Source organism: Ptychodera flava, chromosome 22 (assembly GCF_041260155.1).
Source record: "Ptychodera flava strain L36383 chromosome 22, AS_Pfla_20210202, whole genome shotgun sequence".
Lineage (NCBI taxonomy): Eukaryota > Metazoa > Hemichordata > Enteropneusta > Ptychoderidae > Ptychodera > Ptychodera flava.
The window spans coordinates 12,157,149-12,301,327 of NC_091949.1; the positions used below are offsets into that span (position 1 = coordinate 12,157,149).

The 144,179-nt window shown below is 37.0% G+C and overlaps 7 protein-coding genes across 9 annotated transcripts; 4 read left to right on the top strand and 3 right to left on the bottom strand.

Moving 5' to 3' along the window:
* Positions 1-12,958: 12,958 nt before the first annotated feature.
* LOC139122696 (renalase-like) lies at positions 12,959-18,291 on the bottom strand. Its single transcript, XM_070688313.1, has 8 exons — positions 17,926-18,291; positions 17,389-17,494; positions 16,730-16,875; positions 15,832-16,026; positions 15,030-15,203; positions 13,861-14,036; positions 13,188-13,580; positions 12,959-13,096 (listed from the first exon to the last, which is right to left on the bottom strand). Exons 1-7 carry the CDS (start codon positions 18,104-18,106, stop codon positions 13,404-13,406), a joined length of 1,155 nt encoding a protein of 384 aa, XP_070544414.1. The 5' UTR covers positions 18,107-18,291; the 3' UTR covers positions 12,959-13,096; positions 13,188-13,403.
* Positions 18,292-20,789: 2,498 nt separating this feature from the next.
* LOC139123347 (AP-1 complex-associated regulatory protein-like) lies at positions 20,790-46,926 on the top strand. Its single transcript, XM_070689499.1, is given in 8 exon segments — positions 20,790-20,833; positions 21,995-22,050; positions 22,053-22,078; positions 25,275-25,394; positions 39,820-39,983; positions 41,265-41,338; positions 42,621-42,761; positions 43,958-46,926. Coding segments are annotated over 8 exon segments (990 nt in total). The 3' UTR covers positions 44,323-46,926.
* A 2,211-nt stretch (positions 46,927-49,137) lies between these two features.
* Positions 49,138-57,097, bottom strand: LOC139122698 (cilia-and flagella-associated protein 96-like). Of its 2 annotated transcripts, none has more exons than XM_070688316.1 (7): positions 56,900-57,097; positions 56,289-56,501; positions 54,621-54,840; positions 53,243-53,456; positions 52,101-52,280; positions 51,665-51,840; positions 49,138-51,005 (listed from the first exon to the last, which is right to left on the bottom strand). In XM_070688316.1, the coding sequence occupies exons 2-7, from the start codon at positions 56,389-56,391 to the stop codon at positions 50,954-50,956; spliced, it is 945 nt and encodes a 314-aa protein (XP_070544417.1). In that variant the 5' UTR covers positions 56,392-56,501; positions 56,900-57,097; the 3' UTR covers positions 49,138-50,953. The 2 variants fall into 2 exon arrangements, with proteins under 2 accessions (XP_070544417.1, XP_070544418.1); XM_070688317.1 differs by having other exon boundaries at positions 56,289-56,497; positions 56,900-57,090.
* Positions 57,098-61,540: 4,443 nt separating this feature from the next.
* On the top strand, positions 61,541-104,716 carry LOC139122697 (cell division cycle and apoptosis regulator protein 1-like). Of its 2 annotated transcripts, none has more exons than XM_070688314.1 (20): positions 61,541-61,677; positions 72,426-72,591; positions 82,551-82,726; positions 83,136-83,207; positions 84,402-84,577; positions 85,394-85,674; positions 86,323-86,656; positions 87,140-87,365; positions 87,999-88,279; positions 89,731-89,944; positions 90,882-90,974; positions 91,524-91,730; positions 92,226-92,417; positions 92,814-92,921; positions 93,655-93,783; positions 94,389-94,479; positions 95,222-95,478; positions 96,281-96,428; positions 97,148-97,336; positions 98,556-104,716. In XM_070688314.1, exons 2-20 carry the CDS (start codon positions 72,453-72,455, stop codon positions 98,834-98,836), a joined length of 3,594 nt encoding a protein of 1,197 aa, XP_070544415.1. In that variant the 5' UTR covers positions 61,541-61,677; positions 72,426-72,452; the 3' UTR covers positions 98,837-104,716. The 2 variants fall into 2 exon arrangements, with proteins under 2 accessions (XP_070544415.1, XP_070544416.1); XM_070688315.1 differs by having other exon boundaries at positions 84,405-84,577.
* A 3,533-nt stretch (positions 104,717-108,249) lies between these two features.
* Positions 108,250-120,194, bottom strand: LOC139122699 (small COPII coat GTPase SAR1B-like). Its single transcript, XM_070688318.1, has 6 exons — positions 120,051-120,194; positions 117,437-117,519; positions 115,425-115,544; positions 113,560-113,729; positions 112,734-112,865; positions 108,250-111,979 (listed from the first exon to the last, which is right to left on the bottom strand). The coding sequence occupies exons 2-6, from the start codon at positions 117,477-117,479 to the stop codon at positions 111,863-111,865; spliced, it is 582 nt and encodes a 193-aa protein (XP_070544419.1). The 5' UTR covers positions 117,480-117,519; positions 120,051-120,194; the 3' UTR covers positions 108,250-111,862.
* Positions 120,195-126,482: 6,288 nt separating this feature from the next.
* Positions 126,483-131,847, top strand: LOC139122700 (ADP/ATP translocase 2-like). Its single transcript, XM_070688319.1, has 2 exons — positions 126,483-126,857; positions 130,241-131,847. Exons 1-2 carry the CDS (start codon positions 126,735-126,737, stop codon positions 131,042-131,044), a joined length of 927 nt encoding a protein of 308 aa, XP_070544420.1. The 5' UTR covers positions 126,483-126,734; the 3' UTR covers positions 131,045-131,847.
* Positions 131,848-135,531: 3,684 nt separating this feature from the next.
* Positions 135,532-142,411, top strand: LOC139122701 (ADP/ATP translocase 1-like). The gene is made up of 2 exons (XM_070688321.1): positions 135,532-135,749; positions 139,896-142,411. Exons 1-2 carry the CDS (start codon positions 135,627-135,629, stop codon positions 140,694-140,696), a joined length of 924 nt encoding a protein of 307 aa, XP_070544422.1. The 5' UTR covers positions 135,532-135,626; the 3' UTR covers positions 140,697-142,411.
* The last annotated feature ends 1,768 nt before the right edge of the window (positions 142,412-144,179 follow it).

Below are 144,179 nucleotides of genomic sequence, written 5' to 3' on the forward strand. Positions count from 1 at the left end.
GCATTTTCTTTGATAAAGGTTTTATTTTCTGTACAATAAACAGTGGATGGGGAAATTCTAACACTCATGACATGTAAGGGCATAGATTGCAGTTTCGGAATTTCAGGCACTTTGCTGCTTGACAATCCTGTTATCGATCGGGTTTTTATGAATAACGCCCTCATTTGTTCAGTTTCTACAAGTGCCTTCGTTTTTGTTCAACGTTATCTGGCGAAATGCCCTATCAATATAACAGCCTATACTGTATTGTCATGAAGCGAACTTCACATTTTAGGAATATGGTACAGTGGGAAGGTAAGTGTAGAAGAAAACTGTATTATTATGACTAGATTTGGTGAAGACATTGGGAAATAGTAGGACTTGGTCATCGAGTGACGGTTGGTTTTAACAGTTGTCTAGGTTTTCCAGTCTGCATGAATTTATACGTTTGTCATTTTATTTCTATTGAAGTTAAGACATGAAAGTTCTTACAACTCTCAATATTAGTCTTGACATGGAACCGTTTGCTCAATGTTAGTTGTATATGCCTTACTTTCTTGTCCTTTGTTGAATTTTTCTATCAATGTGTTTTATAACTTACATTAACACAATTCCGTGATGTCAAAATTGTCATCGTACTCTTGCCTATACATGTGGAGATTCAAGTCAGTACAGGCGATGAAAGTTTTTATCATGACAAATAAGATTTTGTACATTCTAGCCGTTACCTGGTTATTGGGGACTTTTGCTTTTTATCACAAACTTTATATTAATTGTTTCTGTGTAAAATTTATATGTATAAACTGTATAGTTGCAAATAAAACCTTGGTATTTGATTTTCAGTTTGCTTTATATTCACACAAAACATACACAGCAAGGAATTAACTTCTGATGTTACTGGAATACAGCATCTTGGATCTTGTTGGATCTTGGTCCAGGCATGTCTGAGAAATGGCTCTTGACGTAAAAAATCAGCAGGTCAGATATGAGCCAAAAATCCCATGTTCAGTACAGAAGAGACTTACCATAATTAGCTATTGATACTGCTAAGTGCCTTTCTTGACTGTTAAATCTTTGTATGATAAACATCTGCAGCAAGTGTCATCAGATATAGTGCAGTCATTTAGGATATCGTACCGTAGATCTCTATACATTACAAACATTCTTTCTTTGTTTAAAGGCCCGACTTTACTACAGAAAACAATGGGGTTGGTCCATACCATGGTGGTGAAAATCTAAAGCCAATCTTGGCTGCCATCCTAATTACAAAAGTCATCAAATAAGTCAATTAGTAATTAATTGACAGCATGTTGCTAAACGTTTTTGCATCCTATTATAACACTGACAGATTATCACCTCAGTGTACACCGTTTTTTTAAAATTTGAAGCAATTTTCTGGACATTCACTCTAAAAACAAAAAATTCCTTATGCATGCAAATTAGCAATTAATTTACGCAATGAGCTTACCGCTGAATGTCATTGCATTCTAGTACAGTACTGTGAGACCAACATCTGTACCACGTTTCACCAAATATCTGGACATATCACTCTTATTGAAATATGCAAATCAAAAAACTGATAAACAACATATTCACTGTTAAAGCAAGGTGAGTTCAATCTGTATCAAGTTTCATGAAACTTGATGAAGTGTTTCTTGACATCAGCCTAATACAACAAGTCATTGACAATGACATAGTCCCCACTTGTAATAGGAGTATTAGTCTTGATGGGGCAGGGAAATGTAGTCATTAATAAGTATCACTGGAGTGTATATGTTCAGATCTATGGGCACATAGGTTTATGTCATTTTTCCCAATTTATAAGAAGAGGCATGTCTAAGTTATAGTTCTAAATCGGGATAAAAGATCAGACCTCTAGCTGTATTGGCCAGCCAAGAAATACATATGTGCATAATAAATGAGGTACAAGATGTGACATCTTAAGGTCTAATATCCTATCAAAATTGGAGGGTATAGAACTTGTGGTTACTGAGTTATGCATATATATGTATAATCAAGGTCAAAGGTCATCAAGGTCACGTGGCATTTTGGAAAAAAAATTGTATTGCTAATTAATCCCTATATGCCAAAATTCAGACCTCTAGCTCTATTGGCTTGCCCAGAATTAGATATGTGCATAATTAATGAGGTAAAGCATGTGTTGTCATAAGGTCTCCCATCCTACTAAATATAAAGGAAATAGCACTTGTGGTTACTTATTTATTTACATAAACGTATATTTTAGGTAAAAGGTTATCGAGGTCACATGACATTTTGTCAAAAAATTTCTATCCTATAGTTATCCCTATATACCAAAAATCAGACATCCAGCTCTATTGGCTTGCTCAGAATTAGATATGTGCATAATTAATGAGGTACAATATGTGGCGTCATAAGGTGTCCCATCATACCAAATATGAAGGGTGTAGCACTTGTGGTTACTGAGTTATGGACAAATATGTATATTCGAGGTCAAAGGTCATTGAGGTCACGTGACATTTTGTCAAAAAAATTGTATTGCTAAATTATCCTTATATACCAAAAATCAGACCTCTAGCTCTATTGGCTCACTCAAAATTAGATATGCACATAATTAATGAGGTACAATATGTGGCGTCATAAGGTGTCCCATCATACCATATATGAAAGGTTTAGCACTTGTGGTTACTGAGTTATGGACAAATATGTATATTTGAGGTCAAAGGTCACCAAGGTCACGTGACATTTTGTCAAAAAAATTGTATTGCTAAGTTATCTCTATATACCAAAAATCAGATCTCTAGCTCTATTGGCTCGCTCAAAATTAGATATGTGCATAATTAATGAGGTACAATATGTGGCGTCATAAGGTGTCCCATCATACCAAATATGAAGGGTGTAGCACTTGTGGTTACCGAGTTATGGACAAATATGTATATTTGAGGTCAAAGGTCATGAGGTCACGTGACATTTTGTAAAAAAAATGTATTGCTAAGTTATCCCTCTATGCCAAAAATCAGATCTCTAGCTCTATTGGCTCGCTCAAAATTAGATATGTGCATAATTAATGAGGTACAATATGTGGCATCATAAGGCGTCCCATCATACCATATGTGAAAGGTATGGCACTTGTGGTTACTGAGTTGAGGACAAATATGTATATTTGAGGTCAAAGGTCATCAAGGTCACATGACATTTTGTCAAAGTGTCTGAATATCTGCGTGAACGGATGGACTCACGGATGGACTCAACGGACATGTCCCAATCTATAAGCGCCCTGGACTTTATTTGTGGGGACTAAAAACTGTGCCACTGCATCCTTTTTGCAATATGAATACGATGAGAAACTAAATTTTTATTTTTCTTGGCCTTATACATGGGAGTCTATGGAGGTGTAAACTAAAAATTATGTGCATATCTAATTCTGAGCAAGCCAATAGAGCTGGATGCCTGATTTTTGGAATATAGGGATAACTATAGGATAGAAATTTTTAGACCAAATGTCGTGTGACCTCTATGACCTTTTACCTAAATATATGTTTATTTCAATCAAGACTAATACTCCTATTACAAGTGGGGACTATGTCATTGTCAATGACTTGTTTTTTCAAAAATCTCTAATATGCAAAATGGCACTAATTATGCATGCCAAACCTAAAACAATGGATATGCACATGTATGCCATAGCCTATTATCCTTGTACAAAGTTTGAAAGGAAGTGGCTCAGACTCGTCCGAGATATCTGCGTGGACGGGAGAACAGAACCCACAACAAATAGTCGGGTCGTAAGGTAGGGTTCCCATGCACCCCATGGATGTATTCTTTTAATCTACATTTTATAATCCTTAGGGTCTATATTTAGTGAATTTTGATGTTCCCAAAATCAAATAGTGTCCCATGGGGTTCATTTTGGCGCCATCTTTGCCGCCATCTTTGCCGCCATCTTGGATTTCAACAATGGGGTAGGGGTCACGTATTTACCGCTCGACGGAAACAGAAACAATAAAATACTATAAACGTTACATTTTTAGAAAGCTATAACTTGATAGGGATAAATTAATATTCGAACGTCGATTAGACTTTATATCGGCCATTGACCGTAAATCGTAAAATTTGCTAAATTTCACACCCAATAATTAAGTTCCCGTTCCTCCAAACACTTTTTCATAAGGTATTTATATATTTTTTGGAAGAACTCAGTGCAATAAACAAGAAAAACAACATTAAAAGTATGTGTCTTGAGATTTAGTGGGTGCATGAGCTTGTTTTCCTATTACGCCGTATGCCATATATCCGTGTGTAACATAGGGGGTAGGGTAATGTTTCCCTTTCTGTTTCGAATCATGAATGATGAAACCATAAAAATGTTACATTTCTTGAAAGTGCTGCATCAGACCTTTCTAAAAATATATAGATTTATGGGGAAAAGTTGCATATATAAAAGTTACAAAGCTTAAACCTTTCAGTTTGTGTCGATTTTAAGTGATTTTTTAAGAACGAAATTACAACATATGGGATAGGGGTAATGTTTCCCTTTCTGCCTCGAACCATGAATTATGAAACCATATAATTGTTATACTGTTTGAAAGCTCTGAAAAGGGCCTTTCCAAACATGTATAGTTTTATTGGGAAAATCGCATAATTTAAAGTTACAAAGCTTATGCTTTTCAGTTTGTGTCAATTTTAAGTGATTTTTTTAAACAAAATTATAATACAGGGGGTAGGGGTAATGTTTCCCGTTCTGCCTTGAACCATGAATTATGAAACCATATAAATGTTATACTGTTTGAAAGCTCTGAAATAGGCCTTTCTAAACATGTATAGTTTTATTGGGAAAAGTCGCATATTTTAAAGTTACAAAGCTTAAGCCTTTCAGTTTGTGTCAATTTTAAGTGATTTTTTTTGAACAATATGCACAAAACAGTTAGTTCGTTGGCCAGGTATCGAAATCATCCCCTCTGAGGCATTTTGCCCACTATGATTTTCTGTTAGCTAGTATTCTCGGCTGTCATAATCTGCTTATTTTCAATTTAACTGATGGTGTGTAAGAGTGTAACGACTTGTTTGTGAAGGGCTGTCACGCCCTTAGTAGTAAAATAGGAATGGGTTAGGGGTAACATATTTACCGCTAGTCGGAAACAAAAACAAAAAGTACCATATACAATGCAACCTTAAAAAGCCCAGATAATCCCTTACCTTTGGTATACAACTAAATGGGGATAAATCGATATTCAAACATCGATTAGATTTTATATCGGACATAAATGTAAATTGTAAAATTTGCTTAATTTCAAACCCAATAATTAAGTTCATGTTCCTCCAAACAATTTTACAAGGTATTTATATATTGTTTGAAAGAACTTAATGCAATAGAGAAGTAAAAAAAAACATTAAAAGTGTGTATCTTGAGATTTATGGGGTGCGTCGATTGTTTTCCTAATATATGGTATGCCGTACATCCCTCTATAATATACATTTAAGGGATAGGGGTATGGGTAATGTTTCCTCTCCTACCAAACGCAGCGAATAAGGAAGCCACATAAATATCATATCTCTGAAACACTAACGCAGTTGTTTTCCAACAAGATATGGCTTGATGGGGTAAACTCAAAAAATATGCAGTGACAATGCCTAAACTCAAAAGTTTGTGTTACTTTACTGACATTTACTTGTTAAAAGGAACATAGAAAAATACTCTATAGGGCATTAAATAGCACTAAAAAGTTAAAATGGTGGTAAATAAAAGACGTTTTACTCATTTCAATAACTCAAATTAGGGAAAGAAAGTTAACAGCTATAATATGTCAAAAATTATATATTTCAAACCCACAAACACTAAATTGGATGTCATAGTCGTCATGCTAAGTTGATATGACAGCAGCAACAATCAATCCCTTTTCTTTAATTGTATCGCGAGAGATATATAAGCAATAAAGCACCACTTGGAAAGGATACCACACGGTTTCGACCGGTAAACAACATATACGCACGAACTTCACTCGTGTGTATAAGGAGTGAAATGGTCAAAACCGAGCTCGAATGGTGTACCCAACTTATAGGGGTGTTTATCGCTATATTATATCAGTATATCGAAACTTGTGATGAAAAAAAGCAATGTGAAAGAAACCCACTTTTGAGATAGGAATGGCCAACTTTACGGTATATCGTAAATATATGCACAGTCACGTGACCGTCTGGGCAAATCAGAGCTCATTATTAATAGTGTTACTTTTAATATCACATGGGAACACAAGAGAATCTTTTATCGCTCAAAACCAATCACCATTAATCCACAATATAGCTTCTCCATACTAAGATAATATGGATCGACAACACTTTACCTTCCTTACCAGAAAACAAAGATCATAACCAATTTTCGAAATTATTTTACAACGCAAAACACAATATACTCCCAATGAGGATTACATTTTCGACTGGGTACTAAAATTTAATAGCAAAATAATTCTGGAACTAAAACCGAAAAGCCAAATGTCACAGAACGCATTCAAATTACGCAACTAAATAGTAAACAGAAGGCGAACAAACACTCTACACCAAGCAATAAGAAGGCGAGACAACCCTCAGGAAATGACTAAAAAGGCTTATATTCCCATTGACACCTCAATGTTTAAAATGCCTTGTGAGTGAATCTATCATTAGTTTCTTATCATGAATGACATTTAACCAATGTTAGACCCTGACGTCTTTGAAGCAAAGATCCTAGAAACGGACGTTTAGGGTCAATGCTTGAAGATACCATTCCCACCAGCATGATCGAATCGGAGAGACTAGATTGATCTAGCTTTCGAGTTAGATCAGCCACCAGCAGCTGAGAAAAAAGAAGTCAACATAATCATCAGAGTCAAGCGAGCTAGACAACGGCTTCACACATTATACTCCACAGAGAGGACATTCTTACACAATTCACAAAAGCGTTCAAAAGCTTCGTTAAGGCATTGTTCGCGATCCCAGGGACGGGCATGGCTGGTTGCGTGGCAAATGCAAAATATTAGTCATGCTGAATCAAGGTGTAATCAAGTAATAGCTTATTTATAGATTGGGAAAATCCTAATCCTGATAGTAATGATGGAATATAAACTTTGTGAAAAGTTGAGAAAATTTGCCACTTCTTTGATTTGTATGTTTTACATTCCATGTTGTACAGTACTGCCTGTACTATACATGAACAGTTCATACATTGGGCAAGTATTCTGTGCTGTTCTTTCATAGTTAGGTCCCCGCAGTCCGAGATAAGTCTTTCTATAGTGTCAACCATTCTCTTCGATTACTGTAATCTACTCCAATAAATTCCCACTTAACTCATTTGTATGATTACAGGGAAGCCTAAGCCTATCTCTTACAATCTAAGATTTGAGATATTTGACAACAACATGTATGCAATTTTCATATTTTTCATAGGCCTAATACACACAGAAGAAAGTCATACTCAATGTTTTGTCCAATTGAAAGTCAAATTTCACCGAAACAAGTAGAGGTGGCCATCTGTAAGCCAAACGAGAATTAATATTAGCAAAGATGGATATTATTAAGCCTTTCCCATTTCCGATCCCAGTTACTCATACAACGGGTATAAGCAAAGCCAAGAGTATCGAATGTGTTGAAACCTAAGTGGCACCTATTCAGTACCACGTAGCCTACAGATACATCTTAAAGAATACTTACCAGGCCAAAGTACCGAGTGTTGAATTCCTTCAAAAGTGGCAACACCTGGAAAGACACTGCGGCAACCAATTTATCACCCTGATCTCTAACTATTTACCTCTACACCCAATAAAGCACCGGGACTCAAGACAGTTGTACATCACAAACTTAAGAGAGCGATCGAAGACACTCGCTACACAGAACGCAGGATGGAAGGCTGCAAAGACGATTCTTCAAATAGGCAAAAAAGAGGTTTCCTATACTACGGTACAAAACCAAACCAAAGGGTCTTTCAAAGGCCATCGCACTGGGATCATGATTAGTGCTTAGTTTGGTTGGGCGTTTTGGGAATGGCTCTGCATAATGAGTCTGTTGGTAACGGTTGCGATCGTTCGCATTATCTGCGGATCTGTTTGCTCTCAGATCACGCTCAGGCTCGGACTAATATAGATACGTACAGCCTTCGTTTCGTGGTTCGTTTCAGTTATGCCATGGCAAATACTCGAAATAAAAAAGAAAGGAAAACTATCAACTTAATCAAACAAGAGTTTGCTTGAATGAATTTACGGAAGTTTCAGGCCATATCAACGTTCATTATGTGAATGATTCGGCTACTGACCGCCATGTACATACGGAATATTGGCGCCGTCTAAAGTCGAATAATTATCAAAAAAGTAAAAACTTATAGAAAAATTACAAATAACCCGAAATTGGCAATTTCGTATGGTGAATTACCGATGAATATTGACTAAACTGTATCCACCTGAGCATGGAAGGAGGAACATGTCAGGAAAATGGTAGGAAATAAGTAAACGGCGACGTCATGACCGATCGCTATTAAAATCAGAAAATAAAGGAAGTTCACAACATTACGTACGGGTCGATACTTCCTTGAATCTCGTGTACCACGATACCTGTAATAGCGATAACGGTCGGCTGCTCGGTTGCTTGGCGGGTGACATCGACAACTCATCAAGAGTTATGTTTATTTTCGTAGCAATTTGTATGTCAAACCTTACCAGCTTTTGCGAACACAGACATGTCACTTCACGTGTAAAAACGGCCGTTTTCGTGGCCAGCATATACATCCAAACCAACTGTTCGGTTCCGTCAAGTTAGACTGTAGATTTGGAAGTTGTTAATATACGTGGATCTCTTCGACAGACTATAATTAAATTGATCATGGAGGCTATCATCATGATTTGAAGGTTGTTTTTTATGTCATTCTCGGTGCAAACTACAGACTCTGCCTACAGTTTTGTTTTAAAAGTTTACGCGCTTTTCGCAAGAATACATCGTACTCCCCGTATAGTCCTCTTGCTAAGTCACGTCTGAAAATGGTTCATTTTCGTGATGTCATTGCACCATAAATGCTAGCAAAAGAGTTTATGACAATTTACACAAAGTTTTCATCCTTTGCCCGCTGATATAACTCTAAGCATACTTATGGTTTGTTTACATCGTAATTGTTCTCGTATGCCGTGCACAGCAAATGTTTGACCAGTTTACACCTCTGCGCGTCACCGAATGATTGACAATTGTTTGAATCATGGAACAACTGCCTTTTGAGGGCCATTCCCTTTGTTCAGAAGCGATTTCTCCCCAAGTCGTCGTAGTTTAAAAAACTTTGTGAAACTTTGCGGATACCTGTATGGCCTAGGTGTTTGCTAATAATTTTTGTTTGAGAATCGTTTAGGCTGATTTTAAGGGAGCGGTCTACCTAGCTATTGCCAGTTGTCACTCAAGCGTCATTATGAATTTTCAATGAGTTGGGGGCCTTTTATACCCCACACACCGGTTTAAATAGCACTACCGAAACACAATGGCAAAACATGATCACGCACGAAATTGTGTTAAAAACTCAGAAACAGAAAGCGTAATAAACTAAAAAAGCAAAAATAAATGCACAAAATGACAAACAAAATATCTCAAACACAATATTACAACATACCAAACATAAACGAAACACAGTGACAAAAAAAAATGGATTTACTAAGAATCTTTCTTCACACAAATCAAACAATTATAGAAATGAACGCTCTTTGCAAAGGCTTGAAATTAATTCCAACATCAAAAGGTCCAAAAGAATCAATCTCCTAGAAGACACAAATGAATTCACACTGAGAATGAGACTCCGATACATAATACGACGAAAAAACTCAGAAAAATAAATTCAAACACAAGTCCACAGGGACTCCACAAACAACACACGAAGCACAAGACACAAAAATTAGCTAGAAGCTACGGTTTACTCTTGTTAGGATTCTCTTCCTCAACGCAAAGCAAACCATAAGTCTATTACAGAGAGGTATGTGACATACTACATATTCTGCATGCTCCTAAATCCCAAGATACACACTTTCAACATTGTTTTTCTTCTTTATTGCATTAAGTTTTTTAAAACAATATATAAATACCTTGTAAAATTGTTTGGAGGAACAAGAACTTAATTATTGGGTTTGAAATTAAGCAAATTTTACAATTTAAATTTCATGTCCGATATAAAATTAAACCTAATCGATGTTTGAATATCGATTTATCCCCATTAAGTTTTATACCAATGGTAAGGGGATTATCTGGGCTTTATAAGAATGTATTGTTTATAGTACTTTGTTGTTTTTGTTTCCGACTAGGGGTAAATATGTTACCCCTAACCCATTCCTATTTTACTACTGAGGGCGTGACAGCCCCCTACAAAATAAGTCGTTACACTCTTAAACACCATCAGTTAAATGGAAAATAAGCAGATTATGACAGCTGAGAATACTAGCTAACAGAAAATCATAGTGGGTAAAATGCCTTAGAGGGGATGATTTCGATACCTGGCCAACGGACTAACTGTTTTGTGCATATTGTTCAAAAAAAATCACTTAAAATTGACACAAACTGAAAGGCTTAAGCTTTGTAACTTTCAAATATGCAATTTTTCCCAATAAAACTATACATGTTTGGAAAGGCCTATTTTAGAGCTTTCAAACAATATAACATTTATATGGTTTCATAATTCATGGTTCAAGGCAGAACGGGAAACATTTCCCCCTACCCCTTATATTATAATTTTGTTTAAAAAAAATCACTTAAAATTGACACAAACTGAAAGGCATAAGCTTTGTAACTTTAAAATATGCGACTTTTCCCAATAAAACTATACATTTTGGAAAGAACCTTTTCAGAGCTTTCAAACAGTATAACATTTATATGGTTTCATAATTCATGGTTCGAGGCAGAAAGGAAACATTACCCCTACCCCATATGTTGTAATTTCGTTCTTAAAAATCACTTAAAATCGACACAAACTGGAAGGTTTAAGCTTTGTAACTTTTAAATATGCAACTTTTCCCCATAAATCTATATATTTTTAGAAAGGTCTGATGCAGCACTTTCAAAAAATGTAACATTTTTATGGTTTCATCATTCATGATTCGAAACAGAAAGGGAAACATTACCCCTACCCTCTATGTTACACACGGATATATGGCATACGGCGTAATAGGAAAACAAGCTCATGCACCCACTAAATCTCAAGACACATACTTTTAATGTTGTTTTTCTTGTTTATTGCACTGAGTTCTTCCAAAAAATATATAAATACCTTATGAAAAAGTGTTTGGAGGAACGGGAACTTAATTATTGGGTGTGAAATTTAGCAAATTTTACGATTTACGGTCAATGGCCGATATAAAGTCTAATCGACGTTCGAATATTAATTTATCCCTATAAAGTTATATATCAATGAAAAGGCCATGATCTTGGCTTTCTAAAAATGTAACGTTTATAGTATTTTATTGTTTCTGTTTCCGTCGAGGGTAAATACGTGACCCCTACCCCATTGTTGAAATCCAAGATGGCGGCAAAGATGGCGCCAAATGAACCCCATGGGACACTATTTGATTTTGGGAACATCAAAATTCATTAAATATAGACCCTGAGGATTACAAAATTGTAGGTTAAAAAAATACATCCATGGGGTGCATGAGAACCCTACCTTCCGACTGGACTAAAAAGTTCCCGAGACTTTGTCTGTGGGGACAAAAAAAGGGAAGACCCCTCAAATCCAGCACAACCTATCGGCTTTTTGGGGGTCCATCCTATTTTTCCGACCCCACAGACAAAGTCTGGGAAACTTATGGTGTGGGGTTGACCCCCACGAATCCGACATGACCTATCTGCTTTCCGACCCTATTTGCCCATTGAGTAAACAGTGTAAAAAATCCCAAATTTACATGAAATAGTTCTGATGGTCTACAAATAATAGGTCTGATGGTTCTAATGTTTTCACGTGTCCTCATGGCCTTGCATTTGTTCCCAGCAGTCTTTGTAAACTATATGAATATGAGGGAACATACAGTTATTACAGTGGGGGTGGACTGGTCAATTCTTCCTGTATGTCTGTCAAAATAATACAGAGGTTTAGCTACAGGCAATTACCCTTTGAACCCGGCTCGGACAGAAATGTCCGATGACGTCATAGAGTACCAGGGGGTCAGGGTACAAAGGGTAAGCTTACATCTGACGGCACGAAGTGGCATTCGTGTCGCCATGCTTACGTGTGAAGTTTTTGGTTTAGTTGCGCGTTCCCGATAATTTTGCAGCATTTTTTTCAGAAACATGCAAAATTCATGTAAGTTTTAAAAAACATTAATTTCTCTACATGAGGAGTATTCTTTCTTGTTGTATCCTCGAACTAAATCGGCCAATTTTCTTTGATACAGTTATTTATGTGGTTTAAAGAAATCTTTGTTGAGTCGTCATATATAAAGTGGAATGAGACTGCAACATTTTGTTCATGTCAGGAAATCATACAAAGTGTTTCTTGTACTGGTACAAACTCTACAAAATATTCTGATATCAAAGATGTTAGCAATGATACTTTTGAGTTTGCTTGTCTAAATTCACAGAAATCATCAGAAAATCTAAAAAATACTACACGTAATTATGACGTGTAGAAGTGTTGTTTGACGTTTAGAACGTCTTTTCCAAACGTAAGCCACGTCTTTTATTACGTGACTGAGACACTGCACGTACTGATTGAACGTACTTACATGTAACTTAACCTCTCTAACAGAAACCCTTATACCCACTCAAAACATTTAGACGACCATTTAGAAGATTGTTTAACCGCTACCTGCACAGTAACAGTAACTTTTGACAGTTTGCTTTTGTTCCATGTTTCAACATTGGTTTCTTTAGTCCACATACTAGGATTTTGAAATGCAAACTTGTAAGTTCAACACCTGCATAAAGGTTTTGTTGAAAGTCAAAAGTTACAGTTACCAGGCGCTTACTTACAAATGTGCTGCAGTGAACATTATTTGGTGTGGAATCACAGTCTGTGTATATTTCTTTAAATCTACTTTATTCCAGAATTCAACTGCAAACAATCAATTCAATCGTCCACTTCCTGTACAAATAAACTTTGTATTGACATCATATTTAAACCTGTGTGACACACACACACACACACACACACACACAGCTTCACAGCAAATCAAGAGTCCACTCTGACAGGACGATGACCTTTGTACAAGACAAAAAGGTCATCAATATACAGTGCTTGTCAATGATACAAACAATTTTAGGTCATCAGCTTGTCTTGGAGACTTTTGCCATGCCATCACCTGACTTGTAAAGACAATACCCTGTGATTTGAATGCACACATTAAATTCAATGTTAGATACATAAATATCTTTACCCTGTGTTCGTTTATAAATTGCATCAAACTGTAAAATGTGCTCGTAAGTTTTATGAACCACTGTGAGAGTTTCTACAATTGACTGTAGCATCAAAGTTTACTGGTTGATTTGAGAAAGGCCACAAGTTTCTCAGTCAGTGTTGTAGCTGATGATATACAGCCATCAAAATTAGAATGTGTGAATGAATCTCCACCCAGCAGGACCATGTAAGATGGAGTCTCCTTGACAACCACAGCTCCTGGTTGACCTTTGACACTCTTGAATACCTGGAACAGAAAACAGATTTTTGGGTATCACATGTCAGTAGGTTGCAAATAATGGATGATTTGTGATTAGTTACAAGGTTAAGAATGAAAAATCTAATAATTTTTTATAGAGGGGAGCCTATTGTGTACTTAGAACAAATAATATGTTCCCAATCCTGTGAAATTCAGTTTCCAAAAGATTCCATTGAGAACATGCAGCAACTCTTGTGCAATAATTCCCCCTTTCTTGACACAATGTTAGATTTCTGTCACCCTTTGGGAAGACACTGCAATATCTTACCTGTGAATATCTCCATCTTTGACACTTAATGCTGGCAGGTTCTGGCAAATCTGGGAAAACTTCCTTCAAATGCCTCATCACAAGTGGTTGGACTTCATCTTTGTCGGTTTCTAAATATTTCAATCCAAACGGCACACTGGTGTGGACAACCATTGATGGTCCAACTGAATCAGATTCTGTATTTAATAAAATAAATTCCATATGGTATATCTTACATCTACTCTGATTGTAACGTTTTCATTATATTTACAACTAAAAAGCATGTCAAAACTTGTGTTGCAAGAACCACTAGACATCATTTCGACAACAAAATCAGAACTTGTAAGGTCCTAGTCCTTTATGCTCATTTTCTCTAGTGGACAATGTAAATTCTACTCGGGTTTCCATACCACTTACTTATCTTCCAAAACCCTTGCAAAACACCGTTGTCAGAATAAAACTATTGCTTTCCTTGTACAACAGAATTTTGAAGGACATCACTTGTGAGCAACTATCGGTTGGTGAAAAAAAAACTGAAATCACTCGATCAATGGAAAGACAACACAAATTTATATGTATATCAAGCTCAAATATCCCAGTGAAGAAGAGAAAAGATTGTCTTATGCTAAAGGTGTTATGCACCTCAAAAATGAGAGTTTTAAAATTTTTCCCTTTTTCCTTATTCTCTTTCATAACCAAGAATGGAATAGAAATCGGGGGTTACGGTGCAAACTTTAGGATTAGAAAAACAAATTTACCAACACTTGGAATTCAATATTGCAGTCTTTACTAATGTTAAAGCAAGTCTTTGTGGAAAAGACAAATTTTGTGTTTTCAGTAAAAAAAATAAGACCATTTTTAATTATTGTTCCACAGGCATCAAAATATGTCAATACCAGTAACACACAAGATAACTACTGTTCAAATCTGAGCATCTGAAAAAATGTTTAACATTCAAATATATCTACAACTTTGACAGAATAAGAACTAGGCTGACATATTTAGATGATGTAACTTTGAGTATTTCGTCATTTGCAGTCTAAAAAATCTTCAACACATATTTTTCTCACTGAGAAAGCACTGAAGTCAGTATACACTTCGACAACCTTCTGACAACAGAACAATTGCATGAACAGAAAGCATACAAGAAATCTTAAAGTTTCCACAATCTGTACAAAACAGCAACTCACCCACACCCCTCTTGCTTGCATCTAATGATATCCATCGGATACATGGATCACTGTATTCGTATTTTCCTACCCAAGGTACATTAAATTTTGTGCCGGGTTTGAAATACAGCCCCAGTGCATATCGTGATGAGTAATTCACTTCCTCCAGCGTAGTCTTCAACTCATCTGATTCATCTGGGATGTGGATCGAGTTAAAAAGATAAGAGAAGTGATGTATAAGTTATAAGTACATGCAGAGAATCTGTTTTTCCTTACACTGGGGCTCCTTTGTCTTAATAAGCAGAGGGCAAACAGCACATTGTCCACAGTGATGGCAACTGAACCAAACAACAAAGTTCCAGTCAAGCAACTCCTCTACGCTTTTGCAAATGAAGTCTAACAGTGCATTTTACTATTTCTTACTTCTGGTCATTTACTCTGGAGTTGATTTAACATTCAACAAAAGTGGCTAATCTACCTCGTGATCATTGTCTGTACTGCTATCAGAGAGAGAATCTGAAACGTACCATGGAAAAGCCATTAAAACTGCAGCTATTCATACTTTATGTATGTCGATGTGCACATGCTTGAAACCTTCTTAATTGTTTTTTTGTTGAAAGAATCACCCACGACCAACTAAAAAACAACAGAGTTTGACCACCATGTTGGTATAACAGAAATGTAATGAATGATTTGAAAATGCATGTCTAACTTTCAAACATAACATCTGCACTCTATGCAAATACCTTTGCATAACTGAAGTATACAGAATTTAACAGTTGAAATAAAACTAAATGATGTGGGATGTTGATTCCTGACTTACCAAGATTTTGCTTGACAATTCCGTCCAACTGCATTACTTGTGGTACTGGAATCGTAATAACAACAGCATCGAATAACGAACTCTTGGAGCTGTCCCCTTCATCATCGCTGTCTGTCTCGGCTGTGAGGTAAGTCCTTCCGTTTTCTTCTTTCACATCAACTCTTTTCACTATCTGATTGTATCTTACATCAGCATCTGATGAAATAGAGAGCGAAGTTGTGAGCTGATTCACTTGTCTGTCAGAAAATGTTAATGAGCATGGGAACGTGAGAAATGAACACCATCCTTTCCATCCAATGTCAAAGTATCCAGCCACATCACTGATGGGGCAGTACCATATTCAAGATTTGTGGAGGGGAGCACATGGGAGATGTTGAAGAATAAACATGTAACTACATGTTGTATGACTATTGCTTGGTGTTCATGCTGGAATAGCTTATGCCACTGGAAAAACCATTGGTTATAATAATCTTACTTCTATGCTTTGCTACTACCAATGGGTATACTGTGTAATTTGCTTTCCTTACTGTTGTGGACAGATCTATGGGGAAGTTAGCATGTGGGATTTAAATTTCTCACCAAATGACAAGGCATAGGCAAGTTCAGTATTAGGTTCATTTACTGACGTATTTTTCAATTGTACATACATGTATATCTGAAAAATTATGAATAGTGGGATAAATTTTCTGAACAAAAGTCATAGCTTGACTGTTTACACATGCATTGTTTTAAAATAATGTGACCATGTTACATGTCATGATTAAATGTAATTTTGAGTGACTAAATGTCTCTGATATCTAGAACAAAACAGCCATAGGAAACGAGACAAACAATCCTCTAAAATACCTAGGATTCATCCAGTTCCTTTTCACACATTTTGGTCAGCTACATCTCTTACCTGCTTGATCTAGAAAATACTTGACAACAGAACTTATTCCCAGAGGAGTTACATAATTGACAGATTTCTCCTTCGATGGCCTCTCATTTTCAATCGTCCCTGTCAGAGGCCGGATGATATTCTTTGAAAGTAATTCTTCATAAAAGCTGTGACACAAGAAACAAGATGATATTCGGCCATTATTGTAAAGCATGTAAATTTCAATATTCATAAAATTTGTATGGGAGTATAGAAAAAAATTTGTTTATTGATTTTGTCAAACCAAAATTGTTCAATAAGTTTACAGTTTTTTGTTTAGGACAGTTCACATTAGATTTTATCACAGTTCTCTTTCATAATGTACTGACAATTTCAGCTGCAACCCCATTGAAATTGGGAGTCAATTTGGGACTTGATATTAAATACACCATTTCTGTATTGGCATGAGAGTTTACAAAATCTTGCATGCTTGTAAAGCTTAAAATAATATTGATGCAGGACACAGTAAAAAATCATCAGTCCAGCAATTTTAATATTACTATGTAAACAGAGACCATTGACACAGTTATGCAAAACTCCACCTTGGTGATGAAGTGTCCACAAGACGGACTGGTTTTACTGTACTACTTGTGTGTACATGATTATTTGTCATTTTTCTAAGTATCATTACATATCTTCACCTGGCATGCTTCACTTTGTAAGTTTCTGTCTGTGTGATATATTGCGCACCAAGATCCACGGAGCACTTTGGGTCTCCTGGCGAACGACTTGTACTCATACGACCACCTGGAAAATATGTAAAGAAGGTAGAATTATCCTTTCGATGTGGTAGTAGTGATGATGATGATGACATTGACGATAATCATCATTTTGTCGGCCGGACAGCTATTGCTATGGCTGAGTCTAATTCATAAGCATGTGTGATGCTCCTACATACACCATCAATATTTATCATCATCATTATCATCATCATCATCATCAAAACCACAACGAAGGCACAGAAAATGAGTCACACCTTAACATATAATCCATGATAACCTCATTTCTACAGCTACTTTATCATGGGCAGTTCTATGGTGTATACTTTCAGTTTCTGTTTTGTGCATATAGGTGAGGTGGATCATGGGCCATGGTGAAGGCCTCAATAGATCATGACATTAGATGGATAGACTGAGCGCAGGGTCATTGACATGATTGAGGTAGAAGCGGCCACATACCTGCGCCACGACCTTTATCTAGGATCACAATCTGTATCTTTTCTCGCAGCTCACGACGTAGAAGGGACGCAGTTGCCGCCCCTGTCAATCCCGCACCGATGATAAGCACTCGACTCATCTCTTGTTGTGTTGAAACTGAATTCTGTTTATGATCAGAGTATGAATCTGGATGTTCAGACATTGAAAAGGATTTTCATTGAGAAAATCTTGAAAAAATTAATTGATGACTGCTGTTCAGCACGACGTATCGGCTTTTTAACACTGCTCTCCGATTGAATGAGCAAAGTTCCAATGTCCAAAAATTACGTAAAACAGTCTCGGTGGTTAGTTCTCATGGACGTGGCCATGTTGTTATTTCCCAGCAGCCCATGTAAGCCATACAAATAAAATGTTCTGTTTTGAATTGATTATCTTTTAAATTTGAACACGAACGTTTGAAATGAGAGTGAACATAACGACGAAGAAAATCTGCTAAATAAAATACGATATGTTCTGCACAAATTGGAACTGTTGATTGGCTTACACTGATTAGCGGAACGGAATGAGCGGAACGGAACGGAACGGAACGGAATAGCCACACCAAGTAAAAAATTAGTTTCTCTTAATTAGAGTCCATTTTTCGCCCACAGAATTTTTGAGCGGAAAAGAATGGAATTAAGAGAGACATTTTGATTTAAATAAAATATATCATTTATTCAACTCTACAAGTAAGGCACCTTAATTTTTGAAGTTTCCAAAATGAAAATTGTGTCAAATACCACAGGAAACGAGGCTGTAATTTCAATTTGAAGCTACATCTAAATTTAACTCTAACCCGTAGCCCGTGAATCACGCCTTATAGAGGGCAGTACCATAGTGTGGAGGGGTGGTCAACCCAAAAGAGGGCGTGTCTATGGCCAACATGTAGTTGTGCACTCTGTTTTGTACGATCGCAATAGCTCAACATACTTTTCAAACAATAATTGCATGTGTACGGCATACAACGACAATTAGGGGTGTAAACACTACCTGCCTTCAAAAACTGATCACAAAAGAATGACTTAAATTGCAAAACGGCCGTAGTTTCATGTTAACGCGTTGATCGACTGTGTATGTAAGTATAAGCGATGCCTTTTTTATGTATTACTGATGTCCTTCGACCTAGTTGTTTGGTCATTCGATAGATTGATTTCAGCCCCTCGTTTTTTACCGAGCATGCTAAGGGGTGAATCATTTGATTTCTGAAGGAGGGGCTGGAGGATTCGGGAGGGGGAATATTGTCACCCCCAACGGAGAATGATGAAATAATTTTCAGCAAAACCCCAAAGTGAGAAAAGAGGAAGGCAAAAAATGTGATGCGAGGTGCTGGAATTACCAAAAATGAATGTTTAGAACCGACCTTAGTATTTTGATCTTTGAGATCTGGATATTTAAAAGTTTTCTAACGTGGGAAGTGGTTAGATAGGCAAAATTCTGCAATAAAGATTACAGGTTGCATGAATGAACTTTGCCATGCAAAACATATGCACGTGCACTTCATTTTGACAACAATGAAATATATTGCATTGCCTTCAGTTGTGCAGAAAATAATTTGTTTCGCGAGCATGCTTTTGAAAAAAAATGCTGTCATAATGGGTGAAATAAATTGTCTACACCTCCATTTTCACAATCCCCCAAATCAACTGGTGCTAGCTCCCGTAAATCTGCAGACCCTTGGCAACAGAAAACGAAAAAGAAGTAGCATCCGCGCCAATGAACAAACAATCAGCAATGCAGTTCAATGTATCCATTTTAGAAGTTACGATCCGTCACCGCCTCCCTCTTTTTTTCACCTCCGCGCCAAATGTAATAAGGCGCCATGCCATCGAGGTGAATTATTACACAGACCGCCACCTCACAGGCGTTCTGTTGTGTGGGTAGTTTGTAAAAGTGTAGTTTATGCTACGTTCGGACGTTCTCTTCCGTAGCCTTAACGTCGTAGCAAAACTACATTTTTAAAAACTACCCACTCGACAGAACGCCTGTGCGCCATCTCACATGCCTCATGGTAGCCATAGCATCCTCCAGCAGATGCGATATCCAGGGTGAGGTTTGGATTCAGGTGTAGTTTCAGATTTGATTTATAGCTTCAGTCCAGTAGTCTTATTCATTCCCAGCAGCAGTCTCGGGAGCAGTCTTGCCTAATTATATGTGTAATGTTTGATTTATTGTACTTGTTCTACCACAGTTCCCGAAGTGTGTTTCTATGGAATAAAATTCTTATTAGTAGTCTTATTCACGATTTTCATCACGGCAAGAGAAACTTCGAAAAACAGATGCATTACTTTAAGGGTTGAAAAGTGATATTTTATTTAAATCCAAATTTCTGTTTTAGATCCGAAATTCCATGCTGTTCCGCTCCAAAATTCAGTGAACGAAAAAAAATGGACTCTAATTAAGAGAAACTATTTTTCTTTTTTGTGTGGCTATTCCGTTCCGTTCCGTTCCGTTCCGCTCATTCCGTTCCGCTAATCAGTGTAAGCCTTGTTTCGGATTACATACACTGAGTGAAAGCTCGAACAGTCCCTCTATGAATGTGATAATTTGATTGAAAGTGGGAGAAAGTTGGTTGTTCCCCTATAAGTTTTGGGTAGACAAGTGCTATGGTACGTAAGCAAATTCTACGTTCGACATAAATTTCACCAACTAAAAACTCACCGAAACTTGGAGTGCGTAACATAAATTATATTTTTGTGGGCCGACCTTCTCAACCTTTAGCCTCTGACTTACGATGACGCCCTCTTGCGCACAAGTGATTGCGCACCTGATACGATAAAATGGTGATGATGTTGTACAAAACGCTGCTTTACGGCCGGTTTTAATGAATATATCACAATTTTGCAGCAATGGGGAATCTATGCGGTTCATGTTTCAACACATGGAAAGAAGGGTATGTAATTTTTATTTTAATTTGGGGAAAGCAATCGCCCTGAGCGTAATCTGCAGTGAGGCTGAGGTTCAGACGAGACCACCGATCACTGCGTTTGTTTCCCACTGCTGATATGGCCCTGTGTAGTATTGGCTCTAGGCTAAAGCGAACTACTGAGCTTATTTGCCAGGAAGTATTTACAGTTAGGCTTCACACTGAATCTGTTTTGGGCTCCCTCATAGGTTCCGTACCAGGTCATGAAATGAATTTCAAATATTTATTTTATGATCCTATCGCCGCCTTGCAAATACTGTAATCATGTATTACGCTATGTATGTCATTACCTACAATGAATTCGTGCAAACTTTTCAGTTTACTTCCGACCATCCGACTCGTCTCCCAAATCGATTTGGTTGACAATAAAATTTACATGAAAGAATCTCCACCGCCCATGATACAACGACCTTAGCAAGATCTGTTCAAGCTGTTTTGGTGGTATGACAACACGTCACTTGACTTTCACACTCACTCACTGATGATTGCCCAACAACACACTCGGAGTGCGGTAAAGGGTAAAGCAAAATTTACAAAACTAAACAAACACAGGATGAAGCTGATGGTGGGGAGGAACTAAAGTTGAAGAAATTAATTTCACAATAGGTAGTGATATACAGCTTGTGAAGTGCATTTTATTTGTACCATCTTCAGGGAAATCACAAGTGAAATGATCGAAACTCGAGTGATTGAATGACCCACTACAATCTATGTACTTCAGTGAAACTAACTTAATGACAATATTGTTAATTCAGGGAGCTGTGAGCCTCTTTGAACCGTCGTTCCAACTTCATTTCCACTGTGCTTATAACTGTCAGTCATGACATTAGTAATATAAAACAAAAAACTTCTTTGTTCACCAAGGTGTTGTGTCTGGGAAATTAATATGCTAATAAACAGGTTCAAAGAGTGACAAAGGCAAAGTTTTTAGTCTCACTTTCAAAAATGGTGTCATACCGCCACGGTCATGATAATTCTGGTCAGGCAGTTCAAGTTATAATATTTTCATAACCATATTACAATATCAGTGTAGTAATATGCTATGTGCTGGTAACATTGATAGCAAGGTTGGTATGATATCTTCATGTGCCTTAAAAAAAGATATCTTTGACCTTTGTTGGCTTACAGGGGTACTGCACCAAACACTTATTTCAGAGAAGAGCATGAAAATGATTCTCTGACCATAGATTTGAAAACTTGGTAGACGATGGAGTAAGTATATAGATTATTTACTTTTTAAATTTCAAATGTAAATCTGAAATGTCGCCTTATTCCTACCTGATGTATTCCTTGAATATTAATCAGTAATATTACTAAAGTTGTGCAAGAAAATTTATATATCCATGGTCTGTCCAGCTGACTTCAATGCCACCCTTACAAGCCTTTACAAGCTCTTCTGCTTGAAGCGGTAATGAAAATTTGTTGTGTAAATGAAGTAAATTTATGTTATTTACTGTTTTGCAACTTACATACACCAAGGTAGTTTGTTTTGATTTACATATTAAGTATATATTCAGCCTTGTTCTGTTCATTCATTATGGAAAGTTGGGGGTGGGGGGGAAGGAGGGGTTATCTAAAATAAACATAACAAAATCAAGATGAAAAACAGTCTGAGTTACCATTAGGATGCATAATATCAAATTTTTGCCTATGTATACACTTTAGAATTTTCCACTTGATACAAAGTATACCTGAAAAAGCAACTTATGCAGCTAAGGTTGGAGGAAATTTATCCAGTTACAGTTTTTACTGTTTCCAGTGAGCATTTGCAGGGTGTACCGTATCCTAGGATTGCAAATACACAAATACTTGTAAACTGTGAACACATAATTTTGTACAAACATCAATTTTTCTGCCAATGAGAAAAGTCCTTCAAACATTTTTGTTAATATTTTTAAAAATACGTTAGGACATATAAGTTTTCTGTTTCAAATCTATGGGCTTATCATTTAGTGAAATGGTGTAATATTTACAGCTATTTGTTGGAAATAAATACTAAAAAACATGCAAACCATTAAAAAAAAAATGTGTCAGTGGTTTGGGGAAATCTGGTAGCAACCAGAACAACTGATGTATTTGCATGTGATAGCCCACTGTTTTGTCAAGGATGTTACCCTGGTAATCTTGGTGTAGTTTCCAAAACAGGGATGCCCTTGGTATTATCAAGTCCATCATATTAGCAAACAAAAAGAAATGTTACTGGGGTTCTGAAATCAAGAACGTATGTTCCTAAACTGAGGCTTGCACAACCACTTACAAATGTACAAGGTTTGATAAACTGTTACACCGTTTCTAAAACACACTTTCCATACATATTCGAAAAATAAATTGTACCAGATTTTACAGTGAGACAGCTGGGATAAAATAGCAGTGTTGCCTAATGTTGATCTAACATGGTGTGTCATGCTACATTTTAATCTTTACACAAGGGGAGGTCTCAGTAAAGATAGAGTAAAATTCATTGTGTAGGATTAGGTTGTGACAACTTGCAATTGGTAACATTGCAATGGTGTTCAATATATCATGCAATGATATTTCTCCATAGAAACTCAAAATTTTGAACAAAAAAACCCAGACAAAGCCTAGAATTTCCTGTTTCCACATTTTGATCCTGAATTAAATGGTGGTATGAAAATTGTTTAAATAATAACATGGCGACAGGGGAAGTTGAGTATCCATTTCAAAGCATGGAAAATGGCAATCATTTCATTGATAGTGGATGCTTGAAATATTTCATTAACGGTGAAAAGTGGATGAGAAAAACGGTTCATACACAAATAAAATGTTAAGTTAGTAAGTGCCTTTAAAATGAAAGACTCAAACTTTTGCTCAAACTTTCTTTAAGCAACCTTTCCACCATTCTCTTTCAAAATCAAAAATAAAAATCGGAGATCACCATGCAAATTTTGGTACAAGGAGAAACAAATCACCCAACATTTACCAATATTTGAAATCCAAAATGGCCGCCATCTCTATATTATCTCTATTACTATTAGGAAAATAAAATTCATGGTTTTCACAAAATTAAGCCAGTAAAATTAAAAACCTTATTTACTCCGTAAACTTCAAATGAGCCTCCACAAGTGATAGGCCAAAAGAATATTGTAAAAGTTTGAGAGTGAATATCTGCCCGGAGACGCGTTTTACCGTAAGGCAGCAGTCTTCACTCCCTGGTTCTCACATCATAGGAGTCCTTGTTGACATTGACCCTTAACAGGATTTTATTCCCTCATCCTCCTTCACAAGGTGTGTCCAGTTTGTCAATTGTTGAGATATAAATCTGATAAAGCTGCCCTTTTCATGATGATAAGAAAGAATAAACTTTTATTGGAAGATTTGCATCATCATCAGTAGATGTTTAAGAAAGTGAAGAAGATTGGAAAGAAATCTGTTAAGATTTATATGCATGTTAGCTAGGTTCGCTATCAGTGTCACCGTAAGCTTCAGCGAAGCTGTTTTCAGAAAAACATGGCAAGGTTTTTGTAAGAATTTGAAAAGTAGAATTTATGGGTGAATGCATTAAAAGACATGATATGAGGGAGTAATTGACTAAAAATACAAGGAATGGTGATGTTTAAAAATTAATATATGGAGCTAGGACTTGAGTAGGAGATTTAATGCTTAATATAGTGGAACAGGGAGTGAAAGTTAAAATACACAGGCCTTGGAAGTAGATTAGTCAAACAGATTATCCAAAATCTGTGAATATATATATCTTATTGTTAAGGTCAGTTTGGAACAGATTGTACAGGTAGGTTTTATCCATAGAATCAATCAAATGAATTAATCATATCATTTTTGCATTGCAGGGCATACCATGATCATACCTCATATTAATAAAAAATCACCGCTTTGCAATTTCATATCACCTGAAATGGGGAAATAGTCACTTCACCATATTCATCTTCATTGCCTATGGGTGCTTTGATTCAGGACAAATCTGCCAACAACAGGGCATTGCTGGTGCAAGGTCACTGCTCAGAAGCTCAAGCTGAAAATATGAAACACTGACTTAGAGAGATAATTTAAAACAAGCAAAAATCTTAGACCTGTTTCAAAAGCAGTGTTCAATACCACAGAATGAATATTAGTCCTGAGTATGAGAGATGCTACACCTTCAGTGAAATCAGTCACCTTCTTTATCATTTTACCAACATCAAGAGGCAAATCTAGAAAAAAATATGCAAATTAATAAACATGATAAATTCCCATCATGCAATTTTCAGATGTTTAAAAAATCACATACCGGTAGTATTAAATACCATGGCCTTCAAGATGATTAGGAATTGAATATCTATATAACTTTTTATACATGTATTTTTTAAATTTGGTTAGAAAGGTAGCGGAGAATACATCTTCTTTTGATGGAAAATACTAAAAGTGGTTCATTTTGGATGAATCATTTCAGGAGAGTAGAACTACAAACCCACCATTTATCACAGACACTGAGAGGCAATACTTAATTAGCAGAAACTATGAGAGTCTAGTAGAAGATCAAAGAAAACTAGATGATGAAATAGATGCTGAGGTAAGCGCCATTTCAATCCATATCTTCATACTAACCCTTTCATGTCTTTTTCCAGCTTTTCTGCACATTCATTTTTCCACAATGCTCTTTTTAAGCACACAAAAAAAAGACACTCACACAAAAATAAACATTACCTGTCAGTTATCCAAGTGCTTTCAGTTCATTGCTTCTCATAGTTAAGAATTTGTATTTTGAATGTTTCTTCTCATCATGAACAGTTATATTAAAAAATGTTTTCAAAATGCAGTATAGTGGCGTAGCTAAACAATACTGTGGTGTGGGATTTTCTTGTGAAAACAGTTGTAGTGTTTACATATGCTGTGTCACGAATTTAGATTTTAACATGGATGACTGAAAATTCATCATGTTAAGAACAGTGTGATTACGCATAAATAGAGTGCGACTGAATTTAGCAAATTCATTTCCTGTTGATGGTTCTTTGGATTTGAACTAAAGATAAAAATCCTATGGGTCTTCTTTTCTGGTTTACTAGATGTGCATAAATTCTTTGTGACTTTAAGTATTCAGTTTGCCAGTATAGGACCAAGGAAATGGCAAAACATTGAGGAAAAAAGGTGGTTATCTCAGACCATTAGTTTTACTCACTCTGAGAAGTAAACGGCCTTCTCTTCGGATAGAACGATTGTTTAATACTCTAAAACTTCAAAATGAAACTATTTTGCACAGATATTTCTGTCCGATGAAATTTTATGTCCGATGAAATTTAAAAAAGTAAAGGATGAAGGCTTGAGTTGAGAACTGAAGTGGTAGAATCACTGTATTATCTTTACCATCATACCGTATATCAGAAGTGTGATATTCTTGCATTTTACCTTTTCTCAGTGGGTGTTACATTTGCTTAATATTGCTCACCACCAATGCAACTCGAATTATTTCCACATGTGTTGTTTGACTTTTGTACAATAATCATTGAGATTGTGGGGTAAACACTTAATAAAATTACTTTCAGTTGAAATGATGACAAATGTGAAACAGGCTTTGCTTCATTATTACACAGGTTTCACATTTTCTGTCACCCACCATGCTTACTAATGTTTCTCCAGACATCTGCAGTTAAGGGAATGACTAAACTGGTTCCCCTGCAGATTTGACCAGGACTAAATACACAGCTGTACATTGTTTGTACACAGATTACGCCATTGAAGGAAATGCAGATATGAAAAAATCACCAACTTTTTTAATGGTGTAAATTCAGATTTTTTCACTTTCAACATTTCATTGACCAATCAAATTTTCACCCTTAGCGATTCACTTTTTAGCCAATCAAATTTCTTTACCTTTCCTACCATAATATATGGGTAATTTTGGGTGTAACCCATCCAACTACCATATCTCATGAAGTCTTTGCAGTAAAAAAAAATTAAATTATCATCAGTCAATTTAACCCCTTGAGTGCTGTAATTTCTTGTTCCAAAATTTTAGTGCAACATTTTTACCAATTTTACGAATTTTAATCATTATGAAAATTTGGAGCAAACGGGCATAGCTTTTCATTGGCTACAATTTTGATCAAAATGTTGTGAAATATCTGAAAAAAAATTGTCTTGATGTGAAAAAAATTGTCTGCATAATATATTTAAAGGTGACAAAAACTGACGTTGGCACTCAAAGAGTTAATATTATATCATACCTGTATTATTTGAATCAATTCATTTCCATTGACACCTTTTATATCAGTTCAATCTGAAACACATTCCTGAATTTAAGAATAGATTCACCACTGTTATACTGTACCTGCATTTCAAGCGGTATTACTATTAGTACCTATTTGTGCATTATGCTTTCATAATTTTTGTCTAAAAATGTCAGCTTTCTGTCCTTTAATGTTGTATGGCCAATGTTGCCATTTGTCATTTCTACTTTTTGTAAAAAAAAAGGCAAAAATGTGGGTGAACTAATGTTCATGCAATAGTGTGAATGGTTTTTGATAGTATGTTGGCCAAAACTGACCTTGTTCTACTTAAGTTAATGACATGAATGATAACAGAAATGCATTGATCCTGTGTGTAAATACGACACGTAGACAAGATAATGATTTGTTCCAACTCTTAAACTCCAACTAGTTTGTATAATGGTAGATGAGTAACCATGCTGCCATAGGCCGTAGGCTAATATTGCTGTAACATTGCCAATATTAAAACAAGAAACTCTTGTTGGTGCCAAATAAATCTGAACCATTTTTTGAACCAAAGTTTTTGTCAATTTCTGATATAAATATGCAAATTTTGTCACCTGGTATTGACGAAAGAACACAGCTGTCAATATCAAAATACACTCTGCAGATTCCTCACAAATTGTTTTAACCTATCACCAGTTAACACCAAAATATTAGAATGCATTTTGAATAGTGAAATCTTAGTTTATGACAATATATTTGTTATAAAAAACTCACAAATATAAATTACTTAGTGTTTTGTAAGTGATACTTTAACTGCATAGTATCAATGAAGTGTTTTGATTTTTTAAAATATACCGGAAGTACTTATGGCTGCAAGTGATGATTTTCTTGCCAGAAAAAACCATCAAAATTTCATTCAGGAAACAGGATGTCTCACTCAACGAGGTCATGTCTAGGGTCAGCTTATACTTAGGTTAACAAAGATTGTGACCTAATTTTTAGTGACATGTTACAAGTATTGTAGTTTGCTAATCATCATGCCCTAAGATTATTCAGTGCCAGTATGAAATGGGACTTCCGGTTTTGCCACTGTGTGATTCATGCCTCCTTTGAAGTTATTTGTGAATACCCAGATGTTTTTGAATCAGAGCATTTCTCATTCTTTTATGCTTCACCTCAAGTCTTAGTGGAGAAAAACCCTTTTGCAATGATGTCAAGATTTCTCAGTCTCGCTGTTTTATTTCAAAAAATATTTTAATAGATTGCTTACACATGAAAGATACGAAGATGTGCTTTATAGCTATATCCAATACTTGGGAAAATGAATGAAGTAGGATTTGTGTGTCAGTTGGTACAAATTATCATAACAGCCGTGTGTTCAGTACATCAAATATGTTTGGATGTCCAGACTGGTGTCTGGCACATGGAACTCTTATACTGTAACACATATACAATCATTAATGATTAACACCAATAGAGCCATGAAGATTTGCCCATAATCTCACCCTAATGCTGAAAACTTGATATTTAATAATATTCAATCATGCAAAGTATATGGAAATGAATATTATTTTTTACCTTCTCATGTCTATTTATAGACAGAGAAGGTATTAGAGTTGAAAACCAGTATGCTGCTGTCAACTACTTCCGTCTGTCAAGACTTCCGTCTGTCAAGATCCATTGACGTCATGCCATTGTGATGGGTCATATCATAAACTGGTGGGGGTGTTCATGGCTCAGGTTGAGGTGTGGGAGAACGATTTTGAGCTGTGACAAAAATCAAAAGGGACTTAGCGGCATAGCCACAGTGTTAAGCCTTTCTCCAAGGTTTCTTAGTTGACTACAATCTATTACAGACTACTGAGCTGAAGTTAGGGGTAGGGTACTCACTTTGTGTTTGCTCACTCTGTGAGCACTAGTGTTTGGTACTGAGTTGCGTGGATATCCCCTCATGGCCTCACGTGATATGGGCCTGTTGCATAATCTGCAGAGCTAGAGATGATCATATGCCTCTGAGTCTGAAAACGTCATTGTGTAAGCCTGTTGGCATTTTCCTTGCATTTTTTCTCATTAAATTTTGCAAAATATCGGCGAGTACCTCAATATTTCAAGATAACCCTTTCTTCCCAATCGTTTCCTGGAGTTTCAGAGTGATATGAACGAAAATGAGTGAAAATTTTAGACAGGAAAATCGAACGTCGGCCATGTTCAATGTTTACAGTACAATCAGAAGTTTATGTGGAGGAGGAATTAACCAACAAACACTGTTCATGATGCCCGCCCTCTAGAGGCAGACCTTCCTATATGAAGTACCACATTTGATGCTTGGAAAGCTTGACCACACAATGGAGCATTTAAACTTTTAGAAAATGACAAACTGAATAAGAAGGTATTCTGAAAATGTCAAATACTGAGAAAAAATGCGCAAATATTCAAAATAAACAGGTTAACTGACTGGTCAGCTATAAAAAACAATGAAAATGTTTATTATCAAAAGTTTTGAGATGCGCACATTTTAACAAATACAGAAATTATTAACATCATAAATATAAGACAAAACTATTTTTTCAGGGATGGGACAGGTTGGAAATGAGGGGTGAGAGACAAAGGCACTCCTATTGCTGCATGTGGATGCAGCCACACCATTTCATTTACAGCATACTTATTCACTGTGTTGTGTTCAAGTTCCATATTGTACTGAATGTCATACAAGGATAACATAAGCAAATCAAATGAAATCAAATTAGAAAAGGATCAATGCTGTTGTGTGGATTTTGCTGAACATGGCTGATTTTAATATTTCGCCCTATATATTTGGTATCCAGCAAAGGCATATTTTGATGTAAAGTCAAAATTAACACTACATTGCTGACAATATATGTTACCGTTAACTTTTTAGTCCCCACGGACACCGTCCGGGGGGACTTATAGGTTTGGTCATGTCCGTGCGTGCGTCCGTGCGTCCGTGTGTGCGTGCGTGCGTGCGTGCGTCCGTCCGTTCACGCAGATATCTCAGAGACGCCTGGAGCGATTTCATTCAAACTTAGTACGAGGATTATCACCCATGCCATCAGTGTGCGAAATTAAGAGAAAATAGCTTCAGGTCATAAGGGCCTGCACCAAGCCAAAGCTTCAGGTCCTTACAGAAAACTGCCGGTCCTCAATACATGAAGTTGTTAACGACAATTAAAGTCAACTTCTCCACCAATATTATGCTTTTGAATGTTGTAATATTAATTTTTCATATCCTTTTATCAAAAGAGTCAGTAAGTATTCTCTGAAAATGACTATTGTTCACATAGATTGCAGAATAGTATAAGTGAATGAATCATTCAGCTACATGATTTGGAATCTGAAAAAGATCACAGCCCTCATCTACCTCACTGTCATTTCTCAATGTTTTCCACCACGTAGGGGGGGTACTATGGGACTAACAGGCCTAGGAGAATTTGAAATTTTTTTCTAGCCATGTCAAATCTCCCCACTCTCGGACTATAAAATTATGTCAAACACCCAGAGGCCGGCGAATACAGGCTCATGCACTGGCTACATGTGGCTGATGAAAGCGAGAAAGTTTGTCTCTCATGACTTTCTATTGGGATGGTGTTCTCTAAATTGCTGTGTATAATTGTACACTACACCTGGGCATGTGATATTTTGAATTGAAAATGGTTGGAGAGCTGAAAATCACTTCTGAAATTAGCCAACGCGAGTGGTAGAGGCGTGAGTAAATAGCTTAGTACCCTGAAAACAGTCATGAGTAAGGGGAGTGTATGAATAATTTTTTATGCAAACATTGTTCTTTTCTATTGTTATGTAAAACATAAGGGAGAAAGTACCTCGTATGTATTTTGATATGACGTATGGATTACTTTCAAAATTTTTCAAAAAATAAATATGCTTAAATATGGCCTCTGTTGCATTCACGAAGAAACGGATGACGTTATACTTTTAATTAAAAGGACAAGTATCGTAACTTTTTTCTCGATTATAGAAATTGCAGACAACAATGAACGGCACACGTCGCCACTCGCGGAAATGAATGCATATTTTCTGATCGAAAAGTTTTGTCTGAGCAATTGCTGGGTCTCATCGCCCTTTGAAAGCGTAAAGTTATTAAAATGACTCTGAAACGTTTGACAGACACTCGATTCTGCTGAAAACCACGATCAGTTAATGCTAACATTACTATACCAGGGTTACACTCATTGGACAAGTATTATTATAATATTGTATCGCATTCTTGCACCAAAATCAATTTATTCCATTGCTAGAATCTGCATGCATGGCCATAATTGACACTGATCTGAATGTAATCAGCTGCACTGTGCTATGAGGGATTAGACTATTCGTAAATGTAAAAAGTCGCGAGACAAAAATTACAATGTCGCGACATTGTCAACCCCCCCCCCCCCCCCCGGTCTGGCGTACCATAGAAATTGAATTCTCCACTACCAGGACACGAAGTGTGATCAATATCCCCTGTTGCCCCGCACTCCCACAGTGGAAAACATTGATAGCTGCATGGCATTCAAGTCTGAATCACATGATTCAGAGTCAGTCATCATCTGCATCTGTTACAGGTCTTGACGGAGAAATTTTCATTATTTATTCCAAATTTCAGTCGGTCATAAGGACCGACATGTTGCTAAAAACTTTCGACCCGACGAGAAATCTGTCGGTCTCGGACCGTCGGACCGACGTTAATTTCGCACACTGCATGCCATAACATATGCACATCGATTTGTTCTACGATCTGATTCAATATGGCCGTCTGGCAGCCATTTTGTTTCCTGTATTTGATGTCAGTGCGTATGTTCACGCAAATTTCTCAGTGATGTTAGGAGCGATTCCATTCAAACTTGGTACATAGATTACTCTATATGTTACACATATGCACATTGATTTTTGTTTTGATCTGGTCTAAAATGGCTACGTGGCGGCCATTTTGTTTCCTATATTTTACGACTGTGCGGGCGTTCACGTAAATTTCTCAGCGATGCCGGGTGGGATTGCATTGAAAGTTGATACCTATATTAATCTCTATCACATATATATGCACGCCGATTTTTGTAATGATTCGATTATAAATGGCTGTGTGACGGCCATTTTCTTTCCTGTCTTTGATATCCATCCACAGGGTCCCCAGGTATGATCCACAGGGTCCCCAGGATGAAATTAATATTAATGCTGTGTCCATGCACAGGGGCTGATGAATGCAGATATCTGAGATATTCCTGTGCCAATTCTTTTTAGTCCCCACTGACACCGTCCGGGGGGAACTTACAGGTTTGGTCATGTCCGTGCGTGTGTCCGTCCGTCCATCCGTCCGTTCACGCAGATATCTCAGAGACGCCTGGAGCGATTTCGTTCAAACTTGGTACAAGGATAGTACCCTACCTCATACTGATGCACTTCGATTTGTTTCAAATTTGGCCGCGTTAGAGGACTTTTTAGTTTATGCCTCCATAGACTCCCATGTATAAGGCTGTTCTCCATAGACTCCCATGTACCGGTATACGATAAGGCCAAGAAAAATAAGTTTCTCATCGTATTCATATTGCAAAAAGGATGCAGTGACACAGTTTTTAGTCCCCACAGATAAAGTTCAGGGGGCTTATAGATTGGGTCATGTCTGTCCGTGAGTCCATCCGTTCACGCAGATATCTCAGACACTTTGACAAAATGTCACGTGACCTTGGTGACCTTTGACCTCAAATATATATATTTGTCCATAACTCAGTAACCACAAGTGCTAAACCTTTCATATATAGTATGATGGGACACCTTATGACGCCACATATTGTACCTCATTAATTATGTGCATATCTAATTTTGAGCGAGCCAATAGAGCTAGAGGTCTGATTTTTGGTATATAGGGATAACTGTGCAATACAATTTTTTTGACAAAATGTCACATGACCTCAATGACCTTTGACCTCAAATATACATATTTGTCCATAACTCAGTAACCACAAGTGCTACACTCTTCATATTTGGTATGATGGAACACCTTATGATGCCACATATTGTACCTCATTAATTATGTGCATATCTAATTTTGAGCGAGCCAATAGAGCTAGAGGTCTGATTTTTGGTATATAGGGATAACTTAGCGATACAATTTTTTGAGAAAATGTCACGTGACCTCAATGACCTTTGACCTCAAATATACATATTTGTCCATAACTCAGTAACTACAAGTGCTACAGCCTTCATATGTGGTATGATGGGACACCTTATGACGCCACATATTGTACCTCATTAATTATGCACATATCTAACTTTGAGCGAGCCAATAGAGCTAGATGTCTGATTTTTGGTATATAGGGATAACTATAGGATAGAAATTGTTTGACAAAATTTCATGTGACCTCGATAACCTTTTACCTAAAATACATGTTTATGTCAATAAATAAGTAACCACAAGTGCTATGTCCTTTATATTTAGTAGGATGGGAGACTTATGACAACACATGGTTTACCTCATTAATTATGCGCATATATAATTCTGGGCAAGGCAATAGAGCTAGAGGTCTGGATTTTTGTATATAGGGATTAACTAGCAATACAATTTTTTTTTCGAAATGTCACATGACCTTGATGACCTTTGACCTTGATTACACTTATATATGTATAACTCAGTAACCACAAGTTCTTTATGCTTCAATTTTGATAGGATAATACACCTTAAGATGTCACATCTTGTACCTCATTTATTATGCGCATATGTATTTCTTGGCTTGCCAATACAGCTGGAGGTCTGATCTTTTTTCCTGATTTAGAACCATAACTTAGACATGCCTCTTGTTTCAAATTGGGAACAATGATGTAGACCTCTGTGTCCATAGATCTGAACGCCACACTCCAGTGATACTTCTTAATGACCACATTTCCCTGCCCCATCAAGACTAATACTCCTATTACAAGTGGGGACTATGTCATTGTCAATGACTTGTTTTATAAATTATAGTATAGTAGTACTTCAAACAGACTAACAATTATCGTAATGTCAACCCATAATTTTACATCACAAAGACTGTAATTCTGCCAATTTTTTTTGTTTTTCAGTCATTTTATAAATTTTGCACTGCACAAGATGATTGAACAAATTGCAATGTTTGAATTTGTAAACTCAAAGAATAAAAATCCTTTGGTCACAGATCAAATTATTTTTTGAAAAGAAATTTACTCTTAAACACTTTTAGCATATATTCTTTACGTGGTCATGTATTTCAAGGAAAATATGCCTATTAAAAACAGTAATTTCTTCACTTTCAATTATTTTCAATACTATGACAATTATCAGCCATGAGGTTATACAAACACAAGACCAGATAAGCGTTTTTCATCATTTCCACATGACTCTTTGGAAAATCCATTAAAAACAGTTAAAAGTGACTTAAAATGATCACTTGGTTACAGATGCCAGGTTGTGTATTTCACGTGCACTCAGGTCAGTAGTGCGTCATTACTATTTTGGACTGTTAATTCTTATTTCTGAATTATTTAACTTTTTTTCCACATTGAACTATCTTTAGGCAGTTTATACTGTAGCTTAGAATGTTTTTGATTGATGTATTTAATCATCTTTTGGGTTCTTTGGGTCCATATCCCACCTCATGCCCCTACATTGTCAACTATTTACCAACAACTCCATGCCAACAACCAATTACCTGACCTGGCCACACATTAGAGAAGGTACAGCGTCATTGACGGTATTTATATGTAATCTAATGATGATTTTTCATGGTAGTTTTCAAATGTTCATATATTTTACTCAGACATTCTATATGTAAACTTGAGATGTCTAATAAGGTTCTGTATTACTTTTGTTGTTTATTGGAGTAGAGAAAAGAACAAAATATTTCCTTTTATTATGAAATAAAATTAAAAAAGGGATTGTTCATTCGTAATATGTAGTCAGTCATCATGACGATAAAGAGAGCAATCCAGAGCTCGTGTATGAATTATAATCCCAGAGTTATTTCTATGAAAAAAATCACTTTACATTGCGCTTTGTAGCATATATATTTTATTAGTACCACATGTAGCTCTGAAACAAGGTGATAGACTATAAAAAATTCATACTAGTCTGGTTCCCTGACCCATTTCCCCGGTAGAGGGCGTGGGGAAATATAGGGTCAGGTACCGGCTAATGTAAACATGGACGCTATTGGGTTAAAATAAAACAAGCTGTGATTGGATGAAAGTAACACTTGTAACTTTTTCTCATCTTTCTTGGGTTTCGCACTTTCAGGCTCACTTGACACCAACTTCTTGTTTGTACCACAAAGCCGTGGAGGTAGAAAGAAAGTCTTTCTACCTCCATGATTTAGCCACTGTTAGCACACCTCTTAATACTTTTAGAACGTCGACATCATGATGCCTGACATTTTTCACAAAAATCGGACACCATTCTATCCATCGAAATCAATCGTCGTTCACAGTTCCAACAAAGTTTACTTTCAATTAGCTGTGATATCGCAGCAGTACTTGTGTCGTGTATCGAACGTGCTCGGGTCATTTGGTCACGCCACAGTCGGCGATGACCTCAATGACCCTAGCGCGTTCGATATACCAGATATACGCAACAAGTACTGCTGCGATATAACAGCCAGCCTTCAATCACCTCTATTTCCCCGTACTTCTGGATTAATCCTTTCAGTTTATGTTTCCCGTCTCGTGTGCCAATGTTTTTGGTTCGGATACCAGTGTTCGAACATAATTCTGATCCAGTCGAATTTTGACCGGCGTTTTCATGGTAGCAGCCATATTGTTGTAGCAGGTGACTGTCAGGTAACTAACCTCCGCCATCTTGAACAAAATTCTGTTCAAGATGGCTACCCGGTACCTGACCCTATATTTCCCCACGCCCTCTATCGGGGAAAAGGGTCAGGGAACCAGACTAAAATTCATACAAGAAACAATAAAAGAAGAAATGTTTCCTTTATGAATTAAAAATATTTTCATTTAGCTACATTGGTATATCATAATATCTAATATCAGATTGTATTGAATCACTTGAGTTAATTATATGTAGTAGTAATTGTGATACTGTTTTAGATGACTGATATTCTGTGACTTAACCCTTTTCCTGCCAAGTCGGTGAAAATCGCTTGAAATTCGGTGTAGCCAGAATCTAAGCACTGGTGACCGTTATTCTCCCAACCCGGTGGAAATCGGGTCCTTTTTGGGTACCCCCTTTCCTGCCAAGTCGACGGCACTACGTTTTGCTATCCCCTGTGCGTTTAGGGGTCTTCCGAGGAGAGGTTTTTAGTCCCCACGGACACCGTCCGGGGGGACTTATAGGTTTGGTCATGTCCGTGCGTGCGTCCGTCCGTGCATGCGTCCGTCCGTCCTTCCGTTCACGCAGATATCTCTTAGATGCCTGGAGCGATTTCATTCAAACTTGATACAAGGATTACTTCATATGGCATACAGATGCACGTCAATTTGTTTTGTGATACGATCCAATATGGCCGCCAGGCGGCCATTTTATTACGATTTTTTCATGTACAGAGCCATTACTCAGGCATGTTTCGACCGATTTTATTCAGAGTTGGTACAAGGACATTGACCAATGTCATACAGATGCACTTCAATTTGTTTTGTGATACGATCCAATATGGCCGCCAGGCGGCCATTTTATTACGATTTTTTCATGTACAGAGCCATTACTCAGGCATGTTTCGACCGATTTTATTCAGAGTTGGTACAAGGACATTGACCAATGTCATAGATATGCACATCAATTTGTTTTGTGATACGATCCAATATTGCCGCCAGGCGGCCATTTTATTACGATTTTTTCATGTACAGAGCCATTACTCAGGCATGTTTTGACCGATTTTATTCAGAGTTGGTACAAGGACATTGACCAATGTCATAGATATGCATGTCAATTTGTTTTGTGATACGATCCAATATGGCCGCCAGGCGGCCATTTTATTACGATTTTTTCATGTACAGAGCCATTACTCGGGCATGTTTTGACCGATTTTATTCAGAGTTGGTACAAGGACATTGACCAATGTCATAGATATGCATGTCAATTTGTTTTGTGATACGATCCAATATGGCCGCCAGGCGGCCATTTTATTACGATTTTTTCATGTACAGAGCCATAACTCAGGCACGTTTCAACAGATTTTATTCAAAGTTGGTACAAGCTTATTGACAAATGTCATAGCTGTGCACGGCAATTTGTTTTGTGATACGATCCAAAATGGCCGCTGTGCAGCCATTTTATTACGATTTTTTCATGTACAGAGCCATAACTCAGGCATATCTCAACCGATTTTATTCAAAGTTGGTACAAGGACATTGACCAATGTCATAGATATGCACGTCAATCTGTTTTGTGATACGATCCAATATGGCCGCCAGGCGGCCATTTTATTACGATTTTTTCATGTACAGAGCCATTTCTCAGGCATATCCGCATGTTTTGACCAATTTTATTCAAAGTTGGTACAAGGACATCGACCAATGTCATAGCTATGCACATCAATTTGTTTTGTGATGCGATCCAATATGGCCACTGTGCGACCATTTTGTTACGATTTTTTCATGTCCTGAACCATAACTCAGACATGTATCAAACGAATTCATTCAAAAGTATTTTTATCACAGACCTAATGAAGAGGACTCTATCCTCTTTGAGGACCTGTAATCAAAATACTGATTAACAAGTGGGGACTGTGTCATCAACGATGACTTGTCTGACAAGGAACGCCTTTTCCCCTCGAAATGGGTTCGCAGGGAGTCGATAGACAGGGAAAGGTGCAGAAACCTGTCCGCCAGTCCCCCACACCCGGAGGGGGGCTGGTTTTTTTTTACCGCTTTTTAGCGGACTTGGCAGGATAGCATGGTGACGTTTTCTGGCGGAGTTGGACGTACTTGGCTGCCTGGCACTATAGAGATTGCTGCCGAACTTGACCAACTCGGCAATGCTAATCTAGAAGGCTACCTCTTGCAAACGACTTGGCAGATATGCCGATGGTGCGAGACGAAAGTCACTTATTCAGTTGTGCGTGACTGAAAATGAGAACGTATTTTTGACGGGACGGCTCGACTTGTTCCTCCGATGAAACGGATATGAACGACTGGGAAATACCATTACAAACTGGTCTCCGACGTACTAAGCTGGGCTTCAGCTCTGCAAGTTCAAGCCAGGCAACGTCCTTCACCGCCTTGGCCGTGCCATTCAATGGACGTAGCTTTGGATTTTTTATTTATTCCATCGTCCGAAGTATTGGCTCTGGTTTGCAGGCAAACGTATCCTCTTGCCGACGCATTGGTAACTACGTACGCTGTTTGCGTACAGAGAATTCAAAAGGTTACATAAGGTCAATATGCTACGGGGATACCGCCTGCAGTTAGCAGGGACTGCTTTTGTTATGCAAACCAGCTAGCAGTACAATATGGCTGCCAGGCATGTGGACACGTCGATGGCTAGAACAATGGAATTGCGTTGCACCCGTGCATCGCAAAAGTGAACTGAAGACTTGGGTGTAGTGACTGGTTATCACTGGTTAGCTGCAGCCCAAGCCATGTCGGTACAAACCCGAACCTGACTGAGGACCACTCGATTAAGTCAGTAATGAACGGTAACACTCGTAAGCCAACTCCCAACTGAGCTGGCTAAACTACGTTGAGCTGTGCTTCAATGGCTCAGCCATGTCGTTAATACAACGGCAAAAACGTAGTTTTTGTGCTACACTGCCAAGTCGTTTAAGGTACGTATTCAATTGACCCTACCCTGGGGAAACAGGACAGGTTTGACGGTGCTTCTGCAACCCTAGCACGACCCTCAGGGTCTCTGACTAACAGACGAGTGAGGTGATGTTTGTGCCTAGCGGACGTGCGTAATACTGAAGGAGTTTATTTCCGAAAAAATAAACATGAAACGGCAATAAAATGACGCACTCCCAGGGGCAAACAAAGCCGGTGACCTCAATTTTTTTCTGCAGCAACCCTTGAGCTCCTTCCCCTGTCTACGGGCATGTAGAAATTATCGAAGTCTAACACGTATAAGTACGGCTAAAACTACCCTGAAAATGGGCGATTTCTGCCAAAATGCCTGGCAGGATAACATGCAGGAGAGCCAATCTGTTGCAGGCACATATTATGGGGCGGTTTTCTACTGACTTGGGAGGATAACGGACAAGGGCGCTCGGCAGGAAAGGTAGAACGCACCTCGAGGACAGACATTTTAAACTTTTAAACTTTAAACATTTCAAACTTTTACAGTTCTCTTCTGATATACCACGTGTGGGGGTTCCTTTTAAAGCTCTTGGTGAAAGAAAACTTTTCACCGGCTTAGTTTTTTGAAATTCGAAAATATGTAATTTTCGCCATACAGTTAACACAGGGATGGCGGCCACTTTGAATTTCTAATATCGGTAAATCTTGGGTTATTTGTTTCTCTAGTACCAAAATTTGCACGGTGACCCCGTATTTTTATTCTTGATTTGAAAGAGAATAATTGAAAGATTCCTTGAGGAAAGTTAGAGCAAAAGTTTGTCTTTCACTTTCGAGGTGCATATTACCTTAATTATAATGTAGGCAACTATATTTAACATTTAGAAGCTTCCATCAACTATGGATATTTCAAGTTGACACTACACACAATTGAGTCTTAAAATGTTGTTCCTTATAATTAATTTCCCTCTCTTCAAATTCCAATGTGCACTGTGTCTATTCTGAAGAGCAATTTAATTATTCTTCCTGGCCTTATAAAGGGAATATTAATTAACAAAATACTATACAATATATTTTCAGCTGATCCAACAAGAAGAAGACCTGAAAATAGAGGAAGAGGCGTACATCGCAGCCAAAAAAGAATCTGCCAGGGTTGCTCGTCAGAAAAGACTGGAAGAAGAGAGGAAAAGAGCCAATGGACATGCTAATTCATGGATAGGTGGAAATGAAAGTGAATGGGATGTGTAAGTTGTGAGACTGAGCCATCTAATTCTTCAAGTGTGACATAATATATGCAATATATATATGGTATTCATATATATTCATATATTCAACATATATTCAATTATGCAATGTGTTTTAATAAGTTTCACTTAAGTATGCAAATCTGATGAAATGAATCATTATAGACGGTGAATATTCATTTATTAATGAATTTTTCACTGTGTGAAAATAACATGTTTTTCCATCTACCAGTACACATCTTCATAATGGAACTGTCATCTTCTTTTCCTGTTTGATGCTTTTCTTTGAGGTTGTGAAAAACTAGCAGATTACAATTATTTTAGTCCAAAAATTAAATTTTGGATGTCTACCAATCCTCTTGAATGAAAAGCAGTCAGATGATTCAAATATATATTTATATCAGCAGCAATAAATACATCCATTTCCATCTGTATTTCCTACCAGTCTATGGGAAAGAGTTTCAACAAGAATCTCACTTGCCAGCACAATGTCTACAATCTATTTATGTGAAATCTTTATTTTTGAGAATTTCAATAAATGGCCATCTGTCCACAATAATTTTAGAGGCTCAGAAATGACAGGAATGTTGTGTTGTATCTTCATAAAATGAGATAGCTCTGTGATAGCTCTTTGATAGGTGTGTGAGACATAAATATGGAAATGTAAAAATTGCAAAGAGAATGTTTCCTTGACTGCATTTGCAGGCATTTCTAGAGTGTAAACATACTTGACATTGCCAGCTTTGAATGTCTTCACATGAGTCTTTAAAAGTTAGGACTTTAAATTCATGAAGTAATGTAACGCTCTGTCTGCAAATATTTCATTCATAATTCTTTGCAGTTCTTATGTTTATCATCCAAAATACAATTAAGGTAGCACGTGCCTCAAAAGTGAAATCCATGAACTTTTTCTCAAAGTTTCCTCAATTAAACTTTCTACCACGCTCTTACCAAATCAAGAATAAAACTCAGGGGTCATCGTGCAAAGTCTCGTACTAGGAAAACAATTACCTGACATACACCAATATTTTAAATTCAAAATGGCCACCATCCCCGTGTTAACTTTATAGGGAAAAATAAAATTTTCATTTTTCCAAAAACTAAGAGAGCAAAAATTTTGCATACACCCAGAATTTGAAAATGAACCCCCACAAGTGGTAGATCAGAAAAGAATTATAGAAATTTGAGTCAAAATATCTGTCCCTGAGGTGCATCCTACCTTGAGAGGTATTTGACTGAATAGCTCACGGCAAAATATAATTCTGACATTTTTCCTTTCAGGGCTGGTGGTGAAGATGACTTTGAAACGTTTCTAGAATCTGTCAAGGCCCGGTCTCTTAATTCACAAGCAAACAGTAAGTATGGTCAGCCAGGGGCAAGCAATTTGGTCTTGGCGGCTGAGAGTGTCTAGTAAAGTGATAGTGTACACATCAGATAAGATAGTTCATTCAGAGTAGGTTTGCAAGTTTCTACGATAGTGCATTTTCTTGAATTTTGCTGTGAACAATAAAATATCATTGAGTCTGCTATTCTGCTAATCAATAAGTTCCGGAGTTTCCTTGTCTGTAGTTGATTTGATGTGATTTGTGTCCTTTAAAAAAACAGAAAAAATTTAATTGAAATGATAAATTTGCCTAAAAACCATCATGTTAGATTATAGTGGCTGCCAAAAGTTTTGTGTATTACTAGGTCTTATTTGTATGTAATTGTACAACATATCACAACACTGTACTAGCGCTCACATGAACACCAAAATACTTCACATATTCTCATGCATGTGATTTACAACTTTTCTTTATTTGAACTGTATATGTAACTTATTTCCTGATTTCCATTACTTTTGTGGCTGTCTGTGATGTGCACCATAGCAAGCACGATAATGGAATGCATGATATTTGATGTATACACGCAGCACATACTGTCTATCTGCATGTAATGTGAAAACACAGTTTAACAGTAGTAGTTTATTTATTAACATATCCTATGTAGACTTACAGTTTACAAATAGAAACAGATCAAATACAGTTATCTGCCTTAAACATGCCACATCCTGCCCATTTTGTATAAGACACAAATACATCTTATTGTGGAAAAAACTGAACAAAAAATAACAATATAAATGTGAGTAGGTTGAGTACATATTTTGAAAAGTATTTATTATGGTACATAGTTTCCTTTCTCCCATTATAAGCATTTGGAATGTAGCTAGGCAACATGGCAAGAGTTACAGACCTGAAAAGTTCAGTCTTGTTGGTGGGATTTAGATTATCCGTGATATACCGTTTAAGAAAGATTCTCAATAAGTTATCTCTGGAAGACTTCTTAACAAGCAAAATATCAAACATGTTGATTTCTACTGTAAGCCCATCATCAATGTTTATCTCTCAAAGGATTGACAGTTAATTCAAAATATTTGGTAAAATTGAATGACAACTTTAAAATGCTACAATGTATAACAAAAAAGTTGAAAAGTAACAACTTGTCGGAACCATGTTGCAATTTTCTTTCTCTGTTACAGCCTGTATTTTCTGTATATTATAACACCTGTCTAGCATCCAATTTCCTGGAAGTTGTGTATCTCTTCTTTCCTTTCTCTGTGTCTGTATTATTTTAACACCTTATTTTTTGCATGCACAGCTAACTCATACAGCAACGGTGGTAGCCACACCAATAATTACTATAAATCTGTTAGTGTTGGGACAACCAGTGCTTTTAGTGAAATAAGCGGACGTACAAGTCCATTGTCAACCGTTGATTTGGAATGGGAACATGAGCAAGGTAAAATGACCGGGTGTGTCTGTGACCCGATGTGTTGATCATGCCATAGCGACCTTTGACCTCGTCAATCAATCATTTCGTGGCAACGTGAACATGTCCATAATGTCACCCGTAATGTCCACTGTTAGACAGCCTCATGTGGTGGCTTGGGATTCACATAGCTTCCATCCTAGGCATGTGTCAAGAAACACATTCTGCTATCGCTGATGACATACATGTATGTCATCTCATTCTTTACCAGTGCAACAGGTGTGAGCACTACTATGTCATCAATGGGGTCATACTAAAATATTGCAATGCTAGGTTTGTACTGCTATCATGGTGCTAGAGTCATTTTAACAGAAATCGCATGCAAATGCACACATTACAATGATTGACACACTGTAACTTATTTTTGTCAATCAGCGTGCCCTCTGAACTCTATTACTTGTGGCCAATTTAGGAATTTCTTGACCTTTCTTTGAGTTGGCCAATGCATGTAAATTGTATAATTGTCAAGTGCTGGTGCTTCTTAGTCATTGGCACCTCCACTGGCTCAGAGGGCACACTGAGATCCATTCATCCATGCATAAGAATAATGAGCATACATTAACAGGGACCACAGCCATGCAATGGTCCGTGAAAGGGAAAGTCATGCAATGTTCCAATCTATCATTGTTTCTTGTATATACCTTATTTACCTGATGTAAGGTTCATTTTCAGAATGCATACATGTCATCTTCTTCAATTCATATAGCTTTGGAGTTGTTTTAACATCATTCCATTGCGATGTGACACTCATCAATGCTAATGTGAAATGCATTGTCATCTGTTTTTGTCTTCTAAGAGAAACAACATATCTATGCAACAATAAGGCACCTATGTCATTGGTTCAGGTACTCCTGAATTGGAAGAAAAAGTGTCTGAAAAGTGAAAAAAGGTCTCAGCTTGAAGAATTTGTAACTCACAACTATGTTATCAGATTTTAAATATTGACTTTGCAAGCTGACAACAACAAGCGTGAAATTTATTCAAAAGAATGAATCTGCTGAAAGAGGGAAATATCACAACTATATGAAAACCGTTTAAAAAAATTCTGCAATGTCAAACTTTTCATGTAATAACAAAGCAACATTGTACCCTGTCAGTTTTATTAACTCAAATATGTATTTTTACGCTATCTTGACCATAACAGCTTGTTTCTAATCTGTATGTAGGCATGGATGTCAACAATCCACTGGAGTATTATGACAGAGAGCTCACTGAAGCTGAAATCATGGTTACATCCGGGAAACGTGGAGAGACAAACGCGGGACTTGATTCCGATATTGATTGGGAATGGGATCAGGACTATACAGGTGCAGGTGATCCAGCAGATGCCGTTGCCAATGGCACTGGCACTCCGGTGAGAGCACCAGTGACTGCTGGGAAGAATACAGTGCATTCTGGGAATCCCAACAAGATCGTTACGGAGGTTCAGATTGAGACCGTGGACAAAGATTTGACTTTTGATGATGATTTTGATGCAGCTCCCAAAGTGGGATCAACGGAACTCCTCGCCGAATCTGAGGCAGACAGATAATGAGAACAATTCTCATTTTACTTAGAAAGATCATGACAGTCAACCTTTAACATGTAAATTTGACCTGCTTGTGGGTCAAAGGTCAACAGTCATGATAACAGAAAGTCTCTGTGCTTGCAGAATCTACTGTTCAGGTAAAACCCCATAGACCAATGCACTTTGGTCAAATCTTGTTCTTTTCACAGGGAATTGGTTCTATTTACATCAGGAAAAAAGTGGTGGTGGATTTCATCACATGAATTCATTCAGATATTCAGTTTAAAATATAAAAGAGAATATTGAACAATGCTCACACAATTTTTTATCAGATATAAATTATTTTGATCTCCAAGAATTTACATGTTGTTTGTTAGAACATTATACATACACGATATATTGTATCTGTTATATCAGAACTGCAGGCCCCTTGCTCTGGAACTTCGAGTATATTTTCCTTTTTAAAGGTCATTCTGTTTTACAAGAAAAGGGGGTGCTTGGGCTAACCAAAACGTATATGTATGGTATGGGCATATATGCAACAAATGGTACATGAGATGTGAATGTAGCAAAAATCAGTCCTTTTATGTTGCCAATGTGTAGTACCAAATTTTTCATAGGATATGAATATGGCATAAGGTACAACAAGAGATATTAATGTAGCAAGATCAGTTCTTAGTTGTTGCCAATAGGAAGCAGCATTATTTCTATGACAGCCAGCAGTTTTTCCTTGGTTTTATAATTTAATCTTGTTTCTCCCAAGTGGTATTTATTTCTATGGTTTGTCTATGGAGCCTGGTAGAAAGAGGATTGAAGAAAAAAGTCCATTGTGTGCATGATGAAAATTGAAAACCTGGTTATTTGTATCAGGGGTTACCTATTACTTTTAAATTTTTTCCCAAAATTTGAATTTAATTGAAATTTTTTTTAACTGCATGTATTGGACCAAACTCTTTATGAATTTTTATTAGTGAAATGGGGACAAGCATAAAGCGTTTCAAAAGCTTAAATTTGGGAAATTGATTTTTGTAATGAACTTACACAAATATAAGCATATTTATATAATTGTGCATAAATGTCCCTGGTCAAAAACTAGATACTTCTGTCAAAGGGTTTAATAGTTGTAATCTGCCAAATGTTGACAGGTACAAGTTAAGTTTGTTCTTTCAAATTCTGGATGTCACCAACAACAGACGGACACTTGTTTTATTTTTCCTTCATATTTTATGATTTCCTTTTTTTAAGGGTCAGTAATGTTAACTTTTGATGATTTTTGCATTATTTCTATTTTGTATGTCTATTGCAAGTTCTTATTCTACTCCCAAAAGAATGTTGAAACACCCACTATTTAGCATGTTAAAATAACGTCTTTATGTGTGAAATGCACTGTTGTTGACATTTGAATTCTATTCTAATCCAGACCTAAATTCACTTGTAAACAATGACAACACAACTTACACATATACAGGCTGAGTTTACAAGCTGAATACTAGGTATCTCTTCATGCTTTGGGGAGTAAAAAGAGAAATTATGGTTTACATTAAAACCAAAAGAAGTGAAAAAATCTTCAAAAGTTAGAGAGTTACTAGCCCTTTAAGCATGTTAGAAGCAACATTTATTGAGACCCTGTGTGGCTTTAGTGTGATTTCAAGATTTTGACTGAAAGTTTGCCTGTGTATTATTTATCATTTCACTGTCAGTGTTAAAAGTAGTGAGCTTGAATGTTTTTGAGATGAATATACATTACATATACAGGGCTTACAGAAAAATTGATAGAAATTGTCAGGAAATATGTGCAATTCTGAAAATAATACAAAAACCAGGTATTGGTACATATGACCAATCAATGCACAGATGGTGTCCTTTGAAATTCAGTTTTGTGAATAATTTAGTTCTAGTTAGCATTTTTGCATTTTTGTTTTCTTGCCTTCTTTGTAATTAAAATGGGGGCATTTTGTGATTTTTATCGAGAACTAACCCTAGAAACATACAGGGGAAAGACAGTACCACATCTGGTAAATTTGCATGAGTTATATGAAAACCTTCATATTTAGGGAGTTAGAGCATCTTACCTTTTTGCCAATGAAATCTGATTCACCTAGATGTTTTCAAAATCTTTGTTTGGCAAGTTTAGGAATGAAACATCCTGGTATTCTCAAAAGTTATGATGGTGAAGGTGAAGGTTTCCACCATCTGTGTGAATGGAGTTGCTGCTTTTGTTCTCTGTCATCGCAGTAACTTTGAGGTTTTTTTTCATGAGGTGCAGCAGCATTTCTGTTTTATGAAGATATCAGGTTTGGAAAGATCCTGCTAACGTTTTTACTTTTTCATCCATCATTGATTGATTTGCTTGTTTTTGGAGGGGGAGGAAAAAAAACTGCCTTTAAAATTTTTACAAGGAGTGAGCATTTACCCCCTGCACAACCATCTTGAAATTCTTGCCCCTCTACAATACTATCTCATGCCCTAGAAGTCAAAATTTGATGTGTTTCTATGTAAATAGTGGAATTCTAATCTTATCTACACATTTCAAAATTATTTTCAGATAAGGAACATTGTATACTTCTACATGTATCTCTAAGGAATACAGGAATTTAGCATTTAGTAATAAATACTGAACTATGATTCCATGATTGTTCTTTGCATGGTTTTATCATTAAAATAGTGGATTATTCCTAAAGAAATCCGTGATCAAAGACCCCAATGTTGTATAATAAAGCAGGCAGTCATCTGTAGTTGCTGGTGGTATTACGCCCTCTAGAGTCCACTCTGAGATTTTGGATGATGCATGACTGCTGATAGCGGAAACAGTGGCATATGTTCAGAAGATGGTATAACCTATTCTGGACAGCTGGTGCAAGACCTGGGTATCCGAGGTCCAGAATGCACCTCTCGTACATTTCAGTTTTCTGTGTAAATGGTCTGGGTATAACCACAGTCCCTCCACACACGTGTGGAGGGACTATGGTATAACATTGTCTTGATCAGGGACCGGAATTGAGCAATCAGAGAATCACAAGAACTGTGAAAAACACCAGTCTGGTACAGTGCAGTTTTCATCAGTGATCAGTGAAGGGATGCTTGGAAGTGCAGTCAAGGAAAACGACCCCTGACCTTTTCACCCACATTCCATTATGCAAATATATAGCTACCAAATTGAAAAACAAATGGAGACCTTACACATCCCCCAAATGTGGAAGTGAAAGTTGATGACTGCTGAAGTTTCCCTGGAAAATCTTTGTCTCATATTGAACTTCCTTGTGAGAAAGTGCATGCATTAAAGACAGAGATGGCAGCCATTTTGAATTTGAACTATCTGTTAATGTGAGTTGGTTTCTCTAGTATCAAACTTTGCATCATGACTCCTGGTTTTCATTCTTGATTTTGTAAGAGAATGGTTGAAAGTTTCATTGAGGAATATTGGAGCAAACGTTTGTCATTTACCTTCAAGGCACACACAAAGGATACCTCTATTAAAGAACTTGCTATCTCAAAGGGTGTTTGTGAGGATAGTACACACCTTGGAATAATATTATATAGGGCTCAGCCCTTGGTGTCGCGCCAGGGGTTAAGATTGGCAATGTTATTTGTATTGATTCATGATAAAATGTAATTAATTGTTACTTCATAAACGTTTGTATGACAACTATGCCCAGTTTCCCTCTGATGAAAGCAGTTCACGTACGGTACACGACGTCAAACCACCTTTTGTGGAGGGACTGTGGTCAAACCCTGCAGCAGGGCAGGTATAGATTTTCTGTAGCGTGTAAAAATTTTGGACAAAAATTGGGCAATTTTTACAATGATAACAGCCTATGGCGTTAAACAAGGGACGTATTATGCAATAACTATCATTGCAATGGTAACCGCACTGCCCACCTTCCACTTGCAAGCTGAAAACTACAGCGTTCCGTCTAAAAACTTGCAATTTTTGAATCTAATTATTGACACAGGGGGCGCTCTTCTATAATTCAATCCCAGCATTCTTTGCGTATGCCCCCGTTCATATGCACGACAGTTTTCTCCGTTTATCTGTATCAACGATACTTTGTATCAGCGACAAGGTGTATAATAACATTTACTGGCTAATAAAAGAGGTATATTTTATAAAGGGCATGTTATATCATAATAATTTGTTTCGTATTTGTTTATTTACGAGTACTCAAAAAAAAAAAACATGGCGGCGCCCAATGAGAAAGAAGGGTACACTTCCGGTTACTCGCATAGTATATTATGAATAAGCGCATGCGTAGTCAGTAAGCCGCTGGCGCGACTATTAAGTATTACACTTTTGCCCAGAATTTCCATAGAACTTTTAATCCATTCTGGAGAATAAAAACCGGGGTCAACAAACTTTGGTAAAAGAAAAACAAATTACCTTAAATTTAAGGACATTTGTGAGTAAAAAATGTATTCTATAACCAATGTTTACAGGGAAAAAATTAAAATTTGATTTTCCAAAAACATAATGATAACTTCTCTACAGGCATCAAATGAATCTGGTCCACAAACACAACAGATCAGCAAAGTATTGTGAAAATATTGTAACAAAAATCTGCACCATAGGTGCACTCAAGTGTCCCTCCACAAGCCATGGTGCTTTCTATCTCCTGTAGACATTTTAGTCTCATGGAAGTCTTTCATAGACACGTTTCAATGCATCAGCATGGATCACTAGTAGTTATTGGGATTGTTCTCGGGTTCATACTGAGTATGGAAAGACATTGATTTCTGTAAAAAATTCCAAAAGTATCAAATCCAATCTACCAACCATCTTCACTTACTCATAATTAATCACAGATGGTATAGGAAGAACAGATGACACATCACGCACAAATATATAAGAACATAATTTATTTACAAAACTTCCGGCCACTCTTTGTTACATACGTCATACTTGATAGCAAACTCTTCAAGTATGAAAGCATTGCTACCAATAAACCACTGAAATACACAGTGAAAAACTACAATCTATACCTCACTCCATAAAACTGAAAGAAAACAGTATAAATTTCTAATCCTGTACATTTATCATTTTCCATGAGCTGAGCATTGCCAACGCCAGTGTGCAAAAATGTTTCAAGAACTCAGTTTTGAGACAGGAAAATCTTTGGACGCTGTGCAGAAAAATATATTAGTATGTTTTAACTCTGAGTCTTTTATTGCTCTTAGATAACTTCAGAAAATTCATGATCATGTTTATCTACTTTTTGGAAGTTGTTCAGAACACATAAGATATTCTAAGCTGCATTAGAAGCCATTGTCTTAAATATCAAAAGTGCTAATTCATATTTTGTAAATGGTACAATTCAGGGATTGATAAAATAAACATTGAAAACAATCTTATTTGGGACAAACACAAACTGCACTACCAGTATTAGTCGACACACAATAGTTCAAAACAGAGAACCATCAAGGTAAATCGCCCTTTGTGACAAAATTTATCTCATAAAACTACAGTATGAGCACAATTCCCCATTAATTTTTGCAAACTTTATTGTACACACATGTATATAGATGATCTATTTGAATAAACATCTGGACAGATTGCCCCTGGTAATATAAACTCCATTTGGATGCATACAATCACGGTCTGTCACTATACATTTTGTGGGAAGAAAATTTCCTACGAACTAATACCCATTGAAGTCCCTTCTTATAACAAATGCATTTGCAGTAAACACAGGTACACTGAGCTTTACATTGGAATTGTCGATCTTCCCATTAGTAGCTACCCAGATACATGTACGGCAACTTTTACATCACTGCATATACCAATATTGTCTAATTTATGTAAAAATGCTACGCCCTGGTGCAGTTTCAGACAAATCATAAGTGACATTATTATATTTCAGCACATTTTTACAAATCTCCTGTGTGTTAGAAATGGCGAAAGGACGGAGTAACGGAGTAATAAACATTATTGAGAATTCTTGAACATAACAAACAACGTACCTGTGTACTGCCAACAATGAGCAACGCCAGGAAGGTTTTCTTTGCATTAAAAAGTTTTTAAATACTTTTGACTGCAAATGTCTGAGCAAAATTTTTCAGTGTCCCAGTGTCAACCCAAAGGACAATCTCACATTTGAAGACAAGGTGTAGTCAGAAAATTGTCTCCCTACATTTTGCTATCTCTATCGAGGGCCCAAATGAGCTGTATGTAATCTGGCGGTCATAACCGACTCAAATCAATACATTCTGTCCACAAGTACAAGAAGATATTTCAAAACCATACAGATAAAGAAATCAGGTATGATCAATTACAAACAGGGTGCAATATTTCTCCATGCTGACCGTCAAACTTTGGGGTCTTGACTCGTTCAACATGGCTAATTCCCCATTTGATAATATCTTATGTAAATTGTATTGTCAAATTGTGATCAATCCAATGAAATGTGTACGCCTCAACTGATAAAATGCTCAATATAAAATACCAACAAATTTTTCAATTTGTCTTCATATCCATATTTATTTACAATGTCAAAAATATTCATGAAATTTTTAAAATGTGAAAATGTTTCCAGTGGTTTGCCTCTTTGGTGATTTTAAGCATGTACAAAACATCATTTGCTGAGGGCCACAGGCTCTTGGAAACTTGCTTTGATGAACACTTGGGGTAACATTGAAAACAGTGTCACTGCTGCGAAGTTATTTAAAATGCCATAACTGAGTTCACCATTTTGAAGTTGAGGCCATTGATAGATCTGTGAGAAAAAAAGAAACACATTTTTTAAAAAGAAATTATATGTTATGAGATTTACCAAAAACAATTACTTGAGTTTTTGGAATGAAAACTAAAGTTATAGCAGCAAAAACTCATCACCAAAATGACGATTTTGTTTGAGGAGCAAACCTGTATAAAAGTTGCATAATTGATCCATGCTTGCTAATATTTGTTTGATGTTCAGGACAAGTTTGCCCTGGATAAACATATTTTGGGTCAAATCTGTGAATAATTACCATCTTCTTACAGGGCACATTCATAATACCATCGTAAAGATTGTAGAATCATTGAGAAACTGTTCAATGCTAGTGACATACTTCAATATTGTTGGGCAGCCATTTCAAATTTCACTCATATTACTCCTTCATACACAACCAAAGAATTCCAAGTTGTTTTAACAATGACCCTCAGTTGCCTGCTATAAACACAGTATAATTCATCAAAACATTCTTGTGAAGGCAAATGAATACTCTTTCAGACTGTGTTTAGTTGCGGTTCAACTTCTTTAATGTAAACAAAAGACACCATTTTTTGAGTTATCCCATAACACAAAACCAAATATTCTTTCGGTAAGTGACCAGTGGCTAATCTTGGTACATTTTTTAGTTTGCTATATATATAAAATGACCCATGACATACCTTGATACGTTTTGATTGACGATGGAGTTCATTGGTGCACTCTTCGGACCTGGCGAAGGCATGAAAATCTTGCCGGTCTTGTTGACTGGCGGTTCCGGTTTCTTTCCCTTTGGTTTGTATGGATCATTGGAATGTGACGGGTAGGGATCAAATGTTCCAGCTTTCGAACCACCAATCTGTGGACAAAAAGAGAAGAAAATATATTAGCATATATGACTCCTGATATAACTGAAAATATTTACCCTTAGGACATGCTAGTGGACCCAATAACATTCCAGTGTTCTCCCCTATAAACAGTCTTGGCCTATCAAGGACGTCCCACTGTGGTCATGTCAAATGTACATAAAAGCTGAACCACAATATTGTAAAAAAATGAAATTGCACATTTTAGCTTGGAGGTATAAAACTCAAGTAACAAGTGAAGATGTACACTTACATGCTTGGCTGGTGAGCTGGGTTTGAATGGCTTGACGTCTTTTTTGGCAGATCCAGTTTTCTTGAGAGGAGGTAGCGGTTTGTCAGTACGGTAAGGGTTCCCATCAAAGTAGTCCTTAGGATGCATGTTAAGTTTAAATGAACCTCCCTTCAGCATACTTTTATGTCCTAATTGTTCTTTCTGAAGGGAAAAAAATCATAAAAACAAGAAACACAAGCAGTAAGACTGTGCACTTTGCAAGTATTGGAAATAGTCAACTTGTGTGTCTAGTCCCTAATATTTGGCTGAAGTCACTCGGTGATGCAATTTTTTTGAAATTTTCTTTTTTTCCAGCAGCAGTATGGGAAGACCGCAAAAGCTACTGGGTTGGTTTTTGGCTGATTGTAAAAGACTTTCTCGTTCTTTTCAATAATTGATGGGCATAAAGTGAAAACAGCTCTACATATTGAGTCTGTCAATTCAACTGATGACATATGGTGAATTATATCAAACCAATACATTGATGGTGCAAATACAGCAATCTGATGGGTCAAGACATGAAAATAAGAGAGTTACATTGTCTGTATACTGTTTTTGGATGATGAGGGAGTTCTTAGTCAGGGAAAAAATCCCTTTTTAATGCTGATTTCAAGCCAGCATTACAATATACCTGTAGCTTAAACTATAATAGCTACAAACCAACTTAGCAATGTATATACCACTAGGCTTTGACCAGTTCACTCCATATATATGAATATGTCGTGAACTGGTCAAAATCTCCTGGTATACCCACCACTGGGTGTGATTTACTACTAAATCGTATAGGTTGTGGCATTGATCACTTTTGATTGAGAATACTGTGTGGCAAGAATTTAGTTTAACACACCAGTGACGCACAAGTCTCCATGTGATGCTGGCAATGACTGAAAACGAACATCTTTTTGGCCTGACCGTTTCTCAGAATTGTACAGAAATGACTACAAGTAGAACACAAAAAGTGCAATTTCCTTGTCATTCTAAAAACTGAATTTGATGAGAATTTCTGTCCATTTAGTACTGATATACCTATCACAATTGTGCTCAGCTTGTCCAACACCTCACAAACAGCCGCTCAAGGCATTGCTATTGCATGACTTTTTATCATGTATCACAAATATACTTACTCTCCTGAGTTCCTTTGGTCTGTCATATGAATCAGGCGAATGTTTGTACCCTCCTCCTATCGTAATTCCAGTGTATCCATATCCAGTACCTCTTTTCCCTGGGTTCGTTAACACATTCTTTCCTGGTGCCGAGTACGCCTTTCCTCCCCTTTTGACTGGACTGAATGCTCCAACTGCTCCAGCAAATGTTCCGTAGTGGTTACCTAATCCAGACCTAGTACAGCACAATAAAACATTAATGAATAAATTTTCAGTCAATCTACAGTTTTCTATTTACAGTCAAACCTGTGTATAGTGGTCACTGATGGGACCAAGAAAAAGTGACCACTACTTGGAGATGGTCTTTGCATAGAGAGTGGACGTGGCATTACTTTGAGTGTGGGTGGTGTGCTGAGTGATGAATTTAGGAACAGATGACAACAGTAATAAATGTCAATATTATAAATCTCTTGAAAATCATAATACATACATTTAATTTCGGAAACAATCATTTTGCAGTGATAAAATCAGTTTCATAGACCCATTTCTTGCTTTGCATTAAAGCATTTTTTGGCAGAGGTCCTTCAAAGACACATATGCTGACCATTATATACAGGTTTTGTTTTAAAATGCCTGTGTGACATGAAATCTATACTCCCAGTCATCAGTAACAATGTAACTGGTGAGAAATTTTGCTAATTCATAATTTTTTTTTAAATTCACTTATCACCTCTAGCTTTGCCAAAAATATCTGAGGAACAATGATTTTATCTTCTCTGACCTATGTAAATATTTTGGAAAGTGGCAAGTAAAGTGCAACTTTGAACAATTTTGCTGTAACTTTAGGAGGGGGGGGTGTGTGTGGGGGGGGGGGGGGGGAGTTGGACAACGATAAAAAGAAATAGTAATGATTGAGATGGGAGGCAAATTATGACAATAAACTGCTAAAGAGAAAAAAAATACTAGCCATCATTGAGAGTGTGATTTTATAATCTTCATGCTGCTTTATTTTGAAAGATGAGGGATTTATTGCGATGTAAACTGAAATTTCAAATATTATGTATGGGCGCATTTAACACTGATTAAACACAATGTAGACTAAATTTTATTGTATATTCACAAACTTGAAAAAACAATGTTTTGGGAAGGGAGTGGTCTGAAATCATGAATAATTTTGTCACTAAAAATGTATTACATAAAGGATCTGGGACTGTTACCCCCAGACCTCCACCCACCATACACACTGCTATAAACATCCTGATGTACTGAAAGTCAACAGTGTGAAGATTATGCAAGTTGATACTGAGTGAAAAGTCTAAGAGTCGTAGAAAGAGTTGGTTGATCATTATTCATAACAGGTGAATATTTGCTTGGAATCAGATGGGGCATTTCCACTTACGGTTTTTTGTCTCCATTGCTTGGTAAAAATGCTTTTCCAATATTCTTCTGCGCTTCCTTCAATCTGAGCTGCCTCCTCATCTTGACTGGATCACTGTAACCTTCTCCATGGAACACCCTTGTAAAATTGCCGTCAAAGTATCCAGCTTGGAGGGCAGACTTGGCCTTACTGCCACCAGGCAGCATCTGTTTGCCCTTTGACGCTGCCTCATTGAAAGCCTCTGAAATACCAAATCAAAGCCACAATCATATTTGAAATTTAATCTCTTAAAAAACTGAAGACAAATTTTAACACTTCGTCTTGCATATCAATTTTTTAAAATTTTGTTGTTATTTCCTGGGTGAAGATATTTATTTTTTACGTATAATAAAACAAGCATTAGGGTTTTGCAATATATCAATTGAAATCATTTTAATAAGATAAACACTGGTGTACGAGTGGTATGTGAGATACATGAAAATTTGCAATGCAACTTCACAGTTAGCCTTTGTTAGAACAAAAAAATACTATCGGACAAATGGTTTGTCTTTTTACTCTAACTAGGTTAGAGTCAAAGTTTATGATTCTAATGTTTAGTTTCTCTGCTGCGAAACTTGTTCTAATACAAACTTATAATGCACAACTTTTTCAACATTTCAACACATCATACCTTGATTAAGTATGATTCTATGTGAAATACGGCGGTATATGTGCAGGTGTTTATAACATTTGTCATCCTGTTTTCAAATATTGTTATCTTAATAAAAATTTTGCAGTGACTTGGTCACCTAATTGTACACGCAGTTTTGACTGCATCTGGCTTCCCTGAAACAAAACCATCATATTATTGACTGCTGTCACGGTATTTTGCTGTTAACCCATAGACCCTCATTTCTCGAGGGTCTATGGTTAATCTAAACCTTTGAATGGATCTTTTGTAATCTTGACCACATAAAGTTAAGTCCTAGAGTCAGCTACTTTTAATTTAACTTTTACAGACAAATGAAAATGCAAGAAGTGAAACAAATGCATAAGTTACAAAGTGATGAGGTAATTCTGAAAATTCCTTTCAGGCAGATTGTACCGGAGGGAAAATTTTTCAAAATTCATTCTTTGTCTGAATACACATTACTATAGTTTGACTGTTAATTTTAACAGCAAAAGAGAAGACAAGAATTTAACCATCCTAATTGAACTCAACAAAACACCACAATTTTCATGAGATCGTATGACTGAAAATATCAAATGCTGTCACTTTTCTTTGCAGTTTCATCCTGGCTCCGATTTTTCTCTCATGATTATAAAAGGGTTTTGCATGTAACAGGCATTTGCTGTATTACTTTATACCATAACCAATTTTAAACAACAAAACAAAGATAACCAAATACTTATGAGAGAAATAGGATGTATTTTACTTTTTCCAAAAAATATTATTTATAACGAAGTACTGATTTTCGATATTTGTCTGATTGACTAGCTTTGTAACTATCCCTTTCAATATGAAACATGAAGTGTAACAAGGTAGCAGGATAAACCGCAGAAAACAATTTCATCAAGTTTGCTTGCGCGCGATGACAGTGACTACAGGTACATAGCAATTCGTTGCTCAAATAATTCAGAACTTCAAGGTCGTCATTGATTGCGATATCAACAAGTACAGAAGAAAAGTAATTTAAAAAGTGAACTTACTGCCTGTTCGAGGTATATATCTGTCGTTGATCGTGGTATATTCCATCTCCTTGAACAGGCCCACCCGTTCCATATCGGTTTTTCCACCCTGATCCTTCGACATCTTGGAATTATTTATCTCACAGCCTCAAATTTCGAAGATTTTTTGCTATTTTGTCTGTACCAGTTCCGCGAAGTTGTTGAAGAAGCCGTCGATTATGAGAAATAATCTACCTAGAACATAGAAAAAGTCGAATTTTGCGACATAAATTACCAGTAATGTAAACTAAATATAGTTCGTTCACAGGCGAGGTCGTGTCGCCCTCGGCCTCCGATCTTTGTATCTACGTACGTACGTACGTGCTACAGCCGTCGGCCCGCATACACAGTGCTATCGAGATTTCACACGTAAGAAACCATTCCGGCAAGATTTGTGACGTCTAATATCGTTAATCACTATCGAAAAAAAAGTTTTGCAAAATCGTAGGTGGTCTGCAAAATCCAAAAAGGTCCCGATACATTGAGAAGGACTCAACTGGCAACTGAAATTGACCACAACAAGTTAGTGCTTCCGGATTCGATAAATTAATTTTTGCATACACTAATTTTTGATGAATATGATGCTTTCCTACCTGAATATGTACTTCGGTACAAACTATGACATGTTAATAGGCAGTAACCGGTACATGAACTTCAAAATATTCCGTCGACACGGCTCCCAAAGCGTAATTTTGACAACGCAAAATTCGCAAGCTCGCTGACGCGTCGATTGGTCTGTTGGTTATCACAACAGTGCTGAATGTTCTGTGTATGCAACAATGGCCGCCGTTGTCTAGGTGACCGCCGCTAGGTCACATGTTCTATTCGCGGTACGCCCACAGGCTCGGCTGGGCGCGCTCATGAACGGTCGATTGTGTTCGCGAGTAAGCTTATATTATAAAACACGGAGGGTCTAACACATATGACTTTATCAGCTTGAGGAGTTGGTCGAATTAACTAAAACGAAAAGATAATTGACATGAATACTTTTTCAGACTGTAATCAAATGGTCCTCCCTAATGTTATTGCTAACTTTTGATGATTTTTTCACGATTTTTGTTTTTAATGTCAACCATAATTTCTTGTTCTATTCCCAAAAGCATGCTGATATACACAGTATTCAGCTTGTCAACTGACTCTGTATAAACAGCATTGTTATTGTTGAAAATGAATTCTTATCCGGTCTAGAAGTCAAATGTAAACAATAACAGTGCATTTTACACATATAGACACTATGTTGAGAACCTAAATAGTGTGTGTTCAACATTCTTTTGGGAGTACAGTATGAACTTAAAATTAATGTATAAAATAAAAATAGTGAAATAATTCATTACAGTTGCATGAAAGGGAGAAGAGCAAATTTTCTGAGTGTCGATTTAATGTAAATGTTTTTCTCTTTTTTATTGCTTTTGTTTGGTGTTTGCTTGTTCACTTTTGTTTTCTTTACGGTTTTCTTTTTGGGTTTTTTTAGAAACCTGTAAATGGGACTTGATCACATTGGATTTCTGAATAAAAAAGAAATAAATACACTGTAGATAGATATATTCTCAGGAACAATCCATTTTTATCAGGGGGAGCAGAGAGGAAGACAGGGACATGTACTCAAATCAAACAAACTTACAATATTAAAATAATAATTAATAGGGAGAGGGTCATGGAACTGTTTACAGACCCAAACAACCTTCATAATTTTGTGCTGTATATAAATAATTGCTAGATATCAGCCTATTCCTAACACTTATCATCAAACCCCAGCTTAATAATGTTTAGCAGTGACAGACATCATGTACTTAGATAATTTAATAGACTAAATAGTTCATATTTGTTATCATTGAATAGTTTATTTTGAGCTTCATTTTAAGCCAATTAGGAAAGGATGAAGAATAAAGCTCATGACTGATGATTTGGTAAATATAAAGATTTGACAAAAGGATCAGAAAAAATATTGTGATGACTTTTGATTTCCTATTAGCAAGGAGGTGACCGGATAGTAGACTTTGTTCAAGTCGGTGAATTTAAAAAAAATAAAATCATTTGTAAAAGTTTCTCTTGTGTAAAGTTTATACAGTGCCGAAATCCAAAAACGGTGTTTTGTTGTGTGATGCTCAATGGCTAAACCCTGAGTAATAAATACACTAGCGTATTCTTAACAAAGATGCCAGACCACTTTATCATCATTAAGTACTTGTATTACGTCTGATTATGTACCATGAGGGATATGTACATGAAAAGTAGCAATATGATTTCTTAAGAACGTCTCACTGAGAGAGACACAAACATGATACTTACGATATCAAGAAATATTCTCAAAGCTCTGTTAGTGTCCCATACAATGTTGTATAGGTCTACATATATCATGTATTACGTAAATACACATCAGAAATTTGTACAGCCTATTAAGAATCACTGTATGACAATTGTGTTTTTTCCTGGGTCAATCATTAATATTAAGCATCAAGTAGTTATAGAATATGAATGAAAATTATTATTTTGCATTTAATAACACCAGTATATATATATTAAATATATTTAACATAGCTGTGTCAACACCTGTGAATTTTGACATCACCCCCAAAGATTACTGATAATATATATCTGATTATCCAGCATTGTGGCCCCAGATGTTTTCTACATGTAAATCACTGACATTATCATTTGCCCCATAAATTATGTCATGCAAAGTTCGATCTCGTTCTTGGAGGGGGTACATTATTGTTTAAGTATAGATATATATGAATGTTTTCTTGAAACTGCCCAAGGTTGCACACAAGTAACATTGGAAATTGTTTAGTTACGATAAAAAAAGAACACAGTGTACAAATATTCAAAAAATCATTATTTAGAAAAAGTATATTGACTGTAAATATGTAAAAATCTGTTCACATCCTTTATTACAGGACAAATTATGGTGACTTTGACAGAACAAAACAAATCATGGATTACAATATTTATCTGAAATCGAGGTTATCAAAATGCCCTTTGTTGCTTTTGTTTTTGCAAGGGCCAAAGTATTTTAAGTATGTCCAGGGGTTTCATTAAGAGCCGGCAGCCGGCGAAATTGACCGGTTACTCTCACGATTTCGCCGGCTACTTTTTTCGGAAATTTGAACTCTTTCATTGCTCAAATATTGTTTACCTTCTGTAATGATACGGACAAGTTTCACAAGCTGTGTAATCAAACTTTTCAATGGCTTTTATGTGAAACAACATTTAGAAGACGAGCGACTACAACGATCGCCTTGTACTACGATGCAGCACGGTCTTGCGTATACTACCTCAATAAAAATCGTAATTGCAATTGACGATTCTATTGGCTACCTGAATTGCTGATTCCTATTTGGTGACCTTTATATACGCTAATGAAAACGTGCATACTACACCTGTCGGCTGTCGTTAGCTCAACTCAAAATGGTCGATGAACAAATGAAGACGGAAGCGATCGCAAGGTCAAGCTTCGCTGTACGATCCTCAGTTTTGAAGTGGACTAAGAAACAAGAGAAGGATAATTAGGTTACATGGATTTAAACTGTTTTCGAAGGCAATGATCTGATTTTTTCTCACGAAAAACTTTCTGATTACAGTTGGAATTTTAGTAAGCCGATGTGCGTTGCACTGCGGTAGGCGAAATTGTAAAATGTGAAGGAGTATAATCAGCTGGACGTATGATATGTACTGCTCTTCGGTCTATCGACGCCAATAAGAACATCGCCCAGAGTGGTTACAATACGATCAGACCTCTAAATTCACTTCAAAAGCGATCGTCAGGTTAAATCCAAATGTGCGCTTCTGAACGTACAATTTTCACATCCTGTACCAAGGTTCTTACTTTGCATACCCATATAGTCAAATAACCATGAGGATCTTTGATTCTATTTGCGGAATATGGTAATGATTGTCATTTTTTATCATTATTCGTTATATAAATTATCCTTTTTACCTCCCCAGTGGTATCAAAGTTCTTCATCTACAGATTTCCATACCAAACATCAGGGTTCTTAATTTTAAGCATAACATTATGAATGTTTCATCCAGGATGGCATCAACAAGGGGGATTTCCCCCCTTTACCAGAAAATTTCGGGGGCATTTCACCAGTTCATGTGTTCTACTTGTACCTCTAAAGTGTGACTGGCACCATTTCATGGAAGGGGGAGTGGTCCCCTTGACAAATTAATTGGGGTGCCAACATTTCAACAGACGGGAAATCCCCTATCCCCCTGTCTACATGTAACACAGTATAATATCATCTACATATCAAATTTATATCATTAATAATAGTGAATTATTATAGTTTACCTCCTAAAAGCATGGAGGCTCTAAAGACTTGTTTTCTTTGTTCAAATTATCGTCAACATTGCCACATTATATCATTTTTAATTGTGAATTATCATATTTAGGCCTAATCTCCCAGGAAAATGGCTTTTATGATATGAACACAAATTGCCCTGGAACACTGCTGATAATTCTCCTGAAAATACTAGAAATTCAAGTGACTGTAAGCTGCAAAAAGTAAATTTTAGCTTATTTTCAGGGTTTCCGGCCTTCGGCCGGGAGGGGGAACACCCCCTCCCAGACCCTCCCCCGACGACGACCGCTTTGTGGTCATGGCAGCTGCAAGCCGCCTACTTTTCCATTCTAGCCCCCTACTTCAAAACTTAATGAAACCCCTGATGTCTGGAGAGACCTATTGTGAAACTGACACAATGAAATGCTAGTATTTCATTCCATATTCACCCCTTCGTATACATTTTGTCTCAAAATTGGTTCATAATATAACAACAATATTTATGTGTGAAGATCTTCTTACAGTAATTTTTACAAGTGTATAACAGTAGCTTCATTATCTACGTTCTACAGGTTAGTGGCGAGATGTTATGGAGTTCACGATTAAAAGAATCACCCAAAAGAGGCATGAAAATCATTTACCCCCATTTACAAAATTTACACCCAGGTATCATACTATATTCACAGTAATACTGCCCCCACCGGCACAGTACAGTCGAGTCCAATATCAACTAGCTAGCTGCAGAGCCCGGTCGCGAACGTGTGGCCGTGTTTTTTTACATTAAGTTATTGTTAATTTACTGTATCCTTTGTGAGAAAAATAAGCGCCAGTTTGATCGTTTCACACGTCAATTTTTCTTCTTATCGTAGTTTCAGACTGGCAACAGCAGATCGCCCGAGCGATCGAGATGAGCGTAACTTATTTGCATAGAGCTTGTTGTATTTGCATATAATTCATATCCGGCCACTGTCGGCAACCATCGGCTTTTGTTCACAGGAGCCATTTTGGAAACCGTCGGTTGTCAAAAGAGGAGCATGTGTCTGAGCTGAAGACGAAAAAATTAACGACCCGTATGGAATTTTCGTGAGGTAAGTACCATTTCGATATCTGCTTATCTGTATTTGAAATCTTCAGATGCTGAAATACCATTCCCCAATGAAAAATTGTATTTTACAAAAAGAGAGAGTCTCCGAAGAGCCACCTCAGCTCCGCTCCGTGCAACTTGCAGGGTACACATATACACAACTGAGTTCTGCTTGAGGATCACTACAACTTGGCACATATCCTAAATTAAAACCTTCGCGGGCATCATTGCTAGATTACTGTCCTATTATAAAAAACACGCGAAAGTAGTAATCGACGCACTTTCATTAGTCGTCATAAATACACATTTTTATCATAAATGTCACGATACTGTCACTGCATTGTATGGATTCGAATCGGTTGCACTGAATCAGTGAATCATACCTGTCTAGTTTTGTGTAGTGCACATCAGTCTTCGCTACTGGCATCATTGGTGCTGTAGGCTACCTGCAGTTGCATCTTTCTACCTTTAGATCAAGGAACTCTGAAAAGTCCATGAAGCAACTTAAAGGGTAGTGAAACACTCCATTGTGTTGTTAGTGTGATTCCGGGAAAGGAAAATCGGTCGGCCGTTTTATTGCCGAACACGTGTATTTTATATCGCTGTTCTGAATGCTTTGAAAAATTACTTCTTGCAGACCGGCGCATTCCCAAAGTTGCACCCTGTCTCTCAAATACCTTGGATTGCCCTACAAGAAAAGAGTATTGTTATGTAGTCTGTCTCGAAGGATTGTGTACCAGTTACTGGTTGTATCCAAAATTTCACAGCAAAAATAAAGCATGGGAAGGAAAATGCCTAACTTGTACATATAGACATGAACTTTTGCAGGTTTTTTTGTTTTTCTGTGGTTGTGGTTTCACATGTTATGAAGTTAATTTTAACTTGTAACCGAGAAATATTGTTTACAAATAAAAGTATGTGATGAAGGAATGTTGTATAAATTTGTGTTTTGTTCTTTTATATGGTAATTTTGGTAGCTCTATGGCCACATGTAATGTGAAGTATTTCTTCAAAATTCCAAATACAGGACAAACAAAACTAAATAATTATTTATGACAGAAATGTTTGCTCATATGTATACCATGGAGGTCTTGCTTGTTAAAGTTGTACATAAAAAAGTGCATTTGTTAAATAATTGTTAGTTTTCCTTCAAGAATATGCATCATAATTTTAAAGGTAGCTTTATGCACGAGTGAAAAATGTAATAATGTGATGGGCATACCAATATATTTATAGTCACTGGACAACTAGGGCTTATTTTGCTCTTTGTCAACAAACAAAAGCATATCCGATACACCTGTTCACAGTGTTCCCAGACTTGAGTCATTGCCAGTTTCTGCTTTTTGATTTAATGTCTACAAATAAGATGAATGAAACAAAGAATAGGTAAACATTTTGTGTTTGATTTTAACTTTTCAAAGACTGTCATATGAATTTTACTAGGTTTAACGGTTTTTGAAGAGTGTACATAGCTTTAGTTGCTTTATATGACATTTGAACCCCCACTTTTAACAAATCTTTCAAGTAGTCATTGAAGTATCAGATATTCAGAGCAAGAGCATTCACGTGCAAATCTACTTATTTATAACCCAAGGATATATGCTATCAATGTTTTATTTGTCCTGCATACACATGACAGATACAACATGTTGCCAGGGGTGAGAAAACCTATTTGGGGATAGGGTCAGTGTTAAATGCAGTGGTCATGCAAAGTTATCTTGCGTTCCGGCGTTCATTTATTCCTTATCACATAATGTAACCAGAAATAGCTAGGCTATCGGAGCTGAAGTATCTCAATATCACTGGGTACAAAGCCTTTAAAAATTACAATCCAAACCTCACTTCTAACTTTGCTCATTTCTGATATTGCCCATCAATAGCCCAGTATCAGCTGTTTTATGACAGTGTACAATCACTAATATTTTGTGAAATATGTCATTTTCAAAAGGATACATGTGTGCAGCATTTGTCTAAGCTGCAGTGAGATTGATTTACAATACATGCCTTTTGGGCAACAACTTCGCAATTGGTACTGACATGATGAGAGTGTTAAACAACACTGCCAACATAAAAGGTGAACCCCTTGATGGGAGGACCTCTGGTAAAAATTAATGACGTCAATTTGTTGCGAAAGTGTTGATCTACACATCTTTGTGAGTGTCATTAGTGTCCCCATCTATAATGGGGAAACTTTATAATATGTTAAAGCATACACATGCAAAACCCACAAAACATTGAATACCAAACACGCAGATGGTCATGATCTATGTATAAGCCAGAATGGTCATATGATATATGCATAGTGCTTCTGCTCATGGATGTAAAAATCTATTTTTTACATCCATGTTCTGCTCTAGAACAACAGTAGTGGCACTGATTTTGGAACACTATTGTGTTAACCCTTTACCTGCCAGACAGTACCACTTCCCCATCTGCCAAGTCAGTAAAAAGCAGTATTAATCCAAAACCATTTGTATTTTCACCAACTTGGCTTGGTATGTTATAGCAGTTTTAGTCTGTAGAAATCATGTTTACAGTATCCTCTGTCTTCAGGGACCTTCAAGTCTTTAAGTTCTTTGTTAAAGTGCACCATATGGGACATGTTTTGCTTTTACTAGTTTTACATGTAACCAGCTTGACCTGATGGTGAAATTCTAACTTGGCAGGTAATGGGCTAAAGTTGTGAATTATGCACCATTGTTGTACATGCAATTTTTTTCTGGCACAGCACTGGTGTCACCAATTCTGGGACATGTAAAATCTGGCTTTAAAATCAGCAAAGGTGAAGGGTCATACAATATTTCTATTATTTTGTAAATCAGACTATTCAAACAGTATGATTGACAAATAATGGGTGTTATTGAATGAGCAGAATTCTTAGAAAATGTCTCCTTGCAAAAATCCTTCAGAGCTGATCCTTTTAGTACTGTGTTCTTGAACTAATACCAATGACAGAGTGGCAACCTAGTTTGCTAGTGTTAACCAGCCTGTCAGACTAAGAAAAAGGAAAAGTCTGTGGTCCTTGCAAAAAGTGTGGTCCCTTGCTACCGACTTGCAGATATGACAAGCTCATGTCCATTTTGATGATTGGTCAAATTAAGAAAATGCTTATCTCATTGTGGAATTAGGTTTGCATGGCACTATTATTAATGACAATTGTGTTACAGTCGCATCTACAGTGTCACCAATTTTCATTGCTGTTAGAAATCAAGTATTTGCATTCCTAGTTCAGAGGGGTTACAAGCCACAACTGTTACATGTACAGCTGTAGTCCCAGAATAAGGTTGCCCTGATTTTACCTGCATACACTCATGTTATGAGGCTTACAGTGTACATGTAAAAACCTCATTTACCATGTATGTTTGTAAAATTGTGTTGTATGAGTGAATGAGTGGTAATGCAGTTACAAATGCCATAAAATATCAAACAGAAAAGAAATTAATGTCACTCAAGTTTCAGTGTTCGCGGTGACTTTTTTCTCCTCGCGTACGGCATACGCATTAGTCTGCTAAAATTGCGTAATGGCTGGATTTGAGTGCGTAATTTCACTTCCGCACTCGATTGATGAAAAAAACTTACTGCAAAATACAATGTGTGTTGAATAAACCTACACTACATATTCGGATTGTACGATGTAACATTATTTTAATGAAAACAGTTTAACGAACAACTTGAACAATGTTGAAACGTAACAGCGAGAGGTTTACATGCAACCGTCACAACACATCGGGCAACCCAAAAGTTAAGAGTTATGGCAGCTTATCCAGACGGTTTCTGGACGTTTCGGCACCAAGTCGTTTCGGCCCAAGACGTTTCGGCCTTCCAATTTCAGGCCCCAAGTCAGAGTCGTTTCGGCACCGCAACCCAAGACTTTTCGGCACCGCTGAAGGCTACCTGTGGGAACTAGTGCTGGAGCGTAATGTTACAAATCAAAGCACTAGAAAAGTAAGTGTCAAATAACATTCACGTACATGCTTAATCTTTGTGAGAACATGGGAAGAGACCGTAAGAAAAAACTTCATATCATTTTCAAATCTGTGACACAAGTTTATCGATATCAATAGCCGCCGACACGGCAAAAGTTTGAAAGCGGTGAGGAAACAGCACGGCAAAATTCACACAAAATGCACATAAAGTACTGGTCAGAACGCAAAGGTCACGCTTACGAATATGACGGATCAGTCAATTACTAAATAGTTTGAAAAAAAAATCGAAACACAGATGCCGAAACGTCTTGGGTTGCGGTGCCGAGGTGACTTGGGGCCGGAAATTGAGAGGCCGAAACGACTTGGGCCGAAACGACTTGGTGCCTGAACGACCAGTTACCATCCAGACACTTCTGCAGTGTTCAAAATTTATCGGGATTCCGACGAGCTCTACCAATGAATCATTTTTTTCACGGACTCGTAGAGCAAAGTTGAAAGAAATTAAAACAGATTTGTCTGCTTCGACGCCATGCTTCATGTGTGCTTGATCAAAATTCGGGAACAGCGAGACGCGATGATCGTGCACGGTTGGCATTTATATAATTTGTCGCAACATTTCTGTCAATCACTCACTTTCAGAAACTATCGCTCGCCTGAAAATTAGCAACGTAATTCATAGGCACAGCTAACATGATAACGTGCCTAACGTGATAACGTGTGGACTACGATGCCGATTTTTCAGACAACGCCCAGAGAATCCGAAACTTTCCACACAAAATGAGTGATTGACAGAAATGTGTTGCAACAAATTTCGTCTGGTTGTCGCCTAAGCTCAGTCGTGGGGGTGCTTTCGGTGTTATCCTTTGCGTATAGAAAACGCATAACGATGAAAAAAATGCGTAGAGAGTCAATTTCAATGCGTAAATACGCACGATTTTTGCGTAAACGCGAACTCTGAGTTTTCTTCCTTTTAAAGATATACTTATAATATTCTTGTTCTGTCTAGACAACGGATAGTCACAAGGTCTTTTACAATACTTCTCATTTTCCATTGTGGTTTCTTCTAACTTTTTATTGTCCTTAGTTATGTTGTTTGTTTTGAAATTTTATAAGCCATGTTGTTTGTTTTGTTATTTCTTTATTGAGGTGCTGAAACAGTTTATTTTCGGACTGTGTGATACAGTATCGTGTACCTGCATGTTTTATACATCCTTTGACCACACAGTGCCAGAGTTACTAGCAGTGATACCTGTATGTTGGTAATTGAGCTGCAATCAGTTCTGTCCACATAGTTTTAATCGTTACATGTATATTTCTACTGTGCTATGAAGTCACACTAAGATGGCTCGTTCATATGCTAAAATTTGTGATCATATCGTGAAAGTCTGGTCTTCAAATTATTGAAGTTATTTCTTGAATGCTGCCAAGGGGTAAATAACATCCCAACATGTAGCCACTTTTGAGAGAGGAAATTAATCAAACAGTACAGTGACCTGGTTACAATGCAAGCCAGCTTGAAGAGAATCTGAATCCTTCAGTTGAAGCACTACCAAGTCTAGTTACTTATCAATGGATTTTGCTGCCAAAACTAGACTAGCACAACAGGAAAGAATGGCTAGATACTAGGCTACGGGCTACCAAACACACATTTATGCCTGCTGAGAATGGACTAACCTCTCTGCTAAATATAAAGTGATACGGATTTGATATCTGAATGACGCATTTGCTTACATTCATCTTTGGAGAAGATCAAATTCAACCTTTGCTATTACAAATGTTTTGCAGCAAGTGGAATTTTTTAATGTAATCTGAGTGTTATTACTCATGTCTGTTGACAATCTAGTCTGATTTGCTGTCGTTATAAATAATGCAGTGCCTGACATGAAAAAATCATGTCAGCGATGTTTGTTTTGTATTAGCATCACAAACATGTGTAGGAGTCCAGGACATCGGTTAATTAATTAATAACCTAATTGATGAGACTTATGTTTTGCTGTTGTTCCTTTAAGTTTTAGTCATTTTTCTCCCTTCTTAACTTTGCTTTTGACCAATTTGACCTTATAACTGTTTTCCGATGAAAACTGTCAAGGAGGACTGATGGTAGTGTTTGTATTTGATAGATCAGATTCCAAAATGGATTTCTTTGCCATTTAGTCTGTCCATCCTACATACATGTACTTGTCAAGTATGTATGGTCAGCACTGCTTTGTGACGAATAACATTTGATGGTTTATTAAAACCAGGTTACTCAAGAAACTTGACTGTCCTACATTCCCACCCCTTTAGATGAGCATTCAGGAATTGTTGTTGCAGCTGTGTCAAGTCTTTATATTGTTCAAATGAATGTAGACATTTTTCACTGAATGATCCATCATTCTTACAGTGTACAAGTTTGTATTGAACATATTCATGAATGACAATTGTTTTTCACAGCTTGACATATACCATCTCTGCAAGCTATCATCTATCTTTCAGCTCCGTAGAGTAATGTTATGTTGAGGAAGTCAACCAGCCATTATATTTTACCATATTGCTAGGAAGTAAACTGTAAAACTTTGAATTCGCTGCATGCTCTTAGTGAAATGGGAATTTTAATTGAAGTACATGTAGTGGGTCCCTAATTAAGCTAACAAGACAATTTGACCATCAAAATATAGGGAAATGTTAAAATTAGCTGCATTTTAAATTTAGCAAACGCCTGACTTTAGTTAGCTATTAAAACTAGCTAAAAAAGCGTACTAGCTAATGTTTTACAGTTGTCTTATTTGCTAACGGATGACCAGATCACCACTTTATAGATCAAATGCATATGCTGCTGATTTTACAACTTGTGTTTTCAGTTCATGATTAGAGAATGCTGTGCTAGAGTACATCTATTCTACACATATTGTAGCAACACAAGCGTACATGTACATGTATAAAAATAAACCCTCTTTTTTATAGAATTAGAGTGAATGTGATATTTCAATACTGTCCAACTAAATTACACAAGATGGAACAGGAAAATTGAATTTATGGAGAAATTAATGTTTGGACATGAAATTTTATCATCATGAACAACTCAAAAGTAAATGTAACCAAGATATCTTTTGAATATCCCATGGATCATTAAAAGCCCACATCAATTCTATGTAGTTCTTCAACTTTCGATGAGAATTTACAGGTATTCTGATTATAATGCGAGATGAAAACAGAACTAGCACACACATTCTAACTGTAAATTACCTAAAACTACATCATTCAGTAATACGTGCTTGTACATGTATGCAATACACTTGGCACATATTGGTACAGGGAATTTGTCTAATAATTAAATTTACTTATTCAAATATTTCTACATTTTGAAAAAATACCAGTGTTTCACTGAATTTTTCCAGGGTTAGGGGTTGGTTGTAAGTCCCAAATAGGGTTCCGTTGTGATTGCGTTCCTCTATACATGTACTTTATACCCAAGTTCCCCATCTTCATACGAAATGGTTATACTGACAGAATAATTGAAATATTACCATGGTTTACAAAACACAGTCAGACACCTTTGCCTGTAGGTCTAAGGAATAGTAATACTGTATACTCTACAGTATTTTCCATATTTAATGTCATTAAAATTAAAATCACTTTATGTAACATGTACCACCCACAAAGCAGTGGTTCAAGATTATCCCATTGTTATTGTCATTTTCTATTTGTTGGTAAACTATTTATTTACCTTGAACAATACTGATTATTGGACTGTTGTGATGTCTGATTACTGCAGTAATGACCTGTTTTCTCTAGAGGTCACAATAAAGTGTGAAAACCTTGTTGGAACTATACCGGTATATATAGATGGAGCTTGACCTACTTTTGATGTTCTATCTTGACCTTGATGAGCATATATATATGGATGCACTTCAGATTTGTAAGCTTGAGATACATTTACTATCATTCTAGTATTTCACATAGTAATGTGTAGTTATTGGGCAGAAAAATTGTTAATTCAACGCCTTTCTGAAAGGTTTTTCCATTTGCAAAGAAAGTAATCTAACAGCCATATGTCTTATTGCCTCAATAACAATTCATTTTCTGCATTCATTGTAATTTTATAATGTGTTGATAGTGTCTGGTCTCTTCTCCAGTGATACATGATCAATTAGCCCATTCTTTTTTCATTCATCCAGTGCCAGAATTTCAAACTGCCATTCCAAATCAGACTGGTTTATATGATTAATGGATACTTCATCCCTATGGAAAAAAGATACTCGTTATTAAAACATTAGGAGAGACCAGCTTGTACTCAGCTTGCATTGGCACCAGATTGCCTCATCAGAAAATTCACTTACTAGATTGCAATTTCAATGGAAAACAAAAGGCTATCACACCTCCATAACCCTTCTTAAATACTTGAACAAAGGCGATCCCAGGGATCACCAAAATTGCCTTTAACTATCTCTAGGCTCGGATAGAGTGGAAAGAAGGGAGACATATATCCACGTTGCAAACTAGACATGATGTGATCTTCTCTTTGTGGCTTAGATTATGCCAAGATGACCTATGGCCAGACATGGGTAATAATGCTAGTCTCTGTGTCTGTCAGTTGGCGAGGGTAACCAACAAATCAAAGATGACACCCCCAACCATTACATGTATCTCTCTGTAAAAATACACTGAGTGATAAGGGCTGCAGGAGGCAAATTTTCCTTAAAAGTAATGGGAAGCTAAATGTAGGAGACTTGGCGCTATAGCTGCTATTGATACTACATCATGTTCAGAACTCTGAAGGATTCAAACTTGAATCGTAAATTTCTAGAAATTGCTTTACAAAATGATTGAATGCAGTATTTAGGTCTTCTAGTTTGAGCTTAACTGGCAACTACCAGTAGATTAAAAAGGTCTCTGCATGCAATCTGGAAAGATGTTTGCAAATCAAGAGGTACAACCACATTAATCTGATTTTAGTGATTTGTAATATTTTTACCTGGCATATCATGACCTAAGCAGTCAAAACGTATTCCCTTGTACATGGAAAAAATTTTAATATGTACATAGCATTTTCTTTTCTGATACATAACCAGTATTTATTATCAAATTTCTGATTATATTGATTGGTGGTGTGTTGTAACCTGAGATGTGTTAAAATGATGATGGAGTTCTCGCTGTGATTGTATTGAATTACTCCAGCAAATACGTCTACACAGTAGTTACCAGAAGCTATCATACTGTACACAATGCAATGGAACTGCCACCTATAAAGTGAGTGATTACCAAAGTTTCCATTGTGGGCATCCACAAGCATATGTCATCTGTTTATCCACCCAAAACAAGGGTTGAAGGTGATATACCCATACATGTACCGGTATACCTACCACCACACAAGTTTCTTTCAAAGTCTAAGAAGGTGAAACTTAAATCCTCTTTCTCCCAAGTGGTATTTATTTCTATGGTGTGTCTATGGAGCCTGGTAGAGAGAGCATTGTAATGATGCTTTTAAGTCATACATTTTATGTTTGTTATATTCCATATAAATGTATAATGTGATACTTTTCATGTGTACAGATGTAATAATTCAATGAATATTACCCTAAAGTGCCCATTTCTATTCCTGATTGAAAATTGCTATATTTTGATTCATGTACTTTCTGTGCATTAAAATAAAGGTTAATGGAGTACACAGTATTATAATTAGATAGAGTGTATATTATTGTAACCACATCAGTTTTCTGATAGAAAATATCAGAATATCCCAAGGACAATTATTAGACTTAACCCTGTGTGTTTGTTGGGTATACATTACTGAAATTAGAGCACTGAATTTATGATGTACTGTCAAGGAAAATGTGACCTTGAAAATGTTACTCTGGAATACTGTGATAATCAGCAGTTAGATCTCTGCATGTTTACCACTGTAACCTAGTCAGGCTAATAATCCTTATCGGTCTACGACTGGGATAGAAAAGACACATTTACAACCAGTCACAGTGACAACTGCTTTATTATGAATGCCTGTCAAGAACTTGTAATTGTAAGCTCACCGGAATAAAACTGAAATTTTACATAAATAATGAGCATGAGTCAGGTGTGTCATAGCGTGGCAGCATTTGGATATCGCAAAGGAAATCCTGATACTCTGGTGTTTGCTTTTTTTACAGAAATAAGCAACAAAAAAGCTGAGTGTACTGGTATTTACTCAAAATATCATCCTGCTTACACATGTAGTATCAATTTACTCTCTGATCATTTTAGATCATTAGGTGAAATTATATGCCATTATATAATGTTCAGTATGCAGCAATTTCCCATGGCCTTAATCTTATCACTGCATTGAAAACTGGCACAAGACAGGATCTACTGAGGTCAACACAAACCTCAACATGATTGTTCTGTACTCTGAAATACTTCAGGATTCAAAATCAGCAGTTTTTGCAGTTACTCTAGTTTACATACATTCCATATGAAATAATTTTGACATAGAAATTTTATTGCAACCCTGTTTTTAGCAGCCATAAATCAGATGTTTAATTTTGTATTTTTATGTGTTCATGTATATCTACATATTGTGCTTGGGGATGTACAAGGATTGGATGGCATCTCTGCCTACATGTACATATTTTATTGGGATTCATGAACATGTGAACATTTTTGGTAAAAATGATTTCAGAGGTCCCAATATTAAAATGTGGTAAAAACACACTGCAGATTAAGAACAGAAAAAATCTGAACATAATAATTTTTTCAGTTTTTATTGACATTCTTTTTATATTAACGCCATAGATATGCATCCATGTATACTTTCCACTTGTTTGTAGACTCTGTCCCTAAACAGAAGCGTTATACTTGTCTCTTTAAACAGGTAATTGTGTAGCGTAAAGACAAAGCCATGTCTCAATTCGGTGTGACTGGAGCTGCTGCAGGTCCACCTAGAAAGGATCCACCATGGGCAGCACTGCAAGCTGGTGTGCAGGCTGGCGTACCTACCACTGCTACTCCTGCTGCCGGAACAGCAACTGTTCTAGCAAGTGAGTGTGATCTCTTTCATGACACATCGGTTTTGTCCGGATGTTCTGTCGAGTTAAAAATTCCCCATTGTTCATAGGCTTTTTCTGGCTTAATTTCAGCATGTGCATCACACCTGCTGTGTTTGCCAACGAAAGAAAAATTGATAGATGCTGGTATTGATGGAAATATACAATAAAAACAGCAGTGTTGATTAGTGTGTGTTTATTATCTGCATCCCTGAACAAATTAATTATTGTTGATTTGATGAATGAAGGTAGGGCAATGTTATATCATCATGGTGGAAAAAAGTCGCAGTGGGTGTCAATAGTTGCAAATTCAATGTTGACAAGAACTGTTATTTGAAAAATTTTTTTACAACATTATAGTTAAGTTGATGAAAGTGCTTTTTCCCTTGAACGTAGAAACTGTCCAATTGCAACATCTGTACCTGAGCATTCATGACATTTAAATGCAGGTGCAAATTTTTACTGTCACAACATTCAACATATTGAAATTAGGTCACAACATGAAAATTGATTTTGAATGTGTGATTGATAAATTGACAAAGACGTGTAATATTTTCCATTAATAGCGTGTCAGTTTGATATGATTGTGAAATCCTTTCACCAGATGTTGAATCTGATTCTGAATGCATCGATATTGACAGCTGCTTTGCTTCGGTATTCCCATGTAGGTGATTATTTCCCATCAAGGAACAGTAATTATTTATTTCCATGCAAACCCTTGTGAAGACATAATACATAGAGGTTCATTATGGTGGAAAATTAGTACTCAGTGTAAATGATGACTTGTGTTATCATGATCTTTGAAACTTGTTTGTAGGATTTATCAGTTTAATATGAGTAGTGTTTGCAATGTTGAAGTAATGCTCTTTAACTCATAGCTTGCATAATTTTATCAGCCATCTCTTATTAGATAAACCTCTTCAGATATTTTCAATATTCTGAATTTTCCCTCTCAAGTGGAAACTAGTACGTCATAACATCTGTGCCTAAGCATCCTTGTAAATGCTGGTACAAATGTTTACTGTCATAACATTGAACGTTTTACAATTAGGTCACTGCATGATTAGTGAATCGTATATAAACACATGTGCCTACATGTATCTACAAAAGATGTGAAATATTTCCATTGTCCTGTCATTTTAATATGATGTTGAATCTGATACTGAAGGTACTGATATGACTGCTACATTTTGCACAGGTATTCTCATGTGTGGTTATTTCCCTCAGGGAACCATGTTATCATGTATCGCAATTTGTAAAAAAATAAAAGGTACATAATGATCGAAAAATTTACTCAGTGTAAATAATGAAGTCTGTTATCATGACCATCAAAATTTGTTTGTATGATTTGTCTGTTTGTTAGTGGTGTACTTGAAATTAAAAAAATAATTCTTCAACTTTCAGCCTGTGTATTATATCTGCCATCTTTTAATGGATCAACCTCACCAAATATTTTCAACTGTTTGGATTTCTTACCCTTGTAGTATCAAGGACTTCCCTCCTTTAGAGTTAAGGGATATGCCATTAGATCTTTGGAAGGGGTTGTCAGAAACAGAAAAAAAAATTTCAAAGCAAAAATTAGGAAAAAACAATCTTCAGACTAGTTTTCAAAAGAAAAAAAAAATCAGAACGCAAAAACATGATAAATCTGACAGTTTACTCAGAAAAAAAAAATAGCACATCATGACTCACTTGGAAAAATTTTTCAAAAATTTACAATTTTAAAAAATAATATTCACAATCTCATTGTGACCACCTCCACCTCCCAACACTAATGGTCTATCCCTAATAGCTGATGTGTTCAGATGCTGAGTTGATACAAGTGATATCCCTTTGTTCATGAAACCCTTGGTATTTATTATTAACGTGTGTTAAATTATGTAAAATTTAGTTTTGGTAAAAAAATAAAGTATGGCTGCTATGTGTATAACTGAAGCCTACCAGTAAACTGGGTCAGTACTTTGATTTGGAAATTCAAAGATTTGTTTGTGAGAAAGACAAAGTTTTATTATTAAGGCATAAAGGAACCTGTATGTGTTGTGTATTTTATGTCTTCTGTTAAAATTCTAAAATATTTTTTACACATGCTTGACAATACATTGTTCTTTGTTAAAATACTTGTGTGAACAGGAAAAAAATAATTTCATGTATAACTTTATCAAAAGAATAGCATTAATGCTGATCAATTTTATATCATCAAGTAACTGTAAGAATGCAATACATTCATGAGTATATAAAAGTTGATTGTTTGATGTCAATGTACATGAAATGCATTGCAAATTCTTTGGAAAATGCTGTTTGACAGAGGCAAAGAAATCCTTCTTTATGTAGACCACACTATGGGTAATGCATGCAGTTTTGAAACTTGTACATATGCACGTAGTTTCACTTCCTTATTACTATTGTGGAGATGGTGTTGTACTTGTGACCTAGAGTACTGGTGATTCAAAAATAGGAAAGTACAGAGACAATGAGATGTAAGTGAAAGTCTGCTTGAAATATCAGCCGCCCACAGATGTACTTGTGTTCACGGTCACCAAATTTACCAATTTGTTCCATCGCTGTGCAGGTACTGACCCCAGATTTCAGCTTGCATACTATCCTTATCAATATTTGACTGAATTATCATCCATTTTCCTCATTCAAATGTTTGCTTACATAAACATGGATACTTGAATATTATTATGTAAATTGATCTTGAAAAAAAAATAATACGTATGATTTAAGAAAAGGGATATAATTGTAGCTCCCAACCCTTGTTGAAGCATGACATAATGAAAACATTTGAATATATCCCAACCCTTTTTCCCCAGTGTTCAAAGGGTTGATTATTAGTGTATATATAAAGTACCTAGTCTCATTAAGAATACATGCTGCATGGAGGGGATCCAACTGGATACATACTTCTGTCAATGTGTGAATTTCAAAAAAAATATATGTAGCCAGGTGTTTGTATTTGTTTGAATATGTATACATGTATTAATGCATATTATCTCCTCATGAAAATGTTAATGCATATTATCTCCTAATGAGGGATGTACACATTTGCACTGTCCATGACTGTTTACAAGTTAGGATTTCAGTCTTGATGTTACGGTACTTTTTGTTTTTGAAAGTTTCATCTCTGATAATACCAGATTATGTGTTTCATATTCATTCATCCGTTTAAAGGGACAAAGTCGGCCATTTTTCATGAATTTTGTTTCATGCAAGATACTAATATTGTTTGACATGTCGAAAGGTACTGAATGAATGGATGACCATGAATATATTCCACCTCGGTTTTAGACATGATAAATGAAACCATCGCAAAAATGAATTAATGGTACCATTAATTCATCTTTGCAATGGTTTCATTTAGCATGTCTAAAACCGAGGTGGAATATATTCATGGTCATCCATTCATTCAGTACCTTTCGACATGTCAAACAATATTAGTATCTTGCATGAAACAAAATTCATGAAAAATGACTGACTTTGTCCCTTTAACTTTTAAAGTGTATCCTGCCAAGTTCATATGTCACCATCAGGTCAAGTTGGTTTGAACCCGTGACTGTAAATGTAATTAAATGACCCAACTTTCTGTAACATACCATGCTACATGTAAGTAGGTGAAAATATGTGTGGATTTGGTTCAATACGGCTTTGTACTATCTTGGCATACAGGGAAGTGACACAGTCTGGCAGGAGAACGGTTTATATTTGAAATTACAGTCCAGAACAAAAACACTCCTGGAATGGAAATCAAAAATATCCCTCTTTGTCTGCTCGAGGAATATTTCATAATAGATGAAGGACTTTAAACGTTACTGACAGCATTGCCATAATTATCATACAGCTCGTATTCTGAAGGTTCCATTCAATGTTCTGATTCTAGACTATCAAAGTAATCGTTTTATTGAGGCCAATATTCTGTTACTGAAAAGTAATGTACTGGTGCATCGCTGAGACCAAGTTTCATATTTGATTCTGTTATGGTCTACGATAGCTCAAATAAAATGGCCGAGTGAAATACCAGTTGCTGGTTCATGTTTTATTGTTCACCAGCTCCAATGTTGTATGGTGCTTGTGCCACTGTTGAGGGAGCATAGATGAGGCTGATGTAAATTGTTTTGGTTCACTAGTCAAATATCTGCAGTCCTATAATATCACTGTGTCATTGTACCATTTGAAACTCTATAGACTACCGTTACAGATTCAAGCTGTAGCACATACTACAGTAGCTACAAGTTAATGCCCTGAATAGGTATGCTGAGAAAATATTTTGTAAAACTAAGTTGTAGAATGATTCACACATATTTCTTTAATAAATCTACGAGAATGATGATACATATTGTAAAAATTGCTAAAAGACTGGCAAAGTTTCAGCTGTCCCTTTACCCTTTTCCTACCAGTCCATATTTCACCACGGTTAAAATTAATTAAACACAACGTATTCCATATGTATTTTAACATCATAATGTACATTTGAAGGCTGTAGAAAACATAATACTGTAAAGTTGATTTTCTTTGACAAAAGATGCTATAAATACCAAGCCAAGTGGGTGAAAATACGTCATTTTTTGGCTCAATACCGCTTTTTACTTGTTCATTGTGCTTTGTTAAACCATACAATGCTGGTTTTAGTTCGCTGTCGAGGTAAGATGCACATAGATTAGAATTATGACGTAGTATATTGTGGAAAGGATTTGTTAGATTCAATCAAGGTCCTGCTGACTGGTTTTATTTGGGTTTCAGTGTTGTGTTGTCTCCCAAGGTTTCTTTAAATATTGTTTGTGAAAATCAAATTTTAACCAAGCTAGCCAGTGCTTGAAATAAAGGGTTATCCCACATTAGCTGTACTGTAGAGTCCAGTGTTGTTAGACACAAGAATGGAAATACCACTCAGTATTTTGGTGTTGTATTTCAACAAAGGTGAAACAAGCTTGAGAACCATAGATCATAAAATTGAATAGTGTCTGGATCTGATAATGTGATGTCCTTGAAAGAACTTTCTTTTTATGTCCCCTTATTGGGGCCTGCTGTGACATGCTATGGTGAGAATGAGTATCTCAGTAAAAATTAGGAAAAAAATGGCAATGAAACCTGTATTGTGTAATAATTGTGCAGTAATGAAGAATAGCATTGCAAAATAATGGGCAGTTTAATGGTATAAATGTCACCTTTTATGCCTTTGCACTCAGGGACATGTTGTGTCTGCAAGACAGTATGTTGCTGACTTAATTTTCACATTTACAATCAAGATGATAACAGCAAGTAAAATTCCCAAGACCAACCATGTTTCAACCAGTTGCATTTTGACAACCAATGCCTAAACTTGTTTCCAGTTATTATTTCTTGACAATCCAATAACCAAGTCTTTTTCATCCAGTGGCATTTTGACAGCAAATGATTGAGCACCATTCATTCAGCATCATTTTGACAGTCAACAAATAAGCATGCTTCATGCTGTAGAGACAATATTTCTAAAGCACTTCTCAGAGACAATATTTCTAAAGCGCTTCTCATTTGAAATGCAATCATTGAAAATGATATGCAGACATATAATTTCATCCAGGTTTTAACCCTTTGAGCGTCAAAGTTGGTTTTTGTTGCCTTTATAAAATATAACCAAGTCAATTTTTTTTTCAGATTTTAGCTTAAATTTTGATAAAAAACTCACCAATGAAGTTTGATGTCCATTTGGTCCAAAATGATCAAAAAAATTACAGAAAACTTCATAAAAATTGGTAAAATCTTGCACTAAAATTTTTGAAGGGAAAAATTTCAGCACTCAAAGGGTTAATAAACAAAGACATCTTGTATTTTTATAAGAGAGTTGCCTCTATGGCATCCATAGCTGTCAACAAGAACTTATTATGAAAAATAATATAGTTGTACACTATATTTATCAGTAGACCAATGTACCATATGAGATACGCACAGGACTTCTATAGATTTGATGGATTAAGACACATTACCATTGTCTGGTTTCATGATGAGTGCTGGGAACAGATGAGCTAGTCAGTTGAACAACATAAAAGCAACATAAAACCCCCCTTTGAACAGGGCAGTTGTGTTAGTCAATGTGGTAATGTAGATCTGTCACTGTATTAAAATATAGGACAGAGATATTGGTTTACTTTTTACACTTTTATTGTATGTATTAACCTCAACTTAAGTGATCATTTTAACAGAGTAGAAATATAAAATCTCGTAATAATACCATTTCAAAAATGTTTTTTCAGAGAGATCAGTTGTTCTCAAACTGCCTGTGTACTGTAGATGTATTGGGTGTGTGTTTTGTCAAATAGCTTCAGGAGGTGTAAATATGTGGCAACCATTGTGGTCACTGGTTTGTGTGTGGCAGTTACATAATGGCAAACATCCTCTTAACCAGTTAAGACCAGGGAGAACTTCGAAGAAATACTGTAAAAGCAGTAATAATTTACGACAAGCTTACGTGATCAGTGGATAAGGCCAGGAGTTTGAGTGATAGAGGGACGGGTAGAATATTATATTCTGTGCCGTTTCTATGTTTGTATTTTCTAAGAGTGCAAAATTCAAGCATGCAGCCTTTCTTTGAGATTTTGTGGCTTAAGGGGGATTTTGTAGAAGCTTTGTAAATTGTTAGGGAAATTGAATACCTTTGCTGTCACACAATGGCTATAAGACAGCGCTGGTCTGTAATGTAGGAAAACCATTCTGCTTTATTATTGAAAGATCTCGAGACAAACATGCCAGGTCACCTGGCAAAGTTGTAACGTTTTATGGATACTGCCTCACTTTACAACCAGCACTGTGTAAAAATTATCTTAAATAGTATCATTGAAAACAAAGTACAGTCAGGCTCAAAATTCATCATGGAAAATAAATGGTCATGGCATGACATGTCAAATGTAAAATGTTGCGGGAAAATTTTGATGGGAGAAATTGCAGCACTCAAAGGGTAAAGAAGGTTAGTGATAACTTTAAGGTAATATAATGACAACTTTTACTGCATGTGTACAAAGCAATTAAATGTTATGTATTTCAACATACTTGTGCCATACCGGTAGCTGTCACTGTGTATCATAAATCCACGGCCAATTAAGAGAGCTTGCTTTTTAATCTCTCTCCATATCCAAAAAATAGCTGCCTAACCATCAAGGTTGATACTGACAGCAGTTTCCAGCAGAGAACAACCATCAAAATTGATCTTAATATTATGACTGTATTGTTCTTGATTTTTAGTACCCATGGATGAAGTCCGAGGGGACTTAAAGATTGTGCTTCGAGCGTCCTTGCAGATATTTAAGATATACTATGGCTGATAACTTTCGAATTGAGTACAACGATAATGCACTCTGGCATACGCATGCACATTGATTGGTTTTGTTGTATAATCCGATACGGCCATCTAGCGGCCATTTTGTTTCCATTTTCCTCATGTCTGAAGGCATTATGCAGATGTACCTGGACCAGTTTTAGTTGGTACAAAGACAAGACATTATGACTTATACATGCACTCCAAATTATTACAAATTATTTTTGGATATGGCCACCACGAGGCCATTTGTTATGAATTTTGTAATGGAAGGAATTACTCTGCCATGCCTTGCTTATTAAATTCTTTAGGGCTTAGCTCAAGGAAATACTTCATGATTTACATATGTATAAGGAACAATTTTATGATTCCAACCAATATGATAGGGAAATTGTCGGAATTCATGACAAAATTGCCTGAATCTATACTTGAATCTGAGTCTGTTTCCCTCATCTGAAACTAATGCTATGTAAGATCACATGACTACATGTACTTGCTTACTGCTATTTGTTAAATCAACCCTTCCATAAAATATGTACGTAAATAAATATGACTACTACTTGTTCATTTACATCCTATCATCCAACACACAATTTGACTATGTGGGGACTGTTTCACCAACAATTACTTGTTGATATTGTTCCAGAATTACTATGGTATTAATGTTGCATTATACAGATCACAAACAAATAACAGTTTCAATTGTAATAAAATAGAGTATACTTATATACCACTTGCTGTTGTAATAAAAGGACTACCCACCCAGTTCACAATAAATTTGCGTCAATACTATGCTGGCAAGGCATGTGTGCACTCTCATACAAACATGATTTGGCAGTGTCATATCAAAAGTCAAATTTGTTCAATATACATTAACACTATACTTGTATAGTGAACTTCCATATACAAGTGAATGGAACCCCAACAGACTGATAGTTACATTACTCTAATAAGTCATCATTGGCATGTATTTTGCTGTCCCAACACTTGCTAGATGCTTATGTTGGGACAGCAATAGAATACACTGCAAGCCCTTATGCAAATACCCCATGGTGCGCTTGCACATGGGGTTCTGTCATATTATCCAACTCAACTGAAAAAAATAGTGTGAAAGGTTAAAATGACCCCAAAATGGCATTGCTCTTTATATGCCTGTGAATTCTTGACCTGCTTCTTTTCACGCTGTACTTTGACCTACATCGTGTCATTAACATATTTATGAAGATCTCGTTGCATACTTGAGGAAATAGCAAACAATTTGAACATTTCAGGGGCTATTTATAGTTAATTATCTCAAACCAAATAGTCAAGAAAGTGCTCATCAAATTCTGTGACAGCTGTTATATTTCTGTCATCAATAGTTCTGATGCATCCTATCAGACAAGATATGTAGAACGATGTGTCAAATAAGGAAAAGAACTTCACCTTTTGCTCAAACTTTCCTTAAGAGTACTGTAAACTATTTCCATTCGAAATCAAGACTAAAAATCAGGGGTAAACTTTTGTACTACAGGAAGAAATTACCCTCCATTTCCCGCATTTGAATTTCAAAATCACCACAGCCACCACTGTGTTAAAGTATGGACAAAGTAAAATTCTCAATTTTCACAGAAATGAGTTGGTGAAAATTGTAGTCACTCCGTGAGCTTCAAAATGAGCCCCCACAAAGTGGTAGACGGAAATATTGTGAAAGTTTGAGAGTCAAAATATCTATCTCTGAGGCACATTTTACTTATAGTTAGCATTTAGATATTCAACCAAACATCAAACTCTATAAAATTGCACATTTTAGTACGTTTTACAGTTTTAATGTATACGCTGATGAAATACCTGGAAGCCTTACATTGAACATGAAAACCACCAATAGTTATGAAAGGACAAACTTTATGATATATTCTTCGACCTTTTCCAGGACTAAAGGGGAAGTTCACCAAGGCTGATTTTTACACATGGGCTACCTTTTAGGTCACTTATTGCGGAAAAGCAGTTTTCGCCATTTATAACTCGCACGATTACTTTAAGGCACTTTTCGCAATCGCAGGGATCACCTTTGTTCTGATCTTTATAGAGTGGCATGAATGGAGTGGGTGGACAATGCCATACCCATCAGAAGATGGTTCCTGCCATGTCACGTGATGAAAGCGCAAAGCTTGGTGCCTTCTTCCCATGATTCAAAATACATTGCGTTGATGAAACCCTAAAATGCATCTTCCGCCAGTCTTTTTATCTGTTTTTGTCAGTGTTTGTAAAAAGTTGCATAAGTTATAAAATGGCGAAAACAGCTTTTCTGGAATAAGTGAACCAAAAGCTAGCACTTGTAAAAATCATCCTTGGTGAATTTCCCCTTTAAGCACCTAACTCATTAAACCCTGAAGTGTTACCTGAAAAATCCATCATGTGTAATTGTTCCCTTGAAGTTCCTCTTTGATTAAAGACACAACTACATGACTACATTGTAAGCTGTACTTCACTGCCATCTGAAGTATTTCCAGGCAACATTGCATATTTAGGTTCAATATTGTGTTGTTTCACATGAAACTGGTCCACACAAGAGTTCATCAGATCTCTATTTATATCTCTACTATTGGTCATAATTGTAATTTCAGGCCAATCGAGTGAGATAAATTCACAACTATACTTAATCAATGATATTTATTATCTTTGCCAGGCCAAGCATTGATACAACAGCAGCAGCAAGCACAAGCTCTGCTTGGATCCAGCCCAAGTCTCTACTCCCAGAATGTGGCGTTGGCAACACAGACCCCAGCAGTTGCTGCAGTGGCCAACACCTTCACTCTCCAGCAACAGCAGCAGGTACTGCAGCAGACAGCTGCTCTGCAGCAGGTAAGAAAGTAAGACTTTGTAACCAGTTGGTAATCAGTCAGGTCAAAGCTGGTAGTCGTCAACATTATTGCAGATTAGAAAAATGGCCATGAAACATCTAATGCTGAGTTTTGTCAATAATTGTAGTCATGTATGTACAGTGTATTCTGGAGTACTTTTTGAGTATGAAATCAAATTATAATTAGGCATCATCCATGTTGAGTATTCCTCCTAAAATTTAGCATTATGTAGAAAAGTGCCGATTATAATGCATGGAAAAAACATGCAAGAAATTCACTCGTTTGTCTGAAAAAATTCTGTAAAAAGGACAACTTCATGCAGCATTGCCTGTGCAGACTATAAGTTGCTTGTGCATGTTCAGACAGTACTTTTCACCTGCAGTCCTCAACAGCAAGATTTTTCCTTGCAGCTTCAACAACAGCATCAGCAGCAGCAACAGCAGCAGCTTCAACAAGCAGTGGCCGTAGCCGCTGCAAAACAGGTGAGTTTTGCACAATAAAATTTTTGTGCTCAAGGCAATGATAAAACAGAGTTTGGTCTACAGTCAAGAATTTTACATCCATAATTACAATTTAAGCAATATATTTATGAACATTATAATTGGTTTCCAAATATCTTAATCACTGTGGACAATATATTATAGTGACAGCCTTAAATTCTAAAAAGAGGTAATTTAATCAAAAATTGCCTGTACCTGCAGTGGTAACAAGTAAATTTTATTTCATCTGATCCTTGAAAATATTGTAGTCATGGTTACTAATGCATGTTGCCTGGCAATATACATAGATAATATTGCTTCAGTGCTTTCCACGACAGCGATGACTTAAAATTGAGACAATTCCAGGTCTCCTAGGAGAATAACTTATTATCCACTCAAAGATTTTCCAATTATCTACCCACAAAATTCTATCTGCGTGTACTGATATGATAAATGATGAAATTTAATCTTTGTGGATACTTCAGAATAGCTTGTATTACAAGAGCTTTTCAATCAGAATTAATGACAATAAAATATACATGATGTATTTTGATACATAGATGCAAAATATATATTTCTCAAATGTATATTTCATGTAAAAACAGCTTGACATGTGCATTAATGATCTTACTGATTCAATCATTCTGTATGATAATGTACAACATGATGTATATAAATTGAAGGGACAAGGGTAGTAATCATTGATAACGTTTTAACTGCTTTTGCTCCAGAAAACAAGTACATATTCCTCTCCTCCACAAAAGTATGTTGAAATAAAGTATTAGCCTTGTTATATTCAATATGCAGTGTTTTTTGTTGACAAATTAATTGTACTCAATAAAATTTGTTTGTTATCAGCACCATTTAATATGATATCTTGAGTTGACAAGTTTTTTACTGAGGCATTTTTGCATGATTATGGAGGTCAACTGTATTGGTGAAAGGGTAAGCTTTTGATGCAAGTACTGTAATTTCTGTAGCATTTGTAAAAGCAGTCTGCAATTCATTATTGATGAGAAAAAATGGTTCAGGGACAGTGTATTTCTGATAATTGTCGGCCTCTTGCATGTAGACCCAAACCCATTGCTTTTAACGGTGAGTGTGGATCTGTTTACAGGATACCGGGATCAATAGGTTACGGTTTATGAATCTCAAATGAATTAACTTGTAATTGAAAATTGTGGATCTTGTTTTTAGCAGCCTGTGCAAACAGTTGCCCCTAACCCAGGAGTGAATGCCCCTCAGTTGACGGTTAGTTATCCCACCCCGAGGGGATCACAGAATCAACCCAAGCAGAGGGTGTTCACGGGCTGTGTGAATAAGCTTCATGATAACTTTGGATTCGTGGATGATGATGTGTTCTTTCAAATGAGGTGAGTTGCTTGAAATGAATCATCTGTTCATTATTCCATGTTGATTTTGCATTGATTATTGATGTAGACATGGATGACATTTACAATTTCAATAGCATTTCACAGAGTCAATTTTTTAACTGTGACGTATTCACATTTGATATCTGATACCCAGTTTGTGCAAAGCAATATTGTATCAGGACAATGCCGTATCTGCATCACAATGCTTCTCAATACAGTTTTTAATTCATCCATGATGCAAATGATTACCAAAACATTGAAAACAATGTGATTCCATACCTTTACAAATCACTCACTCTTATGTAACTCTTCAATCACATTGCAGTAAAGTAATTATAACCCATTTGAAAATAACTGACATTATAGCCTCATTCACTATGTACATATATTCACATCATCTCAATTGGTATTATATCTGCCTCTTTTAAAGGAAGGAGTGCTATTTTACCCTTTGTGTGTTTTACAATTCCTGTGTGGTTGATTGGTCTTCTGTATAACTTTGTTTTCCTGTTAACCCTTTGAGTGCTGTCATTTTTCCCACTAAAATTTTAGTGCAACATTTTACCAATTCTTATGAATATTTCTGCATTTGTTTTGATAACTTTGGAGCAGATGGACATCACATTAAATTAAGTACAGTCTTTTTTCAAAATTTTGGCAAAAATTTGAAAAAAGTTTGACTGGGGTATATTTTGTAAAAGCAACAAATATTAACTTTGGTTCTCAAAGGCTTAATTTTTCCTTGTAATTCTCAATAGACATCGGCAGCTCCATCGTGTACAATGTAATAAAATGTATTCAAATTTACCAATACAGTTGTGTAAAAGGACCACCTCCAAAGGTCAGAGACAGGGTACTGGTGGAAGCTACTTTCAATGCAAACATGCCTTTCAAATGGAACGCCACAAGGATACAAGTTTTACCAAATCAGAATCAGCCTTTACTAAAACAGCCTCCGATGGTCACTACGGCAATGACCAATCCCATGATTTCTGCCGCTCCCTTGACGAAAAATGTCATGCAGCCGGTCGTACAACAACAACCGTCGATACCATCCTTGCTGACACAGCCACCCACAGGATTGCCGTCACAGACAGGTAAACTTCACTAAATGTTCCTACCCATTGAAAAGTGGTTCAGGCGCAGTGTTGAAGTTGGCATTTGCCAAAATGGAATACTCTTATTAAGTTATCTCAGACATAAATAAGTGATCAAGAAGTTCATGAATTTTTCACCAGGCTGTATTTTGAGTAACTGAAGACGTATGTTCCACAAATTGCTACCAAAACCACTGCACCTATGCAGTGTGCAAGATGTCTGTAGCACTGAATTTGTAGCACTGAATTTCCACATGTTTGTAGGCATGTTAATGTTAAACAACAAAATCCCAGTGCTGCTTGTCCTTCGGGATAAGCCATAAAATCCATGTTTGGGCCACAGCAATTTTGTACTAATTACATTTCAAAAACTTCTCATCATAAAAAATGTAGAACGTACAATCCAGTTTTGTGTCAAAATACAGGCATTCCTAGTCACTGTCAATATGCATACAAAGGTTATTTGTCCATTCTCTGCACACCTATTTTGGAAATGATTTGTATTTCACTGTTCTTAAAATCTTGATAAAAAATGTTTTGAGTCCTTAGAAACTATGGAGACCCGTCCCTAAAAGATTTATATGTAAAGCTATAAAATACACTCAAGCTTGTACACAATGACATTGCCTTGTTTTCAACACTATACAGGTGGAGGCCTTCTTCAGGCTCCTCCCAACAGACCTTCAGTACAGCCAGTTCGCAGACGTGAACCGCCAGTGATGCCACGCAGAGATGAAAGACGGGACGACCGCAGGGAAAGGGAGAGGGAACGAGACCGTGATCGTGACCGTGAGAGAGAAAGGGAGAGAGAGCGGGACAGAGAGAGGGAAAGAGAGCGGGAAAGAGAACGTGAACACAGATACCGTGAAAAGGATCGGTCACCTGTGAGAAAACGTTCACGTTCACCGAGAAGACGTTCACCAAGGCCCAGACGTGTTGTACCAAGATATGTTGTACAGTTTGCAAAGTTCTCACTGGACATGTACGTATGCTGTTGACATACCAACCTCTACAAATAAATGGTCAGAAAGTCAACAGGTCATGTCGTATCTGTAACATATGTGTAAAATTGTCCCAAGAAGTGGCCCCTGTTACTATATTGTGTGTGCACACCTACAACTTCAAATGATGTTTTATCACATTTATCTTCATTATCTTGGTTGCTACCAATTTATTCATGAAATTTATGTTTACTTGATGCAAAATTTATGACAAGGAATACGGCCAATGATCAATTTGTATTTGTGATATTTGAACAAGGATGCAGCGTTCCAGTTACATTATGCGCTTGAGCAAATTTCAATTTTGAGTTTCGAAATTCACACATACCGCGTGTGTACATGCTTAGCATACCTACTTAATGTTCACTCTTTGCCGCAAACATACCACTTTCTTGAAGCATTTCCAAACCCTAGACCGTGATTCGAATCGCTCCTCATATCTATGCTATGTTATCTCTTCACAGCTCTCAATCTAACGTCACTGAACTGAGGAGGCGATATGCCAATATGTACATTCCAAGCGATTTCTTCAATGCCAGCTTCACCTGGATGGGTGCCTTCCCTCTGCAGCGCCCCCTGTCACTCGATAACCCATGCAGCTACCACATCATGCCCAAAGAAGTAGAACCAACAGAGCCAAACGAGGCAGTTTTGGAGCCACCAGATGCAGATCATCTCTACAGTGCCAAGGTATGTAACATTCTTTAGGCACACAGTACATAAAACTGTGAATTGTGCTTAATAAATGACAAAAAGTTGTTTCAGTCTCTGTTTTCTATAGGGACTTCACTCTGCTTTAGAAAACAAGGCAAAGAGACAGAACTCTAAGCCACTCCTAATCAAGGAACAACTTATTAAACCAGAAGTCATATATAAGCAGCTTACAAAGTACATCACCATAAGACAGATGCACCATCGTTTTGAAAGAGTTGTCACAAATACCATCACAATTGACAGACAGCAGAGAACATACTTTGAAAAAGTCCATTTGACAACGAAAGTTTTCCATAACTGACAGCATTGCATCAGGTGAAAATGTGTCAGATATTTACAGTGTGTGTTTCTGTAGGTGATCAATTTTGTGTATCAGAGTTTCTGTTGTTCTACAAAGTGGTTAGACAACTCATGAAGGTAATAAGTGAACTGTGACAAGTAAATCTACATAGCAACTCTGGATCTGTACTCAAATTTAACCTTTCTTTCACCATGGTTTGCTCTGATTCATGGTTATCAATGGTGATTATGGACCCATATGTAGGGAACAAGTTAATAGATGAAGGTATTTACTTTGTAAAGTAATGGAACATTGTTGTGTTTTCTCAGGTTATGCTAATGGCGTCACCAATCATACAAGACCTGTACCGCCGTTCCTGTGCACTGGCTGAAGACACTCAGGAAATCCGCGACAATTTCCAACACCCTACCCGCCTGATCCACTTCTTGGTAGGTATGAAGGGTAAGAACGAAGCCATAGCCATTGGTGGGCCATGGTCGCCCTCCTTAGATGGTGAAGACCCAGCCAATGATGAAAGGGTTCTCATAAACACTGCTATACGTACCTGCAAAGCTCTCACCGGCATCGACCTGACCAGCTGTACCCACTGGTGAGTCAGTACTTTTCATCCCTGTTCAATGAATCGTTCACGACTTCTGTTTTTACCCAATGTAAGATGTCGCTTCAGTGTTTTGTATGCGATCAAAAAAAACTACAGCAAGTCCATGTAGGAGTCCAAGAAGTTGTGTTTCTTTGGTATGCAGCGTGGCTTTTCTCCCTTCCCTTTCCTAACCAAACTGTTAAGATGCACAGTCCACTTTTAACTTTCAGAGAAAAAAACATTCATTCTTTGCTCCACATAATCCTGTTTATTATTTGTCTTTTTGTTAAATTTGTGTATGTCATTGAGTAGAAGGCATTATGAAATAGAGGATAATGCTGTCCTGCTTTTGTAAGTTGTCTTAATATTTTTCTAATTTTCACCGTCCTGTTTCATAAAATTTTCTCCCCTGTCAATTTTACCAAATGAATGAAATGTACATGCTAAAAAGGGTCAAACGAACATGTGTCTGAGATTTGTTTTGTAAAAATGAAACAGTCCCAGCAAATTTTTGATGTTTTGACTTTTTAGCTTCATGTACATGTCTACAGCATCTGACAGTTGTTTCCCCGAAGCCATAGTGCCTTTCAGGTTGTTAGGAAGCGTTTTGAAGGATGTTTGCACATGAATGAGGCGATGTATGAAAACTGGACATGCTTAATTCATGATAAAACATATTTCACCAAAAAGTAAACCATTCTGATATATGTGACATGATCTGTGTGTTTGCTGATGGGTACAGATACTTACACATTTTTAACAAACCAAAAAAATGAATGTAGAAGTGACTTTTCAGAAAAAGAGGCAAATTATTATGGATCCATGAAATTAATTTTGATGTAAGAGCACCAGAAAGTGATATCCAGGCACATTCAGCTGCAAGCTTCCTTACTTGTGATGTTTTCTCATCTATTCATCCATATTAAGATAAATGATACAGTTTATTAATGATTGTGTACATCATCATCAACATAGCAGACTTGTGTTGGCTTTTCATGGAGTGTGTGTGTGCATGCTGAAGTCACTGTAGCAGAGACTTTGATGTCTTCATGAGTGGAAACATGAAAAGATTAGGCATTTTTTTATTAAGAAAAATCCTTTACCAGCAATACGCAAACACACACACACACTACACACATATAAGTACATTTGAGCTTTTCACATCATTTCCTTTCGTGAAGGTCAAACTTTGCATAGAAAACTATAGGATTTTGCCAAAGGATATTACTGCAGAAAGTTGTGAAAAGGTTAAATGAAACAGTTGTCATACAGTGACCACACAAAAAACAGTCACAGAACACAAACAGAGGCATTGAAGCAATCACTGGAACCAACAAAACACATGTATACCTGCCGACTACTTAACACTTTGACCCAATCACATAACATTACTGGAAACTAATGAAAGAAACACCTGAATTGTTTTAACTGTCATGCCATCTAAACCCCCTTTTAAATAGGTGGCGTTTCGCCGAAGTGCGATATCACCGAGCTGAGGAGACGTACAAAGGCCGCCTGATTCCAGCGCGTGTGGAAACTGTAGTAATTTTCCTGCCGGATGTCTGGCATTGTTTACCTACTCGTTTAGAATGGGAAGGCTTGAGTGCAAGCTATAAAAAGCAACTAGCAGACAAGATGTCGAGCGAGCACAAGGAGGCAGCACTGGATATACAGGCACTGATTGCTACTAGTACACTTTTGAAAACACTTCACACACACTCACACCACTCATAAACACCAACTGTTTTTTTTCTCCATTTTTTACTTTTCCGTTGTTTCATTTGGTTCTCAGTCGTAAAGTATCCATGTTCTATGTTTAGATAGGAGCCCTGCAATTTTGGGGAGCATAGTCATGTGCCTATCATGTGACCACTGCGTGGTCACAGTGCGGTCCCATAGGGGTTTGGGAAAACAAAATACTTGTATAACCCAATAACAGTTAACATGGATATTTTAGTTCTGTATAGACAAATTGAGAAGCCATGGCTGGGGAGGTTGTTGCCCCCAAAAAGACTTGAACAAAATCATCTGTATTCCAGAAGACACGAAGATCTAAACTCAATGTCATAGTCATATTTTTCCTGTACTTTTATTAACATACAACAGTGTTTCCTTAATCAAATCATACGTTTTGTTTTCAGAGTCAACATCAGGTGATGTAGTATATTTTTGCCACTGATGATCCACACCGTTTCATACAAAAACTTGTTTTTCTGAATAAAACTGTAACGACAAGAAATTAGACCAAACTCTGTAATAATAAGTCATCAACACCATGCAAATCTACTAACCCTTCAGACTCGTATGTTTGAAAAAAAGAAGAGGGGAGAAAGCTTTCCTGTCGATTCCGGCAAGGTCGCGTTTTATTCTGTGTCTGCCTTCCCTACTTTGAATAAGCTGGTTAATATTAGAATTACCATTAGAAACTATAGCTTTGTTTCACCTCTCTCTGGCTCTGTACATCCTCCCCAACACAATCAGAGCTCCGACTCTTTCTTGGCTTGGTGTGTGACACTTGTTTTGCTGCCTCAGTTAACACCCAGTGTGGAGAAGCCTGTCTTTGCCACTACGGGAGAAGTCAACTGATTGTCTTGTTGTGTGTTTTGTACAGGAGGAAGAGAGTTCTGCAAGAGCAGAGGATGAGCCAGAAGAAGAACAGAACGTACCCACCAATTATAAACTTCTTGATCCGCGGAACATGAAGGTTTGTGATTCAAAGCCACTTTACTGCTCAATATCAACCCTAAAATTAGATCATTATCAAAGTTTACAACCAAAAAAGACATTGACAATTTGTTGCTTTTTACAATTCAGTGATACATAACCTTGTAAAAATCTATGTTAGAATAGTATAACCATCTTGATAATTACAGACAGACACTTCTGATGTTAGTAAAGAAATTCGCAGCACAATCTTGACAACTATAACTAGTTCTTGGTTAAGAATTTACTAATGTTTGTTGAGATCTCAAACCAAGTGTTACAAAAAGAGCGGCAAATTAAGAAGTGGAGGTGAAATGTAGCTGATTCAGCATTGTGTGAATGTGTTTGCAAGAGGCATTTGAAAATTAAGTTTTTCACTGATGATAATTGTTGATAAAAAATGACTGAAGTAATCATTATACAATTTTGGTATAGCACAGATTTTGTGTGCCATGTTTAATTTTCATTTGTAATACTTTGTAACGTCATGTGATTTCACCAAAGTTCTAATCATAAAATGGTTCAATGCCTATAACATTCATTGTCCTAGGTTGGTGATTTGAGGAAAGAATTGGAAGCCAGGGGTATAAACTCAAAAGGTTTGAAATCACAGCTCATAGCCAGGCTGACAAAGGCTCTTAAGACAGAAGCAGAAACCGAGGAAGAGCAGGGAGACAGCGTAGATGAAAAGGAAGAGGAAGAAGATGTCAAAATGGATGACAGAGATGATGAGAGTGCACCTGATAGCAAAAAAGAGGTTTGTCTGTCTCTGAGTGTTAGTAACAAGCTACGTAAACCATTCTTTTACAAAATAACATCTACCAGGTGTTTTCTACACTTTCATCCAAAAGATGCAGTTATTGTCAAGCTCTTTGATATAAGATGTAGCACAGCATATGACAATGAGGAGGATATGTTCCCTAATGTTGCTTTAGACTTATCCACTGGAATATTTTTGGACTTCACATTACTTTCCATGATGGTCATCCTTTTCATGCATATTCCATGCGTGCAGGAAAGATAACTGGTACAGTGAATTGAAAGTAGCATTTAGTTGAGGAGAAAACACCATTTCAGAAAGTACAATTTTAAAAGGGTTGGTATGTTTCTGTGACTTTTGAATCACTTGTGATGAACATTACTATCATCTGTTATGACTAAGGAAACTGGGTATACTGAATTTTGAACCCCTGTAACATATCCTGACTGTGATCCTCAACAACAATGTCACAACAATCTTTGACTGTTTCAGGAAGAGGAAAAAAGAAGAAAGGAAGAGAAAGAGCGCCAAGCTCTAGAGAAGAAATACACCTTGCCTGAAAACCAGGCCATTCTAGTACATCCATCTACCACAGCAAAAGGTGGCAAATTTGACTGCTCTGTTGTGTCCCTGAGTGTCTTGTTAGATTATAGGATAGAAGATAATAAAGAACATTCATTTGAGGTGAAGTACTCGCACTGTTCTCTTACTTTTACATTGATTAGACTAAGCATACAAACCTACACACAAGGGCTTGAGAAAACAGCTTTTACGCCGTAGAAAGTTGATATAGTTTGTTGCATTGTTCCATCAAATGGAAAAATTTTTGAACCAATTTATCTTATGTGAGAACTTTCAGAAATTCCCAGAGTCAGCCCTGTATTACATGTAGTGTGTCTAATGTTGGAAAAAAAATCACTACATTCATTCCAGTGCAGTGATGTGTGGTACATTAATCTCAAGAGGAAACAGTTCTTTGGTGTTTTCGGTGTTATTCAGCAAAATTGTCACACGATCTCTGGTAAAGGTGACTGGATAGAAATTCTAATCTTTCAATTGTCATCTTAACAATTTACACAGGTATCCCTTTTTGCGGAACTTTTTAACGAAATGCTGCAGAGAGACTTTGGCAACAATATATACAAAGCTTTGGAGCGTCTACCTGACAAAAAAGAGGAAAAAGAAAAGGTAATGTTATGTATATAAATTATCAAGCCTTTGTATCATCTAACATTCTCATATCTGGTACTAAAACTGCATGCTTTTCATGCATTTAACCATAAAGCAACATGTGTCTTAACGCTAGATTTTGAACTGCAGTACCTCTCGAGGTTCTCTTTCTGATTATGCTAGCCGTGGGCCAGCTCTGAGCCAACGTCATGGGCACACCATTGATAGATACCATGGTAGAACTCTTATTTATTTAATACTTAACTAGCATCAGTAACCCGACAGGTATAAGCTGTAAAAAGCCTGAAAAGTTGGATCGTTTGTTTTGATAATGTTCTCAGTAGTCATCATAATTCCTTCATAACTTTTTGCCATCTGGTCGTTGGCAAAGAGCTCACCAATCAAGCGCATTCAGAGAGCTAGCATTTTAGAAAGAGGTTCTACAGCTGTACTGAAGTTTGATTACGATCTTGTGATCGATATCTCTCTTATCTGTTCCTTTTTAACTGCTGTTTGTCTTCAAATGTTCTGTTTCATCCACAGTTTGTAGGGATCCTGCAAAATGTGAGTACTATAACATTTGCTGCGTTTCGGTAGGATAAATTTCAAAATGCAGGCAAGGGAGGGCCAGAGAACTTCACCCATATCAGAGACCTACCACCTTGATACGGGCAGGTAAAAAAGTGTGCATTTTGGGTAATTTCTCATGGATGTGGATTTCTCATTCTTGTCTTTCACTTTCATTTAGCAGGATAAAAAGGATAAAAGCAAAGACAAAAGTAAGGAGAAAGACAGAGACAAGAAGGATAAGGACCGTGAAGAGGATGAACCCAAGCATAAAAGAAGGAAAACAGACGATGAAGACAGCAAAGATGACAAGGTACATATCAGGTTTTTAAAGCGTGTAAATTTACTTTTATATGCTGGTGTAGCATACCTTAGTGACAATGTGAACCCTTTGGTGACCAATGCATAGACGTTGAAAAAAACATGACCACAGACACTGTATAGTAGAGCAGTTTCAGGCCATTTACTGCCTGTGGCATTACCGCTACCATTAGTAATGGGGATTAGTAGAGATGAGAATGCTTCAACTCTTGTCTTTGGTAATGAGGTGTTCATGAATATTCACAACACCTAAGCTGTGGTAACCCTGGTGGAAAACAAGGCATAGGTATACTCTTGATACCTCCTGATGTACCGCCTATTTGGAAATGACCTTTTCCCTTTGTGATAACCGATTATTGGGAAAACTAGCATTGGCACTCAACCAGATGTAACCTATGTTTAATCCTCTTTCTACCAGGCTGCATAGACAAACCACAGAAATAACTGGGGAGAAAGAGGATTAATTTGAAATCATAACTTGTAGCTACATGAGTTATACCCCAGGCTGAGCATCATTAGTCACCGAGATAAGTATGGTACATATCCATAATCTTCTCAACAAGTATAACAACAGAAATAATTGTTTTCCACATTCAGGATGACAAACAAGATGATCAAGATGATGAAGGAGACAATGAGGAAGAAGATGAAGATGAAGGTGATGAGTCTGACCACAAAAGTAACCATGGTAACCACATCTTGTTATAATCAAGTTGTTTTCATTGTCAATGTTTCCAAGAAAAGTAGCATAAAACATTGAGGAGTACTGATATGTGTTGAGGCTTTCATTGGATATATTGGATTAAACCTACTCACCTATGCAAGAAACAAGTCGAAATGAAAACTTTGTTGAATTCTGACAAATAAAAAATGTTGCTGCACACTCCTGGAAAATTTTTGAATTGTAAAGGCTCCTGGAAAGTCCTGGAATATTGATAATCCACCTTCAATTTCCAAAAATTACTATTACGACCAGTTGTGATATTTTGGAAAGAGCAATGAGATTGATGGAAATACATATATTATCCCAACACTCATTCCACCCAACACAATGTTATCCAGCACTTGCAGTTTCTAGTTGTTAAGGTTTGTTGAGCATTGTATTCCGTTGTTGGTCAACTGGCGAGTCAAACTAACCCCATAACTTTCATTGACTCTCTATATTCACCATTCCATATCTTTTGGTAAATCACAGTCCCTGAAGGAAGGGACTGTGGGTAAATTTATGATAATTGCCTATCTCTGAAATATGAATGTTGAAACTCACTTCTTTTCCTTTGGTTTTACGTGATCTATAGAGGTGCTGTTTGCAAAGTGAAGTGTTTATAAAAATTGCTCAATGAGGAATCGCTCTAGTCACTCTACCAAGTATGCTTTTGAATCCTGAAACAGTCCAAAAGCTGACTGACCATTTTGTTGTTTCCATACAGATGACAAGAAACAAGATGATAAGAAGCATGAAAGTCGAAGCAAACGCAGAGGACATACCACAGATCACAGCCACAGCCATAGCAAGGATAACCATCATGACAGGAGTGGTAGTCGTGAGCAAGAGCGGGACTACACCCATGACCCTAACCTGTTATTGTCCTTTGTATATTTTGACCAAAGTCATTGTGGTTATTTATTAGATCGAGATGTTGAAGAGCTTCTTCACACAGTTGGTCTACATCTATCAAGAGCACAGGCGAGTGATCTAATCAGTGTTCATTTCTCACTTGTTCAGGAAATGTGGCCCAGGCAATAGTACACATTGTCATGTCTCACTCTTGTGTGTATGTGAAGTTAACTTTGCAATTGTGGGTCATAATATTCAATCTCTTTGATGGGTATCTCCGAAATTTTGAAATGTCTGCATTTTCTAGGCATATGCTTGAACACATGATATAGCGAGCATGTGTATCTTTAAAACTGTCTTCTCATGTGTAAATGGTGTCGGCACTGTAATCATATTAGTCACTGCTCATGTTGTTTTCTTCAACATTCATTCTCCTTTGTATTTCTCTCCTGATGCTTGACTGTTTAATAGCCATTGGATCTGATACACTAGAGAAAACTAGGCAAGAACAAAACACTGATCTTAGCTCTGTTTGTTTTAGTCAGATCAGTTTTCAAGTAATTTTGTACATGCAGATGTAAATCTAACTGTTTTGCAGATTGTAACTATTTTGCTCAAAGTCTAGCGGCTGTTTCATCTACTTGTTCCCAGCCATAAAATTTCTAACAACACAATTGGAACTAATTTGGGATAATTGGATCTTTATAGTTTTCAAATTTCTCAAAAATGTTAGGTGCCGTATAGCTGAATGTTGCCATATTACAAACTAATTATAAAAACAAGTATGTAACATAAAAAGAAAAGAAGATGGAGTTACATTAGCAGATTAAATCTACACTTCTTCACCGTCCAATTATCCCAAATCAGTTCCAATCTTGTTTAACGTTCTTCTTGAAGTTTTAGTCATAATTTTACGCTTTCATTCTTACAGATTCGCAAGGTTGTGCAGAAAGTGAGTGTACGAGACACTGTTTACTACAGAAGACTTACAGACAGATTCAGCAAGGACAAAGGATCAAAAGATGAGAAAGTTGAAAGCTCTGAAATCAAACAAGAACCTGACATGGACCACCCTGTCGGTAAGTCTGAAGATTCCTTTCTTTGTGATTTCGGAGCTCATGAAAATAAACCAACTTTCTTAATTGACTTCAGTGAAAGCTTGCCCAAGCTTTTTAGCTCAAGTCATTTTAAGACATTTGGACCCAAATGAAAATGCCAGCTGGACAAGACACTCAAATGACAATAAACATATAGCGATTGCGTTGACAATTCTCATCAGTCATATCACACAAGTTTCACACATTGTAGCTGTCAGAAAACTTTATTTGCAAGAGATGTTAATCACTTCTTAGGGATAAATCCTCTGTTTTAGTAAGATGAACTTTGGAGATATGGTGAGCTAAATGAGATCACAATACCTTTGAAAATATCAGAACTTCAACAGCAAAGTGGCTGCCTATAACCTTTGTAATTTTAAGACTTCAAAAATAAGCATCCATTTTTAGACTGTTGATGGATATCAAACAGATGAAATGTCAGATTAAATGGTTCTTGTGGAAGATATTTATTTGCTTTGCACATTGAGCACATTTTCAATTCAGTTCTGTAATCCTGAATCGTAAATCCAAAGGAGAAATAGGACAAATATAAGCACAGACGATGGCGAAATAACTTGACATGTTGAGTGAACTTTAATATGCCTGAAATATAAAAACAAAATAGACGATTGAAAAAGAAGGCAAAGAACAGTATGTTTAGAGTTGTAAAGCCTTACTGATTAATAAAAATTGTATTACAGGTAATATTGCTCACCTACCCCAGAACAAAATGGAAGTGAAGTCTGAGGTGGCAAAGGAAACGGAAACTGGCTTAGTCACATACCAAGGAGCCGTAGTTGATATACGTAGCTTGTTACAGAGGCTGGAAAAAAGTGACAAGGCTAGAATAGCAGCAGAAGAAAAAGTTAAGGAGCTGGAAGTGTTACTGGGTGAGTTCAATTCCCTATGCTGTACTCTCAGTGTTCGGTCAGAGCAGGTGCCTCAGAGTTGCTAATGGTATATGTATACAGTATAACAGCAAAATATATCACATACAGTTTTGAGTATTGGAGAATCTTTAGTTCACTCTGCTGTCAGATTTATGGTTATAAAAAGTTTGTGTTGAACAGCATGCACTGTTTACAGTAGATGCGTGGTTATGTCAGTTTGGATTCATATTGGGAAAATGAATATTCTTAATTTGGAATACCAGTGGTCCATTGTCAGATTTGAGAGTCTGTTTTCTTGTCAGACAAAAAAGATTTCTTAAGAAGCAAATTAAAGTATGGTATCAATAGGACTATTCTGGAAAAGATGTCACACTGTGGCTGCTAAAGTGATTAAAAATAATGCTGAAGAAGTTCTGTTTAACAGCAGTACTAACAATACATGTGGGCAAACCTGTGCGTAGGAATACAAATTGTTAGCTCCACTGTGCCGCGGAGCATATCAGATAGATGTATTGTCCGTCGTCAGCCTTCAGTCGTTCATCTTCTTCTCAGAAGCTGCTAGTTCTCACTGCTTCAATATTTAGTATGCAGGTTGTTAGGGGTGACCAAAGTCAGACTTGTTCAAATTGTGGCAGAATTTGCATATTTGTATTTTTGGGGCAATTTTTTCCAAATTTTTGTTAACAAAGTTTTTTTCTCTAAAACAGCTCTACAGATTGCTTTGAAATATGGTTCGTAGGTTGCTAGTAGGGGTGACCACAGTCAGGTTTCGAAAAAATATCAAAGTTCTTAGAATCTCCTTGTCCGATTGTTTTTATGCAGGTTTGTAGGGATGGCCCGATTCAAATTTATTGAAATTATGATAAAACTTGCACACTTATATTTTGGAGAAATTTTTGCCTGTTTTGGTCAAACGAAATGTTTGTGTAGACTGTTTTGCTATGGTTAAATGTAAGTACTCAGGCAAAGCACTCCAGCAGTTGCAGCCAGCACTGATGTATGCTAATGATTAGAGGTTGGACTTTCCCATCCATATGTCCCATGTTCATCAGTATTCCCTTAATTGACAAACTGGCCACACTAACCTTAAAAATCACAGCGGAGCTATATTATCCACTAGGTCACTTGTTCAGTATATTTTTCAGCCTGTATTTTTATTTGTATCATGGTCTATTCAAATTCTTGGTTTCATCTATATCACCTTTGTTTATCACCACAGATGAATATCGCAAGACTACCAGCACAATGGAAAGCACTGCCAAGGAACTTACAAGCAACCTTCAAGAACTCAGGAAAAGCCTCTCTCAGGCTCAGAGAGAGCGGGACTCAGCACTGAAGGCCAAGCAACACTACCAGCAGGCCTTGCAGTCGGCTCAGGGTACGCTTCAAATGTTAATGCAAGGAGTCACCGAAGCTCTCAGAGAAGACCAGGACACTGAAGAGGACTCAGAAAGTAAACAGGACAATGATGATGATGCTGAGGAGAACGCAGAAAAATAACTTTCTAGATTTGTTGAGAAAGTGGGAAGAAAAATTATCATTGTCGAGTTTTGATCCTCTTTTCGAATTGTCGCTCTTTCCACTGCGACAATCCTACTTAGAAAGTTGATGATGAAATATTTAATTGGAGAGCATTGCCATGCAAGGAAGATGATTGTCCACTGTTATTGAATTCTTACTTTGCCTGTCTGACCAGAAGTATTCCCAGGAAAATTTTTAAACAATTTTTATCAAGGCAGGTTGTGTTTGAAAAATAAAACGTGAGTATGACGCCGAAAGAATGAAAATGAAGATTTCTAAAGTTTATGATATGTATAAAACCTATATTTGAATTTTTAGAAAAAAGTGTTTTCTTTCGAAAATTCTCCAATTTTTTCAGGTTTTTCTTACAGAGTAAAACAGAACCTTACTTGAACCTGTAGATACTAGCAATAGTTGCTGTAATCTTCTTTGCCCCATACCTCATCTTACAAGAGAATTTTGGTAATAAGTATCTTTGACGAAATTGTACAATTGTTATGGAGCAGAAATTAGGCAATCAGGTTGTGCAATGTACACGGAATGTTTCCCACATTTGCCATTACTAAGAGGAATTTTTCGCACAAGAGATTGTATACACTTTATTTGTTTGTACAAAAATCTTCTCTTGTAAAGACCAAAAATAATTACAAGAATTAAAAATGAGATCCAAACACAAAATATAGGTCACAAAATTTCAGTGATTTTACTCCCCATTCAGGTATCTGTGTCCGTTTGTCTAGTTCTTTCTTTGACTTAAAAACATGTTTGTGTAAAAATTTCATGTTTTTGTGTAAAAATTTAAACAAATTTCAGAGGAAAAACGTCTCTAGAAATGAGTTCAAAAATTTCGTGATATAGAAATTTGTTTGGAGAATCATACCTATATGTAATTTCTTTCTATTTCCATTTTTTGTGTGTGTTAGAAATGACAGATGGTGATGCCTATATTTTTTTTGTTAGCCATTGGCATTACAAGAGTGTTTGCTTTAATATAGATGTAAGATAGTTGCTGATTGGCCAACAGCAGGTAGCGTTTGAATTCTTGTGAGCTTTCAACTTCTGAGCTTGAGTGTAACATTTGGTGGTCATTTGTGTTTCACCAAGTAAAAAGCAGCTGATTTTAGAGAGAAGGGGTGATGGTTAATAAGTAATGTTCTGATGGTGTATGACAAAATGATCATTGTGCAGTGTGTCAAATTTATGACAATTGGAATATTTACTGTGTCATGAGTATTCATTTCTGTGATCTCATGATGTTTGTAACCGGTCGATCTAGTCATACATGGAATAGGTCAGGAGTGAACTATAGATTCAAAGACACTTTTCCCAGTTTGTCTTTCAAACTCACTTAAAAAAACTTTTTCATTGCAAACTTTTGTGAAAAAGCACAGTGAACTTGATATTGTATGTAGCCTACAGTCTGATTTTTGAATAGCGATATCCACATGTGCATCTGAAAACAGACTTGTGAAAAAAAACAAGTCATGAAGCTTTTATACAGAAAGTTTTATAAGGCCTTTGAGAATACAAAGGAGTGTATACCCCAGCAGACTGACCGGCAATTACTGCTTTACATATTTTGTAAAATTATTATTTCTGTATAGCTCAATCTAAAGATGTTGGAATTTTTTTTAAGATTTAAAATTTATTTCAAACCTAGGAAAAGTTTACCTCTACTATCAGATTTTGAAGTCATTTCACTATTTGTGGTCATAGAAAAAAAATGATATTCATTTCTGAAATTATGTTTATGCAAGAGTTTGTGATGTTTCATTTTCGTCAAACTGACTTTAGCAGTCTTAAGATTCTCAAAGGCTGTAAAATTTGCCAAAAGCTTTAGTATCAAAGGGTTTTTAAATCAAATTTTGATGCGGCATCTCTCCTTAGTGTGCACCCAAGAATTTGTTTCTGTTCATGAACGATTGTTAATTGTGCTCCTCTACTTCAAACAAGAAAAATTGCTGGAATGAAAGCTAGGTGTTAGCATAGATTCAGACTTGATCCAAATGAGTGAATATTTACAAGGTCTTGAATGCAGGTTTATTATTCCATGGCTTCTGAAATGAAAATAAGGAATATTCTCTGAATCTACGTTGTTGGTTGTACAGTGACTTGACAAATGTACATTAATTCACAGTATGCCAACATCTTGAAGACGTGTAATTGACTATACAACATCCTGTCACAGCAGTTTAGACTAGTGTACTTTTTAAATTCCAAATTGATGATATGAATGAGTTCATCCTTTTATCATCAGACTGTGCATGGTACCATCCCATTGTCTTCAATAGAGGGGTTGATCCATATACAGTGAATTAGGGGTGGAAGGGTAACATCCAATGATCTTTGAAACCTGGTCTTACCGGTAGTTGGTCTTACAATGTCGCTACACAGTTTGGACCATGAAACAAATTGACACAGTTGATAATCAACAGAAACAGTTGAAGTCCCTGGTTCACATACAAATAGATTTGCCAGTGTTAAATTCACGTCTTGAGAAAATGAATATTGATGGATATTTTGTACCAAATACAATATTTTTACTGTGTGCTCTCCGCACTGCCATGCTTAGACTCCTTTTTGATAGTTTCCATATTTAGAGCTGTATGCACCTTACTTAATTTTTCACTGTCACAAATTTCTCATAATTTCTCACTTACATACGCACAAGCATAGAATTGATCAAAACAAGGTATGTCCAAGTACTTCTAGATTCAACTGTTTGTAGTTTCTGTAAAATAGTACTTTCCCCTCGGTGGCAAGTAAACTTTATGAATTATTGGAGCTAGATCTCTTTGTCAGTCTAGTTGTCTTACATCAAGTACTGATAATTTACATCCATACCACCTATTTATAGTCAGACCCCATGTTTTCTAATATGCAGTTCAGTCAACTAAACACAAACAATTGAGCCTAGTTTATCAAAATCATTACATGTATGTTCAATTTGCTGTGTGTGTGCTCTCTATCAAGAAGACAAAACTGTAATAGTGTTGTTTCAATACCCAGAAATGTTTACATCATTTTGTTTGTATCTTTGGATTTTTACCAACATAACAGACTTTTGTAACCATCAACACTTTGACAGTGTGAATAAACAGAACTCTAAAGGATTTTTGCATAGTCGTTTCAGCCTGATAAATACAGTTTATAGGATTATATAGTCTTGTTGCATTGTTTTGCGATAGTACAGTTTGGATTTTTCTACAACATGATTAGAGGAACTTTTACTTGTACATAGTGAATTTAGATGAAAAATGATGGGCAGCTTTGAAAGCAGGCACAGTCTAAGGTATGGTCCCAGTGAATTCCAATCTGCCTTAATTCCGTCATCACCATAGTTTAACCTAATCCTATTGTTTTCTGTGGTGAAGTTGGACTATGTACAGAAAATGAGGGATGGAGGATTGGCAAAGTGGGCGTTTCCATCCAAATTTTGTCTGTATATAGATGTCCAACTTTGAGACAATAAGCTGGCCACTGAAACAAACCTAAGATATGCAAGATAATACTGAAGCTACTACAGAGGATTTACCAATGTAGGAAAAAAAAATGTGATTCTGAGCAACTTTTTACCGATGTTAGCTTCAATAAAGTTAATGAAGATCCATTCAAGAGCAATACCCACAGAAAAATCTATAAAGGGTTTAGATTTTTTTTCAAGTTGTTTCAGAATTCACTCCCAGGGATATACCGCTGAAATATTTGAGGTGGCCAACACTGGTTATCTCTGATCTGAAAGGTGAAGTAACTATTGCCATCGTGATTTCATTGAGAGAATAGATATTTTGGTTATCAATAAGGAGCAGAGGCCATGCAGAAAGTAAATGTTAATCACATTGAAGGCGGTCCATTTAATGATTAGGTGAGGTTTTAGGTTAGGGGAGCCTAGTCATGCCAATCATAAAATGAACCCAGTGTGTCAACCACATTTTAAAAGTACTGTTTATATTTCCTACTAGGTCCACAGTTTTATGTGCGCCAATATTTTTTGTGTGAACAACTTCACTTATGACTCAAATGAATTTCGTAGCTGCTTCTGTGGGTTCGTAGTATAACAGAGATGGCACTTTCACATTGAAAAAAACTGGATCTTATGTCAGGCAGCTTTGCCTTAGTCGATCAATATTCTTTTAATGGTGAGAAATTGTTAAAGTTCTTGTAAATATTTCAAATTACTTCCGTCTCGCATCCATAGAAATTTGAAAAGCATGATAAAAGGTATCGTTCCACAGTTTCCACTGTTGTGTTCTTGAACTTCACTCAAAGCACATGTTGCGTGTTTAGTGTAGCTGTATCTCACCTTCAGTTCAGCTTTCATTCAACTCTGGTGTGATGTAGTACTAGAGGTGTTTTTTTCTGAACTTTGATCGCTTACAAGAACTAATGTAAATAAAGTTATTTTTGAGAATGTGACGGAAACTGCAACAGAAGCAGAGTAGTGTTTTGGGTAGCTTTATTTGGCAAGAGGATGTTGTCGACTAATGTCAATACAGGCATAGTACATAATGCAGGGAAAATGTTCTGCCGAATAATGATAATTACAGGTTTGGTGTACATCTCAAGAAAAGGTCAAAATTATGAATAGCAAGGTGTTGATAAAAAGTTATTGTTGATCACCTAAGATTTCATATGACCATTTATGATTGGTTTTGTCTACATGTTGAAACACGTATGGAAAATTTACAGTGAAGCCTAGAAAAGATCCTCAAAAACTTTGTTTGTTGTTCTCAGGTTTTGCGTTTCTTTTCTCCAGTGTGTGTGAAAGCCAAATCAGAACAGTTTTTACTCTTTCTCCATTTCAACTGAATTTCCGGCCATATTTGAGATCACTTACCCCTTGGCATATCTGCAACATTCAACAGTATTGATTCCTCTTTTGTGTGTTTTTATAAACCAGCATTAAGCACATTGCTCATCACGTATAGATGTATAGAACATTTACGGAAGGCGCTTCTTCCCATTTGTATTCAGTTATTCATTATATTTCTTTATTGCCAATCGAAAATCAGAACGAATGATATCATTTCCTGTGTTATAGAAGTGTGATGATAATGAAAAGCATGTGTACGTGTCCTCAAAAACAGATTTTGGAACAAAGCTGGTCATCGTCCTCACAGCGAAGATTTTAGATGGCTTCCTGTATTAAAATGTACATGTGTGATTCTCAAACAGCTGTCTGTAATTCTTTGATTGGCGATTTGTAGTCCTTTACAAGCTCCATGGTGACAGCCTAACATTGGTAATGTGAGCCTAACAATTCATTTTCTCTGTAAAGTACAGGTGAAACTCAACTGTTTGAGAAAAACAGTTCAGTGACGCACTATTTTCAAGTATAAGGTCAAAGTTCATCGATATGGCTGACAGAAATTATCGCTGAAAAACCTACCAAGGAATAGTTTGATAATTTAAAATCTCAATTGAACAAAATTTCATTTTTTAAAAAGCACATGCACAACAGATTATAATGTCGGTAACTCTAAACGGGAACAAAATTTAAAATCAGAATTACATGTTTTTGCTGTCAATGATATTGAGAAATTGCTAGCTGAAATTTGACCAGAGTCAGCCATACAGAATGCGTCGTCCTTCAAACAGTAGAGAATTTGCTGATATTCTTGAATTTCATATTTGTTGATAGTCTTACTCTTTTTTTTCAAAAACCAACATTCATAATTTTTGTAACGTCAGAATGATAAAAAGAACTTTGTAGTCGGTTCTCTCTTGGTGTCACTTCAAAGTGTTCTGTTATTTTCACGTCATTTTCAACGGTTTTCAAGATGTGACATTTTATTGACTATAGTATCTAAACAGAATTAGTTTTTGTCATAAATAAACAGACATCAAAATATTGATAAATAGAGCTTGTAAAATATGTCAGAGATGTGTGTGTGTGCATGTTAATTACGCTGTCACATTTTGGATAGGAATATAACAAAGTCTTCAAAGCCAATTCTTCAAAACTGCTCCCATTTACACACCTGTTTCAGTAGATAGCACCTTGGGGGCAGAGTCTGACTCAAATTTTTAGAATATACTTTTGGCCTACCACTTATGGGAGCTCGTTTTGAAGTGCATAGAGTAAATAAAGTTCTCACTGGCTTTGTTTTTTGAAAAGTAGGAATTTTTAATTTCAAATATTGGTAAATAAATATCAGGTAATTTGCTTGTCTTGTACCACATTGCATACTCCCACATTTATTCTTGACTTTGAAAGAATTGTTGAAAGTTTTCGTAAGGCACAAACTGCCTTAATCAGAAAATATGAAAACATACCGGTATGTCTAATACTGATTCAGATATAAAATTTGTTTTCCTACATTTGTCAAGTTTACCAAGGAGCTTGACATTCCATGGAGTAGCGGTAGTTCAGGTGCAGTGTTGACCGTTAGTTACAGTATCTAGTTAACTGACATTTCTTATGTGAAAAAGAAAGAAAAATTCAATCCTACTTTTGAAATATTTGAAGAATTTTGAATGAGAACTTTCAAAAGCATTTAAATTTAAAAGCATGAGAACATGAAATTTTGGCAACAATTTTTTTTGCTAAAAAGGACATAAATATCCTCAGAAACGAAAATAAAAGCTTTTTGAAAATTGCTGAAATGTCACGCTTTTGCCAGCTTGGCACGTTGTTAATAGGTGCACTTCAAAATGTCTGAAGTTTTATTAGGTAACTTGCCCTATTGAGTCTACTTTGAGTCTACTGTGAGTCTACTTTGTGAAAGGAAGTTTGTTCATAAACATTTATATTATCCAATCTTCTTCTCTATTTTCATTTAATAGGGCATTTAAAGAAAATTCTTTGTTTGCTGTCCTTGGATTTTTGAAAAACCTAGGCAGCCAGGGAAAAAAACAAGCACAGACATAAAACAATGTATTAACATATGGTAAATTTTTATTTGGTTTCTTTGGAAAAATAATTATTTGTAATAGTGTTAACATTGTGTTTGTTTTCTTAATTTTTCCCTGAAAACCTACTGGCACGCAGACGGCAAACAAAGAAGTTTATTTAAAGCACCTTAAGTGGAAATTTTAAAATCTCTGCAAACCTCTATCAAACATACTATGACTCACTTTAAGGTAGCATATGCAATGAAAGTGAAGCATTTAAACTTTCTTAAAACCTTCCTCTTTCAAACTCTGGAATAAAAATCCGGGTCCACTATGCAAATTTTGCTAATTACCTGAAATTATGAATAATTGAAATTCAAAATGGCCAATATCCCTATGTCAACTTTTATGGAGAAAAATAATAAATTTTTCAAAAGAATTAGTCATAAAAACTTCATTTGCTCCAAAACTTCACAATGATGTCCACTGATATAGCATTACCAGATCAGTAGTTTTAAGAATTTGAAAGTCTGAACATCTGTCCCTGGGGTGCATGCATCAAATTTATAGAGAGGACTTTTGTGACGCAGTATCTTGTACTTCCTGTGTTTATGAAGTAATCAAATCTAGGCTCTATCAACGGTACATACAGTTATTGAAGTCCCTATTTGACACTGTGGATGTAACATTTTCACATCTATAAAAAAAACCCAAAACCTCATAAATTACAAATCTGCTGTATCTCATATCAATTCAATACAGGCAGTGTTGGTTGTTTCTGCAAGCATGTGTATGCGTGTCTGAACACATGCCAGCTGCCAATGCACTACAGGTCTGTGGTCTATATACCGATACTACAAAAGGAGAGGCAACCAACAGCAGAGCAGCTAGTCTATATTTCTGTGACAGATTCAAGCTGGCCCCGATGTTGACCCGAGGCTTTCAAATGGAGAAAGAATAAACCAGTCTGAGGGGCAAAGGCATAATTGACTGGCTGTTCAAAATAAATTTTTTTATCACATGATTTATTGTTCTAGTTTCATATCCTGCCAGTGTAATCATGCTGCCTGTGAACTTTGACCTAATGGAGAACTGGCATTTTACTTCAACACAAATTTGAAAAAAATCAACCACTTGAGAAAAAATCTGTCAACGTTTGTGAGATTAGAAAATTTATATATCTGTATAAGTTACCATTATTGGGTATTAAAATTCACTATCATAGAATAAGTGTTTTAGGTCCTGCTCCTCATATGTCTTTGAATCTGCAGAAGAGAGCTATTGACCATACTAGTCAATAGTTATTATAGTCACCTTCATTTCTGATTTAGCAGTTTACTTTACGGCCACAAGAGCTGATGTCATATGACACATCTCCTCTCCGACTAATTTGGTATCTTTTGTACTCTTCAGCACTGTGATCTAATACTGAATCACTGAGGATATTATTTGAAAAGGTAAAGTTTATTCATGACATGAAACCCTGATAGCAGATATTCACGCCATCAACACGAGAACAGCCACAGGATCTGTTGCGTGTTTGGCGCCCTCAAGAGGCAACACTATCGTTTAACAGCTGTAATTACATCTTAGATATGATAACAGAAATGCTATGCAACCATGGAATACAGAATTTCTAAGAAAACTAAATTCCACTGCTGTATGCGAAAGTCATGAGATTTGAGTAGAGACATTATTCTTCTATATTGACAAAACTACATGAGTTCAAGTTTGCTTTGAACAGTAACATCATTTTCTTGGTGTTCTGTGAAATGTGAAGTGCAAATGTGAGAAAAACCAGATCCACAGATATTCAGATATTTTGCTGATATTCTATTCAACATTCATAGATGATCTGGTCTTCAGAGGTTTTATATCAGAGAATTTTAGATTAACACTCTGAAATACATATGCAAATCTTTGTAGTGGATGAAATGGTCAAATTGCATCCACAATATGTAACACAGATGTAAATTTCTGTGCTGTGTTCTTACTTGACTGCCAAATTCTGTCTATGTGAAGGCATGCTCATCAGGCTTTGACCCTAACCAGGAGAGCCTACACTCAAACTAAATCTTTTAAAGGACCTTGCAACAGCGGTCATGAACTTGACGCAGGACTAGACTCACAGCTGTGTCCTGTTTGACACACTAACCCTTGCAGTCCTTCAACTGACAGATGGTACCTAACTTTTCACTTCCAAAACATGCTGTCATCACATTTCCACATGGACACAAACTAGTTTCAATTGGAGAAAACCTGCCCAATGTCCATGAGAACAGTTAAAATCTTTATCATCACTAAACTGAACTAAAAAAGTATTTTTACAAAGATATTTTCAAAATATTATGACATCAGTAGCATCAGTCTTCACACTTTCAAGATCAAAGTAAATGTGTACCATCTACTTGGAATGGGATAATAGCACACACAATACTATGTTCACAAATAATTTTCAAACACAGGGCATGTAGGAAATAATATGTATGTATAGTGGCCTACAAACGCCAGAGTATTGCTGTAGGTGTGTGCATGCTCAGTCAAGGATCACACTCAACTATCATGAGGCATTACGCCTAAAATTGTTTTTTATTTCAATTTAAACCCACATTTGTTATATATGCCAACACATTTTACATTATCAGCTGACCACCAGTCAGAAATAGATGAGTATGGACTATGTAACAATACACTACCAAATATGGTATTCAGTATATGAAATATGCAAAATCAATTCTTCCAGAAATTTGTAACTGGTGCTTTTTGCTGAATTTTACAAGGTTTCAATACTGTTACAGTTATCCATCCTTAACTGTCCCCAAATGCCGTGATGTGAAATTAATTTTGGTAGAAACTAATTTGTGACTAGGTTATTGAAGTTTTATACAAGTCACTTTTTTAATAAGCAATATTTCTGAATTGTGTTTACTGGCAGATAAACACCGTAAAATGCAGCTTCTTGCATAATTTGTCAACTCAACTTTCCCTATATGTCACCATATCTCCTAATCTGAAGTAAACATAGCTTTAGAAGATAAGTTGTATTCTGGAATCAACAATATCAAGTATACAGGGAAGTGTTGAATAAAGCAGATCTTACACTGATTGCATTTAGCTTTTAGATGTATTCATATACTAAATTCAAACACAATATAGACATGGTTCAAATCCGAGCAAAGTCTGTTATTGGCAACTTAAAAGTTGTTACAGTTAAACTTTCCAATCGACCAATTGGCAGTCTTTACTCCAACCCAGTTTGCACAGACTTACTCTGAAAATTTAACATTCCCCTTTTAATTCACCTTTCAATTCACAAGATTAAAATTAACTGTGACATCGTATCACAATACGGTGACAATATTTTCCCAAACAACGAAAAAAAGTCTTGATTTGAACTCACAAAACAAATTCAAGGTGAAACATGCACCTTTACAATAAAACCAAATATTACAAACTTTATGCTTACAAAGTAAAACAAATGGAAAGTCTCAATTCTAGTTATAAACCGGTATTTTATCATCATGAACTTCCACCTAGAAGAGTTTCAAATTCATTCTGTACAATGCTGAAATACAGAACGTCTTGTATTCACAAAGAAAGTTCATTAACGTGCCAATGTTTACTTCTCTTTTAAATTAGCTTACATATTTATAATTTTTTTCTCCTATTTTTTGTACAGTATGTGTATAAAATAGGAGCAACTAACACTACTGGTACTTCACGCTCACTATGTTGAACCCTGGACTAAGCATTTTGTAGCCATTTTAACTATTTCAGCCTGCTTTGAGTATGAATCTTAGTGTTTCCATAATTTTTTTTATAAAAAAAGAACAGAATTTCCAGAAATCCTGCCGTTTTTGTGCATTTAACTTCTCATAGAGGTTCAACTAGGGCTTTGGAAAGTCAGGTTGCACCTCAGCTATTAGCAATAAAAGGGTACAAAACATTTCTACAAAGGTTAGATACGGAGGATATGATGGTTCAGTAACTGTAATATTTGCAATGTTTCCTAATATAATAGATTTTCAACCATTTTCCTGCTAGATTTGTCAATTTTTCCATCAGTCAAGTCAGTAGAAAGTGGTACCGAGTCAAAACCTACATGTATTTTCACCCACTTACCATGTATGTATGTAATGGCAGGTGGGGTCAGTGAAAATCCTGCTTAGTTTTTGTTTTGGGAATCCTACAATGTTAAAGATTCTGTTAAAATGTTACATATGGGTCATGTTATACCTCACTTGTTTTCAAACTACTTCACCGGATAGGGACAGACAATCTTGGCAGGATAAGGGTTTAGATATCTTGTGGAACTTTAGGAAAATGAAGAGAGAAATAAAGTTTAACGTTCTCTACAAAATCAGTAAACTAGTGTCCCATCCTCTTTGCATAATAACTCAGTGATTCATGTTGTTGTTCATAGTTTGTGTGTAGCTACATGTACGCTAACTATGACAATGTTCAATAGCTGTTCACGGTTACAGGTTTGTTACTAAATATAGCTGTACGCGCGCGACATCGGGCACGCAGTTTGAAATGCGGACAAATTTTATCAATGTTTCATGCGTGGCTGTTTTTGCAGCTTGTACTCTGAGTCGTGAATATGTTTTTTAGTATTCATTGTTACACTAGCAGTCGCCCACTGAGATGTATTTTCGTCGTTCTTGCATGCGTAATTTTCAAAAGCGTTATCTAAAAATGCGGACAAATATTTATTTTTGCATATTAATGAGAGAAGTGACGTAAACTGTGAACGGCCCTATTTTTGAATACAACAGTGAAGCAAAGATGCAATAAGAACTTTTGTATATTATTATTCCTGATTTCACAAAACCCTGCACATGAATAAAAAATTTGAACCAGCACATGTGAACTCAGCGTGATCAAATTGCAGTTATGACTTGCACCGAATTTTGCAGTTGTACTAAAAATTAGTTCATCTTGGACTTGCAATGCTGAAAACTTTGCCGCTACTGTTGAATAGCAGAAAGCTTTTTTAGTATCTATCACATTTAACCCTTTAAGCACTGTGATTTTGCCCTCCCAAAATGTCAGGGCAACATTTTACCAACTTTTATGAATTTTTCTGTAATTTTTTCCATAAATTTGGACTCAATGGACATAAATTTTCATGGGCTATACTTTTTGACCAAAATTTTGGGAAAAATCGGAAAAAAATTGTCTATATCTGAAAGAAATTATTTTGTATAAAGGCAACAAAAATTGACTTTGGTACTCAAAGGGTTAACAGCTATGTACTGAATGTCACTACACCTGTAGGTGGCAAATGTCTTCCTACCTTTTCGTTATGTGGTTGATACAAATTTGCATACAAGTATGTTAGCAGAGTTTATTAATGGATATTGTAGCACTGTATGGCTGCTTTGTTTCAAATGACCACAAGTGAAAATCAATGATTTGCAACGATAAACAAAGGTGACAAAGCTACTTTAACACACTAAAATGAATTTATTTGGTTATCTCATGACATCAACCTGAAATTGCTCATTTATATTGTGGGAAATGAATATCACAAAATAAAGTTTGACATTTCACTCTTCAATCATCACCACATGGCTCAACCTTTTTCGACAGTACAGCTATAGACTGATGAACACAAATATCAGAAAGGATTCTCTGGATGCTAGAATGGATAACTTGAATGTCAAATTCAAGACATTTTTCGCAAATGACAAAATAAGAAAACCTCTCTAGTTTTGATAGAGTGAGAGCTGCCTATTTAATTTGAAGTTGTTTTCAATAAATCTAGCATCCAAATTCTACTACTTATTATCAGTTATTTTATTAATTATAATTAATACACGTTAAAAGGCTGTAACAATCATTTTACTCTGTTGGTATGTAACTGACATGAAACGAACTGTTGTTATTCCAACAGCTAGTAAAATCAACATATTATGGTAATAGAAAACATTTGCCACCAATGAAAGTGATGTGCATGTTAACAAATAAAACATCTGGTTATAAGTGACTTTGAAGCTGTTGTACTTGATACACACACAACATCCAGGCACATTTCATTTTTTCTGTGATTTTCAGCATAATGTTTATTCTAAAAATTGCAACAAGGAATGGAACCTACGGAGGATAAAGTACAACAACTTGAAAATCTGGAGTCTGTTCTGTTAGCTGTGTAATTGTTTTTGAAATCTACTTGATATATTGGGCTAACCAACGGAATCCTTCGCCATAGCCCTGTCTCTTGAGAACGCTGCACATAAATAACTCTAGGGGGCGCCCTGGTAAATCTTTGAGAGGCACATTACCCTGAAAGGCAAACAGATAGATACATGTACTTAGGTCCTGATATCACAATATCAATATTATTTTCTGCAATGATAGTCCTTGAAATTCAGTTCTAACAATCTTTGCCTTCACTGTTGACGGCACAAATTCAAGAAAAGTCCAACCTGATGCAAATGCTCCCTAACTTGAAATATATATAACATTTTTTTTAAATCCACTGAAAAAAACTTACACTATCAGCACACCATTTCACGAACCGAGTATTTTTACATTCAATGAATACATCATCATCACTTTTTCTCTCTCCTGTATGCCATGGAAGATCAGCCCCTTTTTTATTTGTCTACATGAATACATCATATCATTCGATGTACAGTGACAGATGTTCACACAATTACAGCAATTTCTATTACAAATACAGACACTTCATAATAAATTACAAGGCTGTTTAGATTGTCCTGATAAAAAGATAACATATTGTCTATTGGCAGCAGAATGCCACTGTACTGCTTTTTTAGGTCAATGTAGCCATGAACATAAATTATTTTAATTGAAATTTTCATGATATTTCATGAAACTCCTTGGCCAAATTATAGACGTGGTTTACTATCATATACAAAAACCTACATCGTTTAAGTTATCTTCCTCTAGGTGTGTTCAAGATCAGATACCAATGGTTACAGTAAATTTGTTTTTGCAACTGATTTCTGCCAGTAAACTGTCAGATAACTGAAGGAAGTATTATAAATGTCTTTGATAAAATATAATATATTACCTTTCCTGTGGTTTGTCCATGGAGTCCAAACACTGATCTAAGTTCATCTTCACTAGCGGCTATCGGTTTGTCTATTTTATTGCCAAGTATGAGAATAGGTGCATTAGCTACTTGTTCATCTGTCATTAAACTCTGAAAGAAAAGACAGAGGATATCCATGATGAATCACATGTACAATATTTGCAACAAGGTTCTGCGACAAATAGTTTGTTGAGCACGATTTCTCTAAATATGAATTACCATTTACATCAGATAACAAATTGTCAAGTGAGAAAAATATGTAAATTGTGGGAACTAAGGATAAATTTCAAATAGCAAGTGAAATGACAGCTCTGAAATAACTTTACTAAGTAGATTTCTCACGTTACATCCTTCTTAATTTTATAAATGCATTCAACTTGTCCCCTTTACAACAAACAATGAAATGTTCGATACTTCCTACAATATCCACACTTAATCTTGTCTTTTATCAGTTCCATACTGACTTTGAACAAACAAAAGATGGAATTTTCATCTTCACCCCATACCGCTTGAAGTCACACACAGTTTTACACTTTGAAACTGATGTTAAGCTTATTAAAAAAATGCTCAAGTTGTTAGCAAAAATATTTATACAGATTAAAATGACAATACAATATAATTTCTACAGAAATTTTGACATCATATTTCAATAGGAAAATGCAAATGACACACACATGGCGTGTGTGTGTAGGGATTCGCTTTCTGAGGCAAGCTTTCTGTATGTGGTCAGAAATTCACAAAGGTTTTTTCCCAGCAAGAACACATTCCCTTCAATGTAAATGAATATCAACTCAATACTACTTACATCAAGTTCTGCCTTTGATTCAATGAATCTTTCCCTGTGTGCTGCGTCGATGAGAAATACAATGCCTTCAATTGCTGGAAGATAATCTTTCCACACACGCCTTGCCTGTTCGTGACCACCTAAGTCAAATGTTGTGAAACGCATTCCACCCATAACTAATTCTTCAGATGCTGTGCGTGAAAAACAACAAGAGAAAGTTATATCAAAATATCAAAACGTCTCTTGGAGACTTAGCATATTTGGCAGAAAATAGTCATCCAATTATTTCCCGCCAATAATGCTAATTGATTATGATCATGAAAATTATTATTATAAGAGATTTTCTAATAAAAGAACACGTAACATTTACTGCAGAAACAGGAAGATTCACTACATTATGTTCCAGTACAATCTAAAAATGTAACATTGTTATCAAAGGTTAACAAAACCGAGCCTGTAACCTGTCACCAGAATTATCAGAGGAAATGTTTTTGATACAAGATAGAATGTGACCTTTAGCATAATTTTCAAACAATATTTTGAAGGTAACGTTTTATATGGACCAACTATTTATAAATACCCTTAGGTCTGTAGGTGCAACATGTAATAATTTCATGTATTCACAACCTTTAGCACACTGACACTGATGACCTTTGAACTTTTCCAAAATATGCCATAATATCATGATCCTCTTTTCTGTATGTGGAATGAAGGTAATGGCAACAGACCTCTACTATATCCCTGGATCTCTAACTATCTCAATAACACCTAGATTTAACGTACAAGTCATGTGACAGGAGGCAATGCCAGCATGTTGCGTGAAATGCATGCAAATGATGTCTGGACCGGGCTCCCTGATCTATTTTGATAGCAGGGCACTGTGCTACCCTGGAACAGCTGGGTAGATGGCTGTTAGCATGACTGTTGCAGGACGGTCTTTTTTGTTGGAATTACTCAATAGCCTCTATAATGAAGTGGAATTCCCAGGAAGTGCCTAAAGATCAGAACACTGGATCCTCACTATGCCAGACAGGACCATGCAGAGATACACTGATGTCGAAGCAACTGAATAAACTGCAGTTTGCAGCCTGATGCCCAAACCAACTGTTTTATATGCATGGGTCAAAGTTCTTGCTGTGCTATCATGTTGCTGAAATGCCAATACTGAAAATGGCAACACAAACTGGAGATCTGCAATTGTTTGTGAAAACCACCACACTACATTCAAACAGATGATGCATGGCTTTGTACAGGGACTGTCAATTTTTCAAGTATAAAGCACTGTATTTCTTTATTCCATTGAGTTACAAAATTCAAAACAGAAATTCAGCAAATAGTGATTTCTGACCTCAGAAACAAATGAAATATTTTCAAACTGCCTTAGATGTCCTGAAAAATTAATCCTCTTTCTACCAGGCTCCATAGATGAACCATAAAAATAATACCAGTTGGGAGAAAGAGGATTACCCTTTCAGGAATAATTTTAAATCAACATGTCAAACATTAAATATGTTTGGCCAAAACTTGAAACATGTGCAATAACATTCCTGACAAGATTAAATTCTGATCTAGAGATGTCACAGAGGACAATACCATCTGACTGCTATTTTGGTGTAAAAACAACCAACAGCTGTACTTTTTCAATCACAGTGACATCCACAATCATTCCAAGGCTTGTCTTGCTTTGACATACATATAGACATGGTAATTTCACTACCTTTGCCAATGGGTGCTGGTGTATGTAAACAGTGGCGTATGCATGAGTGTCACAGTATTCTCCTTGTAATTTGATTTTTAGGGTAATTTACAATGACTTGACCTGAAAAGGGTTATTGTACATTTAGCTGCACTGAAATAGCTGAGAGTTCAAGAGAAATGCTACTTACTGGGGTGCAATGTAGGGACATGCTGTGCCATTCTGTCATCTTTCAACATGTGTAATAGGGTTGTTTTACCGGCATTGTCTAAACCTAGGAATACTAATTTACCAGATTTTTTGTATAAACCTGCAAGAGAGAAAAAATATAGATAAAACAAACTCAATCAATGCTGATACACGACACGTTAGGATTAGATGTCCATTAAACCACTTGCATTACTACAAAAATATGCAAATAAAAATATTTAAAAATTGTGAATGAAAGAAAGTTAAAAGAGCAGTCATAACATCACAATGTGTAGTAGTTGGGGACAGGCATTTGTACACACTAATATCAGCTTGATAATCTTTGGTCTGAACCATGGGTTTTTCATGTCACAAACACCAACAGATATCTAAAGAAGGACGCTGTAGGCTAAAGACCATATAGTTCATTTCCTACAAAAACAAAGTAGTCTGTTAAGTTCCTGATTGGAGCACTGGAGGCATTTTAAACATAAATACAGAAGTTGACATCAGTTGTCTTAAATTGGGTCCGTAAGAGTGCATCTCCCCCTAATACTAATAAGATACAAACTGTTACATTGTATTTAAGAATAATTTTGTCACTGTGTCATCATAAAAAGAATATAGTCTTGCTGACAGAGCACACCCACGGCACAAGAATTCTTTGATAAAAATTTAAACTTTCATTGTAAACTTCCTAGTTATTTCATTTTGATATGAAGAGTGTGGATGCATTGCATGTACAAAGGACATGGCAGTGTTCTGAAACCAGAAGATCTCATCATCATTTCAGTATGGGGGAAACCATTTCTGTTCTGCCGCAGCCACTGCACTTTTGGCATGACTCACTGGGCAAAACACTCTGATACCACTAAATTCCAAGAATGACTAATAAATGAACGATAAGAAAACCATAAATGAAAACAGCAAATTTGTTCCTTCCAACTTGCCCTACCTACACTTTGACCCCTTGACAAAATTATTTTGACTAGCATTGGTGGATTACGTTTGTAACTGAAGGCAGTGACTTGGTGAACTCTTTCCCAGTAACTACAGTCCTGATAACAGTACAAGAGTACACATTCATCGTTTATAGTATTTCAACTGAAGTCTGTTCAGTATGACATGGTATTTTTCAAAATACATCCCTTGAAAACTCTTGTTATATAGAAAAAAGATGTTCTGTTATAAAACTATACATTGTTTCATGTTGAGTGGGACAGGTTGAATGAAGACAACAGACCCTTGAAGCAGCTCATGTGAACTAATTGGATAATCTTGACACCATGGCAACATCTGTATTTTAGCCTGGAGGGTTATCAATTGTTCAGCACATACGGTGAGGACTTTCCATTTCAGCATTCAGACTGAATTCAAAGTACACCAATTCAGACAAGCAGTAGCTATCCAACTACAGTGCACAAAACTGTCAAAAGGAGTCACAGATGTTTTGTGTATAGAATGAGCTACACACTGACTCTACACAAAATATACTCTTTGATGTTGGTTTTTTGATGTGTGTTTGTTTTCTTGTAGCTTAGAGTAACTACAGAATTATTATAGCGAAATAAACTAGTAAGGTGCCTTCTTAGAATTTCCTCACAGTTCCAATTTTTATAACTCAGTGTTCATATCAATTGGTCAGTCTACACTAACAATAATAAAATATTTACAAAGTGTGGTTGATGAATTCATTGCAGGAAAATGTTATTATGACATACTCTGTCCAATTTAATTATTAAATAGTTTAATACTCCAGTCAGAGTATATTACTTTACTCCGAATCAGCAAATTACTTTTCCTTATGTATTTCACTCCAGCAGGAAAGGAGGTCATTCATTCAATGTGAATTTTTTACACCCAAGCTGACCTCTTGGCTGACCTCTTGATCCTGCTACAGACAAAGGTAAAATTAAATTATTGGGGGGGGGGATCTGGGAAAAGCCATATCAGAGTGTGTTAGTTGCACATATTCATCAGTAATGGCACAAAATTAGTAATCGGTTGACTTACCTAAAAAGCTGAGAACCCCTGCAAACCAATCCCACAGGAACATTGTGAATGATACTTAATAATTATAAAACCACCTTCACTCTCTGAAATTGGAAACAAATTAGAAACATGTATCAGAAGAATGCCTATTGGTCCAATAAATTTTAATAACAGCGTTAAACAACAGCAATACAGAACAATGGACTGAATGGAAATAGATATGCATACATGTATACCTATTATCTACTTCATTTTTACACTTATATGTACTCATTATATCACACTGGAACATAGGGGCCAGAGTGGAAGAGACTGTGTTACACATGTATGATTCTTCAACGAATAACAGCACCCGTTTCTGACAAATTTATTTTCAGTATTTAATTCATACATTATCACTTTCTTTCAAATATATCACATATATTTATTCTCCACATATTCCTTTGAATTTTTTATGTAAAGTTTCTCTGTAAATTACATTGGGGAGATTTCATTTCACTATTTTTCTGACGAAAGTAACTATCTCACACTATTCAGCACTTTTATTGTTGAACACTCACTGAAACAACTTTCTTTGGCTGTTTTATCTATTTTCATGTTCCAAATTAAGGCAAGTCCAGCTTTTTCACATAACATGTCAAAGGGATACATATTTTATTACCTTTGAACAAACTGAATAACTGAACACAACTTTCAAAGCAGAAAAATCAAAGGAGAACAACCAATTAAATTGCCTAAACAGTCATTGTCAGCAAGCAGTAATACAAGAACCAGGGATTGCTGACAGAACAGCATGACAGATCCAACCACAACTCATCAATGTCATCTCGACCTTGATTTAAATCACAGTCTGACCCAAGATATGCCAAAGTGTCAACATTACACTGAAGATGTGCAATTTATGATCTATCAATTGATTCTGCTTTCTCCATTTTTTTTTGCTAATACTACAGAGGCAACCACTTTGAATCAATGCAACACACACAAAGTGTGACATAAAAGAATAGAAATAACTCTGTTTGCAGGCAGGTTCAAACTTGATTTCAGTAAAGTTCACTCCATATAGCACTTGCCTAGTGGCATGTACGAGATCTCAGGCACTGTACTCAAATTTCATGAATAGTCACCTGTAGAGGGTGTTACTGCTTAATTATAAATTTTATTATTGTTACTAAAAATATGCACAATAAATCTCCGTAAAAGCCAACAAATTCACATACAATAAAATATATCAGAATATTTACATATGAAAACTTTTGTTTAGAGGAGATTGCAACATGCAGCAATAAATCTGTTTTCTTGATTGTGATCATGTGAGTAACAGAGTTTTAAACCAAAAAGAATTCTCACGTGAACTTCATTGATGTGGTCTCAGCAGTTATTTGACAAGCTATTTGTAGCCGCAAGAATCGCTGTCAACCTCTTTTGTTGACGTTACACATATCAGCTATGTTATCTTACATCAACAAAGATGAATTTGCAAGTTTTTTAAGCCAGAATAGCAAGCATTCAGTTCAACCCTGGTGAATTTGCACACACTGACTGAAAGGTCAATAAACTATCTCTGATGATTTGCACTGCAGACCTTGTCCCCAAAGGTTGTGCCCTCTGCTGACGCAGTTTGTGTTTTCAGCCTGAGGTGCTAAACCACAGACCTTATGGCTACATCACCTGCTCTATATCAGTGGTAGTTTGACATCCACAGTAACTGAAGGCACGTTCATGAAACTGGAAACCAGATAAGCTAAAGTTTGACCTTTCTGTGTTATTGTTTGTGACCAGATCAGTGAATAATGTTTATGGCATATTGGAAAGTGTGACACTTTCAATTTCACTCAACGGATGAATATAATTTCACCTGCATAATTTCGTGAGCTACCTATACCATTCAATGAACTTTGAAAAAAGTTTCGTTTCATCGATTGTGGTGTAGTACATTTTGAAATAATTTAATTTCACTGGTCTATTAAAGGAAATGTTCAGTTGAAACGGTGACTGTGGTATCTCATGAGATGTTTTGTACTCTGGGAGTCATGATATATGCCTGTTTATACGTATCAAATATGCGGATATCATAGAATTATTAGGTGGTTGAATCACTCAAGGTCGTGTATGGCGTCGACAGACTGGAGCTGTTTATCCGGCGGCCGTAAACGGGTTTGCAAACTCTTTAGGCTCATAAAGAACTAAGCTTAATATGACTGTTTGAATGGGCCATTTTCTGTAATTTTAACGATATAACCTTAGTCGGTTTCAATTGTTTGGTATCTGGGTGGTACCAACAAATTGTTGTTTCTGAGTTTTACATTCAAAATTTAATTCTACACCCAATCGAATCTCCATGGAGGTGGTGCTGTGGAACACAGTGACCGAGCCTTTTGGTGGGCTTCGGTCAGGAAGAATATCACAAAAGTTTCTCTAAAATGCTCAGAAATGATAGGGACGGTGTGTCACGCTTTAGATGATTGGAGCTGCACTCCAAATCAGTACATACATATCGTTGGACAGTTGCAGTCCATTGATTGAAACGAAACGACTGAAAAGTGTCATTATTTCATATAATGGAAGTAGCATTTCCGCGGTATTTACGGACCTACGGAAAACTTTGAACATTTATTTTGTGAACAGTCCTTACCTTGCTATGTTGGTACTCTGTCTTGAAAAATCCACGACGATTCTCGAGAATTATCGGCTACTTCTTGAATTAACTTAAATTTCGTGTGATCCCACACGACCAGATGATGGAGTTTTATACAATATGGCTTCCTTATCTGACGTCACCATATGGCCATCGGCGAAAACTAACGACCATTCTGATTGGATAGAGGGGAAACAGTTCCTAGATGTTTAATATACGTTTGGTGAGTTATTGGCCCTTCTCTCTCACTAAAATTATTCTAATAAGTGATGTTTAGCTTTTCTTATGGATCAAATATTTGTTTTAAAGAACAAGACTTCACTTTAACCTCAAGAATACACCATAATACCAAATCAATATAACCAATCAAAATTACTTTTACATCGAGAGCTGACGTCTAGACATGCCGGTATTTCCACTTAGAGGGATCTGAGTACAGGGCAATGTCCCGGCCCCTAAACCGGAAATAGCATTGATGTCTGGGAGTGCCACGTACAAACATTCTCCCGATGTCGACGAAAGAGGGGGCGAGTTACATGACAACAGGGAACTTTCCAACAGGTTACTAAGTTGTACACGTGTGCGTGTTGACGTTGAAAAAATAAGTCTCCGCGGTCCGCACGTCTCTTACACGAACACGTGAGCAAATCCACGCTTCGTCAGTTTGTCACCCACAGTTTACGTGCTCGAAAACAAACCCATTTTTAGCAGTTTCGTAATTATGCTCAACTTTCCCCGCCCATTTTCTTTCGTACTTTTCACTTAGGCCTACTGTCGTTCTGTGTTTTCGTACACACAACGACCAAGAAACTTCATCCTTTAGGCCTACATGTGATCAGGATGATCAGCACAAGTAAAAATGTAACTTTCACATCGTTACAAATTGATCGCAAGGCAATTCTAGAATCACGCTTAGCGTCGCTCTTGACCTTCAGATTACTTCAGGAAACATCACTGCGGTCCCTCTTCCTCCATTTCAATCGATTCACGACCAGACTGAACCTGTTGTCTTTCAAAGGGTATAGCTCAATTATTTCGGGATGGGGGAAATGTATGGTATACAATTTTTCTTTTCCGTCATTGTGGCAACATTCTTTTTTTTTATTATCAGTCCTGCATCAAATTATTTATCCCGTATGCAGAAGCAAGGCCCTTTTCCCCTTGGTAACCGATTTATCAACAGTGTATTTTTATTTCATTAAACATGTTGTATTTATATTGTTAGAAAATACTTGTTTTCTCAATATAATCATTAAATATATTTTGTGAAAGTTTAACTTGTTTACTGAATCCTGTCATGTGCAAAATTTCAATATAGGCCGATAGGCTTAGAGCATGTCAAATAGTTCCCTTTTTATTTCAATAATGCGTCAATGCTTATTGTAAATAAACCCAGAATCAGACGTTTGTATCATAAATGCTGGCATAAAAAACAAGACTTGCTCACAAACATTAAAAATATTAGCGCTGCCGTAGGCGGCACAGCTCCAGTGAAAACGAGAGAATCAGATAGCCAAGGTTGCTAATTTCAGCACATTATCGACAATTTTTCTACGTTGGAACTTTTTTCAAGCCATCACAGGATCCAATATTTTTTTTCTTCTTCACCCGCCGACAATGTAAAAAAATCCTCACCCCTCCAAAAGTCAAACGATTCACCCTATTGAAATTTTCCCCTTTGAATAATGGCATATTTTGGTATACAAAAGACTCAAGTTATATATGATATTTTTTCGAAATTCGTAGTTGGGAAGCGTGCCTCCGAAATTAAAGCTTGATTCCGATATATTAGTATAAATTGCACCGTAGACCCTCGAAAGGAAGCCTTCTGCTATCAATTAAGGGTGGTCGGAGGATATTTGGGTGATCCATGATGTAAAATGTGCCTTTTCCAATTTGTTAAGCATGCCCCCTCCTTTTTCTCTTTATTTCAAAGTTAGAAATACAAGTAGGCCTGTTAAGCCTACCTTGGAAGTACTGCTGACTTTAAAGCGCAGTGGTCGTCGCGCTGCGCATCCTCCTGAGGGGTCCCCCTCTGTTGTAAACAAATCCAAGAACGCCGCACATGTTACGGGTTGATTGTAATGTTTGCGATATTGACGCTTGTAAAAATGGCGGCTGATCTGTCACTAGCATACCAACTAACCAAATGTAACACGCAATAAAAGGTCAATTAATCTAAGTTAAATATCTGCTGAAATTGAACAATAATTGCACGCTGGATTGAGATCACATTTTCATGATTTTCTTGAATCAGTTGAATGGGGCTCAGCTACTGTTATCGCTCGAGTCATAGAGCTAGACGTACGCATGTACGCATGTATACGCCAACAGATTATCAACGACCGGGCTCTAGTTTTCGACATCGCTAGCAAGGACGAGAGCTTTCATTTCAAGAGGCCCGACAGGAGTACAAAGACAACAACCCGAACTACAGAAATCTACAGCTCGCAGAGCAATGCCCGCTGCCGCAAGAAGCATCTCTGCATCTGTTCCGTTCCGTGCTCTGTATGAACGTCCGTGTCAAACCGGGTATATGGCGCGCTACACTCTGCTGTGGAGAATCCAACTCAACTACAAAGTTTACCCCGTTTGGGGGTGCAAACGAGAATTCCGAGTACAGGTATCAAGTCAAGCGAAGGACCTTTCATAGGTCTTCTTGTTATGTGGGGGTTATCTCACTTGAAAGAGGATTCAGACCTACCCGGTAATCAGGAGGTACAACAACGAAGTTTGCCCAGCACCGGTAGGCCTACACCAGCTAGCGGTTGATCACTGCCATGACCGTGCACAGGACCGGGGCACAGGATCTCTCGATACGTCTATGCACGGTGTATAGCCGTGCAATTTTCCTGCCAAATGCCGCGAAAACCCGCTCGTTTTGTCTATTATTTCCTGTCATTTTACTATTTCTTACCACGTAATACTAGGAGAAGTAAGACATGGTGATCAACAGTTGGTTGTGGGCCAAGTCGTCGCGGGCCGGTACGTGTGGGACCGGATTTTCTATATCCGTTTACGTCAACGAGGTGACCGTCTCCCAACAACATCTCCCGTGTCCTGCTCTGGCTTGCCGATCATGGTCTTGAGTGTAATTTTTGTGTTAGGCATTGTGCTTGTTGCTGGTCTACATATATAGGCAATGTTGATCATTTTAGTTATGCATTTTCACTGTACTGTACGTACATAGCATTGTGTACAACCAGCGTGATCGCGCGCGATCAAACCTTTTGTTCACTGTGTCTGCGTGCAGTAAACTCAGCGACATAATGTGCTGAGTGTAGTGTCCCAATGTTCGTAGCTCTACACGAGTTTATAGATAGAAATACACCACTGAAGTTCGTTTCCGATCTTAATATTTTACTATTGCATGATGTTGAGTCTTACAAAGGCCTTAACAAAGTGGGGGACTGCTCCCATCTCACTCCTATTGAAGTTGAGAAGACTTATTATGTTTACAAAAATTTATGTTTATCAACAAAAAAATCACGCACGCGCAGCGCGACGACCACTGCGCTTTAATACATGTGTAAATATAATCACATAGGATTCTTGTGAATATGTTTCTTAATATTGCAAAAAACTCATTGAGAATTTGCATTCATTATAAACTTAACAAATCTAAAATGTTACCCTTTTCGAGGGTAGGTTTCTAAAAAATGACCCCTCCCAATTCCCTGACAGCTTCCGAACGAACCCGAGCACAATGCGTAAGCGCCATCAACAATACGACTGTGGGGGAGCAGCTTCGGAATGGAAATTCGTCGCCAATTGGAAAATGTAATTTCAATTGAACATGTAACAAGAGACTTTCAATTAGCCAAATGTTACGCAGGGCAATTTTCATATTTATAACTAAAGTAATATTGGAATAGTGTGGTAGTTGTCTATTAAAAGAACGTGACACATTGAAATCATATCGAATGTCGGTGACAAAGGATTACCTGTTCTGTTAAATGTTTTGGCTTTTGTATGGTATGTTATTCCACAGGCACTCGGAGTGTTCATTGCAGAGTTGCTTTTTCATTTTTTCAATTATATTTTTGTTATGTATATAGATCACGAGCGTCTGTGGCTTAAACCGTAGCTTGGCACAGAACTCATGTGTTTGTCTTTTCGGCAAAACCCTCAATGAAGCCAGATGGAAAGGTTTTGTCATTGCCCCTATAGAAACTACAACTCACACTATAACTTCTCAGCGGAGAAACTTGTGTCAGGTAAAATCATCAAACTTAGCGGAAATAAACACGATTTCCATGTTCTATAAAGTCCATTTACTTATTTTACGCTGCATGTCAGATGCTTCAGCGTTAATCTTTCTTTCCTACCTTAGTTTTCTGATACGAGCAGTAACGTTTACTTGAAATCACATGTACGTCGGGTGGTAAAAGGAGACAAATTTACGAGCGTATTAAATTTTGTCAGAAAGCGCCTCGGGGACAGATATTCGGACTCTCAAACCTTATAAATTCTTTTCTGATCTACCACTTGTGGGGTTCATGTTAAAGCTCTTGGTGTGAGACAACTTTTCACCAGCTCAGTCCGAAAATTGTATTTTTCTACGTAGAGTTAACACAGGGATGGTGGCCATTTTTAATTTCAAATATCGGTAAATTTTGTAATGAGTAATTTGTTTCTCTAATTCCAAAATTTGTACGTCGGCGACTCCCGATTTTTAGTCTTGATTTCGAAAGAGAAATGACTGAAATATTTCTTGAGGAAAGTTTGAGCAAGTCTTTCACTTTCGAGGTGCATACTACCTTAAAGAAGGCCTCGAGATATACACAGACGATTAGCCAGCAAATATTTTTTTTACAAAATGAGCGCGCAAATGACACAGCTTCAGATAGATGTGTTCAAAAATATAATTGCAACTTAGAGGGCGCTCCGCACAGCCGGCGTGTTGGGGATGCTTTTTTCAGACCATTCTGTAAAACTAAAAGTTGTACATTTTTTTAAATGGTGTTTTTATTTAAAGTTATGTAGCTTCATGTTGATTGATAAAATATCTGCTCTCAGTTTTATTCGTGAATAACTTAAGCTTTAAAAAAGATTTCTCCTAAAACCAATACAAGGTGAAAACACATCTCGTTTCAAATTGCGCTGACGATCCCTGGTAACCAAGTACAATATAACTTGTAGTCATTGTGGTATTATTTTCACTAAATAATTCAAAAATGACACACAGCTCCTACAAAAGAGTATTCTTGTGACAATATTTGGAACTGTCAGTAGTTCTTCAGCTAACATCGATCTTTTCCCGGTTATCCCACAATGCATCGCTGCGGTCGTTTAAGATTATTTTTACCCACTTGAAACAAAACGGTTTTTATATTGTATACATGTTTTACCACATTATCCAGTAATATCGTCCATAATGCCAAAAGCAGTTTGGTGCTTTGTGTTTCAATCGGCGACGAAAGTAGCGGTAAGGATAGCATCAGCCACAAAGGGAAACATAAATTATTCGCCCTGGCGCGAAAAGCATCATGGAGTCGAGCAAGGAATAAGTGACTATGTTCAACGTATAGCAATAAAGGTGGAATGTTGAACTCACACATTTGTTGTACGAAGAAGAAGAAGAAGATTTTTCAAATTAACGTTTATTACTAAAATTAAACTCCTATACAGAAAAGTACATATCAAATCAATTCAAATTTTGAGACGAAAAGCATAAATGAAATCAGACAAATGCGTAATAGCAAATGATGATCAATTACTGAAAAAACTAAGCAAAGTTGGACACTATAAAAACCGGCAAAAACTGCAAAATGGCTATGACACTGAAGCTGAAGCGAGACGGAGAGAACTGGTGAAAAGGCAAACAGGTAGCTATATCACTAGAAACATGAGGAAAGATACCAATTAAATCTGAAAAAAGCACAATTTTGTCATTGACAGAAGGCAAGATGCGAGGTGCATGAAAAATCTCCATTGAATAGGAGAAAGCAAAAAAACTTCCGAAACAAGAAAAGAGCGACAGAAATTTGCAAAGAAGAAGAAGAAGAAGAAGAAGAAGAAGACCATATATAAGAACGTTGGCTCAGGATGAAAAGGCGATTTTAGAGACAGAAAAGGTGAATAATTACGTTTTTCCTTCTGGTTCTCCGTAAAGAGCAAATTTCTGGAATTTACGCAAATTTATGCAAGCCTTTTTGGGAGTCCTATAGTAATCCAGTGTATGCAAATACGTGTACCCCTGCTATAAAACCTGCACGAAATTACAGAGGAACGTTGGGAAAGAACTGAAGAGATATCTCCGCCTCCTAAAGATTGCAAAATAAGAGTGACTTTGATAAAATTGCAATTTTTTTTTAAAATTTCGATCATTCGTAATATTTAAAATTCCCGCGAGAAGTTTAGGTCATACTGTTCACATTAAGAAATGGTCTTTCGAACTTCCCTCATAAATTATAAAGACTGGTTTCTATCGCTTGAACGAGAAAGCACGATTGGAATGCATTGTGCGACTGTCACACCTTTGTTTTGCGCTACATGCACTAGGTCCAGAGTTTCACATTACTATTAAGGTATACGTGAATATTCCCGTTTCGATAGCTCTCGGTGTCTTATCGGTAAATCTGACAGTGAGCCTGCGTACTGAGTTCTATTTTAAACCGAGTTACAAGTCCAAAGTTCAGCTACCAGAAGGCCATTTTACTCACTTCTCGCACAGCCATCATGTCGACGATCTCGAAGGACGCAGTCGTGGGATTCCTCACAGATCTTTTAGTCGGCGGAACCGCTGCAGCCATCTCCAAGACGGCTGTAGCGCCGATAGAGAGAGTGAAATTGCTTCTTCAGGTAAGAATATAGCTGTGCATTTTATTGTAATATTGGACGAACAAAAAGAACAATCTGAGGTGCCTACGTGCAAACCGGTGTCCAATAAAACCATGGTCGTTCTTTGTAATGGACTACCAAAGGCCATGACAAGTTTGTCTACCATATGAATACTAAACTACCAAATTGTTACTGAACAAAGTAGTCAGCAATGTTGTTTTGGAAGTTAGTCTTCAACAATTGTCTAATTTTGAAGTCTTGATCTTTCCAACTAAAATAGGAAGAATTTTTAACATATCCTTTTATCTTTGCCACACACCGTGACAAATTTATCGATAAACCGGGCCGGTACAATTGTGACGTAAGCGTTCCGCTTTTGTCAGGGTACAGGCTGGAAGGTCAGATCTTTGGTACCGGTATTTTCAATGAAATGTTGGAACGATTTCAAAAGTTGACGGCGCCACATGTTCAACAAAGTCTGATCGTACAATTCTGCTGAGAACTGTTGCTTCAAACATCGGCATGGAATTGTCGCTGTCACGTGGTTAATGCCAGCAAGTTCATGTACAAAGAATCTGTAAATGTTCTTCAGAAGAATCGCGAGTTATTTTTATTCAGCCGTAAATTTGATTTACATAATCTTAAATTTGAATAGGTCCCATGTAGGCCATATTTTTCGAACATGAATACTGTAGAATACAATGTCATTTTTAAAGGAAGAACGCTCGCGCCGCGCAGCGCTGACAAATTTTCAAATCCCCAAAATCTATCACATCCTTTCATGTCTAGAGTTTGTGTGGAGCCATTCGAAAACCAGAAAGAATATTAAAATACAAAATAACGTGGAAATCTAAACTTAATGTTTGCCCCATAGAGTTACATCTACAATGTGGCGGCCATTTTTAATTTCAAGTGAAGTAAAATTTTGGTACTTTGCTTCTGTGATCTAACGTTTTCTACTAGATTATGGATTAGTGGTTTAGTATGTTCTTGACCAAATTATGAACAAACGTTTCAAACGTTAATTTTCGAAATTCTTACTTTACAAACAAGCAAACAACGTTGAACTTCATAGGTGTCTGGGTGTTCGCAACTTGAATTGCCGCCTTGATGTCCGCCGAAGTGAAAGCCATAGTTCGTTCTCTCCATCAAAAAGGGTGGCAAAACTGTGCGGGAAGTCGAGCAACCTTCAAAGACTGGGTTGGAAATACAAGTAACGGAGACTTGCAGCCCTCACCTTATCTACGGTACATGCTGTACAAAGGGGACAGTTCCAACAATCTCATCGTACGATCATGAGGTCTTTGATATTGTGACCAATACAGGATATGAAGTGCAGTGGCAGATGCATGTTTATATTCATTTTTTTTTTCATTTTCACAAAGAAATACATCAATGCTGTATTTCCAATAATTAATGGACATTGTTTAACGCGATGGACAATAACGTGATTTAAATTCTAGTATTGAACTGGGAAAAATCCCGGCATTACACTTGCCGGTTTTCTTCGATAAACCGATAGCGGGCGCAATCTGCGCAACTGCTAGTTTCAGGCGTAGACCCTGGGTTTTCTCTGCAGTCTGTGTTTCAGGTGATATTTTTCATCCTCGTCTTTCTAGGTCATTCAAATTCACAGTCATGTATATATTTAGTTTAATTTTGTTGGAAAAATGTATCTTTTAAATAAATATGAATTTTCAAGCCATCGCTTACCTGCCACACAAGTTTCCCCCCAGCTCATTAGTAATACAGAATCAACGAGAAATTATATCAACGTTAGCCTTCAAAGATTAAATCCAGATAATAATAACACCTATATAATGTGACTAACTTAGAAACGAACCTTTTTAGAAAATTGACATTTTTTGAAATAGATGAGCAAGATGACTTTGGTATACTTCGACGAATTTTGAGTATGAGAAAAAGACCGAGGTTTCATATGATTACGTCAGATTACTATTGGACGTGATAGCCTGGTAGCGGTCGCAAGTTTTTGGAAACGCAATTTTCCATGAGCAATTTTTACTCGAATCTGTTGACAGGCATCATGTCCTCTATATAGACCATACCACCTCAGTGCACGGCCTTTGCGATAGTGCACTATTTCTGTTAATCATTGTTGCGATTATTGGTTGCTAGACAAATGTGCATATGCCGTTTACGTGGACATACTGATAAACATCTGGCCGGTTATCCGAAACCAGCATTGTAATGGACTTCCGAACCTTCACCAATTCCAACTTTTGCAAAATTTGTTGCCGTAAAGAGACCGGTTAATTTCCGACGATTAGCAATACACGCAATTGTGCTTGGTTTTTTTGCGGACAAAGTGTCGGTCTTTTATCCTACAGCAGTGATGTATATCTTGTAACCAGAGCAAAGTCCAAGAGCTGCAGAAACCGTTGACATAAAAGGAGAAGCTTAGTTTGCGACGATGAGCTAAACACTAATACCTTTATTTTCGAATGCAGACAGAAATCTAGAGATGAATTGTAACACACCGAAGAGTCGTCCAATGTTTTATCAGATATTTACCTTATCATCGACAGCTAACAATAGTTTCAATGATAGGCTGAAGTTACCTTTTTAGTATTTGCCAAAAGCATTCGAATTAACACTGTACTGTAACAGTGTGACAAGTCCAACAAGTACTCATCAATGTCATCTCGACCTTGAGTGGTGTGCCCTGGTTTGTTCCCTTGTACTTTAGCCCGAAAAGCAATTGCAAAGAGAATTCATGTATTTTAGGAGTGGTCTCAATTGGACATTAGATTCGACCGAGAAACTGTTTAAGCAGTCTAATAAATGTGATATGATGCCATCTCTCTCTCTCTCTCTCTCTCTCTCTCTCTCTCTCACGAAATCAAACATACTGTGAATTAATACTGGAGCGAACTGCAAAAGACATATAGATGGGGATGTATAACGAAAGACCAAAAAAAAACTTGAGATAATACATAGGTTATGATAAAAAACTTCGGTTACACTGTTTCCGGGCACTGACAAGTCAATTCTTCCAAAAGGGAATTGAAAATAGACACAAAACGGACAGAACATGTTAAAGCTCGCACATTGAACTATAACAAATTATGGCGCTGTTACCATGCACCGCTAGATATTTACCAGCAGCCGTTTGAGCTGATGGATGGGAATGTTCCGATCGGATTAGTTAGTTGTACCTTTCTGAGGCAAAGTGACAGCGTCGACAAGCAGATGAGCTATCTGCAATAATTGCCTGACCTCAGTGTTGGCGCCCCGTACGAGGTCACCCGATTTAGCAACGTTGTCGCAACTGAGCGACCAAAGGGCAAATATCACCTCGCAGCTACATATAAGGCAATTAACATTAACTTAAATCGTTGTGTCTGTTGTATTTCACTAATTTTTTTTCTATTGCGTTTTAGGTCCAAGATGCCCATGTCAAGATCTCACAAGACACGAAATACAGGGGTATCGTTGACTGCTTCGTCCGGGTAACCAGAGAACAGGGATTTCTTTCTCTTTGGCGCGGCAACTTCGCCAATGTTCTCAGGTACTTTCCAACACAAGCTCTCAATTTCGCCTTCAAAGACAAATACAAGCAGATTTTCGTAGCCGGCATTGACAAGAAGACACACTTCTGGAAGTTTTTCTTCGGTAACCTGGCGTCTGGTGGCGCTGCCGGTGCAACGTCTCTCTGCTTCGTCTACCCGCTAGATTTCGCCAGAACACGTCTTGCCGCTGATATTGGCAAGGCTGGCGGCGACAGAGAATTCACGGGTCTCGGCAACTGCCTGGCTAAGATCTACAAGTCAGATGGACTTCGTGGTCTCTACCGAGGTTTCAACGTCTCCGTACAAGGTATTATCATCTACCGCGCCTCGTACTTCGGCTGTTTCGACACGGCCAAGTCGTTCGTACCCGACAAATACCAGAGGAATGTCATTCTGTCCTGGATGATCGCCCAGACCGTCACGGTTTGCTCCGGTATCCTCTCCTACCCACTCGACACCGTCAGAAGACGAATGATGATGCAGAGCGGTCGAAAAGACATCTTGTACAAGAACACCATCGACTGCTGGAAGAAGATCTACGTCAATGAGGGCGGTAGAGCGTTCTTCAAGGGAGCCTTCTCCAATGTGCTCCGTGGCACAGGTGGCGCCCTTGTGCTCGTTCTCTACGACGAGATTCAGCATTACTTAATCAAACCGAAGAAGCCCAAGCAGTGATTTTGACTGCCTGACAATTTTGCTACCCAGTCGTCATCTCAATTTGCTCACTTGGTGTCAAAAGAGGCACGACGTTACTGCATTGTGTGTCCTAAGTTTTTGGCGGGAACTCTGACGTTAGATTTTTTCGAGGGTTATTAATTTTAGTTTGTTGTTTCAGGAGTCAAACCATGTAGACACCTATTTTTTTCATACTTAGATATTTTGTGCCCTGTTGAAACTTTACGATGTTATTCATGGAAATCAAGAATAACTTTTCGAATAGCTGACTCATGTCTGAAATAGTTTTGAAAATAATAAACTGTAAAGCTGTACATATTAATAAAGAATCATGCGTAAGTTTACTCTGAAACTTAAAACTCAATGACTGCTAAACACCGAGCCCGGTGTTTGTACGGGTCAAGACTATTGGTGCATTAGACTTTGTATTATCTGAAATGCTATCTTTGTTCCGAATGAGCTTAATCATATAGAAAGAGGAGTAAAAGAAGAAATGATTAAATGATTTGGGTTATTCAGGAGCCAGACTGTAGAAGGAAAAACGAATGAGAATTCGAATTTTGACATTTGTTTTCGCGCCGTTTTCACGCACGTGCTTCAGAAAAAGCAACTGAAGAAGTGAGCTCTTTCTGTCAAGGCTTTGCATTTCTATCGACAAAAAGAAAATATATTAGGTACAGGCATGTACCGGCAAACCAACTGCAGCACGTTTCAATTTATTGCTCTTTTTAAAACCTGTATTAAGTATGTTTGCATGATTGACCAGAATAAATATGTAAATAAAATTGTGATGCATCTCTTAACTACCTTGGCATTTGTTTTTTCCTACCACACTCCCTCCATCACGGTGGCAGAGGGCGCTTTGGACGACCCATGCACGTACTTGCACTACTTTTTAAAAACAGTTAATTGGGACGGACAATATTGATTGCGTTTCTTGCGGCGTTATGTCAAGAGGTGTGTTATTACTTCTCTTGCACAAATAAATCACATGAAGTTTTTGGAACCCCGCCATTATTCTGCTCTCCGAGCTCATTACGTGGGCTTTCTTGAAGCATGCGAAGATATACCTAGTAACTGATTATGGAAGAACTCAGTAAAATCTACTGACTGACACCGCTTGCTTGAACAATTAGATATTACTGTTAAAGTAGTACGCGCCTCCTAACTGAACAACTTGAACTTTTTATCAAACTTCCTTAAAGAGAGTTTCAACATTACAAAATCCACGGTTCATACCAAATTAAGAATGAAAATCAATGGTCACTGTGCAAATCTTTGTTCTGACATTTTTCGAAATTCAAAAATGGCCGCCATCCTTGTAATAACTCTACGGGAAAAGATTTTTCGTCGATTTTCGCAAAACTAAAACGGTGAAAACTTTATTCCCTCGAACAGCTCCAAAATGAGCCCCACAAGCAGTAGACCTGAAAAAAAAACTGTGAAAATTTGAGACTCCGAATATCTCTCCCCATATGCGCCTTCCACCTATTTGCCCCATTACACCCAACAACCGTGCATCAGCGGAACACAGTGAACACGATTGGAACTAATTTTAGAGAATATGATCTTCTAATTGTTCAAATTTATCAAAAGTGTTATGTGTCCTGTAGCTTAAAGTTGCAATATTACAAATTACCCATAAAAACAAATGAATTGCAAAGAAAGAAAAATAGATGAGGTATCCTATCCTCGAAAATTTGTTTCAACTGTGTTCGTTGTGAGCATGCGCTTGGAGCCCGTGGATCAATCGGTATTTCAGTCTCTGATAAAAAGACAATTTATGCGGCTATTAGTGGAATTTTGGGCGTCGCAGCAACTTTTGTCTTTTTCTGTGATTTTCCCTTTTGTACAGACCAATAAAAGCTATTACCTGAAAGACTTCGTCGAATATTAACCGATATTGTATCATCACCTGTCATTGAGGTAACCTGCAGTACCGTGATGGTATTTCCCTTCTCACTCTCTCGACACTCACATTAAGGAATCGACCATTTAAAGCTAGGGAGGGGATGGCCAAAAGAGGTGAGAAACTATTACCTGGGCAAAATTTGTTAGAAAAAGATTACTTTCTGCTTGGCGTTTTCCCCAGAAACATTAACTTTACCGTTGGCCGAACAAAGGCGCCGAGTTCATGCAAAAATGTGCATACCATGTAAACCAAAGAAGATTGTCAAATTTTAGAATGCGACTTCTGACCATCCCATCCAAAATTATGGGGTGCGTCGGTAGCGAGGGATGGAGTAATATAATGCATGGTGAGGGATGGGGTGAGAAATTGTGTTGGCATGCAATCTGATCACATGCGGGGGACTCGTCCACCTTGTTTTATGAGTGTGTGTGTTTGTGTGTGTTTGTGTCTGTATATTTGTTATTTTTAATAAAAGAGCGAAAGGCTCTTTTGTTTACATCTATAGAGGGAGTGACTAACCCTAGCCCAAACCCTAACCCTAACCCTAACCCTTACTTAAGCCTAACCCTAACCCTTACCATCGGAAATACAAACAAACAAACAAATAAACAAATAAATAAATAAACTACTCTTTATTGACAAATATAAAAATAAACAAATAAAATAACAAATACCCCAACCCTAACCCTAACCCTAACTTAAGCCTAACCCTATCCCCTAACCATCGGAAATACAAACAAACAAACAAATAAATAAATAAATAAACCACTCTTTATTGACAAATATAAACAAAAGAGCTTTTCGCTCTTATTTTATTAAAAATAACAAATAAACAAACACAAACACACAAAAACAAACAAACACACACATTAAAGAAGGTGGACGAGCCGGCCCCCCGTGGTCTGACGACAGCTGTTAAATGAATGAGTCACGCTCGCAATGAAACAGAAAGACAACGTAAGTTTGCTGTCATCCACGGGCAACGCTGACTAGTACTCATGTAATGTTCTGAGTTCAGATCCTTCATGCAGTGTCCACCACACACCAGCGTTCTCCGATAAATGGTTACGTGATTATTGTTAGGCCAAACAAAAAAGATCGTTTCTGGTCACCGCGCACGTCATTTCAGAACCTGCACGTCATGGCTTGTTTTGTTTTGTTTGGGGGGAGAGGGGAGTTACATAATCATCAGTATAGCTATTCTTGATATCCCTGTTTGCATGTCCAAAAATGCTTAAAAGAAAACGGAAGTATTATGCAGCCAGTGATAAAAGACAATAACTGTTGTATCAATGGTGCTAAACCGGCATTGTTAGGGAAAAAAGACAGGAAAACAAAGAAAAAGAAAAAAATAGAAAAACGCGTCGCCGCATGGGTACTTTTGCTTTTGCTGAACGTCAAGGACGAGTCCGTGTTTCAACTGACGACGTCCGATAAAAGAACCCTCCCTACAGAATTCAGTGAATTGGAATCTGCCAACCAAAGGTAACAAGGAAGAAACAATTTGATACATTCAGGAGAGAACAGAAATGCAACGAAACAAAACTTCGGCCATAAGGGACCGTTCAGTTTTTACGGCCGGGGGGCGGCAAAATCCGGGGGGGGAGGTCATTGTAATTTTGGAATCCGCAAAGGGGGGGGGGGGTCATCGCTTTTTCACTGGTAGGAAAGGGGGGTCAACACATTTTCAAAAACATAATACCTACAATAAACTTCACTTTATGCCATGGCCATGATCAACCCTCTTTACCGGCGGGCCACCTTCGGCGGCCCACTACTATAAATTTACTTTATGTAATGGCCCATAACCCTCTTAACGGGCAGACGCCTTTGGTGGCCCACTCTAATTAGGTTTACTTCATGCAATGGCCATGATCGACCCTCTTTACCGGCGGGCCGCCTTCGGCGGCAATACTATAATAAATAGGTTTAATTCATGCAATGGCCGTGATCGACGTGTGGCCCATGAGCCTCTTTACCGACAGGCCCGGACTTTGCCAACCCACTACAATATGCAGCGGGCTGCCTTCGGCGGCCAACTCATATTACAGTAGTATCTGGTTAAGTGCCTATCTCATCTTTGAAAGACCATTTACATGCTCGCGACCCTGAATGGTAGCACTGAGACAAAAAGGGGAATTTGCATAACAGTGTGATGGACATAAGCTGTCTATGGAAATGAAGTTAAAAATTGCCTTACAGTTGTCCTAATTTAAAGACGTTTGCATGGATGTGGCTGAGAAGTTTGTGCACTGGCATCTCTGCTACACGGATAAAGTGCGCCGCGTACCGGAGTTCAAATCCAAACCGTGCGGGTAAATTTGACATATGGGTTTTGGTTATTTTTCAGCCGTGGGTGGGCGGGTCATCAAATTTTTTCGTCTGACAAAGGGGGGTCATCTTTTTTTCACAAAAAATGCAGGGGGGAGGTCTATATTTTTTTGAACACCGACGACAAGATTTTGCCGCCCCCCCCCCAGGCCGTAAAAACTGAACGGTCCCTAACCGAACAGTGCAGTGTTGCGCACTGACGCGTCTCCTATTTGCTATAGAGGGCGCCATGTAAATCATCTGCATCTGACCATTTGACCCCGCAGGGCCAAAGGTCTGAGCGTGGTACACTCGGCTTCTGATACAGCCAATAACAGCTACCTTCCCCTGTCGAGAATCATGAAAGAGAAAAAGAGAGAGAAGTTAGTGATCTTCTTTACCGATCTCTTGGTCGGTGGAACCGCTGCAGCCATCTCCAAAACGGTTGTAGCGCCTATCGAGAGAGTAAAATTGCTTCTGCAGGTAAGCATACCCGTGCACTCTATCTAGTCCACATGTGTAGTGGTACGTGTGTCGTTGAACATTTTGGATGGGAAAACTCACACCACTTTGCTCTCTCTCGACCTCTGCTGCCCGTGTAACACTGTTGTACCATGATGGTAATAGCCAGATATACCTCCATGCGTGTACTAGTTTGCAACCGATGATGATGTGCGTTCTTTTCAGTTTGTGACTCGCCTTACTGTCCACGCCTAGGCATTTTAATAGGCCTACACGGCTTCACACCACTAGTTGAAGCAAAACTTGAACAACGGGTAGGGGGCGTCGGGCTGAGGCATTGTTGCTGCTGTTCTGAGTGATATAAGAGCACTGTTGAAGAGATTTTCATGTATAACATTTGGATAGCAGTATCTCTGCATAAAAGTATCTCTGTGCACAGGCTCAGGGCATAAGAGGGGCTGTTCACCCGCTTCTGTCTCTAGTGGAGGTCCGTTCGGGATAAGGCAGGACCCCATGTCCAGTCACGATATCCAGCCGTCAGTGATCGACTTGTGCCTATCGAAATGAATGGCTTTGCCACGTCAACGATAAATAGATCGTCGTTGATAGTGATCCTATTATGAATTTACAGTAAAGGCCTACTCTCAGATTTAATAAAAGGATGTAAACGAAGTGATACATATATCAGTTTGAATGACCATGTCATCGAGCCTGTCATGTGGTGGGGTCATGTGATAAAGCCCTTTTTCTGTGTCGATGCCAGCATAGACGGTATACAAACTGCCTATGATGCCAGGCATGATTGAGTGGCCCCATAGCTTAGGTCAGCTATTCTTCCCAGAATGCACCGTAATAATGCCATCCCGTGACATGCTGTCACATAGACAGCTACTGCTGCTTACCGAGCCTGTCGACTATCAAATGTTGAAGCAGATAATTCATCAGTAAAAGTGTTAAAACCATTTTTCTGAAAAGGTGTCTCACAAAGAGTTGGCTTTCTCTCAGTGTAGGAATAGCATATTGAATGTAATTGCCAACGTCAAAGGCCTGGAGGCCAACCAACATCAAACTATGAAAAGAAGTTGAAAATTCATCAATAAAAGTGTTAAAAACCATTTTGCAAAAAAGGTGTCTCTCTAAGAGTTGGCTTTCTCTCTGTGTAGGAATAGCATATTGAATGTAATTGCCTACGTCAAAGGCCTGGAGGCCCCTCACCAACACCAAACTATGAAAAGTAGTAACAAATTAGCTCGGCAACTTAAGACATGACTTTGTAACACACACACACCCATATATATATATATATATATATATATATATATATATATATATATATATATATATATATATATATATATATATATATATATATATATATGAACTATTACGCAGTAGGGTCTGGGTAGTGTCGGCTGACTAATTAATTGACAGTCGAATTCTGGGTTACATATATATTTATATATATGTGTGTCTGTATATAGGTGTATATGTATGTATGTGTGTATTACAAAACTACAGCAGAGAGGAAGGCAATGCTTGATTCGACTTTTCATCATAATGTGCCATATAGTCACACTGAAGAACCTTAAAAAGATCTACTGGGTCACGCAGATGATCATAGGCTATTACATAACTTCGGCTACTGTTGTTTATTGTAACTCTTGCAGAGACCAATTCAGAAATTTCTGTATTATGCTTTACTGGTCAAGTGGCATTGTTTCCTCTCTATGAAGATTGCATTCAATTCGATCAACGTTGATATCTCTTCATGAATCGTTCAGAAAGCGAACTTTGACCTGTTTGATTATTTTGTTTGGCGACAGAATTTAATCGATTGAGCCTCGTCAATGAAGTGAATGTAAAACAGCTGCACGGCTTTTCAATGGTCAAAAACTTATTGACAAAAAGATCGGAGGATTTGATTCATTCATCGATGTCAATGGCTTTTACTTAGACACCGACATTACACAGCTGGTAGGATGACGTAAGATGTCGCTTCTACCATGCTCATCGTTTCCCTGCAAATTTGTATGCTATTTTTTCGGTGACTATGCGGTCAGAAACACATAACTGTCACGTTTTGTTGATTTTCATTAGTTTTCATGCTTATAATAAAGGCTTATTTCATATCGTTTCGTTATATCTGGAACGCAGAATGGCCCTTATCGCTTGGCTTTTCTCTGCGGCTGTTACTGGCTGGCCAAGCGTCTGTGGTCCATTATCGCGTTCATCCCACGATCCATGATCTACGCAACTGCCAGGGTATATTGCTTCAGTGTTGAGATGCCTTCACAACTAAAGCGACAGTCTGCTGAAGTTTATTCCTTAACTTTACCCTGTTTTGATATTTATATGCCCAAAGACTTGGGTCAAGTCTTCACCGAACTCAAATATGAAAATTTCATCCCATTCTAACGCTAAAATCGTATCGAAAATCATTTTCCGGTTTGTAAAGCTGAAGATTTGCGTAGCCGAGCAACACTAAGTTCTGGCTGCATATGTGCGAATACTGGTACCTTTGCAAATAACAGCCAACAAGGACCTGTCACATTTTTTCACCAAGTTGTCAGTCCCCTTTCTGCAGAAATGTAAATGAGACCTTCGCCAAGCTTTCTGTGTTACTCGGTCAAAAGGTCGTGATGTGTTTATGTCGGCTTTCCATATCCTTTCTGGTGTAGCGGGTTAGTATTTCGTTGAGTTCTTTAACCACAACGTTCGTCACGGTTTTCCTAATTTATCATGCTGTCTGTAGAGAAGATAGTGTGGCTTAGGAAACAAGTTGTTGCAGCCCCGTCTGTCTATGGCCATATTCAAACTAACCCCTTCGTCCCTGACCCCATCGTGACCCGTCGAATGTTTGCGCTGGGCTCGTTATGGAAAGTATATCTTTCTCCTTGAGCACCTGTCAGGACATTGATTACATCATAAACCGCCAGTAGTAGGCCGTGTGTGTTCGCTTTCGATAAGCAAGATACAATGACATGTAGAACAATACCCGAGGTCAAACTGGGCACATAACCTACACCCACTCGTGGTTACAGACTTTCGACATCTCAAAATCTTACAATTTATTTCTACTTCAGAGTTTGTTCCGAAAAAATTCCGAAAATTACGCTAAGGGAAAATTCTGAAAATTACGTAGCCCTTTTGTGAAAATCGAATTTTTCCATAAGAGAATGCGGCCATTTTAATTTCGAGGCTATAAATTTTAATTTGACTTGCTTGTCTGTTCCAATAATTTTCTCGTTAACCACAGATATCATACTTTGTAATGAAAGAATGATTTGAAGTTAATTGAACGAAGAGTGCGCGAAAGTTTTAAACGTCAAGTTTTTATTTCCGAGGTGAACTTTGTCGCACAACAGCAGTCGTACGATCTTGCCCAAGTGCCCTGTACCTGCTAGGTTTACACTACTCCGCGAGGAATTTCAAAAATATATACTACAGATAATAATGATGTTTGCCATATGTTGCGTAATCAGAACATAATTTCATTCATATTTTGTTTCCGCTGGTTTTGTTTATCATGTCATAAAACCTTTGATCAAGACGTGCTCCAAGTCTGTGGGCATATAAAAATCAAAACAGAGGAAATGGAAGGAATAAACATCGGCAGACTGTCGCGTCAGTAGAACTGTGCTTCGTAGATCGTCGAGTTTTTGTAGTGAAGTTACAGTTTCCAAAGTTCTCTTGTAGAGTCTACCTGAACGAAAGCAATTGAGCCCATGCAAATGGGAAACAAAAGCTAAAGAGCTCACATCAGTCAAAATGTCTTGTACACACCATCACGGGGTGGGATGGGGTACCACTAGAGAAACCGTGCTACTGAGTAGATTCGATGCAAGTGTGACTCGAACTTACGAAGGGATTGATTAGAGGTTGAGCTCGTCTAACTTTGTTATGTGGTACAGTTACGGACAATTAAATTATCTCGACTCACTTCTCTTGATTCGTTGTGTACTTTTGTCACGTGGTACATTAACAGACCAATTACATATTGATTTCTCCAACTTTCTCTGGAGACTTTTCGTTCAAATTGCTGATGGAGCCCAGCTTTGCCGGTATGAATCGTCATTTAAATATATGAATGTTCATCTTATTAAACTCTTTCTGGATACTCTTATACGCAGCTGCATTTCCTAAACAAGTTTTCACAATTCGTTTCAGGTCCAAGACGCACACGCTAGGATCTCACACGAAACGCGATACAAGGGTATTCTCGACTGTTTCGTCAGAGTTACACGGGAACAAGGTTTTCTATCGCTGTGGCGCGGAAACCTTGCGAATGTGATCCGATACTTCCCCACACAAGCCCTCGGCTTCGCCTTCAAGGACAAGTACAGGGAGATATTTCTGTCCGGCGTTGACAAGCAGACACATTTCTGGAAGTTTTTCTTCGGTAACCTGGCGGCTGGTGGTTTAGGTGGCGCTACGTCTCTCTGCTTTGTCTACCCGTTAGACTTTGCGAGAACACGCCTCGGTGCTGACATCGGCAAAGCCGTAGCAGACAGGGAATTCAGTGGTCTTGGCAACTGTCTCGCAAAGATCTACCGGTCCGACGGATTCATTGGCCTCTACCGTGGCTTCAACGTATCTGTACAGGGTATATTCATCTACCGCGCGGCGTACTTCGGGTGTTACGATACGGCCAAGTCGATGCTTCCGGAGAAATATCGGAGAAATGTTTTCTTGTCTTTCATGATCGCCCAGGTAGTCGAAGTCTTCGCGGGTATCATCGCCTACCCGTGGGACACCGTCAGGCGCCGTATGATGATGCAGAGCGGTCGTTCAGACATCATCTACCGGAACTCCATTGACTGCTGGAAGAAAATTTTCGTCAACGAAGGAGGGAGGGCGTACTTCAAGGGTGCCTTCTCCAACATGATCCGGGGAACTGGCAGCGCACTGGTGCTCGTACTTTACGACGAGATCAAATACTTCATCAGGGCAAAAACACCAACCACATAATCCAGACGATTCACAGAAACCAAATGGGCATAATTTAAAAAATAACTCATGATTTATTTGGCTATATTGCAGGCCTTTATGAATCCTTCACAGCGATCACGTGTTCACAAACCACAGAATCACGAATGCAAAGTTATTGCCAATTTTATTGTAATTCACAACTGCCCTTTTTATATAAGATACAGTATTTAGCGATAGACAGTAGAGAAACGTTTCTCTAGTGTTTATGATTTAGTGTGGTAGAGTTATATTAAAGATTTATATAGAGGGTTTATATTGCTGTGATGTGGCCGAAACAATTTAACAAATATAATTCAAGATTATATTTTTCGCTAGGTGTGTGCTTCCCAATGGCCACAATGAGAGAAGAACTTTCTCCGATCAACATGGCTTGTGGCGCCTTTACGGGGAGAAGAACAGGGTGATTTGGACATCAGGGTGATGCAGAAGAATACTAACTTACAGTATTGGCTCAGTGAAATCGCAAACTTTATTTTCCTCAATTATTGGATACCACTTTGAACTCCAACATGGCATGATATTTGAGGCAAATCCACATCTGGTTTTAATTATAAAACTGGGACATTTTAAGTTTACTTGACTTGGGTAGGATGAGCAAAACAATTAAAACCTCCACTTTCGAAGTGCGAATTGCCATGAAGTACGTAATGCCTTGCCTCCGGAGCCTTTAAATAAGTTTAATAGTTTCGAAATAGCAATTTTCGACAGGCCGGTAGTATCGCCACCATCTATAGTAATGTTGTGTTGTTGATCGTTTCCTGCGAGAAAGTTTTCGGTAGATCTTAAAAGATGGTCCACCTTGAAAATGAGCATTTGTAAGGTGGACATAGTCAGGCGCCTAATATAGGAGTTCATAATATAGAAGGAAACTCGAACTGTAGGTATTCGGTTTTGTAGTACATTTCAGATTTTACAAGGAAACTGTGACGACATGCAAATCGGGTATAGGAGATAGTGTTTACAGTAGCTCGTACCGGGCTCCGTGACCATATACTGGTATTAAAGACGTCAAGTCGAGAACGAACTTCCACGATCCTTCATACTTGTGTCAAAAAGAATACGTTCTACCTCTGATCGAAAACTGGACAAGAAATATCACATCGATAGTTCTGACAAAACGATACGAGCACGAGGCTTATGATCACGTGATGTCGTAGACAGCAGTGACAAAAGAAAGTACGTGAGACTCGTCCAGCATCCCCGCCTTGAACTCGTGTTTATCGACAGAAACCAGTTTCTTAATCATCTTTTGAAAACCACTCCAAGATGTTCGGTATGACTTGTTTAAGGCGTAGGGAGAAATGTCATATGTTTAGATAGAAATGTCAATATGTTTAGATCATTCCGTTTTGCGCTCTTTTCCAGGAGAAAGGATGTGTCTATACCAGCCCCATCCCCCGAAGAAATAAATGGACACATCACTGGGGAATAGAAAATGAATCGATCAGATTGGTTCATATTAATTAAATGTTTCCACCTATGCTTTGGGAATTTATACAGACAATTTAGTTTTCTACATATAACTGCTGTAATGCCAGGCCAGTAATGGGGCGATGCTTTGGTAATTGGTATGAAGTCACTTGATGGTTGGCGCAACGCACTATGTATAGGCATATTCAAGCACCACAGGGTAAATTAGTTTTGTATTTGGGAAGAGAGGCTGAAATAAAAAGATGATTTTTTTATTGAAATGACGTTTTCTTCCTTTGCAGTGCGTTTTTTTCAACGGTACAAAATCAACCTGTTGGCTATTCGAGCTGTTCTTAAAGAGAAACCTAACTCACGCAAATTTCACCATTTATCCCTTCTAAAGTAACCCTTGAATAAAATGCAGCTCGATTTGCCGCGTACTTGCACGCACCGACGACTATGGCGCGACGAGAAGAGAAGCTGAAGTAGCATGCCTTTTAAGTTCCGTGTAAACACGTGACTCGTTTGCCATGATAGCTTTAAGTTGCAGTCTCTGTTTGTCGCCTCAGTTCTTTTAGACATCTAGTCCGTGGGCTAGAGGGGTCTACGTGCACCCCCCCCCCCCCACAGGATAACAAACCTGTATTTTTCAGAACCCTTGGGATCCCTGGAATACGAAATGGAATTTTAACAGAAAAAATATAGGGACGCAATAGCTGTTATGGTCATGTTTTGAAGGGTACCGCAAATCACGATTTTCCAAGCCAAATGCATTTTCGTCAAATTTGTCTTCTTGTAAGTCATGTGTTGAGCTCATTTTTTAACATAACCTCACTTGTTTGGTATCATTAGAAAGGGAATTTATTCCTCTTTAAGATGACATATTGCATTATGCAATATCTTCTACAGTTTTTGTCAAATATAACCAAAACTTACCCCTTACCCCAAAATTAACATTACAAATTACAGAAAATCTCAAATTCTACCAATTTTTTTAGCTAGGCATAATAAAAAATGCAATGCTTTTTCTGAAATCTGTTTTATTTGATACAGGGACATGTCAGAAATATGAAATAGACTTTTAACAGAAAAAATATTGAGAATCTACATCTGTAACAGTCATATTTTGAAGGGTACCGCAAAATCATAGTGTTGCAGATTTGCATGCATTTTTGTTAAAACTGTCTTCCTATAAGTTATCTGCTGAGCTTGTTTTTGAATATAACCTGGCTTGTTAGGTATCATTAGAAAGATAATTTACTAATCTTTAGAATGACATATTGTAACATGCAACATCTTCTATAGTTTTCATGATATATAACCAAAACTTACCCCATACCCCAAAGTTTACATTGAAAATTTCAGTCATAGCTAAAACCAAATTCTACCATTTTTTTAGCTTGGCACGAAAAATCTGGCCGTTTTTGCTATTAAATCTATTTTATTTGGTACAGGGACATGTCAGAATTATAAAATAGACTTTTAACAGCAAAAATATTGAGAATCTACATCTGTAACAGTCATATTTTGAAGGGTACCGCAAAATCTTAGTGTTGCAGATTTGCATGCATTTTTGTTAAAACTGTCTTCCTATAAGTTATCTGCTGAGCTTGTTTTTGAATATAACCTGGCTTGTTAGGTATCATTAGAAAGATAATTTACTAATCTTTAGAATGACATATTGTAACATGCAATATCTTCTATAGTTTTCATGATATATAACCAAAACTTACCCCATACCCCAAAGTTTACATTGAAAATTTCAGTCATAGCTAAAACAAAATTCTACCATTTTTTTAGCTTGACACAAAAAATCTGGCCGTTTTTGCTATTAAATCTATTTCATTTGTTACAGAGACATGTCAGAATTATGAAATAGACTTTTAACAGCAAAAATATTGAGAATCTACATCTGTAACAGTCATATTTTGAAGGGTACCGCAAAATCATAGTGTAGCAGATTTGCATGCATTTTTGTTAAAACTGTCTTCCTATAAGTTATCTGCTGAGCTTGTTTTTGAATATAACCTGGTTTGTTAGGTATCATTAGAA

What these genes read in the sequence shown, in the direction of transcription:
- LOC139122696 (XM_070688313.1), bottom strand. Translation starts at nt 18,106, where the DNA reads ATGTCTGAACATCCAGATTCATACTCTGATCATAAACAGAATTCAGTT. An exon ending in TGCAAGCAAGAGGGGTGTGG is followed by an intron (nt 14,037 to 15,029) that starts GTGAGTTGCTGT and finishes TATTAAATACAG; the next exon opens with AATCTGATTCAGTTGGACCA. An exon ending in AAAGATGGAGATATTCACAG is followed by an intron (nt 13,581 to 13,860) that starts GTAAGATATTGC and finishes TTTCTGTTCCAG; the next exon opens with GTATTCAAGAGTGTCAAAGG.
- LOC139122698 (XM_070688316.1), bottom strand. Translation starts at nt 56,391, where the DNA reads ATGTCGAAGGATCAGGGTGGAAAAACCGATATGGAACGGGTGGGCCTG. An exon ending in AGCAATGGAGACAAAAAACC is followed by an intron (nt 53,457 to 54,620) that starts GTAAGTGGAAAT and finishes GTGCTGTACTAG; the next exon opens with GTCTGGATTAGGTAACCACT. An exon ending in CCAGCTCACCAGCCAAGCAT is followed by an intron (nt 51,841 to 52,100) that starts GTAAGTGTACAT and finishes TTTTGTCCACAG; the next exon opens with ATTGGTGGTTCGAAAGCTGG.
- LOC139122700 (XM_070688319.1), top strand. Translation starts at nt 126,735, where the DNA reads ATGTCGACGATCTCGAAGGACGCAGTCGTGGGATTCCTCACAGATCTT. An exon ending in GAGTGAAATTGCTTCTTCAG is followed by an intron (nt 126,858 to 130,240) that starts GTAAGAATATAG and finishes ATTGCGTTTTAG; the next exon opens with GTCCAAGATGCCCATGTCAA.
- LOC139122697 (XM_070688314.1), top strand. Translation starts at nt 72,453, where the DNA reads ATGTCTCAATTCGGTGTGACTGGAGCTGCTGCAGGTCCACCTAGAAAG. An exon ending in AGGATTGCCGTCACAGACAG is followed by an intron (nt 85,675 to 86,322) that starts GTAAACTTCACT and finishes AACACTATACAG; the next exon opens with GTGGAGGCCTTCTTCAGGCT. An exon ending in AAAAAGAGGAAAAAGAAAAG is followed by an intron (nt 92,922 to 93,654) that starts GTAATGTTATGT and finishes TTCATTTAGCAG; the next exon opens with GATAAAAAGGATAAAAGCAA.
- LOC139122699 (XM_070688318.1), bottom strand. Translation starts at nt 117,479, where the DNA reads ATGTTCCTGTGGGATTGGTTTGCAGGGGTTCTCAGCTTTTTAG. An exon ending in AGGGGTTCTCAGCTTTTTAG is followed by an intron (nt 115,545 to 117,436) that starts GTAAGTCAACCG and finishes TCTCTCTTGCAG; the next exon opens with GTTTATACAAAAAATCTGGT. An exon ending in AATCAAAGGCAGAACTTGAT is followed by an intron (nt 112,866 to 113,559) that starts GTAAGTAGTATT and finishes CTTTTCTTTCAG; the next exon opens with AGTTTAATGACAGATGAACA.
- LOC139122701 (XM_070688321.1), top strand. Translation starts at nt 135,627, where the DNA reads ATGAAAGAGAAAAAGAGAGAGAAGTTAGTGATCTTCTTTACCGATCTC. An exon ending in GAGTAAAATTGCTTCTGCAG is followed by an intron (nt 135,750 to 139,895) that starts GTAAGCATACCC and finishes AATTCGTTTCAG; the next exon opens with GTCCAAGACGCACACGCTAG.